At 36.1% G+C, this 121,896-nt stretch overlaps 4 protein-coding genes across 5 annotated transcripts; 2 read left to right on the forward strand and 2 right to left on the reverse strand.

Moving 5' to 3' along the window:
* Positions 1–27,623: 27,623 nt before the first annotated feature.
* Positions 27,624–47,850, reverse strand: LOC117336125. The gene is made up of 7 exons (XM_033896505.1): positions 47,076–47,850; positions 44,049–44,228; positions 43,703–43,874; positions 43,105–43,369; positions 38,120–38,233; positions 32,958–33,203; positions 27,624–32,438 (listed from the first exon to the last, which is right to left on the reverse strand). Exons 1-7 carry the CDS (start codon positions 47,233–47,235, stop codon positions 32,166–32,168), a joined length of 1,410 nt encoding a protein of 469 aa, XP_033752396.1. The 5' UTR covers positions 47,236–47,850; the 3' UTR covers positions 27,624–32,165.
* Positions 43,804–58,884, forward strand: LOC117336126. 2 transcript variants are annotated; one of them, XM_033896506.1, is made up of 8 exons: positions 43,804–43,901; positions 53,489–53,575; positions 54,558–54,767; positions 55,805–55,942; positions 56,538–56,598; positions 57,036–57,103; positions 57,695–57,786; positions 58,277–58,884. In XM_033896506.1, exons 1-8 carry the CDS (start codon positions 43,839–43,841, stop codon positions 58,464–58,466), a joined length of 909 nt encoding a protein of 302 aa, XP_033752397.1. In that variant the 5' UTR covers positions 43,804–43,838; the 3' UTR covers positions 58,467–58,884. The 2 variants fall into 2 exon arrangements, with proteins under 2 accessions (XP_033752397.1, XP_033752399.1); XM_033896508.1 differs by lacking the exon at positions 43,804–43,901 and adding an exon at positions 52,879–53,103.
* Positions 58,885–64,373: 5,489 nt separating this feature from the next.
* On the reverse strand, positions 64,374–94,026 carry LOC117335989. The gene is given in 44 exon segments (XM_033896295.1): positions 64,374–66,031; positions 66,377–66,463; positions 66,843–67,083; positions 67,456–67,619; positions 67,960–68,070; positions 68,220–68,651; positions 68,653–69,896; positions 70,498–71,444; positions 71,760–71,902; positions 72,359–72,451; positions 73,019–73,228; positions 73,481–73,642; positions 75,448–75,559; positions 76,224–76,286; positions 77,221–77,299; positions 77,480–77,534; positions 77,934–78,228; positions 78,430–78,549; positions 78,970–79,143; positions 79,862–79,986; positions 80,370–80,456; positions 81,077–81,216; positions 82,095–82,185; positions 82,521–82,591; positions 82,831–82,958; positions 83,867–83,952; positions 84,183–84,222; positions 84,458–84,535; positions 85,020–85,176; positions 85,674–85,759; positions 85,920–86,002; positions 86,544–86,677; positions 87,277–87,601; positions 87,642–89,183; positions 89,345–89,411; positions 90,188–90,288; positions 90,517–90,565; positions 90,853–90,982; positions 91,473–91,551; positions 91,867–91,968; positions 92,290–92,427; positions 92,709–92,822; positions 93,219–93,305; positions 93,872–94,026. Coding segments are annotated over 44 exon segments (9,888 nt in total). The 5' UTR covers positions 93,875–94,026; the 3' UTR covers positions 64,374–64,918.
* A 390-nt stretch (positions 94,027–94,416) lies between these two features.
* Positions 94,417–109,582, forward strand: LOC117336112 (sorting and assembly machinery component 50 homolog). The gene is made up of 14 exons (XM_033896488.1): positions 94,417–94,521; positions 94,967–95,035; positions 95,644–95,745; positions 96,083–96,170; positions 99,652–99,755; positions 100,015–100,160; positions 100,770–100,857; positions 101,466–101,594; positions 101,843–101,914; positions 104,498–104,581; positions 104,970–105,111; positions 105,806–105,952; positions 107,750–107,891; positions 108,783–109,582. The coding sequence occupies exons 1-14, from the start codon at positions 94,501–94,503 to the stop codon at positions 108,826–108,828; spliced, it is 1,380 nt and encodes a 459-aa protein (XP_033752379.1). The 5' UTR covers positions 94,417–94,500; the 3' UTR covers positions 108,829–109,582.
* The last annotated feature ends 12,314 nt before the right edge of the window (positions 109,583–121,896 follow it).

Below are 121,896 nucleotides of genomic sequence, written 5' to 3' on the forward strand. Positions count from 1 at the left end.
AAAAAAACCCAAAAAAAAACCCCGGAGGGAGACGAAACCCCCCCTGGGGGTCCCTTAAACCCCCGGCCCCAAACCCCGGGGTACCGGAAATTCCCACCGGGCCCACCCGCGAAAAAGGACCATTTTTAATTTCCCCGCAAAAACCACTGTTTAGTGTTTCAAAGTTTTAATTAATACAAGAACCCCCTGTGAGGGTACACATTGATATAAAAATCACAAAAATTTTGGTACAAAAGTTAATATAACACTTACCCAAACCCCTTAAGGGGAAAAAAGTTATATAACCGTCAAAAAAACCACTTGAAAGGAAAAAAGTTGATAATACAAAACCCCCACCACTTTTTGAGGTTAACCCAAACCGTTTTTATTTTAACTACATCAAAAACCCTTTTAGGGTAAAACAAATTGACTAACAAAGTCCACAAACCCATTGAGGGGTACCAAAAATTTGGTAAAAAAACCCCATCACAAAACCCATTTTTTTTGAAGGTTTCATTGAAAAACACCCCCAAAACCACTGGTAGGGACACCCGTTGTTTTTAAAACTTTACAACCACCCGGAGGAACAATTGAATAAAACCTCATCAACCCTGTTAAAGGGTTAAAAAGTTGGGTTTTAACCGCCACAACCCCTTTTAGGGGGGTAACAAAACAAAAAAAAAAGGGTTTTTACACAACACAACACTGGGGGTAACCCCCCCCGTTAAAAATACCAACCCAAACCACTGTGAGGGTCGGCAGGGGTTTATAATACACCTTCACAAACCACTTTTTGGGGTACACAAGTTGGTAAAAACAAATCCCCAAACCTTTTTGAGGGTCACGTTTATATAACACACACAAAATTATGACCAACCCCCTTTATATAACAATTTAAACGTATACCAGGTTTAATTTCCCCGTCCCCACCATTTTTTGGAAAGGGGAAAACCCCGTTGGTATTTCCTTCACAAACCCCTGTGAGGGACAAAAAATTTTTTACCAAATCACAACCACTTAAAGGGGGACAGTTTTAAAAAAAAACTGTTTAAATTTTTCCTTTATAAACCAAAAAAATTTGGGTGGTAAAAGTTTTTTAACCCTTTACAAATTTTTTGGGGGGTACCAAATTGAAAAACCCCGGTTTAAAAACCCCTTTAAATTTAACTTTTTTTATAACCTTTTTTCCCCATGTTTTTGTAAAGGGGGGGGGGGGGGTAAAAAACGGTCAAAAAACCCAAATTTGGGGGGGCCAATTTTATATTTTTTCAATACAAACTATTTCCTTATATTTTAATTTTTCCAACCCCACTGTTGGGGTTTTTTTCACAGTTTTTGGGTTTTAAATGTACAAACCCCGGGGGTTTTAAAAAATTGGGGTAAGCCCATTTTAAACCCTTTTATTACCATTTTAAAAAATTAACCAACTTGGAAAGGGTTCCATTTTATCTAAATTGTACCCAAAGGGGGTAAATTTAAAAATTTTAACACATACAACCAAACCTAGGTTTTCCCAGGGAATAAAAACGTTTTTTTTTATTTTGTAGGCAAACAAAAAAAATTTTATGGGAAAAGCCCTTTTTTTTCCCCCTTAAAAAAATTTTGTTTTTTTACAAATAAAACCTTAATTATTTTTTTCCGTTTCCCTTATTTTGGGAAAATTTAAAAAAAAAACGAAAACCCTTTAAAGTTTTAGTTTTTTTTAAAAAGGAAAATTTTTTTATTTAATTAAAAAAAATTTTTTATTTTGTTCTTTTTATTTAAAAACCTTTTTTTGGGGAAAGGGCCCCAAAAAGAGGTTCAATTCAAAAAAAAATTTTAAAGGGGGCTCTTTTATTAACCCTTTTTAAAAAAAATTTTAAAGATTTAAAAAAACATTTGTTCCTTTTGAACTAAAATTTTATCTTTTCCGAACTTTTAAATTGGGGTTTAACAACACAAACCCCCGGGAACAAAATATTATCATAAAACTTTTTTTTTTAAAAAAAAAAATTTTAAACCCCCCCCCCCCCCCCCCCCCCCCCCCCCTTTTTTTTTTTTTTTTTTTTTTTTTTTTTTTTTTTTTTTTTTTTTTTTTTTTTTTGTTATTTTGGTAAAAATGGAAATTTAAATTTTGAAAAAAGTTTTTCAAAAAAAAAAGCAAAAAAAAAAAGGGTTTTTAAAAAATTTAAAAAAATTAAATTTAAAACTAAAAAAACCTTAAGTTCCTTTATCCCTTGGAGGAATAAACCCGGAATTCCACAGTTGATATCACACATCACAACCACTGTGAGGGTACACAGTTGATATAACTCGTCACAACCACTGTGTGAGGGTACACAGATGGTATAACACATCACAACCACTCTGAGGGTACACAGTTGATAAAAACTAGTTGATTTTAATACATTGTAGGTCAAACAAACAAAATTGTGGATGGTAAAGAGCTTTTATAAGCCATCACAAATTTTGTGGTGGGTACAAAGTTGATAAGCATGGTATAGTATTTTTTTTTCCCCTGTTTCTTCATTTTGATAAAATGCCAAAGCACGAAATCTGCGAAAGTGTAGTTTTTTTTAAATTTATTTATTTATTTATTTATATTTTATATTTGTTCTTTTTTTAAATCGTTTTTAGAACGACAAATAGATGTACAATTAAAAACAGGAAGTAGCTGTATATTGATCTCTTTTATAACATCTTCGAAGAAATTTATAACGAATCTTATGACATGTCTCCGCTTCCATTTGATGCTAAATTGTATCTTCGAACGGTGTATCTAACAATTGTTAGCATCAGGCACTACAAACGCATACCGGGATCATTTTAACGCTACTGATACACGTACGAAACAGCTGCCTTTGTTATTTATTTTGTGAGACAGGGATACTTTAGGAAAAAATGTATGTCACACATGCCTGTGTCTCATCCTCCAATTATAAAATGATTTAGTTTTACGTTCTACATCAATACCAAACTTCCATTTTGGATCGATGTTCACATTTCACTTATAATCAGTGGGAATAATTACAGTGTAAAACGAATATATTATAGTCCAGCATCAATTTCAGTTGTGATAAGCAAAGGAATATTTATCATTAGTTATCAACATAATAAAATATGAATCATGTTATGGCACTGTCTTATCAATATCATTCCTTGTACTCCATTATAATGATCTGGGTAACGTGACCACGATATGCATGCGCTCACTTCTGATCAACCTATTTGATGGTTACGTGGCTATATGTATTCCAGCTCAATCAACGCCAATATATCGTCAATTAGATTGAAAATAAACATATTGATATCTTTTGAACAATTAATAGATTTAATGTCAGAGCGATAGGAAGCAAAATATTATCATAATAATACATTTGTATTTAAAAGGAATTTATTTTGAACACATAAAAAGCAGGTTTTACATTATTAAATATCTAAAAATCAATTCCTGAAATACATGAATTTCCTACCTGTTCCGAGCTGACCTCTTGGCTTACTCTCCTCCGTTAAGTCACCCCTACAAGCCATGTATACTGTTCAACTAATCGAACCAACATGGTATCTGAATTATTTATATATAAATGCAAAATTGCATTTTTTTCAAATTATGTTTTGTTTTGAATTCACTGAGCAGGCGTCTCTGTACCAATGATATTGCAGAACGCCCGAGCGCGTGCCTATATTAGGCGGATGTTAATCTCGACTATGTGAGTAGGCTTGCGGATTTCCTGCTTGCTTTTTCACAGCTAGCTGTGTTACGATTCTTTGTATAATAATTTTTCAAAATATGTGTTTAAGTAAAAAGAAAAGTTTAGGAATTTAATACATATGTCGGTTTGTAGAGTTTCAAAATTCAGAATCAATTGATGAACTTTGAAAAGTAAGGTATATATTATTAAGTAACAAGACACTGTCGCACAGTATATAAATATTATAATTTATTCCTTATGTAAATGTTTGTGACATTAATTCTGTGGTAGACCACTGTTCGCTTTTGCTTTTGACGTAAGTAAGAAATATGGAAATATCTAATTTTGCTGAATGTATCCATTTTTCCTGATGATACCGAGAATAACGTTGAATAACGGAATTTCAAGACACGGCCTTCCGCATACCATATAGTTACACTTCGTCATAGTACACAGTATGGACACAATCACTTTCATTCAATTTAAATAAAAACATGTATTAAGACATATATACTTCAGTTATTAATATGAAATCAAATTTAATAAAATCATGAATTTATATCTTTTGACCTGCAAAGTAAATATTTATGAAAAATAATTGTGAACACTCGGGTATATGTTTTAGATGTTCAGCTCATAAACTGAATAGATATTTAGTACAAAACATATATAACACCAAATTGACCTGCCTAGATACATGTATGGTGTAATGAGAGCTCTTTCATGGTGCCATGCCTATTTCAAAAAATGTAATGAGAGCTTTTTCATGGTGCCATGCCTATTTCAAAAAATGTAATGAGAGCTTTTTCATGGTGCCATGCCTATTTCAAAAAATGTAATGAAAGCATTTTCATAAACGCGAACGTTTCTGGTACATGTTTGTACTGCAGCCATTTCCTTAAACATACGGCATAGACCACTACAGAATACAACGAGTTTAAATTTCGATTTGTAAAAGTATTTTTTTGAGTTTGGTGACAAGATAATCTAACAGACAATGACACACGAATTAAAACATTTGTAATATTCGTTTTGCCGACTAGCTCCAATTTCATCAAAATATATTTGATGATGTGTTGTCTTGACACAACAAATTAATCAGATTAGCCATCACTATGGAATAGTTGAACAAATCACCTGGTAATAGTCAAGTCTAATGATGCCATGTTTTTGGTATGAGAAATACCTATTACACAGGTGTATTGTTCAACTATTCAACTGTTCCAGGTACACCTTTACCTGTTACATTAGGATACCTATTCACTTTGTTAACCTCACTAAAAAGCATTCATCATGCTTTGCTTGAAATCTGTGAATGTTTTACAACATTTACTCAGTTCATTTTTTCACTGTTCATCATGGAGGACTGTTCACAGTATTGTAGTTAAGTTCTCCTCACACAAACAAAAACTAACATTAATTTTGACCTCAAAAGTGATCTTCTGTCGGATATATATCGTGTGAAATCGATTCGGCACAGGAACATAGTCAAGCAATGCAGGAAACAGAACATAAATTGGAGAACCAACATAACTGCCAGTTTCAGAAATACCGTGGCAACCTGGCAGTCAGTTATTTGAGGCCTGGGAGACTAATGGAAACAAAAAGGCTATAAACTGTCAAAATGTGTTTATATGAAGTAAAAAGGAAAATGTTATGTTTAAGAAGATTTATAACAGAAAAAAAACAAAAAAAAAGAAGAAAAAATAGAACCGAGTATCAAGGGAATAAATACTTTAAGAAATAATTACTGGAATTCGGTGGTATTTTCGTGAAATATGTCGATGCTAAGATGGAAATTCAAAGCCAGACAAAAATGTCAAGGTCCCGTGATTATGTGTTCCTGGAATTCTGGATATATCAAATGTGAACTTCATCATGGATTATGGATATCCTTTCATTATCAAGTGTTATTTTTCTATTTTCTATTTTTTTTTCAAAACCAAAACAATCTAACGTTATAGCATGAAATAGAGTTGAGACAGATATATTTTAATCTCACCTTCAACTGTGTAATAGTTCTTGGATTACAGTTGAATAGATTGTAACTATTCCACAGTGAATTCCAACTATTCCACAGCTGTAGGTGGTAATAGAAGACATGTATCAACAATACGTCATGCTATAATAATAGATGAAATCACATCCATGTTTTAAAAACAATGTCTTCTTCAGCCAAAATGATTTAGAAAAATGATGTCGGCTGCCAAGTATTTGGGGTTACCGCCCTTTATCGGCGACTAAAGAAACAGACACTCACGTCAACTGTCCTGTTTGATGTTAAGATTTTATTCGTAGTTTATCCAAGGTATTGCCCTGACAACTGGCCTAAGACTCGTTCTTTAGTATGATTGTTTCGAAGAGAAATTAGGACAAAGGGCAACAACAAGTAATGTAGTAACGTATGATCTATATGTCTTTCAGGTATGAGATTTGTGAAACGACTTTTTATCATCGCCTCCGACAACAATTCTTGTACGTTTCAAAGATTTCTGTAAAAAATCATTGTCAATGCTTATTAGTTAATAGCATCAGAGGTCTAATATTTATATATATACACATCTAAACTTACAATCTCTTAGGTGTCTCTGTCTTCAGTCACACCAACAAAACACAACTACATATATCCAGTACAGTTTACCCAGGGACGTATATTTTATTTTATTACATAATACGTTTAATTTTCCTTAACTTTCCGCATACAAAATGTAAGCTGTGTTTTGAAATATTGCAAGTCTAAAAATGAATATTACACGGTCTCGGAACTATTGAACACTACGTGACGTTTCGGAATTTAGTCCTACCTTTCCAAGCGTCTAAGTCACTCATATGTCAACACTGCCAGACGACACTCATGGCGACATCTAGGCCTACAGGAAAGTCGAGATTTCAGTGATTCAAAGTGTGTTTTAGTTATCACGGAATAAAACAAGTATATCATGGGTGTCTGCGCAATAGTCCTGAATACTTGACCCTCGGTACTGGTAATCGACCGATGTTCTATTGCACGAGGACGAATACCTCGTGTCAAATATTCTGGTCATCCATAATATATTTGTATAATACATGTGTTCGTAGTATAGAACAGGGAAAACACATGCCTGTCGAGTTGACCGACATGAATCGGGTCTCCAGCGAAATATTCGACTATAACAACTCTAACCCTGAGAAGAATGCTCTGTCAGCTGAATGACAGAGACCCTATTCAGTGATATCACTATGACTATATCAACGCACCTTTCGTAGTTCAAAAACATATTTCGGTCGAATGATCTCGGGTGCCCTGGTCGATCGTTTGTGGATGACAATCCTGTAGTCGATGTAATAACTGTCTCATTTAGCAAAGGAAAAAAGTTCAAAAACATGCCTGATCGATATAACAAATATACACATCGAGAACGGGGCTACAACAACGTACACTATACATAAACTTCACACATGGCCATTTGTTTACATATCGAGAATACGTGAACATGCCTAATAATGCTTTCATTTGAACATATTAGCAAAATATTCTCATATTAACTGATCTACATAATGTATATAAACAAACATACAACTAAATGTATAAAACAAAACGTCGATATAATTCAGATCGGTCAAGTCGACAATGTTCGAGGAATACGGTTAAACTTATAGACGTCCAGCAAAATCGTAATTCGAGTCTCTTCCTTTCTCTTCTCTTGCTCTCTCTGGCGAATCAATTTTTTTTCTAAGGAAATCCTGGGGTTTTGCCGATACCATTCTTTTTTACGTTTTTTTTTTTTTTTTTGGCATAATCTGTTTGCGTTTTAGCAGGCCCACGCTTTTGGCGTTCCGCCATTTTGATTTGACTGGTATTCCGCCCGTTGCATTGTGGGACTAATTTGCATAGAAACTTGGTCCGCGGACCCAGATATTACTTTTGGGAATTCCCCGTATACTTTCATAAATACACATTTTCCACCAGTTTTTGGTTCGCGATAATTTGCTAGGTAAATATGAAGTCTGAAAACTGTAAAAAGGTCAACATGTAAACATTGATATATATTTCTTTGGGAGTATGGGGCTTTAAATATCACACTGACAGTTGTGTTAGATCCTCTATAAATGAACAGTCACAATCATTTTTTAAAGCAGATTCTCTTTTAACAAAACATTACCTTTTTACTGTTTTGTCTATGGGCTTTCTAACTAAGGCGATGAATAAAAATGAAAATATTTGAAATTGCTAGGTCACTTACAGGTCTTTCCGGTTCCGCGTGTCTCTTGAACGCAATACAGGTATTTTTCGGTTTTGTGTTTCTGAGACGATCCCTAAATTCGCCGAAGTCGGTGTCGGAGTCAGTGTTGGATGTGATAATATAAGTGTCTAGTGGATTTATTTCATTTAAGCAAAACTCTGAAAATGATAATCATCCAAACGTGTCTTTACTCTACATAGCATGACCTGTCATACTAACACAGTAACATACACCGTTATATTAAATATGACTATGATCTCACAGAGAAGGTAAAACAGCAATGTAACATAACAATCCTAAAACAATTGACTGACTTCTGTTTTGTTTGAACAAATATCTGTGGTTGGTCCTTCAGTGTAAACACGTGTCATAAGTGTATCTAAATCGTGTATATAAAACCCTCCTCCGCATATGGAAATGTAGCGAGATTTATTAGGGATGAGGGGCACAGCGGACACTCTCTAGGGATATCCGGCACGGAAACGTACGTCACTAATTAACAACGCGGTGACGAGAAACTCGTTACGAAACCAATCCGTTTTCCTCTAATTGATATTTCATAATCCCTTAAATAGGCTTAAAAATTTAGCGGCTGAGTTTTAGATATATCCAACCAGTGGAATATACAAATACACTTTGATCAGGTGTGAGTATGTATAGCTTGGGTTAAAAATAGTCCGTTTGTGACTCCATTATTATTCCAATTGAAGATTATCTTGTTAGGTACATTTTGGACTTGTTTTGTGTACAGCTCCTTATCAATGAACAAACGCTTCGGGTACGCATAAACACATTGCGAAAAATAAAAGGAATGACTTGATTAAAGAGTTCTTTCTAAATATTTTTATCAACTTGTTTGTGAACGTTAAAGAATATTGCCTTATTGCATTCGAATAGGTGATATCACTGATTGAATAGGTGATATCACCAAATGGGAATAGGTGATATCACTTAATGAAACGAATAGGTGATATCACTTATTCGAATAGGTGATATCACTCATTCGAATAGGTGATATCACCAATTGGAATAGGTGATATCACTTAAAAATATTCTTAAGTGATATCACCTATTCGAATGAGTGATATCACTATGGGGCGCCGTTTTACTATTTATTCCCATTTGGTGATATCACCAATCGAATAGGTGATATCACTTAAAATATTCTTAAGTGATATCACCTATTCGAAAAGGTGATATCACTTATGAAATTTTATAAGTGATATCACCTATTCCCATTGGTGATATCACCTATTCGAATGAGTGATATCACTATGGGGCGCCGTTTTACTATTTATTCCCATTTGGTGATATCACCTATTCGAATAGGTGATATCACCTATTCAATCAGTGATATCACCTATTCTAATAGGTGATATCACCAATTCATTTTTCAAATAAGTGATATCACCTATTCGAATTGGTGATATCACCTATTCATTTCTTTAAGTGATATCACCTATTCGAATGAGTGATATCACCTATTCTAATTGGTGATATCACCTATTCGTTTCAATAAGTGATATCACCTATTCGAATGAGTATATCACCTATTCGAATAGGTGATATCACTTATGAAATTTTATAAGTGATATCACCTATTCCAATTGGTGATATCACCTATTCGAATGAGTGATATCACTATGGGGCGCCGTTTTACTATTTATTCCCATTTGGTGATATCACCAATTGGAATAGGTGATATCACTTAAAATATTCTTAAGTGATATCACCTATTCGAAAAGGTGATATCACTTATGAAATTTTATAAGTGATATCACCTATTCCAATTGGTGATATCACCTATTCGAATGAGTGATATCACTATGGGGCGCCGTTTTACTATTTATTCCCATTTGGTGATATCACCTATTCGAATAGGTGATATCACCTATTCAATCAGTGATATCACCTATTCTAATAGGTGATATCACCAATTCATTTTTCAAATAAGTGATATCACCTATTCGAATTGGTGATATCACCTATTCGTTTCTTTAAGTGATATCACCTATTCGAATGAGTGATATCACCTATTCTAATTGGTGATATCACCTATTCGTTTCAATAAGTGATATCACCTATTCGAATGAGTGATATCACCTATTCGAATGGGTGATATCACTTAATGAAACGAATAGGTGATATCACTTATTCGAATAGGTGATATCACTCATTCGAATAGGTGATATCACCTATTCGAATAGGTGATATCACTCATTTGAATAGGCGATAGACTATCACCAAATGGGAATAAATAGTAAAACGGCGCCCCATAGATGAGAGTGTCAATTAGAATCGAGACTATATAGTTGAGTAGTGTTGAATGTTATATTTTACAGTGCCATAAGTAACCTTCGGAAAAAGGAAAATATATGCAACCGAGACTTTTTCAAACAATATGGCCGCACACTCGCACAGTTAAATTTGTTTACCGGTGAATTCATTCTAATGAATACATGTGCTTTACGTCAACAAACGTTGGGTAAATCATGTTAGATATACTTAAAATTTGTTTTTTTAACCTTTATTACACAGAATAAACCACCGTATGATACCGGTTTTTCAGATTTGCTCCGCGTTTTTTACAACTATCAATAAGACTTTGAGGTTCGACAAATAACAAAAATGTAGATATCCGATAATAAACGTAAACAATTACGATATGAACCTTCGAAGTCTGATATTATAGGACTATCGTGCTTCCAAATGGTGACGCAATGTTCAAACGATGTCTAGTTGCTATTGTCGGACCAAGTGGTTTAGTAAAGTCGACTAGACATGCGCATTGTAACTTCTTGTTTCTCTACACATGCGCATTACATGTAACCAGAGTGAGTTCGCTCCAATTATAGGCCTAGTTAGATTATAGTCACTAAAGTAGACACTCGAAGTAGGCATCATACAGAGACCTTCGGAACAATAGAACTTTCATTAGATTTTACAGCACAATATAAACGGTGACCTTCGGAACACGAGAACTACAGAATCATACATTGACCTGCGGAGCAAGAAAACTTTCATTTATTTTTCAAGAACCATACAGTGACCTTCGGAACATGAAAACTTTCATTAAATATTACATTGTCATACGGTGACATTCCCGACAAGAGAACTTTCATTAACAATTACAGAAGTATACATTGTACACTGACAACCGAGTACTCATTAGATTTTACAGTAAGTATAGTTTTGGCTCTTGGGACTGAAGGGTGTTTAATTAGACACTAATACAATTACGACATACAGAACTGAAGGTTGTTAAATTAGACACTAATACATGACGTCATAAAGGACTGAAATGTGTCATATAAGACACTAATACATGACGTCATACATAACTGAAGTGTTAAATTAGACACTAATACATTACGACATACAGAACTGAAGGTTGTTAAAAAGACATTAATACATGACGTCATAAAGGACTGAAAGGTGTCATATAAGACACTAATACATGACGTCATACATAACTGAAGTGTTAAATTAGACACTAATACATTACGACATACATAACTGAAGTGTTAAATTAGACACTAATACATTACGACATACAGTACTGAAGGGTGTTAAATAAGACACTAATACATGACGTCATAAAGGACTGAAAGGTGTCATATAAGACACTAATACATTACGACATACATAACTGAAGGGTGTTAAATAAGACACTAATACATGACGTCATAAAGGACTGAAAGGTGTCATATAAGACACTAATACATTACGACAAACAGAACTGAAGGGTGTTAAATAAGACACTAATACATGACGTCATAAAGGACTGAAAGGTGTCATATAAGACACTAATACATTACGACATACAGAACTGAAGTAGTTTAATTAGACACTAATACATTACGACATACAGAACTGAAGGGTGTTAAATAAGACACTAATACATGACGTCATAAAGGACTTAAAGGTGTCATATAAGACACTAATACATTACGACATACAGTACTGAAGGGTGTTAAATAAGACACTAATACATGACGTCATAAAGGACTGAAAGGTGTCATATAAGACACTAATACATTACGACATACAGAACTGAAGGGTGTTAAATAAGACATTAATACATTACGACATACATAATTGAAGTGTTAAATTCGTCACTAATACTAGTACATTACGACAAACAGGACTGATGGGTATTCATTAGATTTCACAGTATTGTGTTTTCTATGGGTGTTCTTCAGTACAAAGGAGCCTGTTCATATTTCTTTCAGCCTTTTAATACTTCTGTGGGATCGATTATCAAACTTTCACAACGTCAGTGATAGCACTTTAAGCGAGGAAAGTAATTTTGAAATGCGGATACGATGAAGACGTGCTTTGTTTGATAGATGTATACCACATAGCAACACCCGTTTTCTTGTAAATGTTTAACTTTATAAAGCCGGATACATTGATGAAACATAATACATTGCTCGGCAAATACAACATTAAGCTGTTCATTGCATCAATGTTAGTAAACAATACACACACGCAACTAGGCCAGTCTAAATACACAGACTGTATCAACGTGGGCGACTGTTTGAACTATCTGAACCAATCAAAACGCGCGTTTATTATAATACACTTACTACTAGCTAACACATAACCAATCAGACATCACTATCAATTATGTATTAAAGCGATCATGGCCAGGTGTATAAATTACACATATGCTACCTGTATATATATATGTTTCTAGGACACGATCGAGGAAGGAGATATGCGGCAGGTAAACAAAGGCAAGAGCAGATACCAATACCAGATATTGGTGCTAGCAATAAATATTATATATCCGTAGTCGATGATGTGTTCCACTGTATACTGTAGCAGATGGACCCCCAGTGTACACATACATACTAGGAACGGTGTACTTAATTGACATCACATTCAATACTTTAAAGCGGTGGAAGTCATTTTAATATACGAATACCTGGGTACATACATAAGAAAAGATTCCTAAATTGAGGGTAGTCACTGTAAAACAGAGTAATAAGGTCATATGTATACAAGTACACTATAGATATTTACAGAAATATAAATCACTCATGAAATCTATTGATGACACGGTTTGTACATCTTGTTCATTATCCGTATTGGTGAAGACTGGTTAAGCTATATGTATATAATTTAATTGTGTGTTAAAACATTCGTGGTTGATAAGGAAGTAATTTGCTTATTTGGGTTACCCACAGAAGTTTGTTCAATGAAATGTCTGTATAGAGTTTATGATAAGCAGATAATATATTCTTGCAAACGAAATCGTATATCTAGCTCAAGATCTCCGAAAAGGTAACAAAGTTAAATATGAACAAAATATAGATTTTCAGGGAAACCCTTAATTGAAAACGTACAATGAGGATATGCCCCACGTGTTTACGTAAGCGTCGTCTATTTTATTCACCGTCATGTCAATCTAGGTCAAACCCAGAATATCTCATCTCACCAAAATGAGAACCGAGATGTTAGCAAAATAATTACTCGGGGTATCAGGGATCATTTTGGAGGGGCCATGGGGCCATTGGCCCACAATTTGTCTGAATAACCCACATGATTCAGAAAAATCCTTTAAATATCTATAGGTGGCCATAGATTAGATAACAGATATGCCTTTTTCTTGAAAAAACAAGGGTAGGGATATCAACGAAAATGGAACGCGTCTGAGTCCATGTCGTACGAGGGTAGGGATATCAACGAGCATTGACCGCGTCTGACTTGATATCGTACAAGGAAACAGAGTATTTCCCAAAGATATTTTATCGATTGTCGACCATAACAATGTCCGTGATCGTTATCCATCAGATGTTTTTGTTTAATCAGTCGGCATCTGTCACGGATATAGTACTATCTGAAACAAGTTCTTGAATATCGAGTTACACTGTAGCAGTGATGTTACTATATAAACAAATAAGAAAATCAACTATCAGGACAATACAATCACCACGCCTATTACACAATGTAATTGTCAAATGCTCCTGTTTTCCATACTAAGAAATATCGTAATGAGCGACTGATATTGCAATGCGTGTAACAACTTCGGCCAAGATAAGGGCACGGACTGTTTGTATAGGTATGCCAAAATTATTTTGGAAGATCCTGTCACAGAATCCAACAAAAGGGGTCGTGGATTAGAAATTCAACCGTGCTCATGATTTCATCCACAGCGTATTTTGTCTGCAAAACTGCAAAACATTCTACTCACGAATGTTTCATTTTATTCAGAAACAGAACGAAAATGAAACTGCATAATATGCATTAAGTGGCTGTTGTATACTGTACCAGCACGTCAATAATTAAAAACTACTATTACAGTCTGATACTATTAATATGACTACAATATATATAAACAGTACTTACTGAGGCTGAGTACACATCTTATAAAGATGTGTTGTATGTGTGTGAGGGTGTGTGTGTGTCATGTAGGATGTAGTTATGCAAATTTGTAAAATAGAGTAGATGTTTACAGAATTGATTATAGTACTATACATGAAGTTATCATTTTACTCTCTGAATGGTGTAATATTACCATTAATACTTTCATTCCTTAATATATTTCTCTTTATCAACATACTTTAATGTCTATGATATTAATTATTTACTATTCACCTTGGTTTGCTAATGGACATGACGTATATATGCTTGCTTGTTGTCCAATCCATTTGTTTTATAACTATAAAATATGTAGAATGGAAGGTTATATGTTAGTCTTAGTTATAAGTGAATTTTACAGAATTGACACTGTGTGTAACATAAACAGAAGACATGTTATATGGACAGGAAAAAATACTTCTTAAATGTGATGCCCATATAAGGATTTTTTTAATCTAGCATTGGTAAAATGCTTATTACGAGCATTTCAAATTAATGCATTTTGATGATCTCGTTGAACTATTTATATATATATGTATATAAACGGAGTAACACACCTCCCTTGTATATAGGTAAAGTCTTTTGATAAAACAAAAAACAAAGGAATGGAAACATTCAGAAAATATTTTATCAAGTGGTAATTGTAAGTAAGTTATTTGTTGTTGTTTTTTTTTAATTAGAAAATAAAAATATATAGAATATGACAAATGTTCTTTGAATTGCTTAGCTTTTTAAATTTCTATCTTGCACAAATTACACCTGATTAAGAATGAAGACTAGATGACCACGTATCACCTTCACGTGTGATCGTAAATAATTTACTCTTGAAAACGTATGTGATAGTTTTGTATATGCCATTAAATGTCCTTTTGTATATATCAAACCTACCTTGAAACCTTTTTTTAATTAACTACTACCAGCACAAAATGTGGTTTTAAGTACTTTTAGTTCACGCACTACTTACCATTAAGTAAGAAAGTATATATCTACTTCTGTCTTAGAAAGTAATTTATAATTATCTTAGGTTCGTGTGAACGTGATGAGGAGCCATCACAGGTAGCCGACAGATCACGCTGATATCATTTTACCTGGGGCAATTTATAACTTTACCGGTCATTAATCATTCCCCTGACTCGTGTTGCCTGTCAGAGCCGCTACATCACTAATTATTACAAATCTACAACCAATCAAAAGCCAGTATCCAAGGAGCATCAATTAGCCGGTACTTTGTCCAATCAGGAGAGACTTGATTCTGGACGAAACTCACAACATTGAATGTTATCACGATTTAGTCAGAGATGACCATTTTCCATCATCTTAAAAATATCTTTATAATTCTTTTAAATTATCTTTCCTGTTAACATTTGTTTTTCTTATCATGAGAAATGGATCTTTATGGAAATATATCAGGATATTAATATTCATACGTTCAGCATACAGTTGGAATTGGACGACAGACAAAGCCTATAGGAACCTTCACGTTACCATGGAATGTGTATTCTGTATATAATCTTCATATTGACGTAAGCAGATTAATGTATATGAATAGTAATATGACATTCGTTGCAACAGTTATTTTCATCTCAGAATTATTCAATGGCTACCGATTGCTTTTTGTTTTGTTTTTTGTTTTGCTTTTTTTTCTTTCTTGGAAGTCGGGTGTCGAGAAGTGCTATTTGATATTTAGATAAATATTTTATGTAAACTGCTATTTTTGAGATTTGATAAAAACATTTGCTATTTTGTTTCATCATTAGGTCAAGTAAGTACAGTGCTTTGTATGCGGTTTGATTGTATATCACACAAGACATCTGTCAAACAACAAGACCAGTGAAAGGTAAGCCTTAACGGAACATCACAGAAGAAAGTAGTCCAAATCAAGTGGCAACATTACTTATTTATAAGAGACAAGTACAAAGTCGAACACATTTCACAAACAGCTGTAAATCCGTCGCAAAGTTGGGCGAACTGTAAAACTCGGCGTCAAGCCGTGAATTGTCGCGAGTTTTTTGCTCATGTAAAATTATCAAAACAGCCTGAGATTGGTCTCCCAAACTTTCAGCCGGAAATGTTACTAATTGGTTCACAAAAGAGATACATTCTGGTTGCGGATTGGTCCCAAATAATGGCTGTAATAGAAAATACTCATTCGTTTGAAATATGAGAGGACGTATGGAAATGACAAAATGTCAAACTGTATCAGTCCAGTTATGGTATCGCCCATTCGCCTATACGTATATATAGTGTTATTTAGCACACTGTCGGTATGCATTTATATATGTTTCTATCATATTCATTTCAAATCAAGAAAGAATACTTAACATCGTTAGGTGTATAATATTTTTAATGGTTCTAACATAAAAGTTTGTAACCTGATGTGCGCATGCGTATCACTGCGCGACGGAGCTGATGTTATTTCTTGGTATGAAGACGGCTGGGGTGTAATTTCGCATACCCTTCTTATTTTCGAAATTTTATTGGTAAGAATATTTTCCCAATATTTTAAGAGAAAAAAGCATCTTAAAACAAGGTTACGTTTAATACTAGGTTTGTAAAAAATATTTAAGAACAAAAACATTACATAATTGGATTTTTTTTTATTTTAAAGTATTCTATTTGCGTATTAAATATATACACAATATACACAGATGGATTGAACACACGTTTTTACACTAACACCAAAACATGTATTAACAATATCATGCAAAAGATGACCTTTCACATATGTACAATCATACATTCAAACTTTCTATTATTTATCACGTCCCATGCCAATGATGTCTTCCTCCTTGTTACTCTCTGCTCTTTGGAATAATTTAACATTTGTCGCTCGAGTCAGAAAAGACGAAGTACAGACTGTCTTATAAAATTGAAGAGTCTAATTAAAATCTATGAGTATTTTTGATAAACCGTAGGTGGATTGCCAAATAGTTTCGTTTTCTTGTTTGGACAACTCGGAATGAACTGCATAATATGCATTAAGTGGCTGTTGTATACTGTACCAGCACGTCAATAATTAAAAACTACTATTACAGTCTGATACTATTAATATGACTACAATATATATAAACAGTACTTACTGAGGCTGAGTACACATCTTATGTCATGTAGGATGTAGTTATGCAAATTTGTAAAATAGTGTAGATGTTTACAGAATTGATTATAGTACTATACATGAAGTTATCATTCTACTCTCTGAATGGTGTAATATTACCATTAATACTTTCATTCCTTAATATATTTCTCTTTATCAACATACTTTATTGTCTATGATATTAATTATTTACTATTCACCTTGGTTTGCTAATGGACATGACGTATATATGCTTGCTTGTTGTCCAATCCATTTGTTTTATAACTATATATTTACACTTGCAAAGTTTTGTCACTATATAACAATACCAGACCGATTTGTTTACAATTCTTGCATGGAAACATTGACCTTTGAACTTGCGTATGAAAATATGACAGGGTACGGGAACTACTTTCGCCAAGACCATGGCTTTACAATTTAAGTTACAAATGGTTATTTTTTTAATTTGAAAATTTATAAAAAATAACATGTTTAACAATATTGAATATGATAATCTATCAAAATGTTTTTGTTATTTATGTTAATATCATATAAAAAACAGAACTATTTTTTTACCGCGGAAACAAATAAATTATCAATTTGTTGTGAAGCGTCACCATTGGCTGTTCTAATAATTGACTCCTCCCACTGTGTCCGACTTTTATATGATTTTTTTTTACTTACAAAGAAAAAATATTGTAATCACAGAGACTTATAGAAACAACATCCGTTAGTGTAAATATAGGGATTGGATTTCACTTTTATGTTAACCATGCTTTTATGGAGCAATTCCTCTAAGAATATATTCCAAATGGGGCGCTAGCGCGCCCCATAGAATATATTCTTAGAGGAATTGCTCCATAAAAGCATGGTTAACATAAAAGTGAAATCCAATCCCTATAAAATATGTAGAATGGAAGGTTATATGTTAGTCTTAGTTATAAGTGAATTTTACAGAATTGACACTGTGTGTAACATAAACAGAAGACATGTTATATGGACAGGAAAAAATACTTCTTAAATGTGATGCCCATATAAGGATTTTTTTAATCTAGCATTGGTAAAATGCTTATTACGAGCATTTCAAATTAATGCATTTTGATGATCTCGTTGAACTATATATATATATATGTATATAAACGGAGTAACACACCTCCCTTGTATATAGGTAAAGTCTTTTGATAAAACAAAAAACAAAGGAATGGAAACATTCAGAAAATATTTTATCAAGTGGTAATTGTAAGTAAGTTATTTGTTGTTGGTTTTTTTTTAATTAGAAAATAAAAATATATAGAATATGACAAATGTTCTTTGAATTGCTTAGCTTTTTTAATTTCTATCTTGCACAAATTACACCTGATTAAGAATGAAGACTAGATGACCACGTATCACCTTCACGTGTGATCGTAAATAATTTACTCTTGAAAACGTATGTGATAGTTTTGTATATGCCATTAAATGTCCTTTTGTATATATCAAACCTACCTTGAAACCTTTTTTTAATTAACTACTACCAGCACAAAATGTGGTTTTAAGTACTTTTAGTTCACGCACTACTTACCATTAAGTAAGAAAGTATATATCTACTTCTGTCTTAGAAAGTAATTTATAATTATCTTAGGTTCGTGTGAACGTGATGAGGAGCCATCACAGGTAGCCGACAGATCACGCTGATATCATTTTACCTGGGGCAATTTATAACTTTACCGGTCGTTAATCATTCCCCTGACTCGTGTTGCATGTCAGAGCCGCTACATCACTAATTATTACAAATCTACAACCAATCAAAAGCCAGTATCCAAGGAGCATCAATTAGCCGGTACTTTGTCCAATCAGGAGAGACTTGATTCTGGACGAAACTCACAACATTGAATGTTATCACGATTTAGTCAGAGATGACCATTTTCCATCGTCTTAAAAATATCTTTATAATTCTTTTAAATTATCTTTCCTGTTAACATTTGTTTTTCTTATCATGAGAAATGGATCTTTATGGAAATATATCAGGATATTAATATTCATACGTTCAGCATACAGTTGGAATTGGACGACAGACAAAGCCTATAGGAACCTTCACGTTACCATGGAATGTGTATTCTGTATATAATCTTCATATTGACGTAAGCAGATTAATGTATATGAATAGTAATATGACATTCGTTGCAACAGTTATTTTCATCTCAGAATTATTCAATAGCTACCGATTGCTTTTTGTTTTGCTTTTTTTTCTTGGAAGTCGGGTGTCGAGAAGTGCTATTTGATATTTAGATAAATATTTTATGTAAACTGCTATTTTTGAGATTTGATAAAAAAACATTTGCTATTTTGTTTCATCATTAGGTCAAGTAAGTACAGTGCTTTGTATGCGGTTTGATTGTATATCACACAAGACATCTGTCAAACAACAAGACCAGTGAAAGGTAAGCCTTAACGGACCATCACAGAAGAAAGTAGTCCAAATCAAGTGGCAACATTACTTATTTATAAGAGACAAGTACAAAGTCGAACACATTTCACAAACAGCTGTAAATCCGTCGCAAAGTTGGGTGAACTGTAAAACTCGGCGTCAAGCCGTGAATTGTCGCGAGTTTTTGCTCATGTAAAATTATCAAAACAGTCTAAGATTGGTCTCCCAAACTTTCAGCCGGAAATGTTACTGAATGATTCCCAAAAGAGATTCATTTTGGTTGCGGATTGGTCCCAAATAATGGCTGTAATAGAAAATACTCATTCGTTTGAAATATGAGAGGACGTATGGAAATGAAAAAATGTCAAACTGTATCAGTCCAGTTATGGTATCGCCCATTCGCCTATACGTATATATAGTGTTATTTAGCACACTGTCGGTATGCATTTATATATGTTTCTATCATATTCATTTCAAATCAAGAAAGAATACTTAACATCGTTAGGTGTATATGGTTCTACCATAAAGTTTGTAACCTGATGTGCGCATGCGTATCACTGCGCGACGGAGCTGATGTTATTTCTTGGTATGAAGACGGCTGGGGTGTAATTTCGCATACCCTTCTTATTTTCGAAATTTTATTGGTAGGAATATTTTCCCAATATTTTAAGAGAAAAAAGCATCTTAAAACAAGGTTACGTTTAATACTAGGTTTGAAATAATATTTAAGAACAAAAACATTACATACATGTAATTGGATTTTAATTTTTTTTTTAACGTATTCTATTTGCGTATTAAATATAAACACAATATACACAGATGGATTGAACACACGTTTTTACACTAACACCAAAACATGTATTAACAATATCATGCAAAAGATGACCTTTCACATATGTACAATCATACATTCAAACTTTCTATTATTTATCACGTCCCATGCCAATGATGTCTTCCTCCTTGTTACTCTCTGCTCTTTGGAATAATTTAACATTTGTCGCTCGAGTCAGAAAAGACGAAGTACAGTCTGTCTTATAAAATTGAAGAGTCTAATTAAAATCTATGAGTATTTTTGATAAACCGTAGGTGGATTGCCAAATAGTTTCGTTTTCCTGTTTGGACAACTCGGAATGTCCAAAAAATCGAAGGTGGAAATCTAGTGGGATGAAATCATCAAGCTCACGATACATTGGTCGGTGTAACTGTTACACGTAATAAAGAAATGATGTGCATCTTTATTATAATTAGGATACTCAAGGTTCTCCTTCATTCTCTACTATCAAACTATGGATCCAGTTAGACCGTGAAATAAGACAAACTGTATCACATTCGACCTTTCACCATTCCCTTCGTAGTTTTAGAAATCTTAAAATTCTTTTCTACCTTCTAATTGGTGACTGAAAATATAACATGTTCCATGCTAGATTAAGGTACAGATCAAGCACTCTCAATAATGATTAATTTCATGCTAATTTGAATTTGAGTAGGTCTCAGCTGACAAGGTTTTTTCCATATTAATGAAATGTGCACCTTCATATAGATCAGAACTCACCTATTGCCTGGTACTAATTACTCTCGGTGCATACAAAACCTTATTACCTCAGCTGCTGTTTTGGACATTGTGGACATAGAAATGAATGTGGTTTCTCGATAGGTTGACATAATGCATGAGTACATGATTACACACGTGCAGGTAAGATAAAAAGTTATCATGAAAATAGAACAATGAAGCCAAGTGAAAACCGACAAAGTATGTCATAATTTAAAATGAAAACGACAAATTTCACTTTTGCCAATATTTCTCAATTAGTTTATCCTTTATTGAATATTTGCATGTTTTCTGTTAACTCCTTTTCACCCAATGGTGACGGCCATTGCTCTCGGTAATACCCCTTAAAGCGTTATCAACTATGTGTCGGAAGTAATTCTAAAAGGAATGAGCACTATGTGGAGGTCTAAACGCAGTAAAGAAAACATATTTCTTTTTTGAAAACTGGAGTTCTGTCCAAATAATTTCACCTTCCCGAAATTACAAATGAGCTCTAAGACAGGTGCACAAAAGACTTGGAGTATAAACACTATGGTTCACGGTCTTTGCGGTATACCTCATAACCACTAAGAAAGAGGGTATCATGGCGAGTCTCGGTGACAAAGACAAAAACATAATCCGGCGCTGTATTTTCTAGAAATGATGACAGGATGTCCGCAGATAAACGCTATCATTAGTTACACTTGGAGGATTTGTTAGTTTTGAAAACTTGATTGGAAATGGCAAATATAAACAAAAAAAGCAAAGACCTTGACCTCTTGGAGGAAAAGCGAAACAATCGTCATGTGTGCGAATTAATGTACATTATCTTTACAATACGATCACACAAACATGGATATTGTATCGTGCCGACTTCGTGAGCACCACTCAACCTTTTGCAACCCCACTACTCTATTGAAGATCAGGAATTCTTTCTGACAATAAATATAACATTAGGCTATCTTAATTACTTGATATGAGCAAAACCTCACGACGAATCAAGCCTCGATGCCGATTTCTACAGTTCGCCTGGCTTTGCGAAGGATTCACAGCTGTTTAAGAACTAAATAACATCCGATAAAAGTTGTATTATAAATTTTAACTATTTCAGAGTTCGACTTTGAACTAGTCTTGCTTAGATTTTTCATTATAAATAAGTGATTTTGTAGCTTCAATCTTCAGTAAACATGCTGGCCCTCCATCTTTTGAAAGACAATTCCCTAACGGTATACTACGCACATCTGTTTTTGTTATCGCTTTACCGACTTCATCTTCAAACATATTTTGATCAATTCCATATTCGCATTTAAAGGTGACGCGGCCACATCCAAGGTTATCGTTATTATTTATTGGACAAATAACTTAGGTGTCGCTGCAACAACTTTATTTTAGACAGACTTTGATCAGACTTCACTTTATGGTCATCTATGAGAATACCTTGAACGAGTTTTGTAAAGTAAGATGTGCTGGGGTGTTCATAGATCACAGGCGTCTGCATCAGGTTAGTATATATAGAAACATATTAGCCCGTACTCCCACTAAATCAAGACGATGAAACTCTTGAAGATAGGACGATGCACTGACTGTGGAACGGAAGTTAATCTAAATAAAATCAGACTTGTAATTTCCGCTCCTCTACGATACACTACAATACTAGATCTGAAAATACCCCTTAGGAGGTCATCTCAGCATCACCTTTGAGCTCAGCCCCCAATCAGTGGGTCCCAATGAAATATTCGGTTTGAATTCATTCTTCGGAAGTATACTTATGTAACGTCCCTTAGCTAATCCGACGGTCGATAGCAACGGTAAACAACATGTCTTCGTCAACTTCGGCTCCGAGAACACCTCAACGAATCTACAGTTTTACAAACGTGTGCTGCCTGTGATATTTGTCCTTAGGCGTACGAGAGAGAGACAGTGAAGGCAACATCCTCGTGAAAAATATAGTTTGAAATGGAATAACGGGTACGGTAACTATTTTCGAAAATCCAATTGGCAACACGATCCGTCCTGTCAACGAGATATTGTATAGTCATTTTCTGTTCTTCTTTCAATGTAACCTCCAGAGGATTAGCATTTTTTTTATTACCGTTGCCATTAAGACAGAATACCAATAATGTTTGTGAAATTTGCGTATTTCAAATCAAGCGCTGAATTAAGTCGTTGATACTAAGGAGACGCAACCGAAGGCTCGTATAACACTATTTGTCATTGGTTGATCGATGACGCCATTGACCGATTTGCATTGGCTTATGTTTGAAGCTCAAAAGTCATGCTGAGATGACCTCCTATGGGATATCGTTAGATCTGGTATTGCAGTGTATCGTAGAGTATCGCAGATGAATGGGAAATACAAGTCTAATTACAATAAGATTGAAACGGAAGTAGGCTATATATTTTAGGGCTGTTTTAAAACGGACAGTCTGATTAGTTAACAATTTTACAGAGCTGTCCACCAATCAGATTGTCGGTGCAAAACCGCTCTAAAATATATAGCCTACTTCCGTTCCACAGTCGATGCATCGTCAGCTATCACAATCGCTTTTGGTCATTTTTTTTTTATCTTTAAATCATTGTCACACCATAAGAGAATAAAATGCATTGATATTTACGGATTTTAAACCAATGCAGTCCTTTTTTCTATGCTTTAAAAAAAAATCTCAGATCAAATGTGCCCTTTAACCTTTTCACTTGAATATGAACTAAATCTGTCCAGCGCTTGGTTTTTTTTTTAATTTTTTATTTCAAAAGTGGTCACTAGTCCAGAGGCTGATGAGATATCTTATACATATGCTTATCTCTGACGGACACACGCACAGACAACGTGAATACTAAAGTTCACACACTTTGATATTTAAGACCAGCTGCATTCTCCGACCTTTATCGCGGTTTTTCTCTGAATGAACCACTCCCCTATAACACTGACGATTCGGTCATTTTCGGACCTATGTTTGCAATCTAGAAAATAATAAAGATAATTGATATTGCAGTCTGCATGGAATGTGTTACCTGTACAAATAGGTAAACTAAACCTTGATCGTCCTCCATCGGAATTTCAGCAGTTTTATGAATGGACAAGACAAAGCAAAAGTCCAGGTCCATCAATAGGAGATTTCTAACTGCGTTGTCAAAATAACCCGAAACTTGTTGGCGGAGAAAAGGGATATATTTAGAAATTACAGTACATTTGTATGTGGCATTCATACAATAAACGTTAGCGGGAAATGGTGCCTTATTCATAGATATCGACTTAATGTAAATTAAGGTTAAATTGCTTGAACTTTTCGGTCATCTTCAACAGGTGTTCGACAGTCGATGTGGTAACAATGCGGATGTTTTAATTATCGCATATACTGTATATATCAACCAAATGGCATGTAGCGCGGGCAGCAAGTGGCGATGTGATATGTCTCACATTCCTTCCCAGTTGACAGGTATAATAATATCTAGCTCGTTAAGTATGACTGGTATACATAATTTTTCTTTCTGTGGGACAATATATTAATTAGTAACAAGTATATTAATGTTTGTTGTTTTTTCTGCTGAAAGCTTTCTGTATCACGTGAGGTAACGACTTACTTAACCATAGAAATAATTTCGGGACATAACGAACTGGTTTGGTATTAATGGGCTTATCTTAGATTTAAGCTACGACTAGAATACGTGGATGGGATCTGTTGAAAGTTTTTAACACGGCAAATGGACGAAGGATGCGAGTCAATTTTCAAATTGTCAACGCATTTCGTCCAAAATCTCTCTTATATACTTCTTCTGAGAGAAGGGAGTGGTGTTTTTATCCATTCCGCACTCCTATTGTCATACCGGGAGTATGGTTAAAGTTTGTAAAAAGTTTCTATAAAATGATTGTTTCATTATACATTAACATGGTGTATCCTAAACGTGTATGAATTGCTGGAACACATGACCGCATCTCATATATTATATCTAATTGTCAGTAGTCTGGCAACCATCTAGATACCGGCTGTAACCTGAAGTCAGTGTTCTTTAACAGCGCTATAAACGTCCTCATGTAGCGAGGTGATATTCTCCATCACAGCTGTAACGCCTCCTGTAGCGAGGTGATATTCTCCCTCACACAACTATAACGCCTTCCTGTAGCGAGGTGATATTCTCCATCACAGCTATAATGCCCTCCTGTAGCGAGGTGACATTCTTCCTAACACAGCTATAATGCCCTCCTGTAGCGAGGTGACATTCTCCCTCACACAACTAGCTTGCCTCCCTGTAGCGAGGTGATATTCTCCATCACAACTAAAACACCTTCCTGTAGCGAAGTGACGTTCTCCTTTACACAACTATAACGTCCTTATGCAGCGAGGTGATATTCTCCCTCACACAGCTATAATACCCTCCTGTAGCGAGGTGATATTCTCCATGACAGCTATAATGCCCTCCTGTAGCGAGGTGATATTCTCCATGACAGCTATAATGCCCTCCTGTAGCGAGGTGACATTCTTCCTCACACGACTATTACGTCCTCCTGTAGCGAGGTGACATTCTCCTTCACACAACTAGGTCGTCCTCCTGTAGCGAGGTGATATTCTCCCTCACACAGTTATAACGTCCTCCTGTAGTGAGGTGACATTCTCCCTCACACAGATAAAACGTCCTCCTGTAGCGAGGTGACATTCTCCCTCACACAACTATAACGTCCTCCTGTAGCGAGGTAACATTCCCCTTCACAAAATTATAACGTCCTCTTGTAGCGAGGTGACATTCCCCTTCACAGATAAAACGTCCTCCTGTATCGAGGTGACATTCTCCCTCACACAACTATAACGCCTTCCTGTAGCGAGGTGATATTCTCCCTCACACAACTATAACGCCTTCCTGTAGCGAGGTGACGTTCTCCTTTACACAACTATAACGTCCTTATGCAGGGAGGTGATATTCTCCCTCACACAACTATAATGCCCTCCTGTAGCGAGGTGATATTCTCCATCACAGCTATAATCCCCTCCTGTAGCGAGGTGATATTCTCCATCACAGCTATAATGCCCTCCTGTAGCGAGGTGACATTCTCCTTCAAACAGATATAACGTCCTCCTGTAGCGAGGTGACATTCTCCTTCAAACAGATATAACGTCCTCCTGTAGCGAGGTGACATTCTCCTTCAAACAGATATAACGTCCTCCTGTAGCGAGGTGATATTCCCCTTCACACAGATAAAACGTCCTCCTGTAGCGAGGTGACATTCTCCTTCAAACAGATATAACGTCCTCCTGTAGCGAGGTGACATTCTCCTTCACACAACTAGGTCGTCCTCCTGTAGCGAGGTGATATTCTCCCTCACACAGATAAAACGTCCTCCTGTAGCGAGGTGACATTCCCCTTCACACAACTATAACGTCCTCCTGTATCGAGGTGATATTCCCCTTCAAACAGATATAACGTCCTCCTGTAGCGAGGTGACATTCTCCTTCAAACAGATAAAACGTCCTCCTGTAGCGAGGTGACATTCTCCCTCACACAACTATAAAGTCCTCCTGTAGCGAGGTGATATTCCCCTTCACACAGATATAACGTCCTCCTGTAGCGAGGTGACATTCTCCTTCACACAGATATAACGTCCTCCTGTAGCGAGGTGATATCCTCCTTCACTTAAGGAATAATTCTTTTTTTTATCGTTTACTGGTGTGTAGACTGCATTTATTCTACCGATATTTCAACATGACGCAATGACGCACCAGTAAAAATCCTTATATTCACATATTAACACGTGTTTATACTTAATGTCATCAACAAATAAATCGGCATTCTTTTTCGGCGTTATACGAATAGACGTACCAGCCGGACAATGTACTATTGATAATCATATATAGATATATGATTGATAATCGAGTATAGATATATTTATGATAATCTTACAATGTATATATGTATACTATTTATAATCGTATTAACGTATGCTATTGATAATTGTATGTATGTATATTATTGATAAAAGTATTAACGTATGCTATTGATAATCGTATATATATATATTATTGATAATCGTATAAACATATGCTATTGATAATCGTTTGTATAGATATATTATTGATAATCGTATATATGTATATCTATTTGATTAGGACCTCCCCGGGATCATTTTAGGTAAGTTTGAGCTGTATCCCACAGATGGAACTTGAGAAGAAGTTTAAGATTGCACAATCGTGTCACAAAATGACTGCCATGTAAAAGTTTTCACGAGCACGAAAAATAACAACACAATTTTTACGTTTTGGTGCAACTTGAGAAGCTTGAAATGTGAAAGTTTACTGACAGCGCACGACAACGGACGAAGCACGATTCACATATATAAATCTGACCCGAAAAGTCAGATGTACTAAAAACAAACAAAATGAATTCATACAGTATATAATATCACATTTTATTAATGATAACTAAATATTAAAGCGATTTACAAGATGTGGGACTATTCAAAATACTTCAGAGTATCAAGCCTAGGCGTTATTAACTCTTACACTGTCACATATCCTACTTAATATCATTACAGACAACCACCATCCAACACATCGTTTGATCAGACGCATCAATTACACCTACCTTACACATACACACCCTCACACACCCTGTCACACAAGGTCACACTACAACAGTCGATTAAAGTTTCAAAAAGCCAACACGTTATCTCATAATCTGAAACCAGCACATTCTTCTTTGACCAAGCTTTCATAATCTATTTCGGTTCTATTTGCCGTAACAATTATCGCATGATAACTAGTCTTCTTTTAGTCGTATCTAAAATGAGTAAGTGTATACAACTGAATCATACAGCTATCCTGTCCTTGTAGGACTATGCTAGGGACACCATGCAGCCGTTTCATCCCTTTAGGACTCGTCTATGATATTAGGACCCAAAAATGTAGAAGTCTAAAACGGTAGTTAGGAACACTAAAATAGGGCCTAAAAGCAAGTGTTTAAATACAAAAGAAATAATTCAATTTTGTAAAATAAAAACATTTACTGTAACAATCAAGGCAGGTTACGATCACCTGCCTTACGTGTGTTAAAGTAATAATACTGACCAATTATGCATGACTCTTTTTGGCAAGGCAACTTGTGTATACTAGAACATAGAAAAAAACTTTATCAATTGTTTAAACAAAGTTTTGCTAAGAAGTTAATAAAACATTGGCGTATCTAACCAATCACTAAAGTGTTAACACGACATTGGTATATCTGACCAATCACTAAAGTGTTAACACGACATAGGTATATCTGACCAATCACTAAAGTGTTAACACGACATTGGTATATTTGACCAATCACTAAAGTGTTAACACGACAAAGGTATATCTGACCAATCACTAAAGTGTTAATACGACATAGGTATATCTGACCAATCAATAAAGAGTTAATATGACACTGGTATAACTGACCAATCACTAAATTGTCCATATGGAATTCATTTACCTGACCAATTACGTATGGCTGTTTTTCGGCAAGGCAAGTATATAATAGTTATCCAAGATTTTAATGGTGGTAAATATCGATGATAACATAAAGATAGCATACCAGTATCCTTAATACAAAAACAGGCAACGCATAAGTACCAACAAGACACATAAAAACCCGCTATATCAAAACATTCAAAATATAACCTATTTAGAATTCACATCAGGACATTGTTAAAGATGGGGAGTTAAACTATGATCGAATTTTTAAATTGATCACCCACTATGAAAATATTGGTCGTAAATTGTGTTAAACTTGTCACCAGAACCGGATATCTAAGAAGACTAACATAATCAGTGTTACGGTTTAATGTAATATTTCACCCCTTGGGGTGGGACAGGGGGATCGCAACCCGACGTGAAAGATTTTTAAGTTGACATACACGAGAATTGTCGAGTGTTTTGCAGCTTAAGTATCCTATCCGATGGGTTAGATCTCGTCTCTCGCCAAAGCAGTGAATGATTAGTTTTCTCTTACCTGTTTACTCTTACATATCTAATAATGACGTAACATTAATGCAAGACAATGTTATCGTGATGTGATTGAATTGTCGTCGTGACGTCATTGTGTTGGCTTCACGACTTCATGCAATTGCTATGAAAGGCGAATATCCTGTCTTAGACCTTGAGTGAGATCAAATATACATTCCCTTCATGGCTAATTGGGGAACAGCCAAAACTATCATCCCGAAATATTGGGAGCCCTGGGGAACTGTTTGTCTGAGGCCGGTAGGTGAGGGCAAACACTTCTCCGGGGGCTTCCTCTATCGAGCCAATGCTGCATGAAGTGATGTTGATTTGTTTTAAAATAGCAAAGAGGTCAAATATAGCAGCGTTCACTTCTTTTTCCTGTAGGCCTACATCCATTGTGACCTTTTTTGTCATCATAATTGGGTTTGAAAATGTTTACTGTTCCTTTGGTTACATTCTTTGTCATTTGTGAATTCCTCTCTTCTTGCAATTCCTCTAGATCAGGGGGTCGAACCTATTTACTTTGCAAATGTCATATTTTGCTTTGCGAGAAAAAAATTGCTGCGCCTATCCGCTTCGGAGCACAGAGGTAAGTAAAGAATCCTCGGTATAGCCAGACAGCAGGCATGTGACAAAATCTGCTTATTGCAAGGATGATCTACGATAATTTCTTTTTCAATTGATAAATTTGGGGGAATTATGTGTATATTCTTTAAAAAAAGTTCTTGAAGAAAACATGATCTCGTGTCATGATGTGGATCGTCCTACCCACTATTTTAGACATGTTCTAATTGTTTGAACACGTTTACTGTTATAAAGTGCGTTGTTTATGCATTGTTTGTTTATTTTCAATGATATTGCAAATCTGCCGATGATAATATGTATTTATAATGAAATAACATTTTAGGATATCAGGACAAATTTTAATTTGCTAATGTAGGTGTATGCTTTGTAAATATAATGGTATACAACGTTATTTTACTGATTTTGTGGCGATTATAATTTTTCTCCTTTTCTTTGAATTGGATTAATCTAATTATATTGAGAACATTTGTAACACCAATTACCGGTATCATAAGTCAGGTGGTGTGCAGGTCGAACACCATGTAGTCACCAAAAATATGTATGTGCAACCACTCCGCAACGTCAAACAACTCACAGAAGTTCTCGCAAAAGACATTTTCTTGCCCCAGATTCTGATGAGGAATACTGCAATGATGACGGTATAGCCGAAACAATTAATCGTTTGCAGTCAGCGATCAGTAAAAGAATGTTTTCCAAAGACAATATCGCCCACTCTTTTATTTAAAGATACCATTAAATGGCACGTCAACAAAATACTTCGAATATTAGATATACCGAAGCTATAAAGGACTTCTTTTGGAGCGGCAGCAACATATTAGGTTGTCAGTTTTTAAGGTATATGAAGGAATTCGCACATCGTGATTCTATTAAAAATAACGTAAGCAATAGGGGATCATTAATCCAAAGAGCAAAGGTGTCAATTTTGCAATTCCAAGTGACAGATTACTTGAAAACATCAGCTCCTGCACGTGGATGTAGGAAAAATCGTAGAGCCTGGAATTATATCACAGAACATTCACCTCTCGGAGGTAGTGGATAAAAACCAATTTTATATAAAAGATGCGAACGTTTGCCAGATCAATATCAAAAAGCAATGTTAACACGAGAGATTGTTTTTAATTTTCAGTCACGCCTGTTCTGCATTCACTCTCATAAGGTACTTTTTTAATTGAATTTTTGATGAGCCAATTCAACACAAACAGCATGGTTTTAAATTTTATTATGCGAAACCATTATCATGTCACAAAAACGTCATACTTTATTGTTAACAACCAATATTGGCATACACTTCAACGAAAATGAACAAAAATAGCATTTATCAGATAAGGCGCGAGATTTAGTTTGTGAATCCATTAATATGGTGAACAATTTAAATGCATTTCATACCAAAATCACAAAACTAACCCGTTGCTTGTCTAAGTGAATGCAACAAGTTTGAAAGATTATAAACATCGGCCATTCAAAGCGAGGGTTTTCTTCAATAACTTTTTATAGAACATATATATAATTATCCCAAATATATCAATCGAAAAAGAAATTATCGTAGATCATCCTCGCATATTTTGTCACATGCCTGTTATTTGACTATAAAAAGAACTCTTTACTCACCTCTGTGCTCCGAAGCGGATGGGCGCAGCCATTTTTTTCGCAAAGCCAAATATGACAAAAGCAAAGTGAATAAGTTTGACCCTTGTATATCGGTTTCCATCATTCCTTGAACCTCGCCATTGTGTTGCCTGTGTAAACATCACCGAGTCGCGATCACCGAGAGCCTTGAATGAGGAATTTCTGCGCATCAATGTCGCGGCGGGCAACAGTTCGCTCGGACAGGAAAAACAGTTTCGACTGTTTCACTCCCTACATTCGAAATGGGACAAAAGGCCAAACAGTTAAAATTGACTAATTTCGTACATAGAGTATTGGGTAATGATGGAATACTTCATCCACTTGTGGGCAAGACAAGGAACCTCAAAGCGAGGAGGAAGGTTCTTAATTTGACTAACACGAGGTTCAATCTCGCATACATAAAAAAATAATAACCAATTCAGTAATATGTTATCTGCGTGAACTCATTTAGAAATCTGCAATATACACGATAGACAAAACACGATACTTTTGATTTGGTAATGGACGCTTGTAGGTCCCGTATGAGAAAACGATATGTAACATTCTGGTCAGGCTGTTAGATGGTGATGGTAGATTTGGTGTAACATATGTTAAAATGTAAAACATTGTCATATAGAAATTTTCATCACTTTGATCAAATTACAGAAAGGGGGGTTATGATGTATTAGAAAAGTGAAGATAAAATACTTTACAGAAAAATAGAAATAAATCTTAATAGCCCTGAAAACCACAATTATCACTCTTAAAAATTCTCATAGTAAAGAGTCTACATATATCCACTCTGTTATCCGTGGAGGTGGTAGTAATTTACAATAAACTATTCCCTCTGACTTCATAGGTGACGTCCAGGATACTGACGTCACATGTAGAACTTTACCCCGCTGTTCCACCAACAATTGTTGCCGTTCCCATTCCGACTTTGACCTAGCCACAATGTCCTCGTGAAATACAATGCCGGAATGCGTCCTGTCAAATCGCTTTCTGGTTATATTTTGAGCAGAGTGATAGGTGTAAACAAAAGACGCCTGTAACAGGATAAAGACCAATTTTAAAAGATAATTTAAAAGTTATACATGTGTTTATGATGCAGTAGAATTTCTTTATTGACGAAATTCGGACCACATGGGGCAACAAAGACTACAATACACATAAAGACTACCCAGAGGAGGCAGAAAGACAGTTTAATGGGCAAAATTATTGATATCATATCTCAGCAGCACGTGCACTTTCTATATATAAATTATATTGCTTCGTAATACCATGTAATGTAGTACAGAACGAAACATACTGTGGAGGAATTACACAGACTAAGGGAGGTAACTGTCGCTAGTTAGACTATATGATGAACATGTACAGCATTGACGAAAGGTTAACGTCAGAGGGCTGTCATTCAAAAACGAGATTAAAAGTGACAACAACTTTAACAAAAGAACCAGCAAAATGTACCAAGGGAGGAAATGATTGGTATGGCAGACACGCGTCCCCTAATCAACCGGGACTAAATGACATTTCATACTTGTGGGAAAAAGTAATATCTTACTTACATAGTTGATGTCCCGGCAGGTTTTGATATTCCCACCAACAGATGAATTAGACAGGACAGCCTGCACTCGTTCGGCTTTAAATAACTTAGATTTGATTTCCAATAGTTTAGGCAATGCAGGGGGCATATCGTCATCTGTGACGTCATCTTCGGAGTATACCATTTCAGAGAATGTGAATATAGTCACACTGCCATCAAGTTGTTCCATAAGGGCAGGTTCAAGGTTTCTATTCACATAACTCTGTACCTGAAATTATAACGAAACTTATAACTAACCATTGTATAATGTCCTGATAATAATGGAATAGAAACGTGCAGGCCGGATACCAAATAACATCACTATATGAGGATGAATAGTAAAATGGCACCTCATTTATATTAATGTTTGCTTCCTTGTGATAGTTCAGAACTGCTACTGACAGTATAGTGCTACCTCACTGAAGCACACTGTCGATGACAACAAGCAGGACACCTCACTCGGTTGCATTATACTGAACATGAGTTATATATATATACAATGTATATATATATTCGATCTCGACCAAGGGACATATCCAGAGCCTTTCGCACAGCAATGACCGCTAAATTAATGACAAGAAGAAAGTATGGAACGCCAAATTAACATATATTCAATTAATTGAACTTATCTTCAATTAATTGAAGATAGGTTCAATTCAATTGAAGATATGTGTACCTATCTTTAATTATTTAAAGATAGGTACAATTGAATTGAAGCTATCTCTAATTGAATTGAACCTATATCTAATTGAATTGAACCTATCTCTAATCTAATCGAACCTATCTCTAATTGAATTAAACCTATCTTCAAATACAACATATCCTTAATTAAATTAAACCTATCTTCAATTCAGTTGGACCTATCTTTAATTCATTGGCGCCAAAACGGAAGAACAAGGGGAGCGGTCCCTTTTCCCTATTTGTTCGTAATTGAAGATAGGTTCAATTAAATTAGAGATAAGTTCAATTCAATTAGAGATAGTGACACTTCAATTAGAAATAGGCTCAAATCAATTGAAGATAGGTTCAATTAGTCTTATTCAAACCTATCTTTAATAGAATTGTACCTATCTTCAATTGAATTGAACCTATCTTTAATTGAATTGTACCTATCTCTAATTGAATTGAACCTATTTCTAATTGAATTGAACCTATCTCTAATGAATTAAACCTATCTTTAATTGAATTGAACCTATCTTCAATTATTTGAAGATAGGTGCAATTAATTGAATATATGTTAATTTTGCATAAGAAAGACAGTGTCAGGCGAGATAGTAGGGAAAGGAGTGTTGTTAAGATAGAAGAAAAAAGATCCCACCTAGTCGCCTCTTATGAACAAGCAATTGGGACGGCAGGTACAATACTTAAGGCTAAGGTTTGATGTTTACATCATTGTGTCCTAACTCACAACCTAGAGTAGAATTGTCAGATACATAGAATCGGCTCTTTTTTAACTGACGTTAGCTTGGACCTTGTCATTTCATATGAGCGATAATATTAATGATCGGACACTATCTGCATATAATTCTACAGATGTTCTACATACGAAGATTATATATCAAACATATTACCCTTGTTTATTAAACATACTATGTATCTCAATGTCATACAATTTATTCGTTTCAGATTTTGAGTGCACATATATCGACCTGGTCGAATCTAATGGTGTCAACTGATGATGAGGCCAATCATTGTCTGTATCTGTATCAAAACTACTGAAAACGGTAATAAGTGGAAGACGTGATCGACATACACTGACCCACAGTATTAATATATATATATAGCAGCGTTCGTCTCTTCATGGAAAAATTTAAATTTCAGTCTTTCGATTGCACGTTTTTGTTTTTGCTCGATGTATTTAGTGTTTATAGAAAAAAAGGCATTATCCCCTACTTTTACTTTATCAACGTTGATATAGTAGGAGCAGGCGCCTGTGGTTGAACACCTATGCAGGAAGTTTATCAATGAAGGGACATTCGAGAAGACGGTGGGTGAGAGATGTTTCATTTTTAACATTCAATGTTAACAGACAAGGGCCCAAAAAGTTGTCCTTTACTATAACATACACAAGCGATCTTACACAAGTGGCTATGTAATGTGAAGTTTATTATACAGGCCTGATAACTTTAAATGTCACTAGCGTTTAGGCGAGTGGTTATTGAATTAGATAGATTCCAATTGATATAACCACGCGAGTAAGCATCTGTTCATCGTTATAACTCATATTTATGAGGATACTGTATAAGTGAAAAATCAAATCCTTCTCTTTAATATAGGGAGAATTTCAAAACACAGTTTACGTCACATTAGTGTTATTATGCAATGGTCGTATTAGGAGTGGTATGACAGGTAATTTGTTACCTGGTTTCGTGAAGGTAAGTATCGCCATTTGTCACCCCGAAGGTCTGGGGAAACGGAATCAAAGCAATGTAACTTTCGCACACGTCTTCTATAAACGGTAATACATTATAAATATCTATAAATAAAGGGTATAAACAAAAGGCATGCATCCATCCTTTATTTCTAAGTATATAAATAATACCATCGCATACGAAACTCATTTAATGTTAGAACACGTGAGATTAAAGACATACAATGTAATAATGAAACAGCAATGCTAATTCGAACTCGATACAACAATGGCAAATCATGAACATAAGCAAAGATTTTATTAGAATTCCTTCAAAAATGACAAGAATAAGACCAGGTATTCCGGTAGTGCCAGATTCTTCTGCTTAAACAAACCTACGTAAAATTCTCAAAATGAGAACTAGTGTGGTGAAACGGAACCACTTGGCATTTAAACAATCGTCGAGCTTCATATCAAACATTTCCAAATACGATCATGATGTCGGCCATAAAAAAGTTCCCATGGTCTTCACCAACCTGCATCTCTCGAAATATTTTGTTATAAATTTCTCTTTCAGAAGTCGGCATATGTCACATGATATGTAAACACCGTGTGTAGGGGAAGCAGGTAAGTTACTATCAAGAAATGGGAAATCACCCTTATCATATAACTTAGTTGTAATAAGTCCCTGCTAGTGGCAATGTAAATAAGATCGAGGTTAGCGGCAGGTGTTGGAGAGTCTGTAGCGTCTGTGATATCAAGTTCTTCGGTGTATCCGATCGACATCGTCGGTAAAGTATTTTGTAATTTAATATCACACATCGCTAATATGCCACCTATATTTGAAATTGAAGGGCTTAGCAATTGAATGTTCTGATAAGTTCTTCAATATAGATTTGCCCTCCATAAAAACAAAAATACGTCGGCAAACTGAGCGGTATAGTTTATGCCAACAGTCTGTTTGAAGATCTGGTCACCAGACTCAACAAAGATGTTGTCGATCAGAAGTTTTTCATTTTCTATTGACACCTGTATATTAAACGAAATATGCACCCGTGTATAGTTCACAACTTACAAAATTCTTATAAAACCTTCGCCTTTTATGGAAAGAAAGCTCTCAAGAGAACGAAGGCGTTCCTTAAGTTTAGAATAGGCAATGGTAGTGTAATGAGTGGAAAAAAACCAAACGTTTTGAAAAAAAGAAACGTTTTAGGAGCGGATGTTCAAGATAAGTTAATAAGCTCTTTGGAGTAGTTTTTTTTAAATCCACATTCCGTTAATTCCATTATTTGGTGTAAAACTCTCACCAAGAAATGATAACATTTATTGAAGATAAAAAAACATGAAAAGCAAGGACTGAACCTCTAACATAGCTGTACTAAGAATGATAGTAAAGTCATAGTATGAATATGAGTTATCTTGATTCCCGAGCATATCTCATATTTTAATTAAGCGTAATTAAGTCTACCAGGGTAATTGTTTCCAATATGTAACGGTAGATATAAATATATGTGTTTGAGTTCCAGGAGGCCTAGTTTTATGTATGTTTAAATAGCAGTACACCATTTTTAAACGGTAAATATCATTTCACTTAATATAAAAGTCAAAATAGAATTTCCAGACATAAAAAATCTGACTACAAATATTTATTCGTTTTACCAAGTATCCTCATCAGAACTTTACCAAGCTGTCGAGATATTTCAATAAAAACAATAACGGTGTATCCCTCTTTCTAATATACCAATTTTAGTTGAAGACAAACCTACAACTGTTGCAGATTAACTGGGGATGATGTTGGCTTTAGAAGCTGTGGAACAAACGGCGATAACAAGGGCTAGCGAATTAGTGCTATCTAAGGTTGTTTATATACGAACCCCTGTAATGTTAATAGGAATAGTTTATATTCGTGCATGGATCTTTGCGAGACGTTTGATAACACATTCGACGTGCTTTTACAATTCCCTTTTAATGATATTTTCACAAAGAAGTCGTATTAATGCAGAACACGTGTGGGATTTGTTCTGCTATACCATTAACATTGGGAGATAGGAACTATCTAATCTGATAGCATTAATAACCGCCTATAAATATCCGGACTTACACGTGGCCGATTGGTTACGTTTCCAGTGGTTCTGTTTTAGTGTTTACATTACTTACGTGTTTGCTTCGCTAGTCATCATATACCACGTCCATTAGCTGCACTTGAGTCACATTAGCGGACGCGGAGTGATACTTTCCAAATGAGTTGAAGTAATTTCGATAAACGTCCTACCATAACTTGTACTCCCAAACACCAAATTCAAACAAAGCCACAACTTACACATATAAATATCGGATCATTAGTGGTATGGAATTTCGATTCTATACAATGTAAACCATTTCTTGTTGTACCTGTTTATTTTCAGCAGCTAAATTGGCAGTTATCTATTCCCGTATTAGCCCGGGGTGACCGAAATGATCTGACGAATCCCACGTGCACTGGATAATCGCAATCCTGCACATTCGAGAGATGGAAATCGTCAGTTTGAACACTTTGAAATTACTTAAATCTGCATATTTTCAAGAACGACAAAATGTGCTGACTTAATTAACAGTTCGTGTCTCTCTATAATTGACCCACTATAATTGTAACTCTATACCTTTATACATTATTATTCCATTGACCAGTTGCATACTTTCAGTAGACATACAAATGTATAAATCGAGGGAGGTACGTCACATTTGAAAAATAACATAATTTTCGTGACGATGTCCTTTAAAAAATAAGTGATCAATATTAAAATGAATCATCTCACATGTATCTTCGCAGAGTTGGGTCCCAGTATCCCTGACAACCAGATCTGGGCGTACGTCACCCACGTAGACTTCAAGGTCGAATCTAAGGTCATCCTCTTTATGTCCATTATGGGCTGTAACACAGACCGTGACATTCATGTAAAACGTGACAAATCTGAGGAGTAAATGTACAATTTTACAATTATCTGAGATGAACATGGAGATTTATAAACCCTAATTCTGCTGAAATCTACCGACATTATATAAATAGATATGTTCGACAGTGTTGTAAAAATGTACCAGAATCACCATGATGGATGTATATGTACCAAGCGTATTCATGGTAGTGGGGCGGCCTAAATTTGAAGCGGCCGCCATTTTGATTTCGTAGGGTCAAAGTGACATATTTCAAAGAGGAGGCGTAAAAAAAAATAGAATTCCGGAAATATTTCCTAATGATGTTGTGGAATTTCTAATATCAGTACGAGGCAAGAGACCTAGACAATCTACCACTAAAATGTATCCAAGGCATCCGTGGAGTGTCAGGGAGATTGAAATTATAGTTTTCCTATCTAAGAGATAAAGCTACCTATCCGATAAATGCTTTTTATGAGTTCGCTATATAATACACTCGCTCAGTTTTACTTTTATCGTGTAGATCTTTGTCAAGTAGATACAGAGACGTGGCAGACTTACAAGCTCATCTATTACGCTGCCCCTCGTGTGTTTTCATGATTCTCCAATATCATTTCACATGTTTAAAACCATAACCAAAGGAATCGTCAAGTACCCCCCTGTCACCAGTATCTAATTCCTCGATAAATAACGCGGTATAAGCTTTTAGGCTACATTTCATTGATGGTTTCACATTCCTTTATAGTGACGCGTGGATAGTTGTCAACAGTAAATGCGAGACCACTTTGTCAACAGTTAGCAAAAAGTTTAATTACGTAATGGCGCTTTTTCTTCACTGAAGCGAAATTCGAAGGTAGAAATAACTCCCTGACGACCCCGTTTCATCAAGGTTCCTTAAGTTATGTCTTATTACTAACTACACATTTTCAATAGGAGAGCATTATTGGGGCATCAAATATCTTAAGAAATCTTCCTTAAAGGGTGACGCCAGTCAGTAACAAGTCTGGATGACTAATTTGAATGTTGACAAGTTTTGGACACATTAAAGCCACATACTCACGAAGAAACATATATCAATGTTTACATTTTGAGTTTTTTTTTTTTTTTTTTTACAGTTTTCGGACTTGATACAAACCTAACAGATTATCGTGAATCAGAAACTGAAAGAAAATGTGTATTTATGAAAGTATACGGGGAATTCCAAAAAATAATAACTGTAGCTGCCGGACTAAGTTTCTCTGAAAATTAGTCCCACAATGCAACGGCGGCTTTAACAGCCCATACAAAATGGCGGAACGCCGCAAGCTTGGAACTGCGAAAACGCAGACAGATTCTGTCAAAAAAAAAATGACACAAAAGTGTGTGGAATCGGCAAAATCCGAGTATTTCCTTAGGAAACGAAATGATTCGTTGGAACTTAACGAGAGAAGAAAAAGGAATAGACTCGAATTCCGATTTTTCCGGGCGTATATTGGATTGCTGTTAGCTTTTGAACATTGTCAACTTCACCGATCTAAGATTTTATCGATGTTTTATTGCTACATTTTAAAATTAAGTATTTAAATGTAAACTATGTTTGTTTATTTTGTTCAGTTACCTGGGTATTACGCGAATATTCTGTTAGTATGTTTAAATGAAAGCATTATTAGGCAAAGTTCACGTATGCTCGAAATGTGTGCAGTGCACGTTGGTATAGCCTCGTTCTCGGCTCCAATACAAATATCGCTATAAATATAAATGCGGCGAGTTATTTTTATACACTGATGTCTCAAGGACTCCCCTGGTCAAGCGTTGGGAGAGCGTGAATGACCATCTTGGATTGCCATTAATACACGTGTGGAACTAGAATTTTAAGTTGTTCGGGAGTATGTGGCTTTAAGGAAAGAGTCAGTCTCTAGGATAAACAATGGAACACCAAACATGTATTCGCTACAGTTAAAACTTATCTGTATCAAAAATGAAACAGTGAAGCAAGATAAATGGTATATGTTCATAGTAGATATGACTAGACTGATAGATTTTTCTTCACAACGGCAGATTATAGCAACAGTATAATAAGTTTATAACAGGCCAAGATGACATTCAGTCACCTACTCAAACTGAGAACAAGGTCGGTGATAACGGGGCCATCGGGAATGGACGAGTATAAAAAGTTCCAAACATTACAGACGTAAATACAATGCTTCCAGATTAAATCGTGATATCGATCATTAAAACGTTACCCTAGTTTTCATCAACCTGCATCTTTCGTTACATTTTGTTGCAAGGTGCCAGCACTCGACATCTATCGAGATCGGGATATTACGAACGAGCTCTTCACTTTAAACATGTGTGGCATATTAAAAACAGCATGTTCGGAAAGCAGGGAGGTTACGTTATAGAAATGGGAATTGGATTGTATGCACGATGCATGCGTTTGGTGGGTCACCACAAGTAAATATAAGTGCATCATGTAGTCACCACAAGTAAGTGTATCCTGTTGGCCTGATGTGATGATGACATATCGCTTGTGACGTTGACTGCATCCTAGACGAGACTGGGTTGTCATTTTTACCGAATTTTAATCTAGCGCCCCAAAACGCCTCAAAGTGTGTTATACACACTAGCACCGGGTTCAATCGTACTGACCGGGCGCCGGTGCTTACACCTGTGGCAACGAAGACGCTCTGGAGCTTTACACCCGGGCGCCGCAATTTGCTGACGTGGTAGTGATGTAAAAAAATACCAGAGTTGGCCTTTTGATGATTTTTGTTTATGTATTTGTTTTTTGCATTTATGCTGCCCAATCAATACGTTACAGTTCATTCACCGACAGGCCTCTTTAAAGGGTCTAGGAAACGGAAGTTAACACAGAAAAAACCTACCTAGTTTTTTTTCTGAATTCATCAAAAGTCTTACCACAAGTCCTTTATCATGTGCACATTGATATGGTGTGCATTATGCGCATATTTGATAAGGCTTTAAGGTGTTTCTTAACATTACACTTGTGATAACGATGGAGAACAAGGAATATACAATGTGTGACCGATTGCATTACCTCTTCGGGAGATTAAATGTGTTTTCTGCATAAATGACCTCTGCAACTATTGAATGTATTTTCCCCCTATTTTTTAGAATAAGAAAAAAAACGAGTAAAGCTGTGGCTATTATTGAATTAGGCGTATAACCTCAGTGACGTCATGAGGCATCTGCGCAGACGCGACATCTTTCGAATTGGATGGGAAGTTTTGCGCGGCCCATCTTTGACCTGCGGAATTAGGATATACGTACATATTGTAGCTTTTCGCCGTTGGGACCGTTAGGGCCGTTGACACCATATATCATTTGATGGAAGGCCAAATGCAGTTGATGTATCATGTGAACGGACATTACCAGTTGAACATATCACGGTTGTCACACCGCCGGTATTTGTATAGTCTGTGTGACCAGATGTATCCACTGTATCCAAGTGGTCTGTGTGACTCATCCTACACTAGTTAATGCGACTAGATATGTATATCTTACCTTAGTCTGTGTAACTAATGAGAGTCTGGTCTGTGTGCCCTGATTACACTAGTCTGTCTGTATGACCGATGGTGGCTGATTACCTGTGTTACTTTGACTCGATATCAGCTGGATCCGTGACCAATGACATTTGTGTTATATCAGTGAGTCGGGAATAAGAATTACATCGTTCTCAACGAAACTACATATAGTGAGAGAAATGATAGGTGAGAGAACCATTTTGAGTGTAAGTGATGAATACCGTATATAATGTAGTGACTAGTCTTCCCTAATGTATTGGGGAATCAGTGTTCAAGTAATCCCGGTCGGTTCTTGTTATAACGTGCTAGATAATCCCGACGGTTTTGAGATATTGCGATTTTGTCGCTATTCGTTTTTATTCTATTTTTCAATTAAAAGAGGAGTTTTCGATTTAGTTGATAAGTCAGACTTTGCTGAATTCAGAAAAACGATTTTTGTACCTATGTCATGAGCATATGGGATGGTACACCTGATTTCTCCGCTGGTGTTTAAGCAGTTTCGATTTGTCAGCATTGGCTAATGTAAATAAGATGCATGTTACTTGGCGTAGGTAGGGTTTTCTGTGTTTACTTCCATTTCCCCGACCCTTAAAGAGGCCTATCCGTGAATGAATTGTAACGCATTGCATAAATACGAAAAAAAATACATAAACAAAAATCATCAAAAGGCCAACTCTGGTAATTTTTACATTACTACCACGTCAGCAAATTTCCGTGGTCGGGTTATTTTCCTTGAAGGACAACATTACCACATCAAAAAAGAGAAAACATAGCTCAACCGTTCTTCCGATTCCATCTTCGGCGTTCATTTTCTATAGAAATTATCGTTGCCCGGGTGTAAAATTCATCGACGCCCAGGTGTAAGCACCGGCGCCCAGTCAGTACAATTGAACCCGGTGACTAGGGAAGGTCAAAATACACGTAGACTGTAACAAATTCTCAAGTCCCTGTGGGTGCAGCAGTACCAAATCAATAACTATTCCTTTTGCGACCTTCGATACGGTGTGAATTATCTCCTTATATAAGATTATAATTTTCCCGTATACAAGATAATTTAATCTGTAAATACAAGCTTTAATCATTTTACAACAATTGCGAAACAAGTTATATCAACTTATATCGATCACGCTTGTTGGCCCGGATCGAAGCTTACTGTGGGAGGAAATTTGAGTACCCAATAAAACCCCACGTGGATAGGCGGGTGACCCCATACCTGATCACTTCCGATCGGGGAATCGAACCCCGGTCGAATAGTTAGTGAAAGGTTAGTATTTTACCACTGTGTCACCCGACCACCCACATGCTAGCTCTTCCATACAACTTCGCTTGTATAATGCAATACATACCTGTAATAAAATTAAGGTTTTCCTCGATTCCCTCAGTAAGGATAACATACTCGCGTTGTCGTTATCAACAGTCCTCACCAGGAACGTTTTCGTAATGTGGGATATTGTATCTATGGCTCTGTCTACCGGAAGATCCGAATCAACATCAGCCATTTTGAAATTCGCCGGAAGTTCGCCCGTGATAATTGAGCCATGATTGACTCCTTCCAGGACAATGATGGGGCTCATCCTTAGCAAGGAGTCGTCGTCGTCATTTATATTGTCACTGAAATAATGAGTTTACAGCACTAACTGCAGAAATATGAACATGCATACAAATGGGTTTGTCTGTTAGGTGATGAACTTTATCATTTATCGCCTAAAGCAATTTCTAACAACTTACAAAATAAAGTTAAAATCTGTTAGTGCGGATAGGGGAACAAATATTTCAATACTTTTGTTAGCCAGCATCCTAAAGTCTAGTCTAAAAAGTGTCTCTATAACACATTTGGTAAAACGTTAGTCTTTTAAGCCAGGAGTCCCGGGATCGAGCCCTGTTACGATAATAAAGGTTAAGACTTACTAAATCCTGCAATTAAAAACTATAAGTGTCTCTTACATCAGCATGTCGGCAATCTGTGTTATTCTATTTACTCCATCAAGGTCTCCTGAGATTGTGAGAACAGGAACCGGAAATGTGATAATCTGGCCCTGCCGGAGATACGAGTTGTAGAGGAGTATTCCGTTCACTTCCGATGGATAAATACTTGCATACAGCTGTACTGGAAAGCCTGTCGAAAAGTATTTATCTCAGTGGGGTAAGAAGCTTTCATATTTATAAGATAAAGCTAATTATTCCATTTCAATTTATTAAAAAGTTTTATCTTGTATTTTTTACCAAAACAATTTGCTTAGCACTAAAATGATCAATAGAAATCTTGTTGAAATAATCTATTTTTTCATACCGGAAGTGCCATGTCCCGCCAGAAACAGGTCATATGCGTTTGCATTAAACCCTTCCTCTCTGAGTCTATCCCGCACACTCCAGACGATTGCTGGGATATCCTCAAGGCGTGCCTCTTTTCCATGGAGGTCAGCTATCACTGACCACGTGCTGTATGGACTCCTTTTCTGAATTGTCTCCCCTGGAAGAACAAACATGCCAACATGTGAACGCTCTGTTTAGACAGAAACTCGTCTAGACCAGGTTCCGTCAACGTTCCTAACTTAGAAATTCCTTAACTATCAACTTTCTACGGGGAAGCTTTATTGGATGAAATGGAAACAGTCCTATTCAGGATCTTTTCTGAAATATGTAATGCTTCCCAATGGAAAGTTTGAAGCTAAGGAGTTTCTTTAATTTATGGACATTGATGAAGTTGGGCCTGGCGTAGCAACTGAACATGAAGGAAAGCTAATTATATAATGTGTAGAACAGCGGTACATCAAATTGTTTGCTATGTTTTGTACATTGAAGGAATAAAAGAAGCTCTTTCCACTTTCCATATATGTATAATAAAACAAAACACGATTTATTTGATGAATATGATAACGTGGTTACAAACAATCCTGGTTGTAAACACGAAATCGTGTGTTTCCCACAATAAGCGTGAAAAGTCGGTCAATCTATATCCATGTTTCACGGGTTAAGGACTTTTAAGAGGACAACACACTACCGACCTCAGCTCCTAAGCAGGGCTATGTATTTTGTGGTCGAGTAGAAATGAAAGTCATTCCATCCCATTAACCGATTGACAAGGAAGAATACTCAATGCTGGACCTTTAAATTCGGGCTAGATGAAGGTATGTGAACAGTATGAAAGGGGTCATTACTATCTAATGAAACATGAGGTGGCCGATTTCTGCCCGTGTCACCTCGTACTCAGAACCGTCACGCCAGTAACGTTGGACACTTTAGATAAATTATCAGAGGGACTTGGTAGATCATGGTATCGAAAACGTCCTCATACATGTGCCATCATAAAACCAGTGTGTATACGTACCACAGAAAGCTAAGGCCAAACAGATGTTAACTACGAAGCATTTACTCAAATACAAAATAATTACATTCCGTGTATAAAAAATGTTTTCTGAAGAGTGTATGCTCCTATGACACGTGAAATATACCCGAGTCGTCTCCGCTTACAAAACAATTAATCACAACAGACAGTGTTACTTCCTCTGACATATCTAATTCAGTCCAAAAAACCTAACACCATTGTAGGAGGACAAGATGAGCTCTTCTTCAGGGTAGTCCTATAATATAAGACTTCCAATGTTCAAATCGTGATTTTTAGCATTTGTTATAGGATATTTACATTTTCGTTATTGATTTAGTCGAATCTCGAAGAACCTTGAAGTCTTATATTATAGGACTAGTCTACATGGTTAAAGCGCAAACCTTAAAGTATGCTCATTAGCTGTCCTTAAATGACATAGGGAGTTAAATAATGTAAAAAACACAGTACATGTATATGATATGATACGTATACAAGGACTTATCATAAAATCATACACAGAAGTACAATACAAAGTATATAGTAAGTACAATACAAAGTATATAGTAAGTACAATACAAAGTATATAGTAAGCACAATACAAACTATATAGTAAGTACAATACAAACTATATAGTAAGCACAATACAAAGTATATAGTAAGTACAGTACAAACTATATAATTAGTACAATACAAACTATATAGTATAATGATTGATGTTATGTGGTTTATAGGACTAAAGACAGAAACTCGGACAACACCATACCGTAAATTAATTTACACGGGTATTCGTGCGTCTCACCCAGATAACTATCTAACACAGACAAAAACGATGTAACAAATTACCCCAGACACGACAGCAGTGGGAGATAGGAAGATCTATTGTTATAAATAGGAGAACGTGACTTTATAAGATTGAATAGATACGTGGGAACTACAACTATATTAAAAAAAACAATAACACATCTGGCTTGATGTTATGATATTTGCAATATCGGCACTTCTGTGATGGCGGAGAGGGAGAATAGATGCAAATATGGTATTTTGAAAGCAGACCACGTATTATAACTCCTCTTTCACAATTTAATGCGTGCATATATATGATGAAACTTACCCATATAAACATTGTGTAGCTTGAATGCAAACTTGTATTTGAAAATATGCATATAAGCAAAAATACAAACAAAAACCGAAGTTCGCTCAAATTCACTGCATATCATATATAAATGCGTTTAAATGTATCCTGTAAAATGTCAAAATTTTAAATACAGAATGTGTATCAAAAACAGAAACTCGAGGAAGATTCATTCATGACACACAGAAACACGCCACAAGACTGATGATTACAAAGCAGGCGTAGACACAAGTCGATACTGAAACGGTATGGCTATGTTTATAAACTGTTATATCGTTCTGTTCAAATGTAAGACCGTGAAACAGACAAACAGTATAGACAAGGTCTGATAAATCGTACAAATCTTATCTGGTTTACACAGTGAAGTCATTTCTATAAACACTTAACACTTTACAACTATACCCAAAGTTATTTCTGTCGACAAAAAACAGTTTCTGAAACCAAAACGAATGTAGCACAGGGAGCTGAACTACACGAGGTTCGGAGGAATTTCCATTCCGTCTCCATGGTAAATAGACATTAATGGTACCCCTGTGTCAGATAACACCGAGGTTGACTGTACCAAAATACATAGAGATAAAATCTATAACCTACAACAGCACTGCTCTTCTTGTTCCATTGACACATTCCTATTCCATGACAAGAGCACCAGTATTTATAGCTACTGTGGACATTTTATGACTTAACCATTAAATAAATGTTTTAAAACAATTTTACCCCTTCTCAATTTTAACCCCGAACAAATCTGCGCTCGTCCTCAATTTGTCTTTTCAGTCTATGATTATCATTCAACGACCTACGCAAAACACCAGTATTTAGATATTGTGAACATTTTAAAACAATACATAGTTTTACCTTACCGAATTGCTTGTAAAGGATATTTTCCACTCCGGCCTCGGGAAGAATGACCACAACGACTGTCCTAGCATTTGTGACCAATGGGGTCATGAATATATGACGTCCATCCCCGGTCCCCACAGTCCAGAGGAGATACAGCAGAAGACTCACGCCTCCCTTCATCCCGGCCCAGCGGCTGATGGTTATTGTCACGCGGAAGGGCACGACATTTACACGTTAGATTCCATGGCGGGACAACCGCTCTACATGTGACAGCCGACAGGAGATATAATGTCAGCTGAAATTGGTCGTAGCGGAGAAAATTGGCGTTCGACGCCTAGGGTACATTTAGTACAATTACCTCCTCTCGTACTCGACTATTTTATTTTTTATATATGTACGAGTCCGGTCTCTCCAGCGTGGAGGACATGTACATATGACGAACCAACTTTGATGTGACTGAGCTAATATCTGCTTGTACGTACGAGTCGAGGGCGAGTGCATTCCTCGTAACGGGTATTATTAATCCAGTGTGTATACTCTCGCTTCTCACACTCGAACAACAAACATATTCATGTCAAGAGGAAGCACACACTTAGCATCTTTGAAGAGCGTTGGGATGGTAAACAAGGCATTTCTGATGCGTGTGTAATTGTACCATGCTTTATTTTACACGCCAGTGAAAATTATAGCCATTCAGATATTACAAACAGTTTAGCTTGATTAAGTTTACCAACCTAACTTGAAACACCTGTCATCAAACAGCGAGTATATCATACTTAATATCCCCGCACTTACTCGTATTGTAAAGGAAACGACGTATATCTTACACAGTTCAGTATCTATACCAAAAATAGTTACCACAAAGTTACCTCTATATAGCACACGGTTACCTCTATATACCACACAGTTACCTCTATATACCACACAGTTACCTCTATATACCACACAGTTACCTCTATATACCACACAATTACCTCTATATACCACACAGTTACCTCTATATACCATACAGTTACCTCTATATACCACATAGTTACCTCTATATACCACACAGATACCTCTATATACCACACATTTAACTCTATATACAGCACAGTTACCTCTATATACCACAGTTACCTCTATATACCACACAGTTACCTCTATATACCGCACAGTTACCTCTATATACCACACAGATACCTCTATATACCACACAGTTACCTCTATATACCACACATTTACCTATATATACCCCATAGTTACCTCTTACACAACACAGTTACCTCTATATAAATTGTACCACAGTTACCTATATATACCACACATATACCTCTATATACCACACAGTTACCTCTATATACCACACAGTTACCTCTATATACCACACAGTTACCTCTATATACCACACAGTTACCTCTATATACCACACAGTTACCTCTATATACCACACAGTTACCTCTATATACCACACAGTTACCTCTATATACCACACAGTTACCTCTATATACCACACAGATACCTCTATATACCACACAGTTACCTCTATATACCACATAGTTACCTCTATATACCACATAGTAACCTTTATATACCACATAGTAACCTCTATATACCACACAGTTACCTCTATATACCACACGGTTACCTCTATATACCACACAGTTACCTCTATATACCACACAGTTACCTCTATATACCACACGGTTACCTCTATATACCACACAGTTACCTCTATATACCACACAATTACCTCTATATACCACACAGTTACTTTATATACCACATAGTTACCTCTATATACAACACGGTTAACTCTATATACCACACAGTTACCTCTATATACCACACAGTTACCTCTATATACCACACAGGTACCTTTATATACCACATAGTTACCTCTATATACCACACAGTTACCTCTATATACCACACGGTTACCTCTATATACCACACGGTTACCTCTATATACCACATAGTTACCTTTATATACCACATAGTTACCTCTATATACCACACAGATACCTCTATATACCACACAGTTACCTCTATATACCACATAGTTACCTCTATATACCACATAGTAACCTTTATATACCACATAGTAACCTCTATATACCACACAGTTACCTCTATATACCACACGGTTACCTCTATATACCACACAGTTACCTCTATATACCACACAGTTACCTCTATATACCACACGGTTACCTCTATATACCACACAGTTACCTCTATATACCACACAGTTACCTCTATATACCACACAGGTACCTCTATATACCACAATTACTTCTATATACCACACAGTTACCTCTATATACCACATAGTTACCTTTATATACCACATAGTTACCTCTATATACCACACAGTTACCTCTATATACCATACAGTTACCTCTATATACCACACAGATACCTCTATATACCACACAGGTACCTTTGTATACCACATAGTTACCTCTATATACCACACAGTTACCTCTATATACACACAGTTACCTTTATATACCACACAGTTACCTATATATACCATACAGTTACCTCTATATACCATACAGTTACCTCTATATACCACACAGTTACCTATATATACCACACAGTTACCTATATATACCACACAGTTACCTCTATATACCATACAGTTACCTCTATATACCATACAGTAACCTCTATATACCACACAGTTACCTCTATATACCACATAGTTACCTCTATATACCACACAGTTACTTCTATATACCACACAGTTACCTCTTTATACCACATAGTTACCTCTATATACCACACAGTTACCTCTATATACCACACAGTTACCTCTATATACCACAATTACTTCTATATACCACACAGTTACCTCTATATACCACATAGTTACCTCTATATACCACACAGTTACCTCTATATACCACACATTTACCTATATATACCACACATATACCTCTATATACCACACAGATACCTCTATATACCACACATTTACCTATATATACCACACAGTTACCTCTATATACCACATAGTTACCTCTATATACCACAGTTACCTCTATATACCACATAGGTACCTCTATATACCACACAGTTACCTCTATATACCACAAAGTTGCCTCCATATACTACATAGTTACATATATTTAAAACACATGTATATCTATATATATCACATTCTTACATCTATATACCACACAGGTTCATCTATATACCACACGCAGACATCTATAAACCATTAGAATCTTTATTTGATGCCGAGTATATGGCAAAGTTGAAATAAACTATCAGTAGCAAACTAATAAATCAGTACATATTGTTATTGAGGTAGGTGACTGTGGCACCTTCTACCTAACATACCTCTGTATTGAGGGCTGGTGACTTGGACAGCTCCTACCTAACGGTCCTCTGTATTGAGGACGGGTGACTGAGGTACCTCCTACCTAACAGACCTCTGTATTGAGGACGGATGACTGAGGTACCTCCTACCTAACAGTCCTCTGTATTGAGGACGGGTGACTGGGACACCTCCTACCTAACAGACCTCTGTATTGAGGACGGGTGACGGGGGCACCTCCTACCTAACAGCCCTCTGTATTGAGGACGGGTGACGGGGGCACCTCCTACCTAACAGCCCTCTGTATTGAGGACGGGTGACTGAGGTACCTCCTACCTAACAGTCCTCTGTATTGAGGACGGGTGACTGATGTACCTCCTACCTAACAGCCCTCTGTATTGAGGACGGGTGACTGAGGTACCTCCTACCTAACAGCCCTCTGTATTGAGGACGGGTGACTGAGGTACCTCCTACCTAACAGCCCTCTGTATTGAGGACGGGTGACTGATGTACCTCCTACCTAACGGCCCCTTGTATTGAGGACGGGTGACTGAGGTACCTCCTACCTAACAGTCCTCTGTATTGAGGACGGGTGACTGATGTACCTCCTACCTAACAGCCCTCTGTATTGAGGACGGGTGACTGAGGTACCTCCTACCTAACAGTCCTCTGTATTGAGGACGGGTGACTGGGACAACTCCTACCTAACGGCCCTTTGTATTGAGGACGAGTGACTGGGACACCTCCTACCTAACAGCCCTCTGTATTGAGGACGGATGCCTGGGGCACCTCCTACCTAACAACCCTCTGTATTGAGGACGGGTGACTGGGGCACCTCCTACCTAACAACCCTCTGTATTGAGGACAGATGACTGGGACAGCTTCTACCTAACAACCCTCTGTATTGAGGACGAGAGATTGGGACACATCCTACCTTACGGTCGTCTGTATTGAGGACGGATGACTGGGGCACATCCTACCTATTGGTCCTCTGTATTGAGGACAACTGACTGGGACAGCTTCTACCTAACGGCCCTTTGTATTGAGGACAGGTGACTGGGACAGCTCCTACCTATAACAGCTCTCTATAAAGTGGGTAGGTGACTGGGATCACTACTACGTAACAGTCCTCTTGGTACTGCTGTACACAACTTTAGCCTTAACTAGATAATAAAATGATACTTATTATACACCACAGTTTATGTTGTTATACCAACAATCAATATCACAATTATGTATATCACAGAAAGTGCATTGAAATAGAAACATAAGATAAGGACACGTTATGAGTATGATCTGTGTGTCTAAGTCAAAATATGTAAATCCCCTTCAAAGTAAAGTACATACATTAAAACATACAGAAACAAGCTAAAAATCTTTGAAAAATTGAAAATGCAGAGCTAATAAAAACGTTTCATAAATCATGTCGAAGGCTAGTAAGTAGAACACTCTGAACACTCACATATGGACCCGACCCACATCTGGAGAAGACTGATATCATTTGGTCAGTTAACACAAATGCACGGGCGCCTCATAGAAAAGTGATTTGAGGCCATTCCTTGTATTCATGTTTGGTAGACTGGCTTGGTTTGTTCTCCTAGAACTATAATGACAGTTTTTACAATCAATAAGATCGTGAACATACAATGGCGATTCCTTATTTAAGGCTTCATATGTTTCATTTGCAATGCACTGAATTCTGTTAACAATTGGAGCCATTTTGTTCCAGGATTTTAGTGGGAGTAGGTGTAGTCATCTTAACTCCGTTCTTTAATTTCTCTAGTTCCTACTATTTATATATAATCGAATAATAATTAAAGTTTGATAAAATAAAACTGTTTAAAATAATGAGTATTTCCTGTAAAGTTACCGTTACAGAAAAATAAAGTTTGCAACACATGCCGCATTGTTGCTGCAACTATTCGCAAGAGCTCATTTGCATACAAATTCTGAGGATTTACCGCAAACTTGCAGCAAATAGTTGTGGTAACTTTGCCCAGAGACCTATATACTATAGGTCTCTGCTTTGCCGCAATCATTATCTGCAACATAAAATCTTACCGCAACTTCTATTGGCAAGAGCTAGGCCGGGTAAGAATTTGCCAAATCTCTTTATAACTTCTAGTTGCCGAGAGTCCTTATTACAAATTTCATCACACTTGAGTAAGAAATCTATATTTATGCCTAATATATTTACATTATCGATACAATGTATTTCTGTGCTAGAGACGTTAAAAGATTTTATATGTTTTCCAATATACAGATGGCTTGGAATTTGTAAGTCATACTTTTTTTATTAAATTTTCAATTTCTTGTTTTAAAGCAGTTTCTTAAAGTTACATCTATTATGTACACCATACAGTTACATACTCATTGTTGCTAAACCCTGGCCTTAATACATGATGTACTACCAGTACATGTATATTGTTACTGTACCTTTCGACGGTCGGGGGTATTTCTATTTCACGGGCATTTTTTGGCAGTGTATAATCAAGGTAACTATTAAATAAATCAGCCTATATAGTAGTGAAAAGATTGTTTGATTTAATGAATTTATTTCTATACAAAAATTATGATTATACCAATTTATGGTATTATCCGGAATGTGTTACCGTAATGCTTCCGATTTCCATACTACAAGTATTTTCAAACTTCCGGTCTTACTATTGCTCTAATTTCTAGTTGGAGATGAAGAAAAAACTATGAAAATCAGTATTACAACGTTGCAGCCATGTATTATGGTAATGCCATTGTTTGTGCTATTATAATTTCCGTGTTCTAACTAACCTATTGACACTCGTGACTCATAAACTCTGCGTCTTTTGGAGTTTTGTGTCTAACCAGTTTCGGAATATCGAATGACTTCCACAAAGCAGACAAAAAAGAAATTTATACTGTAAACACAGGACAATTTGGACTTTGAAGTTCTATCCATATGATAGTATAATTCTAAAAATACCACGTATACTATAAAACGGCATAAGCTTTCAAGAGCTTTTTATTTTGACATCGCAAATAGAACAAATGTCAATGTAATGTGTCTGTGTGAATATAAAAAATCCAATATATATATATAAGTTTAAATTTCTGCATTATGTTCTTATGCATCAACACTATTTGTTGTAGGTGATGCTATACATGGCTTTGCCATTGGTGGTAGGACACCGCTGTTCTAAAAGTTTGTCACGTATAGTGAGGCAGCAGGTCAGAGAGGTATAGTTAAAATTATCATGATGGTAGATGTGTGTGAAAAGGAAAGTAAAATATTAATCATTTACGTATCTATTCGATAGGCGGAATTAATGACCTACAATAATGCAACAGAGTATCAGAGAAGTTGGCGCAGTGCGACACAAAGTTCCATATTGTTTATATGTAACCCTGGTAAATACTAGCCGCAATATACCGCTCGGCTAGAGAGATCTTCTCTTTAGCTCGATCGGTTGAGCGTAAGACTAGTAAGCCAGAGGTCCCGGGTTCAATCCCTAGCGGAGGCAGTGATTTAATTTTAATTAATCATGCACTCTGTTACATTGGCGCCCATGTAGGGACCCGGGAAAAATACTCAGCCTTGCTCCACAAGCATCGTTGTTACCCCTGGAAACTCGAGGACGAGTTCTTTCCTGGAGGGGAAGTATGTAACCCTGGTAAATACTAGCCGCAATATACCGCTCGGCTAGAGAGATCTTCTCTTTAGCTCGATCGGTTGAGCGTAAGACTAGTAAGCCAGAGGTCCCGGGTTTGATCCCTAGCGGAGGCAGTGATTTAATTTTAATTAATCATGCACTCTGTTACAAAATGTATGTTGGGCGACGCATCGTTTCACCCTAAATCCACATACCAATCTTACATGTCTCTTCAATATAACAATATCATTTATACTGGAAGACTATGAATGAACCTGTTCATTTATCACCGAAGTCGAGAACGGACATACAAAGCCTAATATCAAGTGAAGAAAACAAATCATTGTAACACATTAAATTCATTTTGATGAAAGTTGATTTGTCTTAAAGCTACTAATATAAAGAAAATACCTAAAAAGGTTTTGCCCTAAAAGTTTAGTTTTAAGAGAAAGGACCCTGTTACCCAGATTCTATATGATGCTAAATCATGTAGGTATGGTATATATATATAAGGGATGTCTTTAAGATTGAAACAACACCTGATTTCCTGTACATGTCTTCTTCCTTAGAGATTATTACCACATTATGATGAACTGAAGACAAAGATGCCTGAGAGCTGTCCATTGAGTCCAAAGCGAGATGTCTATATGATGCAGGAGGAGAAGGTGTTTATCGAGTCATCGTCCAGATACAAGTGTAACATATGTGGAAAAGCCTTCATCTCACAATTCTATATTGACATGCACTTTGATAACCGCCATCCAGAGTACATTGCAGAGGTAGGATTTAAAGATTTATAATGAATATTTTGTTGTTTGTATGCAGAATGCTGCTTTCTGATTTGTCAGATTTTTCTTTTGGTATACTGGTATACTTCTATGCAAGAGAATTATGCTCTGCACTTGATAATGATTGGAGGAGTCAGTGGCAACAGGCCACCTAGTGGAACTACTTCTTTTTTATGAATGGGATTACTGTTGTACTTTTGTTTACGCATAAAAAGTGTGTACGACTCATTCCCATTTAATGTTGTAAACAAAAGCAAACTAACAACGTAAAATATAGAAGAAAAATAAAACAATGAGCCATTAATGGGTTTGTCATGATGAAAATTAATTTTATATTTTCACACATGTTGAACTGCAGACTGAATTTGGCTTACATCGTACATCAAAATAAAACACTGTCTGCTTATGAGGTATGCGTCAATTTTTATGACTACAGAATGTAAACAAAATACCCGACATGCATGTTTTCCCTGGCGGTACCCTTACTTTCACCAACACATAATTTGTACAACATTTCCGTTATTATTCACTACCGGTCATGACACACAATGTCAACAAAAGACTTGTCATGTAGATAATACGCCGCATTACATGTGTCACACCATTTCATGTTGTACATATTGTATTGAAAATCGGGAGTTATCTCCCCTGATTGAACCTAGTTGCTTCTGCGCGAGGTCTTAACCTTGCTCTTAATTCTGACTCCCAAAATGTGCAGACATGTTTTCATTTCTGTGAGTATTAAACTCTGTATTTCCTGATTCTGGAGTCAAGTCATTCATTAGTCTGTGGTGAGCCTAATTCCCATTTTTCTTTAAAATATCACTTTACCAGAAGCAGTTCTACAGTGAAATCTTTGTTTTTCCATGTAGCTTTTCCAATACCTATACATTTTTTTTTTTGTATTTCATATTTATATCAGAATCAAGGGAGATAATTTAAAGAAGTTGTGACCTTTAATAAGAGCAAATGTTTAAAGCCTTACCATGGAGAAAATATACAGTAGTACTTACAAATTGTGTTTTAAGGGGGAGAATACCATTTGTTATGCGGACTACTGTGACATCACAAGGTGCGACATTGTGTCTGGACAAAAAGTTGCCGACTTCTGGGACATCTCACTGTGTCTGGAGGATGACATGACAGAATTGAGGGAACGATGCGAGGTAGGATTTTTCTTGCCAGAAACTTATTTATCGCATACAAAAATGAGAGTGCTTTATTGACTACTGGTTTGTATACCATAAATAATTATCATTTTTGGCTACATTCATCAAAATCTATTGAATAACTATAGTTCAGGAACAGACATCAGTGACATAATAATATGTTTTTAGTGACCAAAACTGGTTCTGGACTGGTAGGTCTAAATCAAATGAAGCTTTCCATTTTTTATTACATTTATATAATCAATTGCTCATTTGTTAAACATTCAACCATATAGCTATTTTAAAGACAGTATTTACCATTAACATACATTTGTAGATTATCTCGTCTTAAATCTTCACATTCGCATCTAATTACATTCTTGTGCAAGAATTATCCTTCTAAAAATATGCTGCATCATAGACATAGATGATCACAACTTCTGAATCAATGTTTTGGAGATCGATTATATTTCTACCTTATCAATGTTTTGGAGATCGATTATATTTCTACCTTAATTGTTGAATTCTACCCTGAATATACTAACTCAAAAACCTTCTCAGAAACATGATGAAAAAGTTAATTATGTTTAAAATATTTATAATTTTGTTAAAGGGAATTTTGGGCCGGTGTATGCCTGATGGTCTAACAAGGAGGGAGAAGGAGGAGCTGTATAGTAAGTGTCCTGTACACAGTCAGTTTTAAATATCATACCAACAACCATCACAGTGAAACCATGCAGATTTAATGAAAATGTTGATGATATTTCTTAAAGTCTTTAATCTGTTTAACCTAATTAATTAGTACCTAACGTATTTTCTTAATATATATATTCTATTTGCAATTTTAAATTATCAACAAAGAAATTCTAGTCATATGTATGGTACCACAAAATATACCGCAGTGGAGTAGTAGGAGTAAGAGAAGAACCGTGTATCATTTATGAAGTAATCTAAACAAAATCAGATTTTTCAAAATCATTGGTATTGATGTATGTTGGAATTTCTTGTGCGAGATCGATTCCGAAGTATGCATGTGTCAAATGTATGTGTCAAATGTATATACACATATCGTCATATGTCAGACTAATCATTTCCTATATTGTACATTTAGGATGGCTGAATGGCTCAGTATGTCACTACCTGACTTGTAAACTTTATTATGATGGACCTAAAAAACAGGTGAGTAATGCTTAATGATGGAGCTACAAAATCAGTGAGTCAAATATAATGATAAAGGAGCTACAAAATTGTTGTCAATCAAAATTTACAATACAAACTAAACAGGCAAGGGAAATATTTATCAGGATTGGTACATAAGGAGCCATGGTGGCCGAGTGGTTAAGGTGTACCGACACTTTATCACTAGTCCTCCACCTCTTGGTTGCGAGTTCGTAACCTACGTGGGGCAGTTGCCTGGTACTGACCAAAGGCCGGTGGTTTTTCTCGGGGTACTCTGGCTTTCCTCCACCTCCAAAACCTGGCACGTCCTTAAATGACAGTGGCTGTTGATAGGACATTAAACAAAATAAACCAAATGGTATATATATACAGTGTATGGACTTCTGAGGAACTACTTCACAGATAACTTAAATTTTACTATCGTTAAACTTCTGTTGCTGTTGAGTATGTTCATGAACAAAAAATTAATCTATACATCAAGGCAAGTGTAAATAGATATTTATAAAAATGAAGCATCTCTTTTTGAAAAATGAAATTCAAGCAGTATAACAGTAATTTATGATGATAGATCATTACCACACTTTATTTCAGAGTGCCGACACGGTGATGATGTACTCCATTCTGACCACATTTATGATGGTTTTCTTCACCATCTATTACTGTATAGGCTACCACTACTTTTAGTAAGTATCACAGTCTGATGAGAACCTTTAAAACCTCCATACTCACTTTGTTTTGGTAGGTAGAGAAATGCATGCTAAATAGCAATTAGATTCCCGAAATATTTGTGTACTTAAGCCAAAGTGATATTGGATGCTGTGTACTTAAGCCAAAGTGATATTGGATGCATTACTGTGTCTGAAACACCTTAATACTTGTGTCTGGGAATCCATTAGTACATGTTGTTTATGTGACTTTATGTGAAAAAAAGACAAAAATGAAAGTTTGACATCAAATTTAGTAGATTGTACCTATGTATATAATATTGTATAGAGTGGTATTTCTTAATTAGGAAAACTGAACTCTGTGCTATTTTTTCACCATTAGAAATTAAGAACAGCCCTGAAAACTGTTCCCAAAATTGGTGATACTGACATGCCATCCATGTCCAAAGTATTACAGTGAATATTCACGCCGATTTTCTGATGCACCTATATATTTCTTACATTTCAGCACCGACACTTTTTCTGACATATATGATGATGACGATGCTCGAGCCATTCCAATAAAACCACTAAAAAACAGTGAGCTGCGACAGAGGATGATGGATGATAAAATACGAAAGGAGTGGAAACAAAGGAACGAACAACAGATCAGTGAAAAATTTAATAAAATGTTTTCTGAACGTGCCGCAAACAGTTGAGATTAAAACTTTCCTATTTTCACATGTACTAAATTTCGCATTTCAATCCATTGGTTTGTGTCATGTACATCGAAAAAACAATTACATAGTGTATGTGATTGCGAAGCAAGATTATATGCGAGAGTGTAGGACTTCTATGTCTTTGAGGGCTTCTTCTGCAGATAAACCTGTCACTCTACATTAAATCATCATTTCTGGCAGAATTCCAGATGGACCTGCAAATAGCAACATGGCAGGCGTGGAACTGTTTTGTTAATGCACACCAGATAAAGGCAATGTATCACTAGGTTGGTCCTACAACTCTGGTGCAACTAGTCCAATCATTTCAAGCACTATATACAAAAATGTCCCTGAAGTTTTGCCGCCATGTAGTGATCCGATATCGTGTTAGAAATAAAAAGGGATACCCCTAAAAGAAGACATAGTTTTTAGCTCACCTGCCCGAAGGGCAAGTGAGCTTATGCCATGGTGCGGCGTCCGTCGTCCGTCCGTCTGTCCGGCCGTCCGTCCGTCCGTCCGTCCGGCGTCAACTTTTTCATTTAAACAACTTCTTCTCAATAACCAAGAGGCCAAGGAACTTCATATTGGGCCTGTAGCATGCTGGGGTGAAGGGCTACCAAGTTTGTTCAAATGAATGACATTAACCTTCATTCAAGGTCACATGGGTCAAATAGGCTATAATCTTCAAACGACTTCTTCTCAATAACCAAGAGGCCCAGGGACTAGATATTGGGCCTGTAGCATGCTGGGATGAAGGGCTACCAAGTTTGTTCAAATGAATGACCTTGACCTTCATTCAAGGTCACATGGTTCAAATAGGCTATAATCTTCAAACAACTTCTTCTCAATAACCAAGAGGCCTAGGGACTAGATATTGGGCCTGTAGCATGCTGGGATGAAGGGCTACCAAGTTTGTTCAAATAAATGACCTTGACCATCATTCAAGGTCACATGGGTCAAATAGGCTATAATCTTCATACGACTTCTTCTCAATAACCAAGAGGCCCAGGGACTTGATATTGGGCCTGTAGCATGCTGGGGTGAAAGGCTACCAAGTTTGTTCAAATGAATGACCTTGACCTTCATTCAAGGTCACATGGTTCAAATAGGCTATAATCTTCAAACAACTTCTTCTCAATAACCAAGAGGCCCAGGGACTAGATATTGGGCCTGTAGCATGCTGGGGTGAAAGGCTACCAAGTTTGTTCAAATGAATGACATTGACCTTCATTCAAGGTCACATGGGTCAAATAGGCTATAATCTTCAAACAACTTCTTCTCAATAACCAAGAGGCCCAGGGACTTGATATTGGGCCTGTAGCATGCTGGGGTGAAGGGCTACCAAGTTTGTTCAAATAGATGACCTTGACCTTCATTCAAGGTCACATGGGTCAAATAGGCTATAATCTTCAAACGACTTCTCCTCTATAACCAAGAGGCCCCGGGACTTGATATTGGGCCTGTAGCATGCTGGGATGAAGGGCTACCAAGTTTGTTCAAATGAATGACATTGACCTTCATTCAAGGTCACATGGGTCAAATAGGCTATAATCTTCTAACGACTTCTTCTCAATAACCAAGAGGCCCAGGGACTTGATATTGGGCCTGTAGCATGCTGGGGTGAAGGGCTACCAAGTTTGTTCAAATAGATGACCTTGACCTTCATTCAAGGTCACATGGTTCAAATAGGCTATAATATTCAAACAACTTCTTCTCAATAACCAAGAGGTCCAGGGACTTGATATTGGGTGTGTCTGTAGCATGCTTAGAGTCAAGAGTCGCCAAGAACCGATCTTAGGCCAATAGTATGCTGGAATGAAGGACTAGAAAATATATTGACATGAATTAACCTGGCTTACTCTGATATTTAAATAAAGTTGTTATCAGCATAGTATCTGTAGAAATGACCTCAATCAACTGCAATTTTGTGTAGAGGCAGGTGAGCGATACAGGCCCATTGGGCCTCTTGTTTCATATGTATGTGTTTGCATGTACATTGTATATATTCTATTCCATATGCAAACACTATTTTAACTATTCAAGCTTCAAAACATTGATTTTGAAATTGTTATTTCTGATCAAAAGTGATGAAATGTCAGGTGATTCAATCTGTAATTGTTTTTTTGGTTGGTCATTATTTAGCCATTATCAGGTTGACCTGACAAAATCAACCAAGTTGGCAACATTTCATATGCAGAGATGTGTGTTTTTGTGTTTTAATGAAACTATATATGAGAGTCCTTAATAGTTTTGTAGGAGGTCGTTTTCATTAGTCGATCATGGACCTGTTCCTTTATATGGACAAACCGGTTCGTCAGTTTTTAAATGTAATACTGTATATCGGGTTTTTTAGCGAGTGTCTAATTTTTGCTATTTTCGCGACCAGACTCGGTCGCGAATTATAAGATATCGCTAAAATTGGTCACATTTTACAGTAAGAGTTAGCTCCCTTGTAGGGGTGTTGTCATGAACCGATCACCTGTTTACACGTGCCGTATACAGGTGTGCTTAATTGGTCGTGACTCGACTGAACTAAAAAAAATGTACTCAAAGTTGACCATAATTTTGTCCTTTATATAGATCTATTTGGAATCATAACGAGAGTGGCATTGCCAAGTGAAACATGGCCATGCTACGATTTGTAACCGTTATGCGGAAGGACAAAGAAAATCCGGTCAGGGACAGACCTGAGTTTGCTGAAGCAAACAAACGTGTAGATCAATTATTATTACTGTACTTCTTCGTTTTTGTTGTATATGAAACATATGTATGCTAAAATTTGAACTACAATATGTACACGTTTTGAAAACGCTAAAAATGAAAAACGCTAAAAATAAAATGTGTCATTTTGTAGAGAAAACGCGAAATTTGGCATACGCTAAAAAAAACTGATAAACGGTATTTAAAACATATATCTTGACGGGCCTGTAAATGTAATACAGGCCTTGAAAGTCTTTGTCAAGGCTTGTCTGAAAATATATATAAAATCATCAGGTCCGTCTTTATTTCATAAACGAACAACACCGGTCCAACTGGTCCGTCCGTTTGGGCCGCAAAAACGAAAACGGCCAATGACAGTTGTGAAGATTCTATACGATAGAATCTCGCAAGTGCTTGGTATCTGTCAAAAATTTACTGAGATAACTCCAACTATCATACTCGTTTTAATCTTTAATATTTACTCAACTAAATGTGTTTAATATCAAAGACTATTATATCAATAAACTGTAGAGATCCAATCATATATGGAGTCTTATTGACATTAGACCATTACAAAAATCGGGGATAAAAACTGCTAAATTTTGGTTAGTCTATAATGACTTTGTAACTAAATTTCTCAAAAGGTTCCAACAGAAATGAAAATGTCTATCATTTAATTGTATGTATGCCATGATGTTGTATTTCCACATATTATCTGTGAATTGTTACTGTTGGTGGGAACTAAGGGTATAAGTTCATCCAACTGTCTTTCACATTACTATGTTCAATGCACAATACCCCGGGTATGCATACCAAGTAACTTATTTTACCTTTGAATATTGCAGTATATGATGGTTGACCAAGGTGTATTACACTTACAGTCCTACAAGGCTCGCAATTATGTGGTCATCCTGGATACTCCAGGGGTTACGATCACATACACTCTCTGATGTGATCTTAACCCTTGGATTATCGAGGATGTTATGTGGTATGAAAGATAATGATGTTAATCCCTGGATTATCGAGGACGTTATGTGGTATGAAAGATAATGATGTTTATCCCTGGATTATCGACGACGTTATGTGGTATGAAAGATAATAATGATGTTTATCCCTGGATTATCGACGACGTTATGTGGTATGAAAGATAATAATGATGTTTATCCCTGGATTATCGACGACGTTATGTGGTATGAAAGATAATAATGATGTTTATCCCTGGATTATCGACGACGTTATGTGGTATGAAAGATAATGATGTTAATCCCTGGATTATCGACGACGTTATGTGGTATGAAAGATAATAATGATGTTTATCCCTGGATTATCGACGACGTTATGTGGTATGAAAGATAATAATGATGTTTATCCCTGGATTATCGACGACGTTATGTGGTATGAAAGATAATAATGATGTTTATCCCTGGATTATGGACGACGTTATGTGGTATGAAAGATAATGATGTTAATCCCTGGATTATCGAGGAAGTTATGTGGTATGAAAGATAATGATGTTTATCCCTGGATTATCGAGGAAGTTATGTGGTATGAACGATAATAATGATGTTTATCCCTGGATTATCGAGGAAGTTATGCGGTATGAAAGATAATGATGTTTATCCCTGGATTATCGAGGAAGTTATGTGGTATGGAAGATAATGATGATGTTTATCCCTGGATTATCGAGGAAGTTATGTGGTATGGAAGATAATGATGATGTTTATCCCTGGATTATCGAGGAAGTTATGTGGTATGAAAGATAATGATGTTAATCCCTGGATTATCGAGGAAGTTATGTGGTATGAAAGATAATAATGATGTTAAGGTTTGTACAAATTATTTGTTGTAGATGTAAAAGCTGTAAAACAGATGATGCTAACTCTGTGTAACATACTCATGTTTTGTACAGTTGTAATAAATCTCCCACATTTTCAATGGACTTTTGTTTTTATATAATTATGTGTATAATGTTTATCAGAAAGCATGAAAAAGATGTTTCTCAAATTTCATATAAATTTTCAATTCTGAGACTGATCATATTATTATAAAACAATTTCTGGATTGATCTTTCTCGCATTCTATCTGGTGCCACCTAGCTGTGCATATTGATCAAGAGCCTGATCAGATGACCAAATAAGCCAAAAAGCAACCCAATTCAGGTTTTCAACTAGATTGTTACCACTATTTCTTAACATAAGTTGTATGGATAGGTATTTTTCAAATTTCAAAAAATGGCTAATATGCAGCACCTCATGGATTCTGACATTTGCAAGTATTAAGGGATCCCCCCCCCAAACAGATATCCGATATCTTTCATCTAACATTATGTGTATTACTATAATCATACTCAAATGATCATGATCTTACTTTGGAGGAAGTATTTCAAACACAGCTAAAGCGAATTTTAGAACATGTAGTTACTACGAGACTGATTCCCCATAGGCAGAAAAAGGCATTGTAAATGATACAAATCTCCTCGCATGTATACCTTGCCAATATAAGCTTTTAAAACATAAATCGTAACAGTGACATTGTCTTTGATATAATAAGCACCCTGAAACATGAACTCGTTCAAGGCAAACTAGGCTCTGTGGAAAACATTGTCCTAATATATTTTCTCAGAAATTACAGCAATAAAAAAAAATTGGTTGAAGTGGGACGGACCACAAGTGGAAGGTGATTTGACCAGCTAACAATATCTAAAAGGAATAAAAAAATAAAACCCAACAAAAACAGTCTTTCAGTTAATCATCTTTTATACATTAAAAGATTTTATCTTGACATGTAAAAAGTAATTTGCCACAACCTGAACACATTTATCTAACTAGAACATGTTTGTGTACAAGATCAGTTATCTACAGTATAGATAAACTTGTTATCTACAGTATAGATAAACTTATATCTTCAAGTGTCTGACTTGCCACTTTATGTTATTCATCTTTAAAATGCAAGGGTTCTGTTCTATCAATAAAGAAAGCTCATACAATTAATTATAACTTGAAATGCATACAATCCTACAGGTACCTGTGATTTACTCAATACAAGATAAAGGTAATCGTGCAGAAAGATAGCAGTCAAAGTGGGTGTAGCTCTGATCTTGACAGAATATATGGTATTTGCTTTAGTATTTGGTCAGATTTCGGCAGTTGGAATCGATGAAATGTTTTCTTTAGTCAAGTTTGATTTTAAATAAAGATACATACTAAGTGCTGTTTCAGTAACACTGTATATTTATTGAGATCAGCCATTGTATTTCCAAGGTACATATTAATTTCACTTGAATGTTTTTGTTAAAACAGCTTCAGGCCACCAGTGAAAGTGGTACCATGGATCATGATAAATTAAAACAGCACTATTTTGCCCCCACTCACTGTCAGCACTTTTCATTCGTACATATCGGTGATTGATAATAAACATGATCTGATAATTTACATAGTTAGGTGTTGTTTCACATTCACAAATCTTCCAGCCAATCTTTGACATCAAAGAACAGTTTTTCTGGGTCAGTAACTAGGTCACTTTTCTGACTATCAGAGTCTACTATTTGTCCTGTCTCAGCATTGAGTATACGGATCGGTTCAATGTCCTGGAGGGACGTTGCTACCTGTACATTGTATTTTGACGACCTTCCAGCAGAATGAGGGGAGGACTGAGACTTTCCTTTAACAGTCTTATGACCAAACTGTTCTTCATCACTACTGCTCTCGTCAGACGGTTCATATGTTTTGTCCTCTTTCTCTGATAAGTCAGAATCATCTGTTATACTCTCCTGTGAGGATGGAGAAGGTTTCTGTTGTTGTGATGGTGTCATAACCTTTGCTCCATACATTACATATCCAGGATGTTCCTGTGAAGGTGGGCTGAGCAAATTTATGTCCAGTAGAGTTATTTCCCTTTTGTCCACCTGATGCAATCACTGGTCTCTGTAACGGTTTTGTCCGATTACCTAGCGAATCTTTGGATCCCTTGTTGTACACTATTCCAGTTGGATATGGTCTTTGCGTAGGTAAGTTACCTCCCTTTGGTTGTACAGCACCTTTGCCTCCTGGGCCTATAATGCTGGGTTGGGGTATGGCCTGATATTCTCCACCCTGTAGTAAGGTTCGTAAGTTCTCACTTTTCTGGGTTGGGCCAATGCTCCCGCCAGTTTCAATGCGTGCTGCACCTTTCTGGGCCGGACTACTTCCCTTAGCTACTGGAAGGACACCCTTACTTTTATCTCCACTACTTGTCTTAACATCACTTTCATCATCAGATGATGAAATTTCGATTACTTCTATAACTTTTTTGACAGGTTGAGATGTAGGTGGATCAGCTTTCTTGCTGAAATCAAACTTTGGGGAGAGCCCAATGTGGGGTGTGACTGGAGTAATAACAGGAGAGAGTCCTGATGAATCCTTAGGATTATATGGCTTAAAACCAGAAGCTCCTTTCCCACTTACTGGTAGGGATTTGCTTTTTGCTTCACCCACAAATCTTTCCATGGGAATGTTTGCCTTTACTGTGGAAATCACACTAGGTTTCTGTGTAGTGGGAGAAGCCTTCTGCATAATCTTTGATATACCACTGACAGTTGTTTTCCCTTGTCCTAACCCTTGGCTTCCAGGCTTTCCTGTTGGTTGTTTCACAATTCCTATAGATGAATCAGGTCCTGATATGGTTTTGTAGGAATTCTGCTGAAATGGGGAAATAGGACCTTTCTTTTCCTTCTCCAATACCTTAGATCCTTGAGCCATCACTGATACACCTGGATTCTGACCTCCCATTTTAGCAGGTATGGAAACTGGTTTCTCAGGTGAGAAAAAGGAGGAATCTGATTGACTCCCATCTTTTCCAGATGTGTCCATGACAGGTTTCCCAGCAGGCTGGAAGACAGGAAATGATTCAATATTGGTCTATCAACATGTTTATTACATAATCATAAAACACTATGCTCACATGTATCACAGGAACCTCAAAAATACAAGCATTCTGTGAGTACAGTATTGCTAAACCAATACATGTCCCCTACCGGCGCCCTCAAGTTAAAACTTTAGCCAAATTTGAGTAAAAAAGTTTAGCCAAAACTGAAACATGTCAGATTATTTTATGAAAATAAGTTCAATCCAAACAATGTGTAAATTCAACTCAATTGGGTTGATGGTCAGTTAAATTTCATTCTTTCATTATGTTTGGATCGAGTTGATTTGCTGTAGATGTAAGACACTTACTGGTTGGTATTGTCTAGCTTTGTGGCGCTGCACCTCCTCCTGACAAAAGCGGATAGCCTGTTCCAGAACCTCCTCATCATCCAGTACCTAATAAGGTCAAGGTCACAACATGAAGTAATAATTAAGGATTTAATTTCTGTTTTGTTTAGATTTTCTGGGAATAACTACAATTTTTTTAATTGAACTATAGTGCAATAGCCATTGAAGTTATCCCCACATAACCTCAAGTTATCCCCATATAACCTCAAATTATCCTGAGTTAACCTAATTACTACTTTGTATTCGTTTAAAAATAATTTCCCTTGAATATTTGTTTCAATATATGAAATAACAAAAAAAATGCACAACAAAATTTAAACATTTCACATATCTAAATATCGTGAACTCCATAAGGAACTTAGATGTTTGTTTAATTGAATCAGACAGATACACATCAATTAAACCTAAACCAAAAATATAATCCTACCTTTTTGCCCATGACAGCACTGAAGGTGTCCTCCAGCAGTTCATTAGCCTCAATGGTTTGACTGATATCCATCTTAAAGGAGATGTAATTGTAGACCTTATACACTTCCATCAGACATTTTACTGCCTTTGTGTGGTTCTCAGACCGACGAAGATCTGGCAGGCGTCCTCTGATGGCATCAAGACAGTACTGGTGAGCCAGACGTGCAAACTTTACCCTCTCCGCATCACGCATGTATTTTCTGCAATAGGACAACATGGATATTAGCAACACAAACTTGACCCATGTCACACAATGTACTTTCTGTACCAGCATTTACATTATGTCTTCATACACAATATTCCACTTATTCTAACAAATGATCAAAAGTGAAATGTGTACAGTGGTGTATATATATGGTATCTGTACAAAGAATCTATTAATTATCTTAAATCTGTACAAAGAATCTGTTTAATTTCCTTAAATATAAAGATACTGAACAAGTTTTTAAAGAGAAGTTTTAACAAAACATAATCTTCACTGATGTCTAACACCAAGGTACAACAGCAATTATGATGCACCCAATTAAGAATGACTTGAAACCTCTGTTGAGCTAAAGGCAATGCATAATTACTTTCCGGGGTCTGGATCTCTGTTGAGCTGGAGAAAGACACTATGCAGCTTGGGCACATCCTTCTGTTCCTTGAGAACCTTGAGAAGAAGCTTGACTGATCGAGTCAGGTGTGAGGGGAAGCTGCCAGACCTGTCAATCTCATCTACTGGAATCTTCCACACACCCTGACCAACAAAGATTACAAGATACAATTTAGAATAAAAAAAAAAAAAAAACAGCTGTCATGCATTCCTATTGGGTAAATTGCGAGCCTCTATAGATTGAACTTTTGAAAAATTCTTAACAAGCATTTTTTTCCTGACATCATCTGTAACATTTAAGGTTGATGTCAGCAATTTGAAGAATGGCGTGGATTTTGATCTTTATATATTATGATGAATATGTCATACATTAACTTCACTTGGGGTAAATGTAACCCATGCTATATGTTCACTATGTAATCCAGTGTGGTTCTATGTAGGAATCGACGTTATATACATGTACCTGAATATGGAGATACAGTACCTGGAAGAAGTTGTTTGGTTTCCTGTCTACGAACAGACCCTGGGCGGGCATGTGTGCCATCATTTTCCAGTCAGGGTTGCCCAGCAATAGGTCATGGGCATACTGCAAATTCTGGGTAAAAAAATAAATTATAAATTCTTAATTGCAATAAATCATAATTGTTCATTACAACTGTCACAGTTTATTGTACAAAGCCGAGGATGTTATATTTAGTGTTAAGAGTTACATGTGCAGTTTTGTTCTACTTGTAATGAGTTTACCTTGTGGTATGGAGAATGGATATAGGTGTAGGCCAGTCTGTACAATGCCTTGTAGTGGGTAGGGAAACGTGCCAGGCACAAACACAGGGCTGCCATACACTGCTCTATCAGCTGTTTGTGCATCTTAGAACTCCCTGGCTTGTCACTGCCTTTACCCTTGGTGTTTTCCGGGCCTGTTTTGTCTTTTTTAACTCCCTTTTTCACACCCTCTCCTACCCCTTTGCTACTCTCCTTTTCATTTGTGTTTTTATCTTTGAGACCGTCTGAAGCACTTTTTCCATCTACTAATGGGGTGATCCCTTCTCCATCCTTAGATTTAACTACTGTTTCCTTTGCCAATGTCACATCCTCTTTTGATTCAGACTTTGAACTAATTACAGTATTAACATCATCAGTCATTGACTTCTGATGGTCAGTGCTGTTGTTAACATCCATTTTCTCACCGACATCGTTTTGTCCCTGTCTTGTCTGTTGTTGTTGTTGTGTTACTAACATCCATTGTGTTGGCCTTTTGTTCTTGGTTTATTGTTGTCACTATCTTTCCTACATCCATTTTCTCATCGACATCCTTTTTTCCTGTCTTGTCTGTAGATATTGTATTACTTATATCCATATTTACATTGTCAGTCTTTTGTTCTTTGTTCATTGTTGTCAATATCTTTCCTTCATCCATAGTCTCATCCCCTTTCTTTTGTCCTTGGCAGATTTTACTATCCATTTTGTCATTGTCTACTTTTTGTCCTAGACTGGATGTGGATTCAGTAACATCCATTTTCTCATCGTCCACTCTTTGGCTGGTTCTAGATTCCAAACTTACATCACTTTTCCCCAGATTCTGTGAGGAATTCCCTGTTTTATAAATGGCCATGGTTTCCTCTTCTTTGTTAACGCTGGCATCCCCACTATCCTCCTTCTTTCCACCATCCAAATCTTTAATCTGATCAACCTCCATATTACCTTCAACTTCATTCACTCCACTCTCCATTGTCTGTTTATCATCTTTAAGCTTCTCTTCCACTGATAATGGTTCTTTCTTATCTAAATTTTGATTGGCTGACACTGTTTCAAAATATTTGTCCTCTGTGTCATTGTTATCCTGATTCTGATTGGTTGATTCATGTTGTGTTGACTGCTTTGAGCTAAGGTAAGAAGAAAGAGATGTCAGGTCCTCCTTAACACTCACAGTGCTAATAGTGTCTTGCTGTGAGCTAACCTTCAGTCCAGTATCGGCGTCTGATGTTAAAATTTGGGACGAGGGTGACTGTGACCTTGATGCTTTCATGGGTGAACTCAGACTTTTCTCTGGTGAACTTTCTGATATTATATCATCAGGGATAATATTTTTTGATAAGAACTGGTTAAACTGAGCCAAAAATCCACCAGACTTTGATAAAGAATCACCAGATTTTGACAAGGAATCAGCAACTGATCTGGAAGGTGAGCCCAGTGTATCAGGGATGGAGTCAAAAGAATCCGACAAGAAAGAATCATCCAAACTTTCTCCCAATTCTTCATCATCAAAAAGGCTGTCTTCAGATTTCTCATCCTTCCTACTCTTGGAGTCGGTTTCCAAGCCTTCCGTTGATGGGCCTTGCTCAGATTTTGACATGAGATCGCCCTCTAATTCCTGGGCCATTCTCTCCCGCAGTCCCTTGGATAGGGATAACTCACTGGGGTCTGAAACCAAACAACAAAATTAAAACTCAAATTTCGAAACATTTTGTCAGACTTTACAATTGCAAAGGAAAAGTTAAAAAGAGCTCCCATTTGACTTCTTTTGTTCTAGAAAGTACATTGTAAATCCTTTCACAACTTTTCAACATGAGTAAAACAAAGAATTGTATTTCCTATAAATAATTTTAGGTGGAACTTCAAGAATGCTGTCATTTATGCTCAATACTTCCTTCCGCCTTGTACTTTGAAAATTATTCTATTAAATTCTGCATTCAGACCTGCAGTCTGAGCTAAAGAAATGTGTCATATTCAGATGATTTTTCAGTTGATTTTTCTAAGTGTCAGTCATTAATATCAGATAATGTCAGATATATCCACCAGTGTGCACACTACATAGTTATCTCATACATGTATTATCAAACAATTTTCTACAAATTGGTATTTATAAACATTATTATCAGTATTCAGTTTCATGTGAGATGCTTTGATGACTACCCTATCACCTTATAAATGCTGCACATAAAATCTAAAACTGGTTGTGATATAATGTTAATCTATTTTGTGTTCATAATCTCTGAGGATGTCGTTGTCGTGTAATACATACCAATGGGTGGTCCAGCCTCCTGGTCCTCGGGCAGGTTCATGTCACCATATTGCCTCGTCTCAGATTCCATACTCTCGTTTCCTTGACTTAATTCCCTTACATCTGAATGGTAGGATTTCTCATCCTCCTGTCCATCAACATCTGCTTCCTTGTGAGGACTAGACTTGGTATCAGGACTTTTGTCCTGTGAAATGATGTCATGTGATTTTTTATCTTCACCAGACGTCTGAATATCTCGGTCTTGTGGTAAGGAGTCCGACAATAAAGCATCTTCATCCAACTTGGACAGAGAATCATCATCTTTCCCCAAGTATTTCTCGTCCAGTTTGTCTTCAGATAAGAGTTTGTCCTCTGTAGCAGACACATCCATGGCATTATCACTAGATTTGTCTTCCGTATTACACACCTCCATAGATTTATCATTAGTCTTGTTAGCCGGTTTCTCTTTGGTTTCTTTCATTATATTAGCGCCATCACCTTTATCCATTGTTTGTGACTCCCCCTTCACATCAAAACCAAAGGAAGTTTGTTTTACAATGCCAGTGACTTCATCTAAGAAAAAACAATCCCCCTCAGATACATCAACAGCCGTGTCACCTTGACCTTGCTCAGCTGACTTTTCCTTAGCCACACTCGAACTGACTTCCTCCGGATCCTTTTCAACAGATTTAGTCAAATGTTCATCAAGATTTTCAGCAGATAATTCCATCATGCTCCCAGCAGCTTTAGAGGAATCAATAACCTTGACCTCTCTGTGTGTAACCATAGCACCAGGTTTGGAGGTCATGGCCTGGTCAAGATCAGAAGTTGTTGGGTCAGTGCCAGAACCATCTACTGTATTTTTCTGTTTAGAGTATGTGTGGTCCATTGTCATGACCTTTGACTTCTTTCCTCCTGATTTAGTTCCTTGACTCACAGGTAACACTGAACCATCTAAAGTGGATGTGCTGAAATAAGACATTATCATCCATTTTATTTTACATAATTGTCTTTTTCTCTTATAAAATAATTTTACCTTATGAATGGTTTTAGATCATTAGCCGGAGTACATATCATTATGTGAAAAGTGTAACCTGTTTGTATTAAAAGTGCAATAACCAGTCTATGCTTTTAACAGGGATTGAAATATATCATGTTAATGATACAGATGTATGGGTCAGACACGATTTACTATACATGACCTGGCGTTTTTAATGTGGGACATTAAACAAAAGTCCTATCAAATGACATGTACTATAGTTCAGACCCATCCCTTTACTTACATCTGTCGTTTCTCCTGACATCGGGCAAATGGACTGTTGGCTGCCTCGGTTATATAATGCTGAAATAGCTGCATGTCCGACTCCAGTATGGTTTTGTTCTTCAGCAGAAGCTTCATGATGGACACGTGGATACGGTAGAAAATCTGTCAGGATAGTTAACAATAAACCAGAAATAATAAATAAGGAAGGCTAGCAGTGTCTGACATTACATGTCATAATCTCAGAGGAAAAACCACAAGAATCATCTAATCAGAAAACAGTTGATATAAAGGCAATAAACAGGTATGTACAAGAATCATCTATTCAGAAAATAGCCTAGGCAATAAAAAGGTATGCAATACTTCAAGTACAAATTCACCACGAAGACAAAAGCAGACCAACAGGACATAAATCACAGACTGAAAGGTCTCAGCCAATCAGAGCTATAAGTTATTGTATTTTATTAATTATATTGATAAGCCAACATAATGATGTATTACAATAAACCATTTTAATCTTTTTTATAGAAAATATATATTACATATCAAATTGACAAAGCACAAAGTGATCTATTCTAATGCTAAACTGAAATTGTCAAGTTGAACAGTGTTTTTTTTTACCTCGAGAGATTCCACAGCCAGGTGTGGGGTAGTGTAGGCATAGACAATCTTCTTGGGGAATGTAGCATTCTCCTCATACAGGTATTCTGCTGCCTGTAGAGATACCAAGGTGTTTACAAAATTGCTGCTTTATACAATTTCTCTATTCCTGTGTAGATATGATTCAGAAGTATTCTTTGTCTTGATAGATATAATATATGCCAGAATCAGGTTTTCTAATATCCTATATTTCTAACATCTGTTCATTGTTTGGTATTGGAAGGCTAATAATTGTCAAGCCTCCTTCATTTAATAAATGTCTAACTTATCTTAAAAGACTTTGTTGCATACATTTATTTAGTAAACTGCATCAATGTGTCCTACTAATTAATGAAACTTGTATATTTTTTAATGTTTGAGGTATTCCTACAAGTAGTACACCTTTTTGTAATGGTCAAGATATTCCTAGCTACAGTTGTGTTTGTAATGGTCAAGGTATTCCTACAACTTGTGTATCTTTCTGTAATGGTCGAAATATTTCAACAAGTTGTACACCTTTTTGTAATAGTCAAGATATTCCTACAATTCACACCAAGTTGAGAACTTATTTCTACTGGTTAAGTTTATCCCACAATATGTGTACTTTTTGTAACGGCCAAGATATTCCTACAAGTTGTGTACCTTTTTGTAGTGGTCAAGATATTCCTTTGGAGGTTTCCTCATCTTTTCCAGGCATTTCGCCATCATATAATGCTGTAACCATTCTTCCTCATTTTCATCACTCTCACACTCGCTTGCTTTCTTGTAACAGTTAAATGCTGTCTGAAGCATTTCCTGTCGACTGTCTGAGGCAATGTGGTCAAGTTCCTCAGTCAATGGAAACCAGTTTTTCTGAAAGGAAAATAAACAATATTTAATTACTATTATTGAAATAATATTATCAAAGTTACAAATAATATATTTCACAAGTGTGGCTAATATTTGGTATTATTTATAATTGCACTGCATATAAATATAGTTTAAGAAAAAAGTTAACAATACTGATATGAGATATATATACTTTTTATGGAATCTTTCCATTTAGATGTCAACAATAACCTTTTTACTGGAGATATGGAATTACAGCAAAATATTCCTATTTACCCATTTAAGTTGGCGTGAGGCGTGGGAGTGCAGCTGATATGCTAGTGACCCGTACTCTATCCACAGTTTGGCATTAGAATCATCAATTTCGACAGCTCTCCGGAAACATCTAAGAGCTCCAATAGACTTCCGGTAAATGGGCATATCCATTTTCAGGGCAGTCTGAAATTTTCAAATAAAGTAATATGCAAATATTAGTTTCTTTCAATGAGGAAAGATAAGGAAATAAATGGGTTTGTGTCATGGGATGTTCATGGGAGGTTAATGGCCATACATCCAGTAGTGTATAACCTTGGTCTTTTTACATGTATGTCAAACCTGATATTGAAACTAGAAAATGTCTATAAGACATTAATGCCCTCCATGGAAAGAATATACGTAATTTCAGCCTTCAAAACTGATCCATACAGACTTTCAAAAAAGATATGATTTTAAAGGGGCATTCCTTCGTTTGGACATCAGAAACATGCACAATTTCTATTGATGAAATCTATGTCCGAACGATGATATGAGTGTTTGTGCCTAAATGTAATGAAATAAACACCAAAATGTACAGGAAAAAAGCATATCGTATACAAATACTGTATGTCTTTGCGGTAATTAGTGATACTTCGGGTCGAATTAAAAATTTTCAGGACTTAAACTCGAAGAACTTTGGTTTATCTTGAGAATAAAGCAGCCATATTAATGTAAATATTATAACTTAATTTTGACAACGTAAACTTTATTCAAACAAAGGAATGTCCCTTTAACAAGTAACAGGTTGAGGGTAAAAAATGCAGAATCAATTTTAACAGAATGATCTAGTCTAAGAAGTGATTACACCTTTCAGTTTCAAGTCAAAGTCTAAAAGTTTCCTCCAGGCATGGGACATTACCTGGGTAAGTGTAAATGATGAGGTACCAGGGACATGTTATAGAACTGAAAACCCAGCTAAAGCACACTCTACACTTAGTCTAGTGTGAAGCTGAATGTTGTAAGTGAACGTTTACAGTATCTTGAGACGAGTATTCAACTCATCTCAGATAAATCACTTAATATCTTGTTTATAACCCATTGAAGCATAAAACAAGTTAGTAAACAGCAATTAACATATTAGTATTAACATCTGCGGAAGATTTGATGAAACACAACATAATAATATACAAGAATCAATAATTATGAAGACACATGTTTAGGAATGAACACAATATACAATTGTCATTATTTGCGTTCTGAGTAATATAATTTTTATGATTAATTTTGTATCATCGCATAATTTGCAATTTCTGTTTTCCCTTCATACAACCTACTACTCAATATAATTCATATTCGGAATTGAAATGATAGCTACGATTATATTACAACATACATGTATATGCATTTCCCTGATATCTAAGATATTTCACACTGTTTGTCTGAAGATCAATTGATGGAACAGACATTGTATTAATTACTTTTGAATGCAACATAATCTGCTCTGAAAATGTCCACGGAAAACAAACTCCAATTCAAATCCAACTATAAAAGTAACACTCATGATCTGTTACAAAACACTGAACTCAACCAAAAGCTAACTTCAGACGTTTCACAGAAAACTGCTGTGATTTAATTACCTGTGACTCTTCTGTCTCTACCTGTACACATAAATAGTCCACAACAATCAAATACTTTATTTAGTAAATAAATCCGACAATATATTAAGGTTGCATAATCTATAGAAGTCATGATCATAATCAAATTTCTGTGCTTTCAATCAAATGATATATTTGAATAGACACCTGTCTAAGTGGCAATCTAATGAAATCACCACCTGTTGAAATGACCACCTGTCCAGGTGAACACCTGTTGAAATGACCACCTTTAATCTTTTTAGTCAGTCACTTTTGAAATTAAGGAAAATTTAATTTCTGAGAAGACAAGCTAGTAACAATCATAAATATTGGACATCAACAGAGAAGAAATAACTGACAAGCCATTTTACTTACTGAACTCAGTTTTTGTTCCAATTGACTCATCCGTGCGAGGCCCATCCCTGCCCAGGAGTCCAGACGTGTAGGATTCATACAAATGTCACTCATGTAGAAACGCACTGCTTTCCTGGGTGTCAAAGATGTTCATCAGTAAGTTACAGTCTGTATGTCTCAATTAAAACTATCAATTTCAATAACTTATCTCATCCATATATTTATTACATGAGCTAAGTATACAGCACAATACAACCATGTATATAACTAGAGCTTATTTTGTGAATAATATACTTACTTACTCACACTATCATGAAAATTAGAGCCAAATGCAAACTTAAGCTTATAGCTAGATTTTGGGTCATTATTGAAATTGGTTTTGGTTTTGGTTTGTTTTTGTTTAACGTCCTATTAACAGCCAGGGTCATTTAAGGACGTGCCAGGTTTTGGAGGTGGAGGAAAGCTGGAGTACCAGGAGGAAAACCACCGGCCTACAGTCAGTACCTGGCAACTGCCCCACGTAGGTTACGAACTCGCAACCCATGAGGTGGAGGGCTAGTGTTAAAGTGTCGGGACACCTTAACCACTCGGCCACCGCGGCCCCTTATTGAAATTGGACTACATATTATAATATACACACATGTAACACCAACCTAACCTGTGTGATATATCTATCAACATTTTAAAATCCTCATTTAACAACAAGTAGTCCTAAAGTCAAATCAAAGGCCAACAGAGAGGGCGAATGCTATAGCAGAGGTCAACACCACAACTTTTAGTATCAGTATCAAACTTACGCCTGTTCCTTGTTCTTGAAATAGTAGTCGGCCAGTAAGTAGTACAACTCCTTGGAAACAGTCCTGTAATGTAAGTCGTGATATGTAACACTGATCTTAAACACCTTAACCTCAACACTTAACTTTACAGTACCAGGCATGAAACATCAATTAATTAGATCAAGATGGCGACAACTTTCTTATCAGGAATACTACTGTAAAAGTAACTGTATCATAACTGTTGGTAAAATTAACTGGGGATTCCATTTCGCTATGTTTGCGGCCATTAAAAACAGCACGAAAATACAGCGAACTAGTCTTGACTAGGATAACCATGAAATATAAGCCTCGTTAAATTTAACAACTATACAGTATAATATCCTGTTTTTCAGAAAGTCTGTGATCTGTGAATCAACATAATCAGTTTTTCTTAACAGTTCGTGTGTAAACTCTTTAAAAAGCTAAAAGTAAGGATATTTTGTATTAATGAGTTTATAATGGTTGGTGTTGGTGTCAGGTGGCTGTGTTACCCACATTTCGTTTCAACAAGATGTTTTATATGCCAATGTTACCCTATATGTACAACAGACATTTGGTCTGGTGTCAGGCGTAGATATTGTTGTTCACCTCCGTGTACGAAAGATATTGGTATTCCACTGCATGTAATACTTACGGCAGATGTCTGGTGTCAGGCGTAGATGGAATATTGGTGTTAGCCACAATGTACAATAGATATTTCAATTTGGTGCGTGATGGTATATTGGTGCTTCAATGTAATACTTATGACAGATGTTAGGCGTCAGGTGTAGGTGGAATATTGGTGTTACCCTCAATGTACGACAGATATTGGTGCTTTACTGTATGTAATACTTACGACAGATGTTTGGTGTCAGGTGTAGGTAGAATATTGGTGTTACCCTCAATGTATGACAGATGTTTGGTGTCAGGTGTAGGTGGAATATCAGTGTTACCCTCAATGTATGACAGATATTGGTGCTTTACTGTATGTAATACTTACGACAGATGTTTGGTGTCAGGTGTAGGTGGAATATTGGTGTTACCCTCTATGTAATCCTGCAAATTTTCCATCAGTTTTGCTGTAAATAAAATATTATGGATTTGATTATAAAAGAACTTTCATTACATTTGCACAATTGGTCAAATTTCAATTTGCAGTTGAATGTTGATGTATATTAATTGGTTACACAAAATTGCTGACCAAACGTGAGACATTGTAAAAGTGACGTAAATATCAATATGCTTGTTTCAAATCTTACCGGGCTTTTCTGAATCTGGAACTAACTGTGCAATTCTTTTCAGGAGGGATTCAACCTACAATGAAATATTCAAATTGTGATATTGTATTGATAGAAGTCTGTCAACGCTGCAAATGGAAAAGAAACAACACTGAAGCTAGTGTAGTACTGCCCTGTGTCAATTCCACTATACTGATGCAGCGACACAAAAACAATTATAAGGAAACATGATATTTATTGAATAAGTACCCTTATTTTCATTTTAAACTGTAGAAAAATATAATTTTTGATAACTGAATTCAAGTGAGACTTTTTCAACACTTCATAAACACTTGAAGTAGAGGGTTCAAATACCTAGTCAAATTGATAACTTTTGTATAACATATATCCTAATGCGACTTATTATATACAAAACTATTATGTAACTTATGGAGTTATTATCAAGGTATATGAGTGAACTGTAAATATGTCTTACATCTGCTGACACAGCGTCTGCCTTATAGCTATCAAACTCTGGTACAGAATTGGGTTTAAAGTACTCAAAGATCTTCTGAGCACTGTCCCATGTGAGGTCTATCTGGGCAGCGTTGTGGTCCATCAGATGACGGGCACGCCCCTTCTTGTTAGGGTGACCAAACAGGCAATACACACATTGTTCGTAGGATTGTTCAAGGTCGTGTTTGAATTGAAAAGACCCACTGAAGAATTTTTGGGCCACGTCTAGATAGAATAGTAGCAGGGACCCATCTGACTTTGTACACCAACTATGTCTAAAATATCAAAAATACAAGTAAAAAATAAGCACTGAAAACTAAGTGTACTCATAATAACAATTAAACATACAAAAAATCGTAAAACCATTCAATGGCATGTATTCAAATTGTAAATAGCATTTATCATAATCATTAAAACTCTGCTTTCTGGAAATGTTTCTACCGAACAGCATATGTGGAATTCTCATGAGTACGTACCTAGCCAGATACTCATGTGCTATATTTAGTAGCATGAGGTAAGATGGCATCCCGTCCAATAGGTCTGCATGTCCAGCTTCTTGAGTAGCTACCTGCATGGATCGGATCTTGTCTTCCTCACTATAACAACCATTGACAAGTTAATATCAAATCATATCCACGCATCATAAGTCTATGGACTTTTGTTTTTAGTCACATGATTACTGCATATTTTTTTTGTAATTTCACGGGCCTAATTTTTCTCAGTTGTCCGCATAGCACCCAGGTCATGGTTAATGAATTTCGTGCATAATCGCTTACATTCTGCTGTAAACTTACATTACTGAATATAAAATCTAATACAGGCATATAACACATATACATAAACCATGGCATGAATGTTCGTAATTAATTTTTTCGTGCTATCAATAAATTTTGATATTGGCTGTAAACAATTCTTAGACTATTGTTTACAATCTTTCCATGTCTAACATGTAGGATTGGGTTTGATATCTGTTTATACTGTTACACCAGCTATTAATATTGATCATGATGACTTACAATTTAATTAACTTATACAGGAGAATCCAAGGTAACACTGTGCCTATAGGCATTTCAACTGCACTGTCTGGAGCTGCCATTGTGATGTCAATGATGCTGATTAAATTTCTAGACAGTCTCACAAGATTGATGTTAGGAACATCTTTCAAAACATCCTCCTTTTTGTCTAGAATCCTGTAAAATAATGAAAACTTCAGCAATAATGGTCATGATAGCTCTATGTCATTTAAAGTCCACTACATGTGTTTTGTCTTTACGACGTAAATGATAAGCCCTGTGTGGTGTGTCAACAGTAAAGCTTCTCAAAACGACTCTTGGCCATTGTTTTTGGTTGAATCCAACTATCTAAAATAGGCACATTTGTATCTACTGCAACTATGGCTCTTCTGAGAATTCAGGAGCGAGACAATATACAAACTGGGACAGTATAGTGATGTATGATTTTGTCTGACCTGATAAGGTTCTGACAGATCTGGGACAGTGTAATGATGTAGAATTTTGTCTGACCTGACGAGGTTCTGACATGTCTGGGACAGTGTGGTGATGTAAGTTTTCACCTTACCTGATGAGGTTCTGACAGATCTGGGACAGTGTGGTGATGTAAGTTTTCACCTTACCTGATGAGGTTCTGACAGATCTGGGACAGTGTGGTGATGTAAGTTTTCACCTTACCTGATGAGGTTCTGACAGATCTGGGACAGTGTGGTGATGTAAGTTTTCACCTTACCTGATTAGGTTCTGACAGATCTGGGACAGTGTGGTGATGTAAGTTTTCACCTTACCTGATGAGGTTCTGACAGATCTGGGACAGTGTGGTGATGTAAGTTTTCACCTTACCTGATGAGGTTCTGACAGATCTGGGACAGTGTGGTGATGTAAGTTTTCACCTTACCTGATGAGGTTCTGACAGATCTTGGACAGTGTCACACTCCAGGCATCCCTCTGTTCTGTATTGGTTGCCTTCTTATAACACTGCACAGCCTCATTGAATGACACCTCACCCCACACCATGCCTTTCTGATAACAAACGATGAACCAAAATCAAGATGAGAATACAACATAAGCTATGATATGAAACAGCAATGTCAACTGAGGACAGTTGAGTAACACAGGGGACCTTGCACTCCAACAAAGCCATGATATTAGGATTTTTGTACAGTACTAAAGACCCACAGAGTAATAACATCAGAAAAGGAGGAATAAAATAGTAATGTCTAGTGCAATACTTTGGAATTTGAGAACTTACAAATTACAAAATAAAAGTAAAATTTTAATTTCCATCACATTTTCCTTCTATTTATAAATAATTCTCACTAAATGTAAAAGACTGAAGTCAGCATACAGAGCTACTGTACATTTGAACATTGAAACATTAGATCAGAGGACAAGGATACACTCACCTTGTGTGCCTCCATCTTAAAGAGAGAGTCCTGGAGAAGAAGCAGCTGTGACTGACGCTCTGGTATTGCTGCACTGAATGCCACCGTCTACAAAAAGATTTGGTTATACATGTATGTATTAGTCAATTGTTGTCTACTGATAGAGACGGCCAGTCTAGACAAACTAACAACATTTGTGGATAATACCATCCGACTCGTTAGCCATACCAATCACATAGCCAACCTATGTCCTTACTTATTAATGACCTTTAACCTGCACCTTACCAAAATCATATATAATGTCCCCTTACTTATTAATGACCTTTAAATCCTCACCTTACCAAAACCATACATAAGGTCCCCTTACTTATTAATGACCTTTAACCCCTCACCTTACCAAAATCAAATATAATGTCCCCTTACTTATTAATGACCTTTAACCCCTCACCTTACCAAAATCAAATATAATGTCCCCTTACTTATTAATGACCTTTAACCCCTCACCTTACCAAAATCATATATAATGTCCCCTTACTTATTAATGACCTTTAAATCCTCACCTTACCAAAACCATACATAAGGTCCCCTTACTTATTAATGACCTTTAACCCCTCACCTTACCAAAATCAAATATAATGTCCCCTTACTTATTAATGACCTTTAACCCCTCACCTTACCAAAATCATATATAATGTCCCTTTACTTATTAATGACCTTTAACCCCTCACCTTCCCCTTGAGTTGTGGTTGTGTAAATGTTTGAAGTATAAAGTCCACCACTTTCTCATAGTTCCCAGACTCATACAGCTTCTGTGTCTCCTCCAGTGACTGACATCTGTGGAGTGATTCCTGGTGACTCTTAACCTGGTCTGTATAAACAAGGGTAGATAACACAAGTTATGGGTCTGTATTGCCCAACAAGAGGTTCAATGGGTCTGTATTACTCAACCATTACTAAACTTATACAGAAAAGAGGCCCAATGGGGATCTAACACAAGAGGTCCAATGGGCCTGTATTACTCAACCATTACTAAACGTATACAACAAGAGGTCCAATGGGCCTGCATTACTCAACCGTTACTGATCTAACACATCAAGAGGTACACTGGATCTGTATCACACTTATCTGTTACTAATCTTAAATTCTGTGAGCTTCAAACTCAAAAAGAGAGGATATAAATCTAAAGATGCTATCATGATAATTATCCAGCTTATGAACAGAAGATATTGTTGTGGGAGGTTTTTATTCTGGCGATATTTAAAGTTGATCTTGGCCAACATGTTATTTATTTATTCAATTAATGGGTTTTACATCTGCTTTTATGGGCCATTATGATGATCTCTTTACAAGATTTAGTCAAATGGATAAAAGTAGACACTATGTCCAAGGTAATTCCTTCATCTCTGAGAGCAATACTAATACTATCCAAATACCATGATGACTGGATATCTTATTAGAAGTTCTAATAAAAACTTGTTTAACTTTGACTCCTGTGACCTTAAACGTAGTTGGGTCAATGTCATTCATGAATCATTTAATGACTTTTAAGTAAGATTTTATCTTCTGATTAACTTTGTTAGAATAAAATCTGAGTGTATGGTTATAATAATATTCCTTCCTGCTCCTTTCGATAATAAACAAGCATCAAATGTAAATATGGATGAAATTTATGAACTTTTATGTAATAAATTTCAGAAGAAAAAAAGGATAAGAAATGATTTTAACTAAGTAGTTAACATTGTTCACCTATAGCTATGATCCTGTCCATTTTACAGTTGACAAGACATATCCTGGCAGGCTCCCCTTGTTTCTTACTATACTCCAAGTACTCCAAAGTCTGAAATGTTGACAGAAGGTCACACATCATTACACAAGCAATACTTCAATCAGTTAAATTTATTACCAAACTTCAATCAGTTAAATTTATTACCAAACAAACGCATTTGACACATAGAAGATTTCAGCTCATTTAAAAAGATGCAGGAATGGCTAATGAGCTATATAAGTTGTGTTGGACTCCATTTCTGAGACAGTCACAACATATGGTTTATACATGATATATAAATACAGAAGTCATGTGTCATATAGATCACTGATGACACGATTACATGACAGAAACCTACGTGATAACTAACATCTACAATCATGGAATTTCTGATTTGAAGGTCTCACCTTTTGGAAACAAAACAAGGCATCATCCATTTTGCCTTGCAGCATGTAAAACCGGGACTTCATCCAATACACTGTAATTCACATCAATATAATCAAACTGTAACAAGCATTAGTGGATCACTTTAACATACTTCTTTCTACAATCATTTCAAAATTATAACCAAATTTTCAAATTTGTTTTAAAACAGATAGATTTTTTCCCAAATTCAATTAAATCAAATTGAAGTATAATTTATATCAAAATCAAGACTCAACTATTCAAAAATAAATTAGCTGAAACAATTCAAAGGCAATTGCAAGCTAATCATACCTCTAATACAATGAGGAAGCCAGTTTGAACCCATGACCTCACCACATCCTGTCAGTCCGGTGATGAACCAGAGGTCATCGTTACAGTGAGAGGGGAGGTCAGATGTCTGCAACTGCTGTGACCCTGGACTATTAATTAAACATGCAGAATTAAAATCAAACTTTTTAATCAAACTTGAAGTTAATCTCTAACCTGCCAATGAAACTTTTGAGTTAACCTCTAACCTGCCAATGAAACATTTAGATCTAATCTCTAACCTGCCAATTAAACCTTTAGAGTTAATCTCTGACCTGCCAATGAAACCTTTAGATCTAAACTTTAACCTGCCAATTTAACCTTAAGATCTAATCTCTAACCTGCCAATTTAACCTTAAGAGTTAATCTCTATTCTGCCAATTAAACTTTTAGAGTTAATCTCTAACCTGCTTATTTAACCTTTAAAGTTAATCTCTAACCTGCCAGTTAAACGTTTTGAGTTAATCTCTAACTTGCCAATTTAACCTTTAGAGTTAATCTCTAACCTGCCAATTTAACCTTTAGAGTTAATCTCTAACCTGCCAATTTAACTTTTTGAGATAATTTCTAACCTGCCATTTAAACTTTTTGCGTTAACATTAAACCTGTCAATGAAACTTAATACCAACCTGTAACCTCAATTGACATCGAACAAAATCAGTAATTGTGTAACTGTTTCCTTATTTAGATTTTTTCCTTATTTAGACATATCTTTTAACTGTCATCTCTATTATATGGTAGGCGAAGTTTGTCATATTATGCTGATAATCTGTAGTGTGAGCAACGCTAGATAATCTGTAGTGTGAGCAACGCTGGATAATCTGTATTGTGAGCAACGCTGGATAATCTGTAGTGTGAGCAACGCTGGATAATCTGTAGTGTGAGCAACGCTGCCATGCAGTAATATCTCTTTACACCACGAATCTAACAGTTTTAGCTTTAATTAAGGAGAAAAGTAGTATTTCATTTTGTGAGGGGTAACTAAACTAGTAGAACTTATAACTGTGGTACAATGTCTTACCTCCTCGGAGAACTACCAGGCGAGAGGGTCAGTCTGTTATTCACAATCCATTGATCAAGCTGAAATTCTGCTGCTAACTGGCATGTCTGTTTAAAGTAAATAATGAATGGTAGAGTACAAGATCAACTTATCTCATGAGATATTTACATGCCATATAATTTTGTCAGCAGACAGCAGTCCTAACAAGTGACACACTGTCAGAAAGTACAAATAGTCGCCAACATTCATACCCATGATGGACAAACAATTGTGAAAGAGTACCATTATAATCTTATGTGATGTAAACCGAGACAAACATAGAAGGACCTATGCTTACCTTTCCCAAGTTCTGTGTGTATTCCTCAGAATCACTCAAGCTAAAATGAAACAGACAGATGGGGTTATCAATCTGATTTTAACAGTAGTATCAATATCTAGCTGTAATTCATTACGGTTGAAAGCAAAAAATAAGTCACAGTTGATTTTGTATTTACTTCACATTTTTAAAACACACATGTCAATTAAACAATCATAAATTATAATCTTCAAGTTTTTAAATAACTTTTTTTTTCTAATATGAATATGAATTACCTGTGTGTATACATTACTCACCTGAAGATGTCCGGGAGATCGAAGTGTTTTCTAGTGCGACTATAAACCTTCAGATATATGTCTGTCAGTCCTGATGGCCTGGTAAAAATAAAACACAGTATCATGTGTACAGTAATGATACCTTTATATATACATATTATATATGGTAAAACAAAGCATCATACGAGGTAAGTACAACACAGATCATATCAGGACCAGTTTCTAATCATTCATCAAGACTGACATCAAATTTCTGACATAATTTCCTTGTAACAAGGCAATCAGGCAAATTCCAGTCTCAACTGGATGTGAAATTATATATACCAAGAATGTACCGATGATTAATTCGTAATAAATAAGGTGAACCCATACCCAAGTATGAAGTTCAAGTGACAAGTAGTGTAGGAGATCGAGTATGGACAAATCTTTTCTTTGATGTAGGTCAAAATATAGGTCAAAGTGATGAATTTTTATGATAAAATTTCTGAATCCAAACAAATAACACGACAATACAATAGCACACCTTTCTCACCTAGGTGAAACCCTACCCCTATGTCAACAATGCTGAATAAAAGATGCCTACCATTTAGTATCCCCATGTTTTGCCAAGGCAAAGAGGTAACGCAGCATCAGACAAATTGTTCCTCCGTTTTTGATGTTCTGTTTTAAGAATTCTCTAACCTCTGTATCTTCTGTTGTGGTCAGTTTCTGTACTTCTGTTATCGGCTCTGTATCACCACCTGTCACAAAATGATAACTCTCCTTAATCAATACAGACAAATGTTTGTTTGCTGGGTTTATCCCCCTGTGAACAGCAAGGGTCATTTTGAAGTGGAGTCTCCTTGTAGTAGTTGGTGGCTACCTAACTTAACAACATACAAGAGGCCTGTCGACTGCCATCCAGCGCAATGTAAAGGATCTTGCCCAAGGACAGAACCATGACAGCAAAGCCCGGTTGGTTTTTCAGCTTCCAAGGAACAACAAACTGACACGGGAAGAAAGCATCCAACCACACACCTCAGATCTTCACCAGAGATTACATGGCCGGCGCTTTAACTGACTGAGCTACCATGGTCTCCAAACAAATGACTTATACCACTAAAGAGTAACATCTTCAATGGAATCCAACAAAATTCATAACTGAATGTTTTCGGAGACAAGTAATTATGTCTGCTTTTTAAGATAAGATTTCTGAATCTAAACAAATAACACGACAACACAAAAGGATGGTTTGTACCTGTAGTCTTCTCTTCTCCATTTTGTACTGACTGTTCCTGTTCCTGTATCACCAGCATTTCGGTATCATCATCCTCATTATTTTGTCTGAAGAAGCAATTTGTAAAACATCTTTATAAATGTCTTTATTATTTTGTCTGAAGTAACAATTTGTAACACATTTCTGTATCATCATCGACATTTTTTTGTCTGAAGCAACGATTTGTGATAAATAATTTGAATATACACAATGTACATGTATACTTACTTAAGACTAGATGGCAGGAAGGAGATGAGGAGCTCTTCAAAATTAACACTGGGTTCTTCTTTCGGTTTACTAACATTTCTCACCTTAAAAAAAATGATACAAATATTGAAGGAGTGGAGGAACACGAGGATTGGGCTTCTGAATAGCTGTAACAAGTTCTGTTCTATTAGGTAAAGGATACTCACTAATTTATCTTTGCATGGTTTACACCAGGTAGTCTAAGTAACATCTAGTAAACATGATATCATCTGAAAATTGTCAACAATAATGAAAAGGTCCGGATCCGTGGACAGCCAAAATGAGAAATTCCCAGAATTATACTTTTTCTAACATGGATATGGGTGTACCCTTTCAGTTACTGGTCTGAGATTACAACGTAGAGCTGAGACATGGTTCATAACAATTGCTCAAACGTCATGGCCACTGCCAAATGATCTTGACAATTTAATCATGTCTTATCAACAATATGTCTTAAACAGAAGTAATGCCTATATATGACAAAAGGGTAGACAAAAATAATCAATCAGCTCCATGTGGTGTGACAGGGGTAGCCATCTTGGCTAATTCATGAGACATTAATAGGCATACATCTAGTAGTGATAAATAATGTTGAACCACACTTACCCTGGCACTCCTACGTTTGACACTGAGTCCGAAGTCATCTGGTATGAACCCTCTCTTCCTTTTAGGTGCCCTGCCACGCCCTTTTCCCAGGTCCTCCGTCTCCACAGGTGCTGCACATGTGTGGTCATGAAGAGCTAGGGAAATGATAAAGTGTTCAATTTTTATAATATATCATTTTAATGTGAAATTAAATATGGAAGCAAGAACTGGTGACATTAAGCTTAATAATCTGGTATAATCTTCTTAGGGTTTTTCAAATGAAGATGTTGACTGGAGAATTATCTCAGTATATCAAAGATGGAAAATTGGACAGATGGAAGAGAAGACAATGGTAAATGGCACAAAACACCACATTCATGTTCATGTTTTCTGGCATAATCATTCAAAACAGCATCCGTGACAATATATCATCACTCAGACTTAGAATACCAAGTCATGATAGCTCAGGCAGTAGATCATCAGACTTAACAACATCAGGAGAAGATCTAAGGTGTGTGGTTTAATCCCTACAAATACAAGACAGTTTGTGATTCTTAGTGAAAGCCGATATCGTCAACCAACTTATACTATTGTGGTTGTGTCACTGCACATTACATTTTACCCCAGCTACCCTGGAAAGCATAAGACACATGTTGTTTAGGGAAGTAGCCAGCGGTTACTATAGGGAGCAATAAACCCATGCCAGCAAACATAAAACAGAATACAGTATAATAATGACGTAACTGCTACATACCTGTTATAGTTGATGTCCGATGTACACCAGGTGTAGACAATGGTGATGTAGGTGTGGACATTGTCGGTACCGTATATGACAATTCTGTTACTGGAGTGTGTACTAGTCCTGACATAGGGGCAGAAACAGGTGTTGTCTGTGGTATGCCAGAAATCGGAGTTGTCTGTGGTATTCCAGAAATCAGAGTTGTCTGTGGTATTCCAGAAATCGGAGTTGTCTGTGGTATTCCAGAAATCAGTGTTGTTTGTGGTATTCCAGAAATTGGTGATGTATGTGGTATTCCAGAAATCGGTGATGTATATGGTATTCCAGAAATTGGTGTTGTCTGTGGTATTCCAGAAATTGGTGCTGTGTGTGTCATTTCAGATATCAGGTGTGGTATGTTGCATTTCAGAAATTGGTGATGTATGTGGAATTCCAGAAATCGGTGATGTATGTGGTATTCCAGAAATCGGTGAGATATGTGGTATTCTAGAAATTGGTGTTGCATGTGGTATTTCAGAAATTGGTGTTGTATGTGGTATTCCTGAACTCTGTGCTGTATGCGGGAATCCCGATATTGGTGTAGTATGTGATATTCCAGAAACTGGCGATGACGGTAACATCCCTGGCACAGGTGTTGTTGGCAGTAACCCTGATGATGTTGTCTGTACAATTCCAGAAACAGATGTTATAGCCAACTTCCCTGATGACAATGTCGGTGAAGTTCCTGAAACAGTTGCAGGTAGTGTAGCTGATGACAACATCTGTGGAGTTCCTGAAACATTTGTACGTGGTATTTCTGAAAAAGATTCGGTCTCCATTGTCTCAGCGACAGTTGTCGTTATCTGTGATGTTTCTGCAACAGATTTTGTTGAAACAGTTGGCGACATACCTGTTACAGGCAATATCTGTCGAGTCTCTGTAACAGTACATGACTGTGGCAGTTTGACTGGCAGTCTCGATGAAGGTGAAAGGTCTCCTAAAGGAGTTGTTTGTGGTGGCTCAGACACATCTGAAAACTGTGAAACCTTGCTTGGAATTTCCGGCGAAGTGTTTATTGGTGACAATCTTAAAACAAGAGTTTCTTGCAGCTCGGAAAGATCAGACGAGTGCTCTAGTTCAGTGAGAGAACGTGTGAGTGGCTGTTTTTCTTTATTGAGTGTCAGAGGAGGCTCCTTTTCACTGAAGAATTCTCGAGACTCAGAGACAGTTGTTGATGGATAATTACTTGGCACTGCCTGCAGAGACTTGGGGACAGTCTCAAGTGGCATCTCAACATCAGCTGGTACTATAGGGGAATCTGTTTTGTTTGCCCGACTCACATCAACTGTTGGTATAGCTGAATCTGCTTTGTTTGCCCGACTCACATCAACTGTTAGTATAGCTGAATCTGTTTTGTTTGCCCGACTCACATCAACTGTTAGTGTAGCTGAATCTGTTTTGTTAGCCTGACTCACATCAACTGTTGGTATAGCTGAATCTGTTTTGTTTACCTGACTCACATCAACTGTTGGTATAGGTGAATCTGTTATATTTGCCTGACTCACAACAGCTGTTGACAGTGGGGATGATGGTAATATTATCGCAAATGAAGCGGATGGCATCAGAGAGGAAATAGATTTTATTTGATCTTGTGCATCACCAATATCCATGGCATCATGATCTTTTTCTCTTTGAGAATCTAACGGAGCAGTTGGATCCTCTGTTATCATCTGGACATCATGTTCTAATGTATTATTTTCATCCCTGTTTTTATCCTCTTTAGATTTTGTTTCATTGGTATCCACAGTAACAGAGTCAACTTCCATTTCACCTGAATTATCCGACGCCTCCTGTACAATAGGTGATTTACATACACCAGGTATAACAGTAGGTCTATCTGTACAGTTACTGTACTCTGACAGGTCAACTCGTAGTCCCAGGCTCTGAAAATCATAGTATCAGAATGCACTGGCATAAGAAAATACTTTTGGACTCAGATAGATATTTTCAAGAAAGATATTCATAACACATCAATTTCCCAAAAATGTTTCACAAATAATAAACGTAAAAGTTTATGTTTCATTAAAACCAGATTACTGCTTACCAAAGGAGGATCTGAGTGTTTGGCCCTATCATACAGTTCCACAAGACTTTCTCCCAAGTTCTTCCATCTGAACAGAAATAATGAATCATAAACAGACGTCTATAACTAGTCCTAATCCTCTTTAACAAGTAAAACATATTAAGTAATAAATAGAATTTAATATTGCTATAGGATTTACTATTACTATAATTGTGATACTGAATTTGAAACCATATTGAATGTACCAAAATCATTGTTTTTTAATAAAATGTTATGTCACCTTTGATAAACCATCAAAATAATCTAGATAAGAGCTTGAGGTACAACAGAGAAACCCAAAACTTGTATATCAAATAAAATCAACTAGAACAGTGCGGGTCAGAAAGACTAAAAATTGTACCTGGACTTTTAACCCAGTGACTTTGACCTTTGACCAAGTGACACTGACCTTTGGTCAGATGACTCCTTACCTAATTCCAACCAGCTTTTGCTTCATTCACCAGTAAAATGATAATAATAAATATATTCAACTTTTGACATGGACCTTTGGTGAGTTCACTTCTTGCTTAATTACAACCAACATTGCTTCACGGAATCATAACAAAGTGTTCATCGGTAAAACGATACAAATTGGACCTTCTCATTTGACCAAAAAAACCTTGACCTTGACCTTTGTTCTGTTGATTCCTTGTTTAAGTCTGACCAACTTTCCATAATCATCTCATAGCAGAATGCTCATCATTGAAAATTAATAATTGATATTGACCTTTTACTTTATGACCTTCAACTTTCACATTGATTTTGTGATAGCTACAAGGCACCCTGTATCTCCAATATGGGGTCTTGCTGTAGCAGAAAACTTACGTAAAATGAGTGATTGGTTTTGTGAGTTTGATGGGGAGAGGCTCAGGTTCCTTGGCCAATTCTCTTCGTCTGTCTCTTAAATCTAGTGCCTCGTTGATATACTGTTAAAAAACAATACACAGTTGTTTTTTGTATTGTAGCATGAAGTATACAAAACAAAAACTTAATACTGCTGCAGTGTTATTAATCAAAGCTCATAAGAAACTATAGCATTTAAGAATGCATTTGATCATACCAATCTTTTATTTTTTTTCTTGAATTTGGTGTCGAGTGCTTAGAAAGAGCATCATAAATTATGTTTTATTGATAAAAATGGATTCGGCTCTTACCTCCTCTGACTCTGATGGGTCCACTTTAGCTAGCATGATAACTGGATCACTGTACAATATAAACAATATGGAGATACCCAACACAATTTGTATGTATATTTATTGTACAATAAGGTAAGAAAAGTAACACATTTGTAGGTTTTTTGTTCTGAAATATAGTAGGGTACTCACTTAAACATATGAAAGTATATTAACACATTTAATTTAGTTACCAACTAGCTTATTCAACATAATTCAAATACCAGATATAAAAGATGAAACAGGATTAAATCACAAAGCCAGGTTTCCATTAATCATAAATGTCTGTTTCCATATAAACAAAAGATGAAGTCTTACCACTTTTCAAACATTTCATCTGTGTCATATTTTAGAGATGGGTGCTCTTTAAAAATTTGCTTCCTGAGCACCAGACCCTTGGTGTACTCCGAATCCTTCTCTAGAGCTCGTGAGATGTAGTACAGACAATCTGTAAGATGTTAAATTGAGATTACTCTTTAATATGCATATCACATATTATGCATTTCATTTTAATTTGTTCCTCTTCAAAGAAACTGAGAGATACAATATACAAGCACTTCAGTAAACAAAAGGAGTATGATTTTGACTCATCAAAAAAACATGTCTTTTTGACAATACTGCATGCTTCAAGGGAAATATAATCTATCCTTTGTATCTGCAAAATCTTTAGGTGAACAGAAAACTATGTGGTGTATTGAATAGGATGTACTTTCACGTATCTCATTGACTTACTTCACTGTATCGTGTGGGTGTTCATATGTATGTAATACATGGCGATCTAAATTGATGGTACAAAATGACAATAATAAACAATCACATTCTAAAATTACAGGAACTGCTTTGAAAGTTTGAATAACTAATGACATCGGTTATAATGCATAATTCTGGATTCTACTTTTCAGAAATCTCTGATGTCTGTACTGGTGAGAGAAACTTACTCCAGTAATCGTTCATGGCATACAGTAGTGTAATAACATGGTCCAGGCATGGCCAGTGGTTAGGATTACAGTGTAGTCCCTGAAATAACATCAAATCACAAAGTTCGGTCACAATTAAAATACCAGTCAAGGGCAAGAAAATGAGTCATGAAATGAATCCCATCCCCAATTGATTGCATGGAAAAATTTCACATGGAATGAAATAAAGTTAACATTGTACTAAAAGTATCCCTTAAATAACTGTAAATACTACAACAGCACAATGTATTCTGTATTCAACACCAGCAGGTATCTTTGCAGTAGCTGAGGAGGATTGATGACTTGACTCATATTACACTCAAAAATTTAATCTTACCTCACAAAAAAAGCCATTGCAGAAACAACATTATGTTACCTTTTCAAAGCCCAGTCTGGCAAGTGGGAAGTTGTAAATCTTGAGAGCAATGGTTCCAATCTTGTACCAGACTGTCACTTCTGTTGTGTCAATTTTTACTGCCTGAAATACAAAATCATTTACAAGGAATCTTTCTAAAATCCAAAGATGAAGAATTCCAAGAAACAATTAAAATGTAAAATAAGTAATAAATAGGATAAAATCAAGTGTCTCTGGGAAAAAAGTTGTTATCTAAACAATCTGAGGAACATCAAAGTCAGTAGAGAAAAATCTCCAAACCGGCAACAACATATACAGAACCAAACTATTGGGCAAATGGAGTGGACATACTTCTGTAAACACGACAATATAGCTACAGGAAAGTTCCATCAATGCTGATCCCTGCCTTCCAAGTTTCTAAATATTAAAAGTGATTTCACTAACCTCTACATAGGACCAGATGGCTGACTGTAGGTCCCCTCTATGCAGTGCCATACTGGCCAGATTTTTGTGAATGGAGTACAGCAGGCGAAGTCCATCCTGGTCTGCCCCTTCTTCTTCATCATCAACCAATTGTGCTGTCTGTATAATATCAACATAAATTGTGAATTTTCTGAATTCAACAAATGCTTTAAAGCTAAATTTAAAGTTTGCAGTGCAAAATTAATATGATGAAATTATAAGTTTTTATTTCTGACAAACACTTGAAATACATTGAATTTTGCATTTAAAAGAATTAGAAGTATTCTGAATAAAATTTCAAACGAAACCAACTTCTACACTTTTCAGTAGAACATATATTGAAGTGATCAATATCATAACTAGAATAATTTCTCTACAAGTCAAATTCTATTGAGACTAACCTCTCTGAGGAATCCATGATTGAGTAGATCCTTGAACGCAGTCTCTGCCAAATCTACATCACCATGTCTCTGTAGTCGCAGTGCCGCATCATACAAGGTGAAAGCTTCAGACTCCTGTCATCAATCATATAAGGGTGAAATGGTATCCAACATTTAAAATTCATCAAGGCACTTCTATCTTACATACATACATACATTTTGACATAGGTTCAAGGGAATTTTTTTACTTTTAGAAGGTAAAATTTTAAGTGTCTTTTTTTTCTGTACATTAGTATTCAACTGTGACTTAGTGAGGATTGATGACAGAATTGATGAGAGTGGGAAGTCAAACATGGTGTACATATATATATATGACAACCAAAATTACATTGGGGTATCATAAAGTGCATTAGCAGCCTATGGCAGGTTTATCTATAATACTTTCAAAATATGACCCATTTAATACAGAATGCACATGTTTTGGCATAAATGAGAGGATTGTTGCAGAAAGGATTGACATGGCTATTATACCTTTGCCTCCTTAGTTCTTCTGGCCGGGTTCCTTTGAGCTCGACTATCATCTTCACTGCTCGAATCATTGAGAGCTGCTATCCGAATCTAAGGCAGGATAAAAAAGAGGTTAATAACTCTTTAATTCCTATCGACTGATGTGCATTTAGGTTTAGAATCTTCAATTTTCAGGGATATCTATATATATATCCCACCATGCATTATAAAAGCTTCTTCAAAATGTTATAATGAAAAACTGTTTTGACAACCATTGTAACAACAATTTGTTATAACATGACATATATCTAATGGCACAATGACAACACATATTAAGGTGAAGGCATCAGATGAATCACATGGTCATGTTTAGTCTTATAATTAAATTATAAAGAGTCCCATGCTTTTTAAGTCGATAGGCTTGCATTTTATATGAATTTGTATACGTTTTGTAGACTTTCGGCATTTTACCCAGTATATTGTTACAAGTAATTCTCTTTAGGGAAAAAGACAAAACCATATACCAAATTGGGATAAAGATATAGGTAGTTTATCACGGTAAATAATTATCACCGATTAGACCTATCTAATCTAATTTCTAAATTAGCAAAACCGAGTCCGTGATCATAATGTACGTAGAGTCCATTTCACATCATAAAGCGATTAATAAAACTAACCATTTTCAGTTTAAAGAATCATCAGCATTTTCTGCAGTAACAGATACTTATTGCATATAGTCCATATAGACCCATTTGGTGTCGTCGACGTTGCCTTGTAGAAAATAAATCAGAAAGAATCGGGACTTCGGAGTTCAACAACTGGCGCCATATTATTATTTAGTTTCGTATATAATTATCATTTCGTAGGTAGTATGAACAGCCATTTATTCAACCCTTTACTTAATTATTTGTTGTGGGTTAAGTTAAAAATGGGGTTGTTAAAGCTTATTTAAATGCTGTTGATAATTGTTGGATCTTCGTGTATTTATTTTCGTATTTCTTGGAAAGGGGAGTTAACTGTTGCCGTAACTCGTAGGGTCCAAGCAATAAAATATATTTTGTATGAAATTGGAGATGCCAAACACCGATTACAGGAAAGATATCAATTACTTGTCGTCAAATATAAATATATAATCTCTAGAATATATATGCTAACTTTGAACATCCGAACCACATGGGTTTTGGTGATCAGACAATTTTTTTGCTGAAAAACTATCAAATTCAATTGGAGTTATTTCCCTTTGTAGCTGACCTTCACTTCCTGCAATGGTTGATGGTTGACTTTCTGTTTACCGGTCCCTTGCACTATGGGCACTGTTCACGCTAAAGTAAGGACATTGATGTTATCTGTATAACGCTACTTAATCACATATTTTGTTCCATATGCTAATACCACTATTCTGTTATTGCTCTGCTAATTTATTAAGCTAAACTTTCCAAGACTGACCAATCGTTGGATTGACTATGACATTCAACACTGTCTATAAAGATTTACCGAGTATCAGCCGGATGAAAATAAATTGCAAAACTTTGTAATGCCATATATGGCTGCAGGGTTTACATGGAGCTATGTTGGACGCTTTTATGTGTACATTTCAAGACTTTAATGAATGGTAATAAATGACACAAAACTCGAACAATATGACATTGTAGATCATTGGTGTACCATGTCCACATAAAACAGGCTTTCCATTGATCTTAAGCGTTGTGATCAGAGAGTAAGTATTGACTATTCCATTCCTGTATTTGTTACAATATTCCATTTTCCCTTAGGAAATGGAAGGTCACTCACACATGGATAATCCTGCTCCCCGGACTCGCTCAATTGATTTCAAGCAACCTGTAAGTCATTTGTATGAAGGTTTGTTTTTTATATTGTTTAATGTCCAATTAACCGATGTGCTTACTTAAAGTTTGTGAGATGCATGCATTTGGTGAGTGTATGCTGGGAAGCTGTGTTTACGTTTTTTGTGATAGCGTGGAACTGACACCATCTTTATAGTGCTACCTCACTGAAGTATATTGAATGCCAAAGACACCCAGCAGGACAACCCACCTGTTAACATTATACTGACAACAGGTGAACCAGTCATCCTACTCTCTAAATACTGAATGTTCTGTAGGAGTAACAACTACCATTTTAGAGACTCTGATATATGTCTTGGTCAGGGGATAGGACCCAAAGCCTTCTGCACAAGGGCAAATGATCAGGCAGTTCATGTCATGTATTGATGAAGGAAAAATTGTCAGCTGCTGCCTACATCATTTTAAACAGTAAAACATAATTAAGCAAGTAGAAATATCAATTATGATAACATTCTGGATTTGATTATTTCTTTTTAATCTATATTCAATTCAAAATTTGATTTTGAATCTATTATCCTCATAATGCTGGAACATGTTTGGTGCGTGATTGTGCGATAAATATGTTATATGTGTTTTTTATATAGGCCAAGGTGCAGAGGGTGTTGATTGAAGGACTAGTAAGAACAAAAGAAGACTTGCTTATTCCAAAGATTCAGGATACCTTCTCTGCAGAAAACTTTGAAGAGGTGAATAGAAACCTAAATGATTAACTGATATAAATATTACTGATTACTACTACACTTCACTCATCTCTGGTTATAAGTTTATTTCAGTATTTTGATGATCACTGGTGGCTAATATAGCTAGTAATTAAGTTTCTTATAAATCAGTGTTCAATATTAAGTAAAGATTTCCATGTCTATTGATTTCCATTAATAGGACTTTAAACAAAATTAACCAAATCCATTATACAGTCATGAAAATCAAATTCAGTTAACTTGAGAAGTTATCATCAGAAGTTATAATGATACATGTATTATGTTCTAAAGTCAGATATTTTCCACTGGTTGCTATACTTTGTAGGTGGTGAGACAATGTGTGGAATCCAAGGCTCAGCTCCAGGAGCTGGGTATCTTCAAAACTGTGAAAATAACAGTAGACACATGTAAAGGTAAAGAACTGTGTGTCATCAATGTCTGAAGATTTAATCTATTGATTGTGCATGTGAGAGCTTTTTAGCCCACCATCATCAGATGGTGGGCTATTCAAATCGCCCTGCGTCCGTGGTCCGTCGTCCGTCCGGCCGTCCGTCCGTCCGTCCGTCCGTAAACAATTCTTGTTATCGCTAATCCTCAGAAAGTACTGAAGGGATCTTTCTCAAATTTCATATGTAGGTTCCCCTTGGTGCCTAGTTATGCATATTCCATTTTGGGACAGATCGGAAAACAACATGGCCGACAGGCAGCCATCTTGGATTTTGACCATTGAAGTTTGTTATCGCTATTTCTGAGAAAGTACTGAAGGGATCTTTCTCAAATTTCATATGTAGGTTCCCCTTGGTGCGTAGTTATGCATATTGCATTTTGGGACCGATCGGAAAACAACATGGCCGACAGGCAGCCATCTTGGATTTTGACCATTGAAGTTTGTTATCGCTATTTCTGAGAAAGTACCGAAGGGATCTTTCTCAAATTTCATATGTAGGTTCCCCTTGGTGCCTAGTTATGCATATTGCATTTTGGGACCGATCGGAAAACAACATGGCCGACAGGCAGCCATCTTGGATTTTGACCATTGAAGTTTGTTATCGCTATTTCTGAGAAAGTACCGAAGGGATCTTTCTCAAATTTCATATGTAGGTTCCCCTTGGTGCCTAGTTATGCATATTGCATTTTGGGACCGATCGGAAAACAACATGGCCGACAGGCAGCCATCTTGGATTTTGACCATTGAAGTTTGTTATCGCTATTTCTGAGAAAGTACCGAAGGGATCTTTCTCAAATTTCATATGTAGGTTCCCCTTGGTGCCTAATTATGCATATTGCATTTTGGGACAGATCGGAAAACAACATGGCCGACAGGCAGCCATCTTGGATTTTGACCATTGAAGTTTGTTATCGCTATTTCTGAGAAAGTACTGAAGGGATCTTTCTCAAATTTCATATGTAGGTTCCCCTTGGTGCGTAGTTATGCATATTGCATTTTGGGATTGATCGGAAAACAACATGGCCGACAGGCAGCCATCTTGGATTTTGACCATTGAAGTTTGTTATCGCTATTTCTGAGAAAGTACTGAAGGAATCTTTCTCAAATTTCATATGTAGGTTCCTCTTGGTGCCTTGTTATGCATATAGCATTTTGGGACAGATCGGAAAACAAGATGGCCGTCAGGCAGCCATCTTGGATTTTGACAATTGAAGTTTGTTATCGCTATTTCTGAGAAAGTACTGAAGGGATCTTTCTCAAATTTCATATGTAGGTTCCCCTTGGTGCGTAGTTATGCATATTGCATTTTGGGACCGATCGGAAAACAACATGGCCGACAGGCAGCCATCTTGGATTTTGACCATTGAAGTTTGTTATCGCTATTTCTGAGAAAGTACTGAAGGGATCTTTCTCAAATTTCATATGTAGGTTCCCCTTGGTGCGTAGTTATGCATATTGCATTTTGGGACTGATCGGAAAACAACATGGCCGACAGGCAGCCATCTTGGATTTTGACCATTGAAGTTTGTTATCGCTATTTCTGAGAAAGTACCGAAGGGATCTTTCTCAAATTTCATATGTAGGTTCCCCTTGGTGCATAGTTATGCTTATTGCATTTTGGGACCGATCGGAAAACAACATGGCCGACAGGCAGCCATCTTGGATTTTGACCATTGAAGTTTGTTATCGCTATTTCTGAGAAAGTACCGAAGGGATCTTTCTCAAATTTCATATGTAGGTTCCCCTTGGTGCCTAATTATGCATATTGCATTTTGGGACAGATCGGAAAACAACATGGCCGACAGGCAGCCATCTTGGATTTTGACCATTGAAGTTTGTTATCGCTATTTCTGAGAAAGTACTGAAGGGATCTTTCTCAAATTTCATATGTAGGTTCCCCTTGGTGCGTAGTTATGCATATTGCATTTTGGGACTGATCGGAAAACAACATGGCCGACAGGCAGCCATCTTGGATTTTGACCATTGAAGTTTGTTATCGCTATTTCTGAGAAAGTACTGAAGGAATCTTTCTCAAATTTCATAGGTAGGTTCCTCTTGGTGCCTTGTTATGCATATAGCATTTTGGGACCGATCGGAAAACAAGATGGCCGTCAGGCAGCCATCTTGGATTTTGACAATTGAAGTTTGTTATCGCTATTTCTGAGAAAGTACTGAAGGGATCTTTCTCAAATTTCATAAGTAGGTTCCCCTTGGTGCCTAGTAATGCATATAGCATTTTGGGACTGATCGGAAAACAACATGGCCGACAGGCAGCCATCTTGGATTTTGACCATTGAAGTTTGTTATCGCTATTTCTGAGAAAGTACTGAAGGGATCTTTCTCCAATTTCATAGGTAGGTTCCCCTTGGTGCTTAGTTATACATATTGCATTTTGAGACCAATCAGAAAACAACATGGCCGACAGGCAGTCATCTTGGATTTTGACAATTGAAGTTTGTTATCGATAATTCTCAGAAAGCACTGAAGGGATCTTCCTGAAATTTCATATGTAGGTTCCCCTTGGTGCCTGGTTATGCATATTGTATTTTGAGACTAATCAGAAAACAACATGGCCGACAGGCAGCCATCTTGGATTTCGAAAATTGAAACTGGTTATTGCTATTTCTAAGAAACTAATGAAGGGATCTTCCTGAAATTTCATATGTAGGTTCCCCAAGGTGCCTAGTTATGCATATTGTATTTTGAGACCAATCGGAAAACAACATGGCCGATAGGCAGCCATCTTGGATTTTGACAATTGAAGTTTGTTATCGCTATTTCTCAGAAAGTACTGAAGGAATCTTTCTCAAATTCCATATATAGGTTCCCTTTGGTGCCTTAATCTTAACTTTTATATATAGGTTTCCCTTGTTTGAAAAGTACTAGAGGTTTCTTCTGAATTTACACAGATTAGTAAGACTTAGAAGAAGAGAAATGTAGAGAAAAGATCAATCTGACATGGAACCTATGAAGAACATTCAATGGTGGGCGCCAAGATCCCTCTGGGATCTCTTGTATAATAAGAAAATCTGAATTCCATTCCTGATACAGATAATTGATTGTTTAAGAAATTACTACCATCAACCATGAATTTGAAATGGATTTCTAACTGTATCTTCATTATTCATAGATATTGAGTATTACAATATACATGTAAAGTACTTTTAGTTATGTGAACTCCTGACCTTTGTGCTTGTCTAAAACATTTTTCTGTTCACTGGCATGTTTTTGTTTACCTTGTGTAAAAAGAAATAATGCTGCTTTTACTGATTCTGAATTAGAATGACCTTTGTTTTAACTGTTGAGCAAAGCAATTGCTGTACCTTGTATTTTACAAAACATGCATGCAATCCTCCTTCTTGTACTTTTACAGATGAAGGTCTTATAAATAAGTTGAAATATTTTGAGAATCAATATACATGTGTATATTCTTTCTTTGTTGTCAGCTCCTGGTGCCTCTGTATCAGATTATGATGTCAAATTTATAGTCGAAGAGAAAAGATTTGAGGGAGGCATTCATACTTCTGCAGGAAACAATGATGTAGAATCGGTAAGGATGATGATGGTTGAATTTCATGACTCTCATATTTACTTTCCTTAACGCTATGGTTTGTATGCTCTACTATCAAATATATTAATGAATGTAGTTATAATCTGATAAAGGATCTGAAAATTGATTTAACTCTTAGGTCATTGAATTTTCGTAGTTTAGCACAAACACATACTACCCTGGCTGGAATTGCTAAGTGATCCTTACCCGATAAAGATTTAAGCAGAGATTTAATCCCTTATTTAACATTGATTTCCAGTCCTTAACTTTGGGTTTGAATAATCTGTTTGGGAGAGCTGAGAAATTGACAGCAAGATATGCACACACCAGAAACTTTAGAAGTAGGAAGAATAACCAGGCCCATGTACAGTTCATGAAGCCACTCAATGGGAACCCTGACGTCAGGTAATTAAATAGTGTAGTTACCTACATGTATCTTGACACTATTTCCTATTGTGGATAATGTTACTTACCTGTTGATTATATTTCAATATCATTGACTATTATTTGAATGTGTTGACTTTTCACCATACTGTAGCTACAACACTGATTCTGTTGCTTGCCTTTATGCATAATTTATTTACACTAATGGTAATACCTGTAATTTTTTCTATTGTGAATCTGTGACTATCCTGTTTATATCAATGCTGTAACTTACCTGTAGGTTGATCATGTGACTATCCTGTTTATATCAATGCTGTAACTTACCTGTAGGTTGATCATGTGACTATCCTGTTTATATCAATGCTGTAACTTACGTGTCGGTTAATCCTGTGACTATCCTGTTTATATCAATGCTGTAACTTACGTGTAGGTTAATCCTGTGACTATCCTGTTTATACAAATGCTGTAACTTACCTGTATGTTGATCCTGTGACTATCCTGTTTATATCAATGCTGTAACTTACCTGTATGTTGATCCTGTGACTATCCTGTTTATATCAATGCTGTAACTTGCATGTAGGTTGATCCTGTGACTATCCTGTTTATATTAATGCTGTAACTTACCTGTAGGTTGATCCTGGGAGGGTACAGCACCAACACAGATGTCCTTCTTAGTGGTTACAAGGAAGCCAGTAAAGGAATTCAAGCAGCATTCACAGTAAGTGTAAACTGAATCCTTATACAGTACCTTATAGTGTTCTATTGTTTCAAACTCTCAGTTTGTTTTGAAAAGTGCTATCTTTTTTTTGTATAATCCTTATAAAACTTACTACAGTCCAATTAGTTTAATTACCACTGTGACAATCTTTGCCAATTTCAATTTCAATTGGTTTAGGTGTCAAAATTTATTTTGATCATTTACCATAGTTCTTATACATGTATAATTCAAGTTTGTTCATAATGCAAGAAATTTCATAATTGTTATATGTTGAACATGTACACAACATACCGGTATGAGTGTTTCCAATAATATATTACTAGTATTAAAGTCGAAAAACGACTGTCAAAAATTACCCAGCTACAAATATTTCAGATATCTCATGCTGTTGTTTTGAAAAGAACCATCATGCATACAAGATTGTCCAAAAGTGAATGGCATGGTTTGGAAGTGGTCATCTGCAAAATACAATCACAAATTGGTCTGAAAGTCTTTCATTATCATGATAGATCATGAGTGATGATACTGATCATGTACAATAGACATTCAGTGACAGTTCTAAGTTGGTATATAACTTTATTGTGTGATACCTCATGTGTTGTATACAGTTCCCATCGACACTGGGCTCCCACAATATACAATGGGATGGAGTTTGGAGGGACCTCAGAGCCTTATCTAGGACTACACCCTTCCCCATCAGAGAACAGGCAGGACATACACTCAAGTCAAGTGTACAGGTAAGCCCACTCATATGTTTAACAGGAGAGTTCTACCAGTGAAATATATTTTATTATCGATAAGTACCATTGCCCTGTAGTGCCACAAACAAATACAATATCTAGATCCTGTCAGTATCTCACCTTGACTAGAGTGGTTGAAACTTCTTTCTGGATTGTAATCTGCTGATCAAAGCGTCAACTATCTTATGCTATGATGTTGTAATATTATTAGCCCTTTAGTTTATACAATGTTTTTATCTTTTCAGCACACAGTCACATCCGACACAAGAGATGATAAAATACTGCCACATGCTGGTTATTTGTTGAAAGCTGTTCAGGTAATAACAGTATAACTATTCAAAATGATAATTCATATTCCATTTGATAGCTGATTATGACCTATTAAGTTGTTCATGTAAAAAGGAAACTACATGACATTGTGTGTATAAAATAATGCTTAAAGACATTTTTAATTACTTGTCAGTAAAGGTTAAATAAAAAGGAAAGGACCTGTATAGGCTTAGCCTGTTGTCCAATCCATTTTTAGCCCACCATCATCAGATGGTGGGCTATTCAAATCGCCCTGCGTCCGTGGTCCGTCGTCCGTCCGTCCGTCCGTCCCTCCGTCCGTCCGTCCGTAAACAATTCTTGTTATCGCTAATCCTCAGAGAGTACTGAAGGGATCTTTCCCAAATTTCATATGTGGGTTCCCCTTGGTGCCTAGTTATGCATATTGCATTTTGAGACCAATCGGAAAACAACATGGCCGACAGGCAGCCATCTTGGATTTTGACAATTGAAGTTTGTTATCGCTATTTCTGAGAAAGTACTGAAGGGATCTTTCTCAAATTTCATATGTAGGCTTCCCTTGGTGCCTAGTTATGCATATTGCATTTTGAGACCAATCGGAAAACAACATGGCCGACAGGCAGCCATCTTGGATTTTGATAATTGAAGTTTGTTATCGCTATTTCTGAGAAAGTACTCAAGGGATCTTTCTCAAATTTCATACGTAGGCTTCCCTTGGTGCCTAGTTATGCATATTGCATTTTGAGACCAATCGGAAAACAACATGGCCGACAGGCAGCCATCTTGGATTTTGATAATTGAAGTTTGTTATCGCTATTTCTGAGAAAGTACTGAAGGGATCTTTCTCAAATTTCATATGTAGACTCCCCTTGGTGCCTAGTTATGCATATTGCATTTTAAGACCAATCGGAAAACAACATGGCCGACAGGCAGCCATCTTGGATTTTGACAATTGAAGTTTGTTATCGCTATTTCTGAAAAAGTACTGAAGGGATCTTTCTTAAATTTCATATGTAGGTTCCCCTTGGTGCCTAGTTATGCATATTGCATTTTGAGACCAATCGGAAAACAACATGGCCGACAGGCAGCCATCTTGGATTTTGACAATTGAAGTTTGTTATCGCTATTTCTGAGAAAGTACTGAAGGGATCTTTCTCAAATTTCATATGTAGATTCCCCTTGGTGCCTAGTTATGCATATTGCATTTTGAGACCAATCGGAAAACAACATGGCCGACAGGCAGCCATCTTGGATTTTGACAATTGAAGTTTGTTATCGCTATTTCTCAGAAACTTATGAAGGGATCTTTCTGAAATTTCATATAAAGGTTCCTCTCGTTGCCTAGTTATGCATATTGCGTTTTGAGACCAATTGGAAAACAACATGGCCGACAGGCAGCCATCTTGGATTTTGACAATTGAAGTTTGTTATCGCTATTTCTCAGATACTTATGAAGGGATCTTTCTGAAATTTCATATGTAGGTTTCCCTCGGTGCCTAGTTATGCATATTGCATTTTGAGACTAATCTGAAAACAACATGGCCGACAGGCAGCCATCTTGGATTTTGACAATTGAAGTTTGTTATCACTATTTCTCAGAAAGTACTGAAGGGATCTTTCTGAAATTTCATATGTAGGTTCCCCTCTGTGCCTAGTTATGAATATTGCATTTTGAGACTATTCGGAAAACAACATGGCCGACAGGCAGTCATCTTGGATTTTGACAATTGAAGTTTGTTATCGCTATTTCTCAGAAAGTACTGAAGGGATCTTTCTCAAATTTCATATGTAGGTTTCCCTCAGTGCGTAGTTATGCATATTGCATTTTGAGACCAATCAAAAAACAACATGGCCGACAGGCAGCCATCTTGGATTTTGACAATTGAAGATTGTTATCGCTATTTATCAGAAATTGCTGAAAGGATCTTTCTGAATTTCATTTGTAGGTTGCCCTCTGTGTCTAGTTATACATATTGGATTTTGAGACCAGTCAAAAAACAACCTGGCTGACAGGCAGCCATCTTGTATTTTGAAAATTGAAGTTTGTTATCGCTATTGTACAGAAGGTACTGAAGGGATCTTTCTCAAATTTCATATGTAGGTTCCCCTTGGTCTCTGGTATTGCATTTTGGGACAAATCGGAAAACAACATGGCCGACAGACAGCCATTATCGCTAAATCTTAAATTTTATATATAGGTTCCCCTTGTTTGAAAAGTACTAGATCTAGAGGGCTGTTTCTGAATTTACACAGATTAGTAAGACTTAGAAGAAGGGAAAAGTAGAGAAAAGATCAATCTGACATGGAACCTATAAAGATCATTCAATGGTGGGCGCCAAGATCCCTCTGGGATCTCTTGTTATATATAAATTCTATCTCTATTATGAAATATTGTATGTAAATTAATTCAAATGTTTGATTGAATAAAATATTTTGAAATGAAATGAAAATAAAGAGGAGTATATTTGTAACTACTACTGGAACTTTGTACTATAAATATGTTCTTCTGTTGTTTGTAGCCTTCATTGTTTCAAGCTTCTTGTTAACATTTATCTGTTGTCATTGTAGATGAAACCTGTATTATTAATACCATATTAATTTAACTACTACAGGAATATGCTGGTCTTGGAGGAAATGTAGAGTTTGTCAAATTAAATACAGAACTTCAAGTCAATAAAGAAATTTTGCCATACATAGTAAGTATATATTATAATTACAACATACTGGTACATATTACAGGTGTTTAACCTAAGATTAAATCTTGACCAATAGCTTGGCCAGTTGTATATATGACAAGGTAATAGGGTCTGGATCCACAGACATGGGGTGACGGTGTCCTTGCTAGTTTAAATTACACTAAGCACAGTACTGAATTTCAAACATCCACTGTGGGATGTATATACCGTATGTATTATGGCAGGTTCGAAGTCATGGTTCTAAAATATATCCTTACCATTTTGAAATATAACACCAATAATGGGAATGAAATCAAAACAACTATCATGGAAAAGAAAGACAGGCAGTGTCCATATTGATACCTTGAGCCGAGAACTTAGGATAAACTATGAACCTCACTACTTTCAGGTTGTCCAGCTGTCAGCCGCTTGTGGTACCATGTGGGGCCTAGGAAAAGACAAAAGAGTGACTGTCAATGACAAATTTTTCTTGGGAGGTCCGCTGACCCTTCGAGGCTTTCATGACAGAGGCGTTGGGCCACATGTGGAAGGTTTGTGATCTATTTCTATCTTTAGTTATATCTTATTTCATAAAATCTGTTACAAGGAAATCTAATTCATTTACTATCTTTTGGGGGAGGTAGAAAGGAACATATGTATGCCAGTCTCTAATATAGGACCCTTACTGTTTGGGGAGTTGAAGATGTAAGAGTATTCTAAGTGAAAACCTTTACTGTCTTTGGGTGGAGATTCCTAGAGGTGGCACTAATTAAGCAATTAATTTACATGTTGATCGTTATCATAACAGAATGTATTTTTTCTAATATTTCTTTTAAATTCATAATTTCCCTTGAAGAACCACCGAGCAAAACTATTTGATTGTTAATATTTTCCTATTGTTTCTTCCATGTTTGTAATGACCTATCACATTTATCCACAAATAAGCCCCCTTTTTCATTTTTTCAGAAATATCAATTTTAAAATAGTATGCTTAAAGTGATTTACAAAAGAAATCTCCCTAAACTTTAAAACTTCACTTTTTTAAATTAACACTATGGGAGGGGGCTTATTTAAGATTAAATGTAGTTCACTATATGATGAGCAAATATGTAGAGTACGATATGTAGCTTCCTCAGAGCTGATGTATATTTTGCATCTACTCAACTTTACTAGGAGGTAATATATCATTTTTATGCATAAATAGGTGATACCCAAGGAGATGCTACATATATATTTTATTTATAGGTAATGCTTTAGGTGCTGATGCTTACTGGCTCTGTGCTGCCCATATCTACACACCGCTCCCATTCAAACCAGGCCTGGGAGGCTTTGGCGACTTTTTCAGGTCTCATGCTTTTGTAAATGTTGGAAATGTTGGTGCAGTTGAATTAGGTAAGAAGCATTTCAATCCTTCACAAAAAACTTGTGCTGAATTTGTGTCCAAAACAAGTTCAGAGACGCAACTTCAACTATTTGAACGTACAATTCCTTAAGGAACTTCAATGTATAATTAAAGTTACTGTACTACAGTGTATGATTATAGTACTACAGTGTATAATTATAGTACTACAATGTATAATTATAGTTACTGTTACAGTACTACAATGTATTATCATAGTACCACTACAATGTATAATTATAGTTACTGTACTACAATGTATTATCATAGTACCACTACAATGTATAATTAAAGTTACTGTACTACAATGTATACTTATTAGTACTACCATGTATAATTATAGTTACTGTACTACAATGTATTATCATAGTACCACTACAATGTATAATTAAAGTTACTGTTACAGTACTACAATGTATTATCATAGTACCACTACCATGTATAATTATAGTTACTGTACTACAATGTATTATCATAGTACCACTACCATGTATAATTATAGTTACTGTACTACAATGTATTATCATAGTACCACTACAATGTATAATTAAAGTTACTGTTACAGTACTACAATGTATTATCATAGTACCACTACCATGTATAATTATAGTTACTGTACTACAATGTATTATCATAGTACCACTACCATGTATAATTATAGTTACTGTACTACAATGTATTATCATAGTACCACTACAATGTATAATTAAAGTTACTGTTACAGTACTACAATGTATTATCATAGTACCACTACCATGTATAATTATAGTTACTGTACTACAATGTATTATCATAGTACCGTATAATTATAGTTACTGTTACAGTAGTACTACTGTGTATAATTATAGTGTTACAATGTATTATCATAGTTACTGTACTACAATGTACATGTATTATTAATAATACTACTACAGTTATCATATAGTTACTGTTACAGTGGAACTACAGTGTATAATTATAGTTACTGTTATAGTAGTACTATAATGTATAATTATTAGAACTACAGTGTATAATTATTAGTACTACAATGTATAATATAGACACTCGGTTCTCTAGAGATGTGTAGTCGACTACAGGTTATATCTCTGACACAATCTTCAGCATTGGTTCCCTAATTCCTCGGTCATTTGTTAGCCCCAGTGACCTTTTCTGTGTTGATATGCTGTTAAGAATGATAAATTGATCTTATTGCTCATGGAATAACCTATGACAGTCATTCTATTTATACAACATCCATAGATTTACCTGACACTTTAACTATCACACTATGCAATGTTACCTTCAGAAAGACATTAGCTGGCTGATATTTACTTTTGTAGATATTACAAGTTATAAGGAAGCATGTGTTCATGGCTTGAAGGCCAATAGAATAATTTGAAAGATTTTTCTTCCTTAAATTTTCAACTGGATGTTTTTAGATGATGTCATTTTTTTCATTCTAATTGTAATTTTAATTTTGTTTTAATGAAAGATATATAAACCACTGTATATATGTTTTAGATAGCATACTTGTATATATAAAATTACTGTTTCAATTATTATCAAAATTATCAACATAATGGAATTAATGATAGTGTGATGGCACATGGACATGGACATTTCACCTGCATAGTTCAATAGTTAGCTTTTGTGGTTGTGCAGTTGAGTGTCGCACCTGTATACCCAAGTTAAGCAATGACGAGTGTGGTCAGCTCTTGCATGGATGACCGCTCTTGTACACCGGTACATGTTACAATATTAAAACAAGAATTGTGTTAAAAACCTTATTGATAACTGATAATACATTACAGATAAATCACTAAGAGAAAACATCGAACAGCTATCTGAAGAGTTCCGGCTAGCCTATGGTTTAGGACTCGTACTGAAGCTCGGCAACATCGCACGGATGGAACTCAACTATGTTGTCCCAGTACGATTCATGAATGGAGACTGGTTAGTAACTTATTAATAAGTATTGTACTATGTACAGAAAGGATAGATCACTGTCTGTGATTTTCCTGTTAGCCAAAATGTTCTCTTGGAGAAATACTAGTCATTCAAACTTCATACTACTATCTCTATTTTCTTATGCCCTGCCATGAAATGGGGGGTGGGGGGCATATAGTGTTACCCATGTCAGTCCCGACCCATCCCGACCCGTCCCGACCAGACCCATCCTGTCGCATCACGACCCATTCCGACCGACCCATCCAGTCCCGTCCCATCCTGTCCCGTCCCATCCTGAGGCAATGTAACTAGCTAATCTCAGGAACTGCTGAGGTTTCAGGGTGTCAAGTGGTAGCGGGGGCATTTATGTCTTACAGACATTTTCTAGTTAATAATATGTATGTTATCAATTTTAAGATATTGAAGATTGGCATAAGTTTTTGAATGTTTAGTTTGATACATGCTCTGTAGGCTATTCAACTTCCGTTCATTGTCATTATAAGGGTTGCCTCCCTTCTTATGAAAATTGTGTGACCATTTCTGTCAGTAGTACTGTGGTACACCATTTGTATACTTGCAATACATTTTGATAATCTAATTGGAGGGTAGCTGTATATACAAAATGTATACGAATCAAGTACAGTTTCGTATTATGCTATGGTTATGGGGGATGTACCCTTTAAATGAGGAGATGTACTGCAGCTAGAGACCTCAATATTGAGGTCTGTGCTGCAGCCATTGCTTATAATTTTATTATCCAAGTAAAAATGTTACATAGGATCGATTTTGTTGATTGTTCTCTTTGAAATATCTCAAAATAAATCTTGATTTTTTTTGTTATTATTGATTTTCATAGAACTTGAATGCAGACATTAAATGCTTGATTTTTGGTTGCAGTGTGAATCCTGGTGTACAGTTTGGTGTGGGGATGACCTTTCTGTGATGTCGGGGATCATTATATCATTGTGCTATGCCTCCATATGGACATTATATAATGATTAGTGTGGCAGTGGCAGCCATCAACTGGAATGAGGCTGAAGTGTGATGGAGAGTCGACTAGACAGCTATAAACGCTCTCACAAACCTCTTGGGGTATCTAGAGACTATATACTAACCTTTCATGGCTTCTACACTGTGTTTAAGGCTGTAGGGAGTCTAGATATTCATTACAATGGGATTCTTCAGTGTGTTTATACAAGTCAGTACCCGAATAAACAGTCCAATATTCTACAATACTGTAACATTTGTTTGTCAAACCTAAGTACTTTGTGTTTTTTATTGGACAAATCATTGCTTTAATATGGCTCGCTTTGACATTGTTTGGCTTTACAGAATGATTAGGAATTAATTTGAACTAAAAAGCACCATTGCACCTTTTTATGAACATTACACCTTGTATGAACATTACACCTTGTATGAACATTACACCTTGTATGAACATTACACCTTGTATGAACATTGCACCTTTGTTGAAGTTTACCATTATTGTTAATTTTTCTGATCTGAAGATTAAACACTTGTATATTCATTTCTAGATTTGACAGGAAACCTTACGACATGTGTCACTTATGATGTAGGAACTTTGTGTTGATTGGGTTCATGTAGACAACATTATATTTTAATGTATATTTAATAATTCCAAATTGTTAAAAAAAATTTGGACTGTCAATGATAAAATAATAAATATTAAATATCAATACAAATTGTCATATTGTAATATTGTTTTACGTTCAAGGAAAGACTAAAATAGCAAAATAAAAGCAAAAGAATCGGTTTGAATTCAATATGAAAAGAGCATTGATCAGTGAGGTGGGTAATCTTAACTCACTGATGGACAAAATCTACATACGACCAGGTATGCCTGATGTGTAAAGTAACCTTTCCTATCAACTATTCTGGACACCACTTGTCGGCCACGGTGTCCGAGTGGTTAAGGTGTCCGGACACTTTAACACTAGCTATCCACCTCTGGGTTACAAGTTCGAAACCTACGTGTGACAGTTGCCAGGTACAGACTGTAGGTCGGTGGTTTTTCTCTGGGTACTCTGGCTTTCCTCCACCTCCAAAACCTGACACGTCCTTAAATGACCCTGGCTGTACTTGATAGGACGTTAAACAAAAACAAACCAAACCAAACCAAACCACGTGTTGTAAAAGCCTGCTTTATATGAAGCATTTCTTTTTCTCTGCTTTTCTACTTGTTTACAACGTTACTGCATCTGTCCAGGGAACAACCCCTCATTTCTGGTACAATGGACCGTGTGACTTTTAGTTTGAGGTACAGATTCGGAATAGGTCTCGGGTAACATCAAAAAGCCGATTTTAGGACAAATCCATCGGCCAACCCTATAAGTATTCTAAAAAGATAGAAGACAGCTGGAAACTGAGAAAAGATCAAATAATCTATCTGAATAAAGATCAGGGTTAAGTGATGAAGACAGACGTTAAGATCCAATAAAGATACAGACAGATTAAACATCGCCGCCCAATAGTAGTAGGACGAAAACGCGAATTGGCAATTTGACAGGTGACTTTACACTTGTGAATGTTTGCTTGACAAAGAAACATACTCAAAGATAGCAAACTGCTTTCAATTGCTTTTTGTGTTAAAGATAAAATATATATATATATCATTACGAAAATGTCAAATATTATCCTAAACATTATAATGCAGGCTAATCTATGGCAAGCCGTTTGGGTTTTTACCTATTGAAATGAAGATATCTCTATTTAATTAAAAATATCTCTATTTAAAATGAAGATATCTCTATTTAATTAGAGATATCTGTAATTTAAATAAAGATATCTCTATTTAAATAAAGATATGTCTAATTTAAATACAGATATCTCTATTTCTACTGAAAATAGAGATATCTCCTTTTAAATTACAGATATCTCTATTTCAAATTCAGATATCTCTATTTGAATTACAGATATCTTTAATTGTAATTGAGATATCTTTATTTTAAATAGAGATATCTTTCATTCTTGTCGAATTAAAGATATCTTTATTTAAAATAGAGATATCTCTATTTGAATTAAAGATATCCCTATTTTAAATAGAGATATCTTTAATTTTGTTTAAATAGAGATGTCTTCATTTTAAATAAAGATATATCCCTAATTCAAATACAGATATCTCTAATTCAATTAAAGATATCTCTATTTTAAATAGAGATATCTTTAATTGAATTAGAGATATCTGCAATTACTTTGCAATACAGATATCTCTATTTCAAATACAGATATCTCTATTTGAATTAAAGATAGCTGTATTAACACGTGTTTGCTCAGTGCGAAGATTAATATTGAAACACAAAGAAAATAATGATTACTCCCTAATCCTGATCAGTGTTAACGAAACGCTTGTAATTAAATTGGACTACCGGATCCCATATGCATGCATAAGAGATGTAGGTCTAAACCGATAAACTTGCTACTTGGAGGGGATTTCTAAAGAACAGAACATGGCAACTGTTCTACGGGAAATAGAGCGAACTGTTACGGCTATACGCAGTACCATTGAAAGCAGCACATGGTCTGCATTTCCCGCCATTTTGCGTCACGACTACTTTACTTCCGTCATGCGCAAAAGGGAGAATGAAGGGAGCAGTCGTTTTTCCTATTTGATGGTTAAATACAGATATCTCTATTTCATGTCAAATAAAGATATCTTCAATTCAAATAGAGATATCTGTATTTAAAATAAGATATCTGTATTTCTACAACAATTAGAGATATCTGTATTTGAAATAGAGATATCTTTAATTGAATTAGAGATATCTGTATTTGAATTAGAGATATCTGTATTTGAATTAAAGATATCTTTATTTTAAATACAGATATCTTTATTTACAATGAAATGCAGATATCTCTAATTGAAATAAAGATATCTTTAATTGAATTAGAGATATCTGTATTTGAATTAGAGATATCTCTTTTTTGTGTTTAATTAGAGATATCTGTATTTTAAATAGAGATATCTCTAATTCAAATACAGATATCTCTAATTCAATTAAAGATATCTCTATTTCAATTAGAGATATCTCTAATTCAAATAGAGATATCTTTATTTTAAATAGAGATATCTTTCATTCTTGTCGAATTAAAGATATCTTTATTTAAAATAGAGATATCTCTATTTGAATTAAAGATATCCCTATTTTAAATAGAGATATCTTTAATTTTGTTTAAATAGAGATGTCTTCATTTTAAATAAAGATATCCCTAATTCAAATACTGATATCTCTAATTCAATTAAAGATATCTCTATTTTAAATAGAGATATCTTTAATTGAATTAGAGATATCTGCAATTACTTTGCAATACAGATATCTCTATTTCAAATACAGATATCTCTATTTGAATTAAAGATAGCTGTATTAACACGTGTTTGCTCAGTGCGAAGATTAATATTGAAACACAAAGAAAATAATGATTACTCCCTAACCTGATCAGTGTTAACGAAACGCTTGTAATTAAATTGGACTACCGGATCCCATATGCATGCATAAGAGATGTAGGTCTAAACCGATAAACTTGCTACTTGGAGGGGATTTCTAAAGAACAGAACATGGCAACTGTTCTACAGGAAATAGAGCAAACTGTTGCGGCTATACGCAGTACCATTGAAAGCAGCACATGGTCTGCATTTCCCGCCATTTTGCGTCACGACTACTTTACTTCCGTCATGCGCAAAAGGGAGAATGAAGGGAGCAGTCGTTTTTCCTATTTGATGGTTAAATACAGATATCTCTATTTCATGTCAAATAAAGATATCTTCAATTCAAATAGAGATATCTGTATTTAAAATAAAGATATCTGTATTTCTACAACAATAAGAGATATCTGTATTTGAAATAGAGATATCTTTAATTGAATTAGAGATATCTGTATTTGAATTAGAGATATCTGTATTTGAATTAAAGATATCTTTATTTTAAATACAGATATCTTTATTTACAATGAAATGCAGATATCTCTAATTGAAATAAAGATATCTTTAATTGAATTAGAGATATCTGTATTTGAATTAGAGATATCTCTTTTTTGTGTTTAATTAGAGATATCTGTATTTTTAATAGAGATATCTCTAATTCAAATACAGATATCTCTAATTCAATTAAAGATATCTTTATTTCAATTAGAGATATCTTTAATTGTAATTGCGATATCTTTATTTTAAATAGAGATATCTTTCATTCTTGTCGAATTAAAGATATCTTTATTTAAAATAGAGATATCTCTATTTGAATTAAAGATATCCCTATTTTAAATAGAGATATCTTTAATTTTGTTTAAATAGAGATGTCTTCATTTTAAATAAAGATATATCCCTAATTCAAATACATGATATCTCTAATTCAATTAAAGATATCTCTATTTTAAATAGAGATATCTTTAATTGAATTAGAGATATCTGCAATTACTTTGCAATACAGATATCTCTATTTCAAATACAGATATCTCTATTTGAATTAAAGATAGCTGTATTAACACGTGTTTGCTCAGTGCGAAGATTAATATTGAAACACAAAGAAAATAATGATTACTCCCTAATCCTGATCAGTGTTAACGAAACGCTTGTAATTAAATTGGACTACCGGATCCCATATGCATGCATAAGAGATGTAGGTCTAAACCGATAAACTTGCTACTTGGAGGGGATTTCTAAAGAACAGAACATGGCAACTGTTCTACGGGAAATAGAGCGAACTGTTACGGCTATACGCAGTACCATTGAAAGCAGCACATGGTCTGCATTTCCCGCCATTTTGCGTCACGACTACTTTACTTCCGTCATGCGCAAAAGGGAGAATGAAGGGAGCAGTCGTTTTTCCTATTTGATGGTTAAATACAGATATCTCTATTTCATGTCAAATAAAGATATCTTCAATTCAAATAGAGATATCTGTATTTAAAATAAGATATCTGTATTTCTACAACAATTAGAGATATCTGTATTTGAAATAGAGATATCTTTAATTGAATTAGAGATATCTGTATTTGAATTAGAGATATCTGTATTTGAATTAAAGATATCTTTATTTTAAATACAGATATCTTTATTTACAATGAAATGCAGATATCTCTAATTGAAATAAAGATATCTTTAATTGAATTAGAGATATCTGTATTTGAATTAGAGATATCTCTTTTTTGTGTTTAATTAGAGATATCTGTATTTTAAATAGAGATATCTCTAATTCAAATACAGATATCTCTAATTCAATTAAAGATATCTCTATTTAAATTAAAGATATCTCTATTTGAATTAAAGATATCTTTAATTTTTATATTAATAATGATATCTTTATTTTGAATACAGATATCTGTATTTAATAGGTAAAAACCCAAACGGCTTGCCATACTAATCCTGTAGTTAGCTACAAAAGGTCACTCGTAATTCTCTGTTTGACCTGCGAAACAAAACATTCGGTTGATGTCAAATGAATGGGATAAAGTGTTCCTTTATCTTTTATCTGTTGTTTAATTCAAACGACAGAGCGCAGTCTCGTGTACAACGACAGAGTTTGTGGGGGTTCAACGTTCCAAAATCGCCTTTTTGATGTTACTCGAAACCTACGTCACAAACGTTACTAAGAGAACAACAAGATCGCGAATTCATATCTCGCTTCTTGGTATGTCTGTCTTATTTTTTACTCTTATTCCGCGACTTCCCAATTATCGATATGGTCGAAAGTATATTTGATGCATCCAAGATTCTTTAAATGGCAATGGATTATTCACAGAACTTTGACGGTGTTTTCGTTAGGACAATCACGTAAACTTGTTGCAATAATCTGAACATAAATTACCATAATAACATTTGCCGTTGTTCAACCAAAAATGTTGATGTACTAGTAAATAGGGGAATCGTGTTTAAATGAACGTGTCTTTGACATTATTCCATCTCAATATTCCGTCTAAATTTAAATTGTTGGATGAAACAACGTCCTGACGAAACGCCATCAAAGTTCGAGATATGCATCGACTGTACTTTCGACAATATCGATAAATAGGAAGTCGTGGGATAACATTTAAAAGTAAAACAGATTTACCGAGAAGTGAGAGATTCATCCGCCATCTTGTTGTTGTTCTCTTTAATAGTAACGCGTACGCTTGGTGACGTAGTTTCCCCACGGTGTATTACGAAACTTTGTACCTCAACTTAATAAGTGTCACGGTCCATTGTAACCAGCACCCAACCCCCAACTCCCCCAACCCAAACCCCCAACCCCCAATTGCGTTGTCACCACGTAAGACTGTCATATTGCATAGACATATTTGCTCTTGTAGACTAGTTTCGTTCAATTTGGAATTATCATTTTTATTACCAACTATGCTCACTGATATGGTTGCATGTTTTCAGCGGTTACAAATGGACATATATACCTGTACTTTATGAACTTTATTTTGTTGAATATCCATTATGTACCTTTATTCGATGTTAGTTAAAACCTCCCGGGTAAATCTTGACTAATTAATTGGTTTATAGTCTATCAGAACGCACCTGCTTGGAAAATCCCGGTACTTAGAACATAATGAATCAATATTAAGATGCCAACTCCATTAGCTGAATGAGCGAGCATGGTCATTTTACTACCGAGTACGCCTGTACACACTGTTGTTAATTACAATGAACTTAGGATCGGCACGTTTTTCATCAATAAGTATTATATTGTTGTAATTCGGGGGAAATAAGACAAGGGAAATATGCGCCCGTCTACATGTTCTTGTTTCTAAAACTCTGGATGCTGACGAGTAGCATGAACTACCCGTATGTGTTTTGTACTGTCCAAAGGGATTGTGACTATAAACACTGAGTGACGTGGGAGTCTTTCGGAAGGTGTGGTATCCACATGTTACAGTTCAACAACATATATAATTAATAAGATTACTGACGAGGTTGTTTTTAAAATGAATTCCAAAATACGCCTGATTAGCTGTCAGCAGAACCTCTGATATCCGAAGATTGATTGGATTATTAGTCCACAAACATGTAAACTTGAATTAAACGAAATTGATTGAGTTACTAGCCTCAATAATAGCACCACTCCAATGCCACCTAGTTAAATGTAGCTTGACTGGGGTAAAGTACACGAGCACTTTAGTATGAATACTTTGATCTGTGTCCTCAAATTGTCATTATGTTGATGTCTTTCATATCATGTACATTTGTGTTGATGATTGTAGAATGAATAACCATTTGTGTAATTGATTGGAAGTGTTCGAAAGGTATGGACTTATATGTTCTGCTGGTGAAGAGATTCTGCAGTTCCCAAATTGTATGGTGGCTCGTTAGGGCCAAGTATCAAATCTCGCATTCTCGAACTCTCGACCTTAGGTCGAAAACCCGAGAATGCGAAAACGCGACGGCGAGGGAGCGAAAACGCGAGAATGCGAAAACTCGAGGGCGAGAATGCGAAAACGCGACGGCGAAAACGCGAGATTAATCTCGCACTCTCGCCGTCGCGATTTCGCATTCTCGCCGTCGAGTTTTCGCATTCTCGCGTTTTCGCTCTTTCGCAATCTCGCGTTTTCGCTCCCTCTCCGTCGCGTTTTCGCATTCTCGCGTTTTCGACCTAAGGTCGAGAGTGCGAGATTTGATACTTGGCCCTAACGAGCCACCATAAAATTGAGACTAATTGTTTTGGCCGTTCTTATGAACAAGATTATCCGTCTGTCCCTCTGTAGACACTTACACAGGAAAGTAAACTCCAGACCTATATGTTAAGATCTGCCTGTTTGTCGCCACTTGTTAACTACACTAGGATATACAAAGTATCAGTCTGTCTGGGGTACATTCATCGATTCATTGCGTCGAAATATCTACTGCGCATGTGCTGATTTCGATTTTGAAATTCGGATCGACTTGTGGGGTGCACAAGTAGACTTTTGCCGTTCGGACGCACCGTCCGTATTCATAACGGTTAATTAAACTACTGGAAGTGATACAAAAAAAGTGTTACTACAGTTTTCAAATGCAGTTAATATTATTGCTAAGCTACATGTAGCCGTGTTTGTTTCCATCAAATTAAATGCGAGTGTGTCGAATCAGTAGTTCAGTTCTATCGTCGCTGTATTTTTCCACGAAACCTAGTGCTCGAAAACATGAGAGAAACTCACTCATGTGTTTTGTTGAGTAGACTTTTCATATGTGATTTAGTACCATTGCAATATGATTGTTCATGATTCAAGAACACACAACGATATTACAAACACACAAGTAGATCGCTAGGCGATTCTCTAACGCCCTGTCGACTATTGAGTCATTTAATGGGGCCAGTTTAAAGATAATCGTTTAGCGTCATTTCACTGAAATGTTATTTCAGAGGTTCATGGGCATGACATCTCTCCTACTCCATTTTAATTTAATTGAACATGACTGAGCGTAGAGCAGTGGACATTAAAGTACAACTCTACCATTGCTGAGCGTTACATCTGTAAGCTGGTAACATCAAGAGCAACTGTACAATGGTTGAGCGTTACAACTGTAAGCAGGCAACACCAAGTACAACTCTACCATTTCCGAGAGTCATAAAATTCTATAAGCAGGAAAAATTAGGTACAACTGTACCATGGCTGAGCGTTACATATGTAAGCAGGAAACACCTACAACTACTGTACCATGGCTGAGCGTTACAACTGTAAGCAAGGACCACCAAGTACAACCGTAACTTGATTGAGCTTTATATCTGTAAGCAGGGAATGTCAAGTACAACTGTACCATTTTTAAAGGCTTTCGTTTATCACGGATTGAAACCCATAACCATCATAATGGGCGAATACTCAAATCCAGTCGTCTTTTACGAACCATGCAACTGGGACATCGCGGACACAACTCTACACAGATCTCCTTGTGACCACACACTATGTTAATGTTAAGAACACAAGAATATTGTTAGTTGTTTAAAATCACAGAGGGATTAGCAAATATACAATGTTCTTGTGTCTGCGTCCGTGCTAGTGCTTCATCATTAAGTTAATATATCTTCCCTTTCTTAACACCCCTGGTGATATTGACTACATGTTATGAATAACGTGGAAGTGACAGTTACGAATGCGTTGCTATGACAAGTAGATGGATGTACCATCACATTCATACTTGATGTCGTAACACAAATTGTCATGACATCACATTCAGTCAAACACAAAAGCGTTCATTTTGTCACGTGAGGGGTTGCGCTGACAACGTTGATTATACCGAGGCCGGGTCGTCACCATACCCACGGTTGACTCGCGTCATGGTAACCAATATTGTCAGGTCACGATGGAAATGACATGTAATCTCGAGCCAAGGTCACGTGAGAACATGAAATATGATGTGCGAGAGATTATCTAACATCAGAAACCCGTCTGTTTGACTGGGACTGTAATTACTGACAGGGAGACCAGAGCAATGTTTTTATTCTGTCTACTGTCACAGACAATGTATCATCTTACTTTAATTAAAAGAATGTGTTTTTGTAAGTGATTTGTGATATTCGGTATCCACGCATTGATACCATACTCAGATGAATCTTTGAGCTATATGAATACTGAAAGCCAATTACAGGTCTGTTTTCTTTCTGTGTTGCAGCTCCCTTCGATAGTAACACTCCCCGATTTCACAACCTATGATGGCTCGCCGATCTCACGAGATCTGTGATAGATGTCGCTTGCTGATGCAAAACCTTACAACGCAGAGTTTTGAAATACTATTGTAAAATGTTATGGTGCTCACCATCCTATTCATTAAATATCAGTAAACCATTATAGTAAGGATATATTTTTCAAACACTTCTTAATATGCATTCGATGTCAAATTAGAAAAAAAAAATTATGCAAAACCTCTCATTTGTTTTTTTCCGTCTCTCGGATTTGAAATTAAGTTTATTCAATAATCAGCTACACTTTGTAATTTTCGCTATCTATGAACGTCTGTTGAGACGCGCAGATGTCGGCTCCATTTTAATGCCGCCCCTGTTGATACACTCGCTGAAAGGCAAAGTTGAAGGAAACCATGAAAATGAGGAAAACTGTCTACTCTTCACACCAGCAATGGGCTATGACGTCATAGGGTCGACAGAAAATTCACTGACGAATGGGTTTCCACACATGCCTAAGCGGAATAATAAAATAACGGAACAAAATTAAACTGTATTGCATTTTCATTTAATTTGTCAAACCATTCGGCAATGGCACAGGAAATACCAGCAAGAGAACGTTATACCCTATCACTGCTCTGACAGGGTTAGGCTGCAAAGACAAATATCGGTACGCTAGTCACGGCACACGAGGAACATCACCAACAAAGAGTGATGAATTTTAATTAAGCTGTCATTACTAGTCATGCGGTTTCGGTTTTTACATGGCTCTATTGTGAGATAATTAGATTGGAAAATACACTTTTACAATGTCGAATCCGAAATGTTTCCTTCTGCTGACAAAGATATTGTCAATTAAAGGTATGACTCAATTACTTCTGCTCTGGAAACACTACAGCATAATATATGTAGTTGTACCTAGTTTGAGACAATAAAGTTTGATACATTGTACCTGTATTCGTGTTTAGTCTGACACTGATACCTGTAGTCGTGTTTAGTCTGACACTGATACCTGTAGTCGTGTTTAGTCTGAGACAATAATGACTGATACCTGTAGTCGTGTTTAGTCTGAGACAATAATCACTGATACCTGTAGTCGTGTTTAGTCTGAGACAATAATGACTCATACCTGTAGTCGTGTTTAGTTTGAGACAATAATGACTCATACCTGTAGTCGTGTTTAGTCTGACACTGATACCTGTAGTCGTGTTTAGTCTGACACTGATACCTGTAGTCGTGTTTAGTCTGACACTGATACCTGTAGTCGTGTTTAGTCTGACACTGATACCTGTAGTCGTGTTTAGTCTTAGACAATAATGACTGATACCTGTAGTCGTGTTTAGTCTGACACACACTGATACCTGTAGTCGTGTTTAGTCTGAGACAATAATGACTGATACCTGTAGTCGTGTTTAGTCTGACACTGATACCTGTAGTCGTGTTTAGTCTGGGACAATAATGACTGATACCTGTAGTCGTGTTTAGTCTGACACTGATACCTGTAGTCGTGTTTAGTCTTAGACAATAATGACTGATACCTGTAGTCGTGTTTAGTCTGAGACAATAATGACTGATGCCTGTAGCCGTGTTTAGTCTGAGACAATAATGACTGATACCTGTAGTCGTGTTTAGTCTGACACTGATACCTGTAGTGGTGTTTAGTCTTAGACAATAAGGACTTATGCCTGTAGTCGTGTTCAGACAATAATGGCTGATACATGTAGTCGTGTTTAGTCTGACACTGATACCTGTAGTCGTGTTTAGTCTGACACTGATACCTGTAGTCGTGTTTAGTCTGAGACAATAATGACTGATACCTGTAGTCGTGTTTAGTCTGACACTGATACCTGTAGTCGTGTTTAGTCTGAGACAATAATGACTGATACCTGTAGTCGTGTTTAGTCTGAGACAATAATGACTGATACCTGTAGTCGTGTTTAGTCTGAGACAATAATGACTGATACCTGTAGTCGTGTTTAGTCTGAGACAATAATGACTGATACCTGTAGTCGTGTTTAGTCTGACACTGATACCTGTAGTCGTGTTTAGTCTTAGACAATAATGACTGATACCTGTAGTCGTGTTTAGTCTGACACTGATACCTGTAGTCGTGTTTAGTCTTAGACAATAATGACCGATACCTGTAGTCGTGTTTAGTCTGAGACAATAATGACTGATACCTGTAGTCGTGTTTAGTCTTAGACAATAATGACTGATACCTGTAGTCGTGTTTAGTCTGACACTGATACCTGTAGTCGTGTTTAGTCTTAGACAATAAGGACTTATGCCTGTAGTCGTGTTTAGACAATAATGGCTGATACATGTAGTCGTGTTTAGTCTAAGACAATAATGACTGATACCTGTAGTCGTGTTTAGTCTGAGACAATAATGACTGATACCTTTAGTCATGATACCTGTAGTCGTGTTTAGTCTGACACTGATACCTGTAGTCGTGTTTAGTCTGAGACAATAATGACTGATACCTGTAGTCGTGTTTAGTTTGACACTGATACCTGTAGTCGTGTTTAGTCTTATACAATAATGACTGATACCTGTAGTCGTGTTTAGTCTTATACAATAATGACTGATACCTGTAGTCGTGTTTAGTCTTAGACAATAATGACTGATACCTTTAGTCGTGTTTAGTTTGAGACAATAATGACTGATACCTGTAGTCGTGTTTAGTCTGACACTGATACCTGTAGTCGTGTTTAGTCTGACACTGATACCTGTAGTCGTGTTTAGTCTGAGACAATAATGACTGATACCTGTAGTCGTGTTTAGTTTGAGACAATAATGACTGATACCTGTAGCCGTGTTTAGTCTAAGACAATAATGACTGATACCTGTAGTCGTGTTTAGTCTGACACTGATACCTGTAGTCGTGTTTAGTCTGACACTGATACCTGTAGTCGTGTTTAGTCTGAAACAATAATGACTGATACCTGTAGTCGTGTTTAGTTTGAGACAATAATGACTGATACCTGTAGCCGTGTTTAGTCTAAGACAATAATGACTGATACCTGTAGTCGTGTTTAGTCTGAGACAATAATGACTGATACCTGTAGTCGTGTTTAGTCTGACACTGATACCTGTAGTCGTGTTTAGTCTGAGACAATAATGACTGATACCTGTAGTCGTGTTTAGTCTGAGACAATAATGACTGATACCTGTAGTCGTGTTTAGTCTGAGACAATAATGACTGATACCTGTAGTCGTGTTTAGTCTGAGACAATAATGACTGATACCTGTAGTCGTGTTTAGTCTGACACTGATACCTGTAGTCGTGTTTAGTCTGAGACAATAATGACTGATACCTGTAGTCGTGTTTAGTCTGAGACAATAATGACTGATACCTGTAGTCGTGTTTAGTCTGAGACAATAATGACTGATACCTGTAGTCGTGTTTAGTCTGACACTGA

This window comes from Pecten maximus, chromosome 10 (genome assembly GCF_902652985.1).
Source record: "Pecten maximus chromosome 10, xPecMax1.1, whole genome shotgun sequence".
Classification (NCBI taxonomy): domain Eukaryota; kingdom Metazoa; phylum Mollusca; class Bivalvia; order Pectinida; family Pectinidae; genus Pecten; species Pecten maximus.

Coding starts and splice junctions, on each gene's coding strand:
- LOC117336125 (XM_033896505.1), bottom strand. CDS start 47,235: ATGAAGGGAGGCGTGAGTCTTCTGCTGTATCTCCTCTGGACTGTGGGG. Junction 38,234..43,104: donor AAACCTTAATTTTATTACAG/GTATGTATTGCA, acceptor TCTGTGTTACAG/CCCATAATGGACATAAAGAG. Junction 33,204..38,119: donor CCAACTCTGCGAAGATACAT/GTGAGATGATTC, acceptor TTATAATTTCAG/GTACAGAGTTATGTGAATAG.
- LOC117336126 (XM_033896506.1), top strand. CDS start 43,839: ATGGATAAATACTTGCATACAGCTGTACTGGAAAGCCTGTCGAAAAGT. Junction 43,902..53,488: donor AAAGTATTTATCTCAGTGGG/GTAAGAAGCTTT, acceptor TATTTGTTGTAG/GTGATGCTATACATGGCTTT. Junction 57,787..58,276: donor ATAGGCTACCACTACTTTTA/GTAAGTATCACA, acceptor CTTACATTTCAG/CACCGACACTTTTTCTGACA.
- LOC117336112 (XM_033896488.1), top strand. CDS start 94,501: ATGGGCACTGTTCACGCTAAA. Junction 94,522..94,966: donor TGGGCACTGTTCACGCTAAA/GTAAGGACATTG, acceptor ATTTTCCCTTAG/GAAATGGAAGGTCACTCACA. Junction 105,112..105,805: donor CGTTGGGCCACATGTGGAAG/GTTTGTGATCTA, acceptor TTTTATTTATAG/GTAATGCTTTAGGTGCTGAT.